Source organism: Phascolarctos cinereus, unplaced genomic scaffold, assembly GCF_003287225.1.
Source record: "Phascolarctos cinereus isolate Bilbo 61053 unplaced genomic scaffold, phaCin_HiC Scaffold_2;HRSCAF=192, whole genome shotgun sequence".
NCBI classification, from domain to species: Eukaryota; Metazoa; Chordata; class Mammalia; order Diprotodontia; family Phascolarctidae; genus Phascolarctos; species Phascolarctos cinereus.
In genome coordinates this window covers 114,782,851-114,927,029 of record NW_027555625.1, presented here as the reverse complement: position 1 = coordinate 114,927,029, position 144,179 = coordinate 114,782,851, and the positions used below count along the sequence as shown (strand labels likewise).

The window sequence follows — 144,179 nt, the reverse complement described above, 5'->3', positions numbered from 1 at the left end:
GTGAATGTGGGTACTGGATCTTGTTTAAAAGTCTAGGTCTGGTGAAGTGAGCAGAACCAAGAGGACTTTGTACACAATAACAGCCATGTTATGCAATGACTAAGAATGTTAAACTGAACCCTTCTCAGCATTACCAGGATCTAAGACATCTCCAGAGGCCTCGGGATGGAAAATGCTGTCTACATCCAAAGAAAGAACTATGGAAGTCGAACCGCTATCACTTATTTTTTTACCTTCTGTTGAGTTTTGTTTCATCTTTCTGATGGTTCCTCCTATTGGTTTTAATTTTTACTTACAACTTCACTAATGTGAAAATATGTTTAATGGGTATGTAAATGTAAAGCCTATGTCAGATTGTGCTCTGTCTGGGGGAGGGTGGGGGGGGGAAAGGGAGAAAAATTTTTGACTCAAAAGCATATGGGAAAAAAAAAGTTAAAAAAAAAGTCTAGGTCTGGATAACTAGATCTAAAGGAATAGCACCAGTTCCTTCATTGGTCTTAGGGTTTATCGAAAGAAAGAAGAATGAGAAAAAGAAATAGGCTACAGAGTGAATAGGAACAAAAAGTAGCGCTTTCTCTTACTAATCAGAGTATAATAGAATAAGAAAAAGAGAGCTGGAGGAAAGACTGGTTGGCATGGCTGTTGGGAAAAAACTAAGAGACCAACCCTATAATTAAATAGTCCTGGTCCAGTATCACAGTGTTTTGCACATAACAAGACCTTTAATGAGTGGTTTTTCATTCATTCATTTACTCATTCATTCATTCACAGATAATGAACAAATATTCCATTCTTAATGGAATCAAAATACCAAACCCGAACCATGTTGCCTGATCTTAAATACAGGACTTCCACCTCTGATATTTCATCAGTTTTTGTTCAGTCATTTCAGTCTTGTCCAATTCTTCATGACCCCATTGGGGGTTTTCTTGGCAAAGATACTGGAGCGGTTTGCCATTTCCTTCTCTAGCTCATTTGAGAAATGAGGAAACTGAAGCAAACAGGGTTAAGTGACTTGCCCAGAGTCACACAGCTAGGAAGTGTCTGAGGCTGGATTTGAACACAGCAAGATGAGTGGCTCAACACTTTATCCACTGCACCACCTAGCTTCCCAACTCAGAATTACTCACAAGAAAAAGCCACAGTAAGGGATTTTGCAATGAAGTTATTAACACCTACTTTATTTCACTTATTCCTTATGTTAAGGACTTGCCTTCAAGAGGCAAGTAGACCCTTCCCCCCTTACTAAGTGCCTACTAGATTAATTAATAAACCAATTATTATCTATATTAATGTTATTAAATGTTAATAAGTGCTCTGAGGTTGTTGCTAGGGGAATAAAATGATTTTTAAAAGAATCTTTACCAGCAGAACCAGGAGAATGTTGTACACAGTAACAGTCACATTGTGCGATGACTAATGTTGATAGACTTAGCCCTTCTCAGCAATGTAAGAATCTAAGACACCTCCAAAGGTTCCATGATGGAAAATGCTATCCACATCCAAAGAAAGTACCATGGAGTTTGAATGCAGATCGAAGCATACTATTTGCTTTTTTTTTTCTTCTGTTGTGTTTTGTTTCCTCTTTCTGGTAGTTCCTCCTATTGGTTCTAATTCTTCCTTACATGTGAAAATATGTTTAATAGGAATGTATGTGTATAGCCTATGTCAGATTGCATGCCATCTTGGGGAGGGAGGGGGAGAAAAATTTAAACCTCAAAAGCTTATGGAAGTGATTGTTGATAAATCAAAATAAATTAATATAAAAAAATTTTTTTAAAGAGTCCTTACCCTCAAAGAGCTTATAGTCTAGTTATAATCTAATGTGGGAACTAGAAAATATTTAACTCACTTTGTTTTGCAAATAAGTTACATTGTGAAAGAGTAGTACACTTCTGTGATAATATCACAAAATCACAGAATTCCAGAATCAGAAGAGACTTCCCAGGACTGGTCAATTCAAGACTTCTTTTGAGAAGGAACTCACTGCCTCCAGGCAGCCTATCCCACTTTGGAAAGGAGCTTTGTTGGGAAATGTTTGTGTCCAGCTGAGTTTTGCCTCTGTAACTTCCCCCCCACTCTTAGTTTTCTGGTTTCTGGACCAAGCAGAACAAGTTTTAACTCCTCTGTGACAACCTGAAGACAGCTGTTATGTCCACCTGAGCCTTTTCTTTTCCAGGCTAAACATTCCTAAGTTCTTCAACTGAATTCTCATACAACATAAACTCAGAATCCATAGCTATCCTGGTCACCCACCTTTGGACACACTAGCATATCAGTGTCCTTAAAATGTGGCACCTACAACGAAACACAGTGTTGTGGTCAGCCCCGTATACTTAGTGTATACCTTTGACTGAATGATGGATTGGTTCAACTTATTGAAATTGGCCATTTAGCAGCTGCTAGGGTGGTACTCTGGATAGAAACTGGTCCGGAATCAGTACTGAATTCAAATCCAACCTCAGGCACTTACTGGCAGTGTAACTCTGGAAAAATCACTTAACCTGTTTGCCCCAGTTTTTGAACTGTAAAATGGGAATAATAACAGCACCTACCTCAGTATCAAATTTAATAATATTTGTAAAGTTCTTAATATAGTGCCTGACACAGAGTAAGTGGTATAGAAGTGCTTATTCCCTCCCTCAATCAGAAGTTTGACCCTTGTGTGTTTACATTAATTGATAATGGGGTGAATCAAGGGAGTCTCTTCTAAATAGATGGAAAAAAATAATTCAATCCAAAATACACGAAGGTGTAACTATAAAATCATGAAGCTGATTTACCTATGAGATTCCTGGAATAAGGCTCATTATTTCAGTTATGCCTCATGTATTTATTGAGGAAAAATTGATATGGAGATTTATATATGAATATATCTGTGTATATACATATATATGCATATATATACATATATACACACACACACATATATATATACACACATATATATATATATATATATATATATATATATATATATATTTAGTCATTTTTCAGTCGTGTCCAGCTCTTCATGACCCCATTGGGGGTTTTCTTGGCAAAGATACTGGAGTGGTTTGCTCTTTCCTTCTCCAGCTCATTTTACAGATGAGGAAACAGGCAAACAGGGTTATGTGACTTGCCCAGGGTCATACAGCAATGTCTGAGACCAGATTTGAACTCGGCTCCAGATCACTTCACCACCTAGTGTTCTTTCCCAGCCCCCCCCCATATACTGCTCTCTCATCCTGAATTTTCTTTTCACTCCTATTGGTCAGATTAGTTTTTACTACTACTACTAATAGTTACAGCACTTTAAGGTTTGCTAAGGAAAGCTATGGCAAATCTGTATAGCATACTAAAAAGCACTGATAATACCTTGCTGACAAAGGTCCATATAGTCAAGGCTATGGTTTTTCCAGGAGCAACGTATGGTTGTGAGAGTTGGGTTGTAAGGAAAGCTGAGCACTGCAGAATCGACGCCTTTGACTTGTGGTGCTGGAGAAGACTTAAAGAGCCGGTTGGACAGCAAGGCACTCCAATCAGTCAATACTTAAAAGACGTTAATTCAGGCTGTTCACTGGAAGGTCAGATGCTGAAGATGAACTACTTTGGCCACGTAATGAGAAGACAGGAAAAGACGCTGATGTTGGGAAAGGTTGAAGGCAAAAGGAAAGGGGGGAGCAGAGGATGAGATGGATGGATGGTGTCAGAAAAAACAAGCATGACCTTGGACGGACTTGGAGAGATAGTAGAGCCTAGAAGGGCCCGGCGTGCTATTGTCCATGGCACCACAAAGAGCTGGATGTGTCTAAACAACAACAATGACAAATATCTCGTTTGATCCTCACAACAACCCTAGGAGATAGGTGCTTTTGTTATCCCCATTTTATAGATGAGAAAACTGAGATAAGAGATTAACTGACTTGCTTGTGGGTCACACAGTATGTATCTGAGGGCTGATTTGAGCTCAGGTCTTTTTAACTCAGCCCAGGACTGTATCCACTGATTCATTAATGCTTAAGTTTAAGAGGATTTAGCTGCCTCCTAGCTGCTACTACTATACCATCACCACCACTACTAGTTACTTATCTGAATACTTTTATATGAATGACTGTGAGTTACCTTATTGTTCTTTTTCTTCTACATGTTATGAATCTTCTTGCAACATGTATCAATATGAGTTTTTTATTGATTTAACATTCCACAGTGATGAGATGACACCAGGTACTCAATTAGAATCTTTAAGTTCAAGTTAAGCTAAGAATAATCTTGATTTGGCTTGGTAGGTAAGACATGAATGAGTGTCCATGTTTAAATTGTATCTTGTTCTGGTCCTCCTGGCTACCTCTCTCCCTCCCCTGTCCCCCAGTCCCATCAGTATAGTAAGTTTATAAGTAGCCAGTACAAAGGAGCAATAGTAGCAAATTAGATTTCAAAAGAGAACCTGGAAGTCGGGTACAAATTGTCCTAAAGATCAAAGAAGTGTAACATACAAGTTGTGTCATATAGTAACCAAAATTCACATCCTGGTAATGTGTGCCCAATCAGCAGAAGCCATCTTGGTGCTGCCATCAAGGTCCTATGATATGTAAATTTCAATCAGGTTCCAGATCTACAGAAAATCAAAAAGTTGTTGATAACTGAAGTTTTACCAGTAACTTTGAGATGATTTGGATATGTTAATGGTCTAACCCCAAGATGGTACAGATAAGAAGGAGTTGGTCGGTTTCCTCAAACTCCTGCCCCTTGAACACTGTCCCATCTTGGTCAGGGCTATACTGCCAGTGCTCCCAACACTAATCCATATGTATGTGAGTGACAATCTATACTTCACCCACCAACCTCTTCCTCTCACTACCTGCCTTCATCGTCCCATTCCCACATTTCTGAGCCATGCCATCTGCCTCTGTACCTTTTTCAGTGCTTGTCCCTGCCTTAAAGGGCTTTTTGCCTCCATACTCACTGTATCTAACTGAAGTCTGATTGCCGGGGCATCTAGGTGGCGCTGTGGATAGAGCACCGGCCCTGAAGTCAGGAGGACCTGAGTTCAAATCTGGACTCAGACCAAACCCTTCACACTTACTAGCTGTGTGACCCTGGGCAAGTCACTTAATCCCAACTGCTTTAAAAAAACCAACCAAACAAAGTGTGATTGCCTCCCTGTTTCCCACCACCGATTGTGGTATTTCCCATGAATACCCAAAGAACTTGGGGTACCTACCCACACTCCATAATTTCACTAATTAATTATCAATTCAACCCCCAAGTATTTGTACCTTTTGGCTACAGTTGTAAATGCCAATCTTATTTAAAATTCCACTCATGATTACTAGATATCATATAACATTCAACAGCACACCATGTTGGGATTCTCAAACAAGTTAGAAAATTTTGATATAATAGCTTCCTCTTAATCTTTTCTGGCTCTGCCCTAAAATAGCAGAAGTTAATTAGCTCTACTTAAGAGCATCAACAGTATCATACCATGATATAACATTCTTATTTATTGTTATCCTGTGCTAAAAATAGTCCTTTTTGGAATATATTGCTAGCCCCTTAAGCCCTGCATACATATATCTAAAGTGTATATTTTGAGTTATTCTGAGTAACTCGGTTTTGAATAGAACAGAATCCAAATTGTTGCTATGAAGAGAACCAGGTATGTGGAATCACAGCTTTCTGATCTACTCCCCCCCCCCAAGGCCTTAAAACTGTTGCATCCAAAAAAAAAGTTACTCCTTTGGCTTTTCCTTTTCAGTAATGGAATTTAAAGGAAACAGAGGTATTTATTGTCTTTTGTGATCACCACTCAACTTTATCCATAGGTATATAGATTGTTCAACAAGTAATTGTTGTTTTTTTTATTTTTTGGGCAGGGGGAGGCTAGGCAATGGAGACTTGAGCAGGGTCACACAGCTAGTAAGTGTCAAGTGTCTGAGGCTGGTTTTGAACTCAGGTCCTTCTGATTCCAGGGCTAGTACTCTATGCACTGTGCCACCTAGCTGCCCCTACAAATACTTGTTGAATGTCTGCTCTGTGGGAAGCATTGGGCATTTTGTGGGGATACAAGGCAACATCAGATGCAGCCCCAGAATTTGCTGTTGGCACACATAAATAAGGCAAAGCAGTAATTGACAAGGACTGAATAGGCTGTATAGATAGTAAAGGATTAAGGAAGGAAAGATACTTTCCTGGAAGGTCATCGGAAGGGTTTAAGGAGAAGGAAGAAACCTTGAACAAGGACTAGCAGGAGCAGCAGTGCCCAACACACAGACCTACAAAGCTTTAAGCCTTGCCTTGTGTTTTATATATGTATCACCTCATTTGTACTGACAGCTCTGTGAGGTGGACACTACATTTTAGAGACGAGGAAACTGAAACTTAGAGAAGCTAAGGGATTTGACTCCAGATACTCAAATCCATCACTCTTTCCAGCAAGGCCCTTTCAGAGCTAAGTAGATAAAACCCTGGACTTGGGAGACCAACAGGAACACCTCCATACAAATATATTTGGCCTCTTGGAGCCTCAGTTTACTCATCTGTAAAATGGGGATAATAACGGTCCATACCCCCTACAGAGTTGTGAAGAGGATCAAATGCAATGAAGTCCATAAAAGGTTTTTACAAACCTTAAAGTGACACACACATATGCATGGGGTGTCCAAAAGTCCTGGTGCAGTTTTAAGTGACTAAAGCTATGTATTTAAGCCACAATTACAACGGGCAGCTCATGGTAGTTAGCATTTTCATAGACGGAAGAGAATGAGAACAGTCATGACAGGGAAAGGGTAAGAACAAAGACAGGAGAGTTATAGGCATATTAAAATAATGAGATCCATTTGTGTAGTGGAATAAAGGGAGATAAAATTGGGATAATAGGTTGAGGCCAGATTTTTGAGAGCCTTTGATTCCAGACTGAAGAGTTTGGGCTTTATTCAGCAGGCAATGGAGAGCCATTAGAGGTTTCTGAGTGACAGCTGTGTTTTAGGATGATTCACCTGGCAGTGATGTGCAAGTAGATTAAATAAGACACTGAGACCAAACACTGAGAGGGCCCTGATTTACAAAATACTCCATAAAAGAAAAGAGTTGTTTTGGCCCTGAATATTTCTTTCCCTTACAGTTAATATGGGTTAAAGGGTGGGGGTGGGGGCCTGGTTTGGAAGTCCAGAATGTAAATGCCACTGACTTCTGAGCGGTCTTTCTTTCCTGGGTGGCCTTTGTGTCACTATGGTTTTATTCTGAAGCTAGAAACAAGTTACTTTATCAGTTCTATATTTACTTGACTGTCAGTGAAACTGCTACTTTGCTTGTCTTTAACAGACCGGATATGTCACGTTCAGAGACAGGTAAATTGAATAAGTACATTGTAACCTCATTTGTCCAGCCCTGGACATCTGCTTTATCCAGATAATTTTGCCGTCTAAGCTTGCCTGTTGAACCTCTGCAGACCTCCCTTCAGGGAGTATTTTACATCATTACCATTCTTCATGCAGCATTTGTTCAGTTATCTCCCCTTAAATTAAACAGAACCGATGAGCTTCCACGAAGCTCCACTGAGCTAACTTGACTTTTTAGCCTGTTCTGGGAGGCCTTGTTCAGTCTCCCCTTTGCAGCCCTATGGTATGGTGGACCTCTGCATCCTAACACCTGTATTCACATTCGCCTCAGAACTTAGAGATTCATAGAATATATTCAGTCAGTAAAGAGTTCTTAGAGGTCATCTAGTCCAGTGCCATTTTGTAGCCCTAAAGGATTGGGTCTTGTCTCTGGGGGTCACACAAATAGAATCTAGGTCATCTGACTCCCAGGCCAGTGTTGTTGACAGGATCTAGCTGCCTCTTTAAGGGCCGGTTCCTGGAGGACCAACTTGGAAGTCACAGCAGCTCTGATCTGCCATTCTGCTAATTTAATAAAGGATACTTAAGCCTGTAATCCTAAAAAGTACCTAATGAGCACCAAGCACTATGCTATGAGGTACAAAATTAAATATAAGATGTATTTCCTGACCTCAAAGAGTTTGCAGTCTAGTTAGGGAGCCAACCTTTGTTTTCTCTGGGTTAGTCTTAATTGCTAGACTATGTGATACATAAGAATTCAGATTAGAAGAGAGCAATGTGGATTGTGACTATATAACAGGTTACTACCCCGGACTGAGTGTGGGAGTGTTTGGGGTAGTTAAGTTATGAAAGGAGCAAGCAGGCAGGCCGAGAACTAGGATAGAGCAGTGTCACAAAAATCCAGGGGGGCCAGCACCCAGGAGGAGAAGTGGTCAGCACTGTCAAATGCCGAGGAGGATGAGGATTGTAGAAAAGGTCATTGGACTTGGCGATTAAGACATCACCAGTTCCAGTAGAACGATGAGGTTGGAAGCCAAACAGCAGAGGATTGAGAAGTGGGTGTGATGGGAGTGAATGGGAGGAAAGAAGTTACATAGTTACCCTCAGCAAGTGCTGTTGATTCCATGTCCTTGTTGTTAGGGTCCATTGATGGAGAAAGCAGGAAGGGAAAAGAATGGGAAACCATGAATTGGAGTTTCACTCAAGATGCTAGTTGGTTAAGTCCACACAGACTGCAGGCCAAGAAGAAGGAAACATTCACTGACTCCCAGCTGAGGAAGGAAACTTGGGGGGGAGGGGGAGAGAGCACCGGCAAGCTCCCTTGAACCCTTAAGCTTATTGTTTGCCCCTTAACTCCCTCTGCCCTCTAGTGTTAGGTAGATTCAGCCTCTGGCCATCTTGTATTGTGGTTACTGTTTATGTTGTGATATTTCCCATCATACACCATAAGGGCAGGAATTGTAATATCTAAATTTGGGATCGTTATGGTGGTTACTTAATAAATTTTTGTTGATTTGATTGAATTGAATTAGAATCAGGTAAAATTATATAAAACTCATTATATATATATATATATAATATATATATATATATATATATGTATGGATGGATGGATGTATATATAGTCAAAACTGGTTTTAAAGTTAACGGGTTTGATTTTGTTTTAATGCTTACCATGTTTTTCCCGGAGTTGCCTTCCCCTCCTTCTTGCCTGAGAAGGCCTAGAATTGAGCCCTCTATTTCACTTTCTTCCATCTCTTCTAGCAAATTAGACTCTCTCTCTCTCTCTCTCTCTCTCTCTCTCTCTCTCTCTCTCTATATATATATATATATATATATATATATATATATATATATGTAATTTGTTCTGATTAATCTGTTGCAACACATGTATTTATTTACAAATTTGAAGTGTTTTCCACAGTATTATAATGCATGCATGATAGGGCTAGGGCTAGGACCTATGATTATATCAATATGGGGGACTCCCATAGAGATAAGGAAATTCCCTTGCCAAAGCAGGTTGGCATCTTCTCTTAGAGAGCTACCTAGACTCCTGAAAGGTTTAGGTGACTTGCACCAGGTCACAGTCAGTATGTGTCAGAGGTGAGACCTAAACCGAGTTCTTGGTTCTGAATCCTGCTTTCTTCCACTGTGCAACACTGTCTCTCAGTGTACAGAAAATAAAATTAATTATAAATTCTCATTGTAAGTAAAACAGCACAAAAAAATTTCTTGCCGTCAAAATATTTCTATGTCCTAGTGGATGGCTAGTAGTAACAATGCTTTATTGATCAGGTTACACTTTTCAGTGTTTCAAGTTTCTAATACTTGGCCATGTAACTGTCATCATCGTTATCATCATTATATTTATATAGCTTTTATTATATGCCAGGCATCATGCTAAGTGATTTACAATTATTATCTTATTTGATCCTCGCAGTAACCCTGGGAGATAAGTGCCATTACTACCCTCATTTTATAAATGAGGAGACTGAGGCATATAGGGTTAAGTGACTTGCCCAGGGTCACACAGAGCTAGTGTCTGAAGCTGCATTTGAACTCAGGTCTTCCTGACCCCAGTTCCTGAGATCTATCTGCTGTGACCCCAAGCTTCCTATTGTAGGAGACCTGAGCTGATAAAGTAGAGCAATACGGCTTGGACAAGTCGCTTTATGCCCCTAGTCCTCAGATTCACCTTCTGTTAATTTAGACTAATAACATAATAATATTTGCATTATCTTCCTCATAGGATTATTGTGAAGAAAAAATGTGACATGTACTATTTACAATTCTTTTGCCCTGACATCAAGTTAAAATCACCCTTCAAATTCCCTCATTCCCTATTCCCAATAACAAACCACCCCTTTATTTCTAGAAAAACCATGTAAACTCCCAAACACCTAAAAGCCCTAGGTCCAGTCCATTGGAGCAGGAAAAAAAGGAAGCTGTGTCCAAGAACACTCTCTCTCTTCATAGTGGATTCAAAGCCCTCTTCCTGATTTGATGATCCTTATAGCATTCTGGCCCTAATTGATCTGGTTATACTGAGTGTTCCTTTGCTACAGAATGCGGAAGTCTTGACTTCAAAAGAGGCTGTAAGGGAGCAGCCAGGTGGTGCAGTGGATAGAGCACTGGCCCTGGAGTCAGGAGGAGCTGAGTCCAAATCTGAACCCAGACACTTGACATTCACTAGGTGTGTTAGTCTGGGAAAGTTATACTCTGCTTGTCATCTCCATGTCTTAGGACTATGATTTCCTGCAGAACTGTTTATTAAAACAAAATATTGTAACGAAAGAATCCAGTGGTTCTATGAGATTAGCTATAATCAGAATTTACTTCTTCATGTGAATAACTTAGGTGTTAATTATTCATTTTAAGTGGTAAAAGATTACCCAAAATATTGTTTAATGCAGTGTTAGGCTATAAGTGCCTTGGGGGCAGGAATGATTGATTCTTAAATAGACTGTATTACAGGTAAATTTGTGACATCTCTTTTTTTAATTTATTTACAGCAACTGGGAAAGGAGACAAGATCATGTGTTTTTGTCCTAATGAAGCAGCTAATATAACTACATTTTTCTTGCTTTTAAAATGATTATATGTATTTGGATAATATTTATGTTTTTGCCATTTTTAACCATGCGGTTTAGTAGAAAGAATACCAGACTGGAAATTAGGAATGCTTAATTGTCTTCCAGATAACTGTGTGACCTTGGGCAAGTCACTTTAGTCACTATGAACTTCAGTTTTCTCCTTTGTAAAATGAGGCAGTTGGACTACCTCTTAACTCTAAAATGCCACTACTGGGCATTTTATTATGGCATTTTTTTATTTAAAAATTTTTTTTTCAATTAACAAACATTTATTTTCTCTCCTGGGGCAGCTGGGTGGCATAATGAACAAAGTACAGGGCCTGGAGTCAGGAAAACTACTTGAATTCAAATCTGGCTTCAGACACTTACAAGCTTTGTGGCCCTGGGCAAGTCACTTAACCTCTGTTTGCCTCAGTTTCCTCAATTGTAAAAATAACAATAACAGCACCTACAACCCAGAGTTGTTATGAGGATCAAATGAGATGTTTGTAAAGTGTTTAGCATCGGGCCTGGCACATAGTAAGGGCTTATTGTCTTCTCCTCCTTCCCGCTCTTCAAATACCTTCTGAAGACTACCATTGTATCCTTCTTGAGTCTTCTCTTTGTCTCCAAACTTGATCATTCCCTTCAACCCATCCTCACATGATATGGACCTAAGTTCTTTGGCCATCTTAGCTGACCTCTCAGATGGTCTTTACCACTTCCCTCCTTAAACTTAGGCACCCAGAGCTGAGCACCTTACTCCCAAAGAGGTGTGACTGGGACAGAGTACGAAGGCACTTTCGCCTCCTTATTCCTGGAAGCTGTGCCTCTCTTCCTGTAGCCCAAGTTCTCACTAATCTTTGGGCTGCCATATCACACTGCTGACTCATGTTCAACTTGGCACTCCGTTAAAACTCCTCGTACGGCCCGAAAAGTCTGGCAGTGCTGTCTTTGCCCTTGTTTGAGAATCTCTAAAGCCAGAAGCGTGTTTTCCCTCCAGGTTATGAGGATGTCCTAGATGTCTGTTGGACCTTGGCTTATCTCCCAAGAGGTCAAGCTAGGTTGAACAGTGCAGAGGGCACTAGGCCTAGAATCAGGAAGAACTGAGTTCAAATCCAATCTCAGACTCTTACTAGCTGTGTGATCCTGGGCAAGTCACCCTGTTTGCCTCAGTTTCCTCATCTACAAAATGAGCTGGAGAAGAAAACGGCAAACCCTTCCAGTATCTTTGCCAAGAAAACCCCAAATGGGCTCACAAAGAGTCGGACATGACTGAAACAACTGAATAACATCTCCCAAAAATGGATGTAATTTTTGTGTGGGGTGCCTCTCTATACTTCATCAACTGAATGATCTCTTTGTGTTTAAAATAATGTCTTATTAGATTTAATTATGGTCTCCCAAACATACACTGAAAAGTTACTTCCTGAGAAAAACTGATGGAGTCTGAATGCAGATGGAAGCACACTTTTATTTTACTTTATTTTTCTCAGTTTTGTTTTGTTTGCTGTGTGTTTTCCTTCACAACATGATTAACATGGAAATATGTTTTGCATTACTGCACATATAAAACCTATATTAAATTGCTTGCCTTCTCAGTTAGGAAGGAGGGAGGGAGAGAGTGTAGAACTCAAAATTTTAAAAAAATGTTAAAAATTTTTACATGTAATTGGAAAAAAATGGAATATTTAACAATTTTTAAAAGGGTCACTTCTCCACTGGAAAGATTTCCTCTTTCAAAGGCACTATTTACATCTGCTACAAGGTTAAAAATATTGTGGTGATAAATATCTTCCAGCATCATGAAGGCTCCATAGAGCTGCAAAACTGATATTCTAAAAATACAGATTAGACCATGTAATCTCCCTCCTCAGAAATCTTCAGTGACTTTTTATTGCCTCTAGGATCAAATACAAAATCCATATCTGGGCATTTGAAGCCATCTCCTCCATGGCTCCCTTCTATCTTTCTAAATCTGGCTTCAAACACTTACTGGTTTTTGACCCTGGGCAAGTCATTTAACCCTGTTGGTCTCAGTTTCCTCATCATTAAAATGAGCTGGAGAAGGAAATAGCAAACCATTCCAGTACTTTGCTGCTGTTCAGAGGCGTCCAACTTTCCGTGACCCCATTAGGGGTTTTCTTAGCAGAGATACTGGAGAGGTTTGCCATTTCCTTCTCCAGCTCGTCACAGATAAGGAAACTGAGACAATGTTAAATGACTTGCCCAGGGTCACACAGCTAGTAAGTTTCTGAGGTCAGATTTGAACACAAGAAAGGAGTCTTCCTGACTCCAGGTCCAGTGCTCTATCCACTGTGCCACCTAGCTGCCAATTTACTCACTATTTTCCCTTTTATCTGTGATCTCTATAGCTAAGACACTAACTAATGGAGGATGCAATTTTAAAAGATCTTTATCTAGCACTAGTATTGAAATACAAACAACTAGGAAACATTTAGCTGTAACCAGTGCTTGACCACGTGTAGGCAATAACAAGGAAGAAACCGGGACAGACTCGGCGCACTGTGAATCAGAGACTTTTCCGAGTAGGTATAATAATCCTTTTCACTCCTGTTCCATTCTCTTAACGAGTGGATAAGAGCACCAGGGAAAGAAGACTCCAGACACCACAAGGCTGAGTCAGTCTCCATCTGCTCTCACCACCACTGCTGCCCTCCGTCTTCTCTCAATTCACCCTCTCCAGAGAAATTTTAAAACTTTACTCTCCAATGCCGATCCAAAATAGCTTCATTTTTTCCTGAAACGATAAAAAAAAAAGTACAACTCATGGGATATTTAGCAACCCAACCCCTAAGCGCTCTTCCCACCTTCGTCCCCTCACAAGGCATCTAGTCCAACCCTTACCTGAATGATATGTGTACTTTAAAAAGTCGAACTGCCGTGAAGTAAGGCTTAATGTTATTGTTTCCAAGATCAACCTTCTCTGCTCAATGTTAACTTCTAAAGAAACCTAAATTAAACATTTTAAATATCGCAGCTGTGCCCTGCTTTGAGAAAAACTGATAACATGAAAACATGAACTTATGCAAGAGAAAAAAAATAGGGGGTGATTGGTTAATCCTATTTCAAAAGGATTTTTCACTTTATGACAGAATTTGCCACAGAGGTCTAAGTGGTGAATTTAGTGCATTCAGACAACTAGGTGGCTCTGGTGGATAGAGTGCTGGGACTAGACTCAAGAAGAACTGAGTTCAAATCAACCTCAGACTAGCTATGAGACCTTGGGCAAGTCACAACTTTTGTCTGCCTCAATTTCCTCATAGCATATAACTCTCAGGGTTGTTTGGAAGATAAAATGAAGCATTAGTTGAAAAGTGCCTAGCATGTGCCTGTCACACAATAAGTACTTAATAAATGTTTATTCTTTCCCATTTGAAATTTCTTAATTTATAAAAATTCAACTTTCAATTTTTGTGAACACATTTGTTACCAAAGGCAAGATATATTGACATGATATACACTAAAATTTAAACTTTCAGTTCTCTATTGATTTCTGCTCTGTTTGAATTAATAAAGTTGATAGAATCACAAATTTGGAGCCCAAAGAGGCCTGGCAGACCATCTCTCCTCTCATTTTAAGATAAAGAAACTCAGGTCCCAGGAAGGGTGGGTCACTTACCGAAGGTCACAAGCATTAAGTAGCAGGAAAGGGTGTTAATCCCTCCCTGACCTCCGAGGCCAAAGCCACCTCCTACTACACTACAATGCTTCTAGCCCTAGATTGTATTTGCAAGTACACTTTTATCGTGCGTAGAAATTTTAAATTATCTTTAGATGTTCCTATGACACTTAAAGTGGTTTGTTTTATCTGTACTTGTAATTTGAATTTAATAATTTTGTCCAATGAAATACCAAAATAAAATTATTAAAAGGATGCTATGAAGAAAGTACAGATTAAAAATTAGAAGCAAACAGGAGACCAATAAGCACTCAATCACTAACATAAATGTATTTTGGTAATTAAGGTTATTCTCAAATCCCCCTGTGATTTTATGTAAGAGCTGGAATCTTAAAAGTAAGATGTTTCATTGGTTTCTCTTATGTTGCAGGTATTGGTTATTTATATTTTTACTTCAATAACTTTAGCTCCTGAATTATTTTTATTTTCCCCTCTTGTATTAAAACCTCTTAGAATCTGGCTTTTTCTCTTGTAGAGTTTATCTCCCAAGGAAGCATGTGAATCTGTCCTTAAACATATAACGTATCAAGTGGGATATGAAAATATGTTTGAACTTGGAATTATTGCAATGAACATGAAGGTATTAAATGTGATTTTTTTTAATAATTAAGGTAGAGAGAGGGGAAAAAATTGGCCCTACCTATAATTTTATCAGTACCAGGAATTCCTAATGTGGAAACAACTTTCTTCACTGAAGGAAATTGGCAGTTCCTTTAAGATATAGTCTTGGAGAGTTGCTAGGTCTGTGAGAGGTTAAGATTAAGCTCACTCAGCTAGTGAGTCTCTGCCAGAGGAAGTATTTCCTGACATCCTCTTCGGTAAAAGGAATCCTGTTTAATTTCCAAACTTGAAAGACTATATAAATGTAACTACCATTCCCAGAAAACCTTGCAAAATGACATAATACGTTAGGGCTTTGGGAGTTTAAGCTCTGCCAGGCAGTTTAAAGGTAGCACCCTGTACAGCCATGGTTACTGAGGTCACACCTCATTGTGTCCTGAAGACCTTTCCCCTTCCAAGAGTCTGTGATAGCCTCACCAGAGATATCTGTCTGCTTGCACAAAACAATTCTTTTCTTGAATTTTGAGGCAGAAGAGCCAAGGACCTAAAGAGTTTTAGACAGCTCCTTGGAGAAATCTCTGTGGTCCAGATTTCTCTATTCCAACCTCAGCAATTCTGAGATCTCACCAAAATCACAGAGCTTTGTGAATTAGTTAAATATGGATATGTATATGCATATATATATATATATATATATATATAATGTATTCATCTAGTATATATACATGTGTGTATATATATGTGTATATATACACACATATGTATAATTTTGTTATTCAATTGTTTTGCAGTCATATCTGACTTTTCATGACCTCATTTGTGGTTTTCTTGGCAAAGATACTGGAGTGGTTTGCCATATCATTCTTCAGTTCATTTTACAGATGAGGAAACTGAGGCAAAGAGGGTTAAATGACTTGCCCAGGATCACACAGTAAGTATCTGAAGCCAGATTTGAACTCAGGAAGATGAGTCTTCCTGACTCCAGGCCAGGTGCTCTATTCACTACACCACCTGGCTGCCTCTCACATATAAAATAGTTCAGTAATTGTGCACATACATATATAGTGTACTTACAAGTATATATATATATATACATATATACATATATACATATATATATGTATGTGTGTGTATTTGCAAGTGTACAATTACTCAAATTAGGTTTCTCTCTCTAACCCTTACTATTTTTTATAGGGCAGCTTGGTACAGTGGATAGAGTACTGGGGCCTGGAGTCAGGAAGACCTTAGTTTAAATCCAAACTCTCCTCTTCTTGGATGAATGACTCTGGGCAAGTCACTTAACTTCTGCCTGAGTTTCCCCAACTGCAAACTAATGATAATAAAAGCACTTACCTCCAGTGTTGTTGTGAAGATCAATGAGATAATATCTATGAAGCACTTACCACAGGGTCCCATGATCAATAGGTGTGTAATAAATGCTTATTTGCTTCCTTTTAGGGAGAAACTGGAACTGCTTCCTCAGTTCAGTTCACCTATTGTGACTGGTCTCAGAAAGATGATTCCATTGAACAGTTAATACAAACACCTTTCCAACCATGAAAAATACTATCAAACATTTTATTTTTACTGTTCATTCATTAGCCTATCAATTAGTTAAATTCATCTAGATAAACATAAAATAAATGAATCTTGAACTTGTCTTTTTCCATTAAATATATTTCCACATACTCATTTTAGACCTCAGTGATTGTGTAGGTGCTCATTTCTTTGTTTTCATAACTTTCATTTTTCAAAGCTAATTTTGTTGTTAAAGTTTGCCTGGTTCTTCAAATCAAATTAACAGATTTTTGAGTGCATACTGCCTGGAAGACACTGTCCTTTTAAGTGTATGTTTCACCTAAGAAGCAAAAAGTTTTTATTAGGAATGGGAGCGTTTTTTTCTTTTGTTGTTTGATATGATTGAATCACATAACCAAAGATCATTCGTTTCTTTTGATTACTCAGTTTTGTGGATTTAAAAAGTGATGTCAAAAATGTTCCTATCACAAAGTAATAAAAATCTACATGGTATTGATGGCATGAAAAGTGCTATTCTTTGTGGATATGTATTTGCAGGATTAGGCTAGAACGAGGAGTAAAAGAATTCTTGACCAGAATTTACTTTATTTTATTTTTGCCAGGCAATTGGGATTAAGTGACTTGCCCAGGGTCACACAGCTAGGAAGTGTCAATTCTGAGGCCCAATTTGAACTCAGCTCCTCCTGAGTCCAGGGCTGGTGTTCTATCCACTGTGCCACCTAGCTGCCCCCACTTTTTTTCTTTAACCAGAATTTATTGAGGTCACCCTTCACCTTGGCAAGAAGGATCTTGTCCCCACAGAGTGTGGACATCATGCATTATTAATCCAACCTTTGTTATGAGTTTAACTAAATGATACAATAGGTAGTAGATACTTGGAGCCTTTTATCTAGTAGACTATAAGCTCCTTGTGGGCAGAGCCTAATTGAAGTTTTGTTCTTGTATCCTCAATTCCTAGAACAGTAACTGACACATAGTAAGCACTTAGTGATATTTGCTGAGTTGAACTGAATTTCTCCCAAGACACTCTACATGTTCAACAAGAAGTGCTTAGATAGGGGCAGCTAGGTGGCACAGTGGATAGAGCACTGATCCTGGAGTCAGGATGACCTGCGTTCAAATGTGGCCTCAGACACTTAACACTTACTAGCTGTGTGACCCTGGGCAAGTCACTTAACCCCATTGCCTAGCCAAAAAGAAAAAAAAAGTGCTTAGATACATTATGGAAGCATAGAGTTTCAGAACTGAAAGAATCTGCAGAGACCATTGAGTACAACCTGTATAGTCAGTTCTGCCATAATACAACATATTTGTTCCTAAATCACTATGCTATTCAAAACCGTACAACAAAAACTACAAAACTTATGGGGGAAATGGAGTTAGGGACATAACACTCAAAAATGTTGTCAGTGTCATTAAAAAAAGATAGGAACCTAATAAAAAGAGTAATGCCATTTTATATATGTTAAATGGTAAAATACATAAATACTACAATAAATAGTGGCAATGCCTACAGCCTTGGGTTGTCTACAGGCAATAGGCCACAGCCATGGCAGGAGGTAGGGGGATTAGTGGGGATAGAGTTGGTGGATATGGACCAGCTCTCCTCCATCACCCCTCTGGAGTGGTCACCTAGACTTTGCTTAAAGGGAGAAAGCGGAAGGCAAGGGAACAAATATTTATGTAGCACCTGCTCTGTGCCAGGCACTGTGCTAAATGCTTTTTAAACTTAAAAGGTGTCATTTGATCCTCACCACAATCCTGAGAGGTAGGAGGAGAAACCCACCAACTCCTGAGGCAACCTATTTCATTTTTGGATAGTTCTAATTGTTAAATCGAGGCAAATTCCACTAATTTCTCCTAACACTGCCTTATGGGACCACACAGAACAAGTACAATCTAATTTCTGTTTGACAGTCCTTCAGATACTTGAAGAGGCCATCATGTGGCCTCTAATTCTTCTCTTCTTCAGAATAAACATACTCACTTCTAACCAGTTTTCATATGGCATAAGTTTTAGGTCCTTCACCATCCTGTTTGTCCTCCTCCAGATACTCAAATGTGGCCTCCAGAGCTGAACATCAGACTTCAGATGTAGTCTGATCATGGCGGAGTACAAAAGGATTGTTACCTCCTTGTTCCTGAAAGCCATATCTCTTTTTATATAGCCACAAACATTTCATTAGCTTGGCTAATTCATTCTGGCTATGATGTAACACTTGTGATTCATCTTAAACTTGCACAAAGACTCTCAGATCTTGTTCAGATAAATGACTTTCTAACCATCCCTCCTACATCTTGTGAAAATGATTTTTTGAACCCCAGTATAGGATTTCACATTTATATGGATTAAATTTCATCTTAATTAATTCAGCCTATTGTTTTAGTCTTTGCCCTGTTGAAGGCCGCTCTTAAGAGTCTGATAGGGTTTAAGATCCAGGACACAGTTTGACCTTTGCCCAGGCTTTAACCCAAAGGGCTCAATAATTAAGAAGCAGGGCTCTCCAAATCTCTCCCTGCTAGGAGGCTCCTGAGACATTCCTTCTCACTCTTTGAACCTTAGATTTACATATTCACTCCTCTATACAGGTGCCAAGAAAAAGCCTTGGAATTTACAACCCTATCTAGGAACTCTGATAAGGAGGAAATGTATGTTATCACATCCTTAGTAGATGTTTCGGGAGTGTTTCACGGGGAGGACTCTTTGAAGTTAGGATAGATTTTCTTCGTGCCTTTCTGTTTGGTGTATTATCTGATTGCGGGCAACATTGCCCCTATCCTACTCACCTCAACATCTGTTCCAAACCTACTCTCCTGTCTTCAAATCCCCAATGGCTCTCTTATTCTCCCTTCTTTCAGGAGATGCCATTGCCTCTTACTCTACTGGGAAAATAGAGATTAATTGTGAGCTCCCTCATGCCCGATACTCTATTCCATGTCTCAAAATCTCCCTACATCTTCACACTTTTCTCCTCTATTAGTCCTGTCTCTGAGGAAGAGGTGACTCTTCTCTTGGCCAAGGCCAATGCCTCTACCTGTGCCTTTGTTCACTTCCCCCTGGTTTCTCTAGAAGCTTGCCTCATCTCTCTGTGTATCTCCGTGTCTCTATTCTGTCTCTCAGTCTCTATCTCTATGTCTCTTTTGGTCTCTGTCTCTCTCAGACTCTATCTGCAGACATTTTCCCTCCTGTCTATAAACATGTGCAAGTCTCCCAATCCCCAAAACAAACAACCTTTTTCTTGACTCTAATATCTCTTTAGCTGTTGTGCTCTATCTCTCCTCTCCCAAACTCCTAGAAATAAAACATTAGCTGCCTCAATTTCCTCACAATTCACTTACTTCTCAATGTGTTGCAACCTGGTTTCCAATCCATCACTCCACTGAGACTGTTCTCTCAAAGATTATTCTTGGAGGGAGAGAATTTGGAACTCAAAATTCAAATAAGTAAATAAATACAAGAATGTGAAAATGCCTCATGGTACCTAAGCTCTCTCATCTCCTGACCTAAATTGCGGCAACTGGGTACTTCAAGTCTAATTCAAACTTCCTAGATCCTCCAAGTATACATATACATATACACATTACTGTGAAAAAGGATACAGGGTGGGAGTAATGTCTTCTGAGATGGCAAGTGATCTAAGGGTCCAACATTTGAGCAGCAATGACTTCTTCATAAATTAGACCAACTAATTATGTCCACTAAATGCCTAATTATCTTATCAGGAAATCCAGCTTCAGGCAAATTCCTGGGACTACTCCCTTACTTCACAGAATGGAAGCTGCCACTCAGCAGGTCTCCCTTTGACATCAGTGACTAAAAAGTTAAGGACAGGAAAAAATAACATTAGGTGTGGGGAGCAAAAAAAAAAAAAAAAAGAATCAACACCACTTAATCTGGAAGTGCAAATAGTGTCCCTCCCTCCTTCAAGCCCTACAGCCTTACAGCTTCTTACCAAAGTCTACTCCATTCGACTTCAAAAATGACTTCAAATTTTGCCCTTTACCTGGTTTGACCAAGGACCTGGAGTTTACACTCCTGTTTCTCATACTTTTAAAGATAACTTCTTCCCCCTTGTGCTACAATTAAACAAGTTCCTTTCTGTGGGAGGAAAAAAGATTATTCTTGATCTCCCAAAATAAATCTAATAGCCTTTTCTCAATCCTACTCTTCCTAGGCATTTGTGAAGCTTTTGATACTATTGACCAGTTCTTTCTCCTGGACACTCTCCTCTCTTGGCTCCCATGCCTTGAATATAGTAAGTGTAATTGTTGACTTAAATTGATTGGATATGTGTGTATATGTATACATATACATATGCATGCACACACAAGGGGACACACACACAGACACACACACGGAGTGGATAGAGTACAAGGCTCAGAGCCAGTAATACTTGGGTTCAACTCCTGACCGTTATAGTTAGTATCAGTGTGACCCTGTGTAAATCACTTCTATGTGTTTCCAACAACTTCCTACAACTCTATTAGCTTCCCAGAGCTGAGTTCATAGGCTGTGATCTGAATTGGTGAGTATAGCTCCTCATCCAAGAAGTTCTGCATGTTGTCAAAATCATGGGATTATAGACCTAGAACTATCAGGGACCTCAGAGCTCATCTAGACTAACCTCCAATAACATATCCTTAGGTGTTGTATTTTGTTTTCAGTGTATATGCATATATATACATATATATATATATATGCATGTGTATTTTGCATATAGGTGTATATGTAAATGCACACACATTTATACTCATACATATATGTACAGAGTATATCTGCATTCTGTTAAATGAGATGAAATGATTCATGTAAAACATTTTGCAGAGATGTCACATACAATTAAAATAATTCTATCTAGACCTATTTAAACAAGCTATTGTTGATGAAAATCAAGTATGTTTGGAAGAGAGGATGTGAATACAGACTAAAATAATTTCATAAAGAATTTTAACCTATGAACGAACAGGTGAATGAAAAAAAAATTATTAAGCATTTACTACTAAGACAAGCATTATGCCGTGATAGGGATGAAAAAGCAAAAGTGATATAGTCCTTCCCCTTAGGGGCTTACATTCTAATAAGTGCAGACAACAATAATAGGAGAGTAATGGCCAGGAAAGAGAATTTTGGTTTGGGGAGTCACAGGAATTCATTAGTAGTGCCATAGGGACATTGACAGGGTTACTGTTCTCCCAGCAAGAAGTGGAAAGTAGGAGGAGAAGGGTATAAAATGGGGATAGGGGGAGGGGAGGGAAGGGGGAAGCTGCAAGACAGATGGCAAGATGGCCAGAACGGTGCATGGTCTGCTTTGGAACCACCTAAATATTGTGGGCTATGTGAGTATTCACTCACATATTCATCATTCTGTTCAGCTCAGCCCTAAGGCAGCAGTTCCAAAGCCAAGTAGTTTAACTTATCCAGGAATGAGGGGCATGAATTCTGGAAGTCTGGAAGCACTGTTCATAGCAGAGAGAATCAGGGAAACAATGGGGAAAGTGTCAAGATGGCTGGGGGACCAATGAAAGTCATTTTCCTTAAAAAGGAAACCATCAGAGCCTAAAAAAGCACCTTAGCAAACATTTGACTTACTTGCCAAACAGAAAGATATTGCAGCAAAAGGCACTATTGCTTTTAGAACATAAACTTATTGATGAGATTTTCCAGAGGATAATGAAAGATTATGAGTAGCATCCCTTCAGAAAGCAGAGAGGAACAGTGAAATTTAAAAAAAAAAAAAGTTTAAAGAAAGCCTGATGAGAAACTCAACTAGTCAAAGTCATTCCAAGAGCATTCAAAGATAAAATGGGAAGAATAGCAATTAGATCAAAAATGGAAAAGTTATGTAAAGATTTAAAAACGTTTTAATGGACTATTGGTACCTTTTATGTTTACATTGCCTACACTTCCTTCATTATCATTCCCCTCCTAAATGCTGCCATCTCTCTCTCTCTCTCTTTTTTCTCTTTTGCTTTTTGGTGAGGCAATCAGGGTTAAGTGACTTGCCCAGGGTCACACATCTAGTAGTTACCAAGTGTCGGACACCGGATTTGAACTTGAGTCCTCCTGAATCCAAGGTTGGAACTCTATCCACTGCACCACCTAGTTGCCTCTAATGCTGCCATCTCTTCCAACTTCGGTCTCATCAAAATGATTCAATCATGAATCAAGCATGAAAATCATTCAAGATTACCTGAGAGATAAAACAAAAAAAGATAACCTGATAACCTTGTTCAACAACTCTGTCATCATTAATATCAGGTGTGGCACAAAACAGAGAAACATCCTCACCGAAGGCGTTTGTCCTGACCATGAAGAAGAGGCAGATGAGGGTATTAGTAGAAGAACATACAGGTATTCCAAATGCTTCTGTCTGCAGATGTCTTCATCCTGGCAGCATCAAACTGCAGAAGAACCTCCAGGATGAGATCTGGAACCACCCAGAAGAGTTTGGCATAACCATCCACACAGAAAAATACTAAGTGAATGAAGCATATCTGTTGTCCATATTATAACATGTGATTAGCTAGATAACCTGCAGAGCTCAGTGGGGCGTATGGGGTGTTCAGGGACAATGAGCACCTCTGGCGTGACGGCAGCCAAGCCCTTTCCAGGACTGTTCAGCCACCTGTGGTGTCCACCCGATCCACCCAATTCTCACCTGTGACTCCAAGAAACTGCAGCATGTACAGTGGCCACACCCTGGTAAACTGTCTCAGCAGACAGGCTAAACCAGGTGGAGGGTAAGCAACAGTCCTCGAACCCTTCAGTGAGTTAGGAGGGGTGTCTACCCCAGTAAATGAAGAACAACTTGTTCCAATGGCCATGAAGGTGGCTGAAGCAGGCACCATGGAGCACTTAGAGCTTGGGCAGACATCGAATATGCCAAGGTCATCCTGACTTTTGTTCTGCCCCTGGACTTTGATGACTCTGGAAGAGAGAGTGAGGCTGATGACTTTGGGCAGCTCTGCCTCACTTAAATCCAATCCACAAATGAGTCAAGACATCACCCTGTGATGTCATTGGTCCTCTTTGAAAACGAAGAACATACAACAGCAATAGAGCTCATCCATCATTATTTTGACATTCATTTCAAGTGGACAAAAGGAGGAGAGGAGGCTAGATTGATTCCCTTTGGGAAATTGCAGAGCTCCTTTAATAACAACAAAAATCTCCCAGAAAAAAAAGGTATAGAATATGGATGGCTTGCAATCAGCACCATGTGTGAGAACATTCGTGTAGTTGAGATCATAGATTCATTAGACTGAGGGTAGTGATTATTAAATTAAAAGCATCTATAGTGGCATTTAGTTGCAAGGTGACAAATAACATGCCATGTTTAATAGAAAGCTTGGTGAGAAAACCACAAGGTTGTTGTCAAGATCAAATGAGAGGATATTTGTAAAGTGCTTAGCACAGTGTGCAGCACATGGTAAGAGCTTAATAATTGTTTGTTCCCATCTTCTCTCCCTTTCCCCTTATTGATTTTAGAGAAACATAGTGAAAACACTATTTTAAAGACTTTCCTTAAACATGTCTCTCACGTGTACATCATAATTACATGAAATTCCATGACAGAGAAGATAAGAGATTATTTTATTCAACAATCTGCTAAGTATTGCCATCAAGCCAAGTATTAAGCAAGGAGAACACCAGAGGCAATCCTTGGAGTCATGGACAGTGCCCACCAGCATTTGTATCTACAAAAAGGCCTCCAAATGGACAATGAGTTGGGATCAGAACTGAACAGGAGGTGTCTGGGACTCTATTGTAAACTCTGCTGCTGAAGAAAAAAAAACCCATCATCTTAACACTGCAGTAAAAGAGGCTGATTAAGGAAGTCCCATGATGGAATTGGTGAACTCTCAGGTCATTTTGATGATGCTCAGGGCATGAAACTCTGCATGTGGTCAAGAAAAGACCTCTACACAAAGAATGTGTTGGTGAGAGCTCACAGCCAACTTTGGATTGGTGTTCAGTACTGGGGACAGCCTACAATATGCCTGCATGGCTGGGACTCAGTGATTTGAATTCTTATGGAAGCACCCAACAGAGGCAGTGATGTGCTTGCCAAAGCCATGGAGAGGTTAGGTTCCTGAGAGTGGGCTTTCTAAGCCCAAGCGATGGCCACAGCCAGGGCATTGACAGGTTTTCTGAAGAAACACATGGCAAAAATTGACATGCTCATGTCAGCTCACCTGAGAGGGGAGCCCATGAACAATATCCCTTAACCCCAACCTCCTGTGTAGAAAAGGGAGGATTTTGATAACCTAGGTGGCATGACCTAGAACCTAGCCTTCTAGACAGAGAAAGGAAGTTGCCTCCTAGGCAGTGTTAGATATGGAGGTTACCTCATGGGAGATACCAAGTTCAAGAGTTTGTAGACCTGGCCTTTTAGAGAGAGAGAGGGTTTTCCTAAACAGCATGCTTCCTTGAGAAAAAAGAATCATCTTCCTGGTCCCAGTAGCTGAAGAAAGAGATAACTAACTTGGGGAAACAAAGGCTCTGACCTAGCTGCCTTCCATGCCTGTTATTACAACCAGTAACTTGGACTGTGGAGAGTTAACAGAAAGGGCTATTTCTTGTTCAGCAGCTCCAAACTAGGTTGCCTTCTGGGAGAAATTTACCAGTTCTTTGAGCATTTTGTATGTTTTTTGTATCCATTTACAGACTCCTGTGAGCCCCCTGTGTTGTCTTCATTTTCTGCAGCACAAAATAAAGGTTATCCCATGCCCTAAACCCACATTGTTACTGTGACTGGTCACTAGGAAGCTAGGGACTCCCTTTACTCACCTCCATGGAAATCTAGACACTTTATCTTTTACCTTTATTTGGAAATTGCCATAGAGTAAACTCCAGGTGGGTGTATAACAAGCAAAAGAGAAAATGACCCTTATGGGGTAATCCCCTGAGGTTAGACCCAATCCATATATGTCAGATGGCTAATGGGGAGGTGCCCAGGCCATGAGTTACCACCACTATTATATGACTGACTTTAAATCATGGATTCCACATTCTCAGAAGAACTGAAATGACAAACACTTTAAAGGGCAATGGGAAGGATGCAGTATGTATAAATAATTTGTGCGCAAGATTTGGCGTAAATAATACTATTGAACCTATGTATGATTAGAAGGGAGTGTTGATTGGTCACATAGTAAGAATGAAAGACAATAAATGGACAGACGCACTGATTCATTGATTAACTTCTTGTTGCTGAATGAAAGAAAGAATCTGACACATTCACTAAATCTTCTCTGATCTTATGGGAAAACATGGGTAAGAATTGTTAAGAATTGTGTTTGTTTGGGTCAGGCAAGGGCATGGGGGTGAGTACGGATGCTAATGTACCAGGCTAAGTGGCACAGTGGACAGCGGGCTGGACCTAGAGTTGGGAAGACTCCTCTTCCTAAGTGCAAATCTGCCCTCAGACACTTATTAGCTGTGTGATCCTGGGCAAGTCACTTCACTCTGTTTGCCTCAGCTTCCATATTTGTAAAATGAGCTGGAGGAGGAAATGGCAAACCACTCCAGTATCTTTGCCAAGAAAATCTCAAGGGTCACAAAGAATTGGACACGACTGAAACTACTGAACAACAAAAACAAATGTTAATGAAATCACCTATCCTTCAAAGCAACAAAGTGGAAATATCAGCTTAGTAATAAGCAAACATATAGATGGGTTTCAAGGCTAACACGTAAGTAATTAACACTCTAACGACATGTCATACATCTATATTTATATGCAGAATTCCTAATTTAGTTTTTTTTCACTTGAATTACTTCATAGAGACTTTTCCATATCTCCTTATGTCCTATCTTTGTCATTCTTGGTTTTGTGTTTTCCCTTTATACCTATCCCTGGAGAATGTTTTCATTGGTGGAGAGAGCTGCCAGTGAGGAAACTGCTGTTGTTCAGTCATGTCCGACTCTTTGTGGCCCTGTTTGGGATTTTCTTGCCAAAGATACTGGAGTGGTTTGCCATTTGTTTCTCCCACTCATTTGACAGATGAGGAAACTGAGGCCAACAGGGTGGCATATCAGAGATGGCCCTTAACCTAGACCCTCAGGCCTGCACACTATCCCCTGTGCTATGCTTCCCCTCCATATTTTTCATTCTATAGGATAATATAGTAATTTGTGACATTTTGAAGTCCAGGCATTCTTCAACTACTGGATGTTTAGATTGTTTTAAGTATTTGGCTGTTATAAAGAGTGCCACTATAAGCACCTATGCACAAATAAGTCTTTTTTTCTTTTTAATTATTTCCTTGGTAAACATCACAAAGGAATGTCTCTTCACTAAGGTCTAACTCTCATGACTTATCTTGGCGTTTAGTGGCTGTGAGGTAGAACCTCATGATTGTTTTAATTTTCATTTCTTTAAATATTAGTGTTTCATTGTAAATGAGTCCTTTACGATTGAGAGTTCATATGCCCAAAGGGCTATATAAATGTGTATACCCTTCGACACAGCAATACCACTTCTATCCCAAAGAGATCATAAAAATGGGAAAAGGACCCACATGTACAAAAATATTTATAGCAGCTCTTTTTGTGGTGGCAAAGAATTGGAAATTGAGAGGATGCCCATCAGTTGGGGATTGGCTGAGCAAGTTGTGGTATATGAATGCAATGGAATACTATTGTGCTACAAGAAATGATGAGCAGGCAGACTTCAGAAAAACCTGGAAAAACTTGTATGGTCTGATGCTGAGTGAAGTGAGCAGAACCAGCAGAACATTGTACACAATAATAGCCACATTGTGCGATGACTAACTTTGATAGACTTAGCCTTTCTCAGCAATGCAAGGATCTAAGACATCTCCAGAGGCCTCATGTTTGAAAATGTTATCCACATCCAAAGAAAGAACTATGGAGTTTGAATGCAGATTGTTAGAGTTAGAAGGGCTTAAGTTTCCACAGGTAGAATAATGCAGAGATTTAAAGAACAAAGGTCCCAGGAGGTGGTACACTGTAGGTGGGCTGGGCTTGACCAATAGGAAGTAAGTGGATTGTTCCAAGAAGACCCCAAAATCAAGACAAGGGTCGAGCCAGCTCAGACCAGTTAGGGTCAACCTGAGAACACCTGAAAAATGTTAGTGTACCTGCTTAATGAACTTCATTACTATTATCTGACACACCCCGCATAAAATTAGAGCCTCATTAACGAGTCACGGGACGTATGACCAAGGGAGGGGGAACATACTTGAACATATCAAGGGGAAACATGTAAGGAAAGGTGTAACCTGGGGAGGGTTGGACCAATCCCAGCCTGGGAGGTTCCCCGACCGAATTCAACTGCATAAAAGCACAGTTTCCCTTGCACTCAGGGCCCACCCCTCCTGAAGAGGGGTGGATCCCGCTTCTGGCCAGAAACGTCTAAATCCTCTGGACTTTCTTTATAATAAATTTTCTTGATACTAAATTTTTGGTGTGAAGTCTATTTCTAACACAGATCAAAGCATACTATTTGCTATTTTTTTTCTTCTGTTGTGTTTTGTTTCCTCTTTCTGGTGGTTACTCCTATTGGTTCTAATTCTTCCTTACAACATGACTAATGTGAAAATACATTTAATAGGAATGTATATGTATAGCCTATATCAGATTGCATGCAGTCTTGGGGAGGGGGGGAAAGGAGGGAGAGAAAAATGTAAACCTCAAAAGCTTATGGAAGTGACTGGTGATAAATCAAAATTAATTAATAAAAATAAATTTAAAAAAAACAAAAAATTGAGTTAAATGTTTGTAGTAGCAATAATAACTCAAATTCATATAGCACCTTAAAATTTACAGGGAACTTTCCTTCCAAAAACACTATAAATTATTAGTTTTCCAATCTCCATTTTATGGATAAGGAAACTGAGGCTCAGAATTTTTGTGATTACATAACAAGTGGAGTTTTAGAAAGCATTCTAGGATGAAGGAAGCATTTATATTTTCTATTCTTGAAACATTTCATTCAGATATTTGTAATTTAAAAATCACTGTCAGTATGTTTTCTAATCCCTCTTTCACATAAAGGAAACATTTAAGTAAATACCCCAGAGGCAGTAATATACACAAGAAAATATGAAAGTAAATAAGTTAGGCACCTTGAACAAATACAAGGGAAAATTGTCAAGAAGTAATTGGATGACATGCTAGCAAATATGCCTAGCTAGTGCATACCACAACTGGGCTAGAAACAAATAAGCAAATCGCTCTTTGGGTGTGTGAAGCACAGTCAATGATACACTCATACTTTTGATTGTCAACTGATTCATTCTCAGACACATAATAGTTCTTGCACCACCATTCTCACAATCACTCACAACTTTGGAGTCATTCTTGACTCTTCCTTCTCTCCCTCCCTTACCCTTCCTCCCACCCTAATGCAATTAGTTCCCAGATCTTGTGGATTCCACTTCTTTTTTTTTAGGCAATTGGGGTTAAGTGACTTGCCCAGGGTCACACAACTAGTAAGTGTTATGTGTCCGAGGCCAGATTTGAATTCAGGTTCTCCTGACTCCAGGACCAGTACTCTATTCACTGCGCCACCTAGCTACCCCAGATTCCACTTCTGTCATATCTTTTGCATCCATCTGTTCCTTCCCAAACCCACCACCATCACCCACTGCCATCACCCTAATTCTAGCTTTTATCCCTTCTTTGCATGGAATATTGCAATGGCCCTTCCTCTAATTCACATTATGTTATAAAGAAATAATTTACCTTTACCTAACACTTTACAATTCACAAAACACTTTCCTCCAAGTATTCACTGAGGTTGATAGAGTGAGTATTATTATTTCCTCCTTTTATAGATGAGGAAACGGAGGCTCCAAAAGGATAATTCACTTTAATTATTGAGCATTTATAAATTGCCTACAATGTACAAGGCACTGTGTTATGTGTTGGGAATAAAAGATAGACAAGACAAATTGCCCCTTTTCTAAAAAAGTTCCATTTGACTGGAGGATACATCATGTGTACAGATATATAAGTATAAGATCATTTGAGAGGATGAAAGGAAGGAAACCAGCATTTTTTAAAATGGTAATTGGGGTTAAGTGACTCATCCAGGGTCATACAGCTAGTAAGTGTCAAGCGTCAGAGGCTGGATTTGAACTCAGGTCCTCCTGAGTCCAAGGCCAGCACTGTATCCACTGTGACACCTAACTGCCCCTAACAATCGCCTTCTTTAGAACAGCCTTAGTGGTGGTGCAGTGGGTAGAGTGTGCGGCCTGGTGTCAGAAAGATCTGAGTTCAAATTCTGCCTCAGACCTGGTTTTGTGGCATGAGCAAGTCACAATCTCTGCTTGCTTCAGTTTCCTTATCTGTAAAATGGGGGGTGGTGTTGTGATAATAATAGCATCTACTTCTCAGGTTGTTGTGAGGATCAAAAGAGGTAAAAATCATAAGTATTTAATACGGTACCAGGCATAGTCTGTGCTGAATGAATATTAACTATTATCCTTTGGGGCAGCTAGGTGGCGCAGTGGATAGAGCACTGGGCCTGGAGTCAGGAAGAATTCATCTTCCTGAGTTCAAATCTGACCTCAAACACTTACTAGCTGTGTGACCTTGGCCAAGTCACTTCACCCTGTTTGCTTCAGTTTCCATATCTGTAAAATGAGCTGGAGAAGAAAATGGCAAACCATTCCAATGTCTTTGCCGAGAAAACCCCAAATGGGGTCACACAGAGTCAGACACAACTGACCACAACCACAAAATCTTTTTGTGTTTTGGGGAAGTAGTCAAAGGCCAGAATGAGCCAAGGCTGGTGAATAAGGTGGCCCATTTAGAATGAGTACTAATAACAGTGGACCTGGAGGACCTTGGTTCAGATCCTGACTGTTTAACTTAACTGTGTAACCTTGAGAAAATTACTTCCCCTCTCTGGGTTCCATCTATAAAAAAAAGAGCAGACTGGAGGGAACCTCTGCGGTCAAAGCTCTGACCTGGGGCCAAAAATATGGTGTGACCATAGGGTAGGTTCTACCATGTGGATCCAGAAGATCCCTCCCAAAGAGGAGCCAAGTCACTAATTGAGCAACGGTAGTTTCCCCGAGCAGGTGGTTTTTACCCAAACCTTATCTGGTGGGACAGGTTCTGAATCCTTCATTTTATAGCCTACATGCCTTTCTCCTCAGCCACAAAGAGCAGATTGCCTTCTACTGACCTCTAAGTATTAGGTTTTATTATCAGTATTCAAAAAGAAAAAATAGGTATAGTTTGTACAAGTGGCAGTATGGTGTAATGGCTAGAGAGATACTCTTAGAGCCAGGCAAACTTGGATTTGACTCCTGCCTCTCCCGTCTATTATAGAACTGTGTTATCTTGGGCAAATCTCAGCCTTTCAATATCCCGGGCAGTTCTCTAAGGTGAGAGGGTGCAGACCTCTGCATTGAAAAAAGGAGTTGTTTCCCTTTGAGAATCTCCCATACTAGTGAAATCAAAGGTCCAGGTTTTATCCCTATAACAAGTATCGTCTTCCAGGAATTGTAGTCCTCTGAATACTTATTAGGAAAAATTATATTCCTGTTCTTCTGGCCTTCTTAGATGCTCTGCTTTAAAGTGAAAACATATATACTATGTGGTTAGTGTTTTCCCCTGCAGTTGTTGGCTCTTCTGATGGACAACTGATCATCTTTCCTTTAACACTAAGTAAATTTCCCTTCGCTTCATGTTTTATGAAATTTCTGAAGTATGTGGGTTTTTTTTTTAAAAAGAAATTTATTTTTAACATTCTTTTTAAAAAATTTGATTTATGAATTCTCTCCCCTACCCTTTGAAAAGGCAAGAAATGAGATATCAGTCGTACATGTGAAATCATGCAAAACATATTTCTATATTATCCATATTGCAAAACAAAAGCAAGAAATATAAAGAAAATGAAAAAATATGCTTCAATCTGCACTCAGATTCCATCAGTTCTCTCCCTCGAGGTAGATAGCATTTTTCATCAAAAGTTCTTCAGAATTGTCTTGGATCATTGCATTGATCAGAATAACTAAATCACTCACAGTGCAGTATTGCTGTTACTGTGTACAATGTTTTCCTGCTTCTGCTCACTTCATTCAGCATCAGTTCATGTAAGTCTTTTCAGGTTTTTCTGAAACCACCCCCTCTCATAATTTCTTATAGCACAATAGTATCCCATCACAATCATATACTACTACTTGTTCAGCCATTCACCAATTGATAGGCAAACCCTCAATTTCCAATTCTTTGCCACTACAAAAAGAGCTGCTACAAATATTTTTGTACATATAATCCTTTTCCTTTTTCTTAGATATCTTTAGGATATGGACCTAATAGTGGTGTTGCTAGGTCAAAGAGTATGTACAATTTTATAGCTCTATGGGCATAGTTCCAAATTGCTCTCCAGAATGGATGGACTAGTTTACAACTCCACCAACAGTGCCTTAGTGTCCCAATTTTCCCACATTCATTCCAACATTTATCATTTCCCTTTTCTGTCATGGTAGCCAAACTGATAGGTGTGAAGTGGTACCTCAGAGTCGTTTTGATTTGCATTTCTCTAATCAATACTGATTCAGAGCATTTTTTTCTTATGACTATGGATAGCTTTGATTTTTTCTGAAAACTGCCTGGTCAAATCCTTTTGTTGAGGTTTAGATGCTAGGGGTGCTAGGACCTCAAAATCACAACACGAGGGTCCTGTCCAAAAGAATTTGACCCAAGCCTTCTTTCAGCCAAGGTTTATTAAAGATCAGCCATATTGGCCAAACGCTTAAGGAGTCCTTACAAGAGTACATGAGGAAATCAGCCCCTAAATGCTGGCCAGGATGAATCTTATATACAGAAAGACTATGGGAGGAATCTAGGAGTGGCCAAGTAGTTTGGGGTCACTGGAGGAGGGGCTGGGAGAAGGGGTGTCTTGATGGGAGTGGCAATAAGCTACGGTGACTGGAGGGTCTAGGAAGGATCTGGATGGGAGTGACTGGGACAATGGAGGGCTAGGCTTAATTAGGGTAACAAAGAATTGGGAGATTGGGTTTAGGCTACCAGGAAAGGCCAGTTGAGCAATATTATAGCCTCAGACAACCATTTGAGACTTCCTTGACTCTGTAAGTGAGTTCAAGGAAAGTTTGAGGGTTTTCTGGGGCCCATAGACATATGAGACCCAAATTCTTTTTGGGGTGAGGAGCAAAGGTCTCGGCTTGGGCCAGTACCCCATTACTTTGACCATTTATCAATTGGGAAGTGACTCATATTTTTATAAATTTGACTTGGGTACTTATAGATTTGAGAAATGAAGCCTTTATCAGAGAAATTGCTATAAAATTTACTCCCTGCTTTCCTGCTTTCCTTCTAATTGAAGGATATCTTTTAAAAGTATATTGATAGGGGGCAGCTAGGTGGCAGCTAGGTGGCACAGTGGATAGAGCACTGGCTCTGGATTCAGGAGGACCTGAGTTCAAATCCGGCCTCAGACACATAACACTTACTAGCTGTGTGACCCTGGGCAAGTCACTTAACCCCACTGCCTAACCAATAAGTAAGTAAGTAAGCAAATAAATAAATAAATAAATAAAATGAAATAAAATAAAATAAAATAAAAGTATATTAATAATACAGTGTTACTGTAAAGAGCTCCTCTGGGCCTTTATGATGATCCCATGAGCCTTGGGAATCAAAGTCTTCCAGTCCCAGAAGCCATAAATAAACATTCAGAAGGTGGGAGTTTTCTAAAAGGATACTAGGAAGATAAGATTAGGAGGAAGGTAATAGCCCCGGAGGAGCCCTGGTATGTGTATGTAGAGCCCCTAAGCGCATCTAGCAGGATAGCTAGATGGCTCAGTGAGTGGAGTGCTAGGCCTGATGTCAGGAACACTCAACTTTCCTGAGTTCAAATCTGATCTCAGACAGTTACTAGCTGTGTGATGCTGGGCAAGTCATTTCACCCTGTTTGCCTCACTTTCCTCATTTGTAAAATGAGCTGGAGAGGACATGCAACCCACTTCAGTATCTTTGCCAAGAAACGACTGAACAACAACTGTCCATGTAGAGCAGTCAGTCTTTGTCCTCATTCTTGATGGTCCAGACCAGAAAAAGGCAGAATTAAAAAAAAAACAAACCTCACTGTCTCTTTCTCTTTTTCCTCCCTCTCCCTGAACACTATATCTAAACAAATCAAACTTGACTAAAAAGCAGCATTGCACCGTGAAAAAATCTGCATGAAAAGATAGAAATCTCCATGTGGGCAGACAAAGGGAGGGAAGAGGAGAAGAGAGGAGATGCCCTCAGCTGTGGCCTTCACAGCCAATGGAAGAGTAAGTCCACTACAGCCCTCTGGATGCCCCCTGGGGGGAAAGTCTCTCCCCTCTCTGTGTCTGTCTCTCAGTGCCCTCTCTATGACAGCATTCTCTCTCTGACCCAATTTCTGTATAGCTGAGATCCCCAGTTCCTTCTTCTTCGGGAACCATCTCCTTAAGTTCCTGGAAACTTGCAGGAGAATCTACAACATGCTTCATTTAGTCTTAGCTGCCCACTTGAGGCTTACCTTGTAAACTTATACTTTGGGTTGTAGAAGTAGCAGCTACAGTGCAGATTTGGATTGGAGATCTGTCCTCTTGCCTGGCTTGGGACTTGATGTGGTCACATTTTCCCAGACCCTGGGCAGATCCATTCCATCCCATCCACACGCAGAGGGGGAAAAGTTCCAGATCCCTCAACTTTGTGAGCAATAAAAGTGATCCAAATTTCAGGTGCAAAATCTTTAGTCTATTGGACAAGTACCCCATAGCTTGTCTGCTCTCTGTGTTTCACAGTGTCGTGTGATAAGGCAGTATTTGGAAACACTAGTGGCCCCCCTAGCAACTTATGGGTCAGGAGTCAGGAACAAAGGTGGAGAAGAAGAAGGTGGTTTAGGGACACACATGATTGCATTTGCTGTATTTGAGTACATTTGTCATATGATGCTTTCTTGGTATCAATGCTTTCTATTTTAAGAAATTGTTTTTGTTCCTACCAAGATAGGAGGTCATGTGGTAAATACTGACTGGCCTAAAAGAGATAGGTGGGGCCTTATGAGTACAATTTTGATGTGGTCTTGAATTCAGGCCAATCTTTATAAGCTTAGAAATCACTAGAGGGCACCATATCACAGCAGGCTTCTCATTTAAATGGTAACTGAAGTGTCAGGAATTAGTACAAACATACAAGACTAAGAACCATTCTCTAATAGGTACAAGTCAACAGAACTGAACAAAGAGTTCTTGAAAGAGAAGCTGTAAACTTTTAACAACTACATGAAAGACTGATCCCGATCACTCATGATAAGAAAAATGCAAATTAAAACAACTTTGTGATTTGACTTCCCACCCAGACAATTAGCAAAGGTGAGAAAAGCCAAAGCTGGAGGTACTGCGGGAAGACAGGCACAATGTTGGTGGAAATGTGAACTGGTCCAGCCATTCCAAAACAGCATTTTCAGATATTTCAGATATTTGGCATTTCAGATATTCTATGTGGTAGAAATATTTTGGGATTTTTTCGGTTCCCTTCAAATCATACCATATAGGTAATGACCAAGAATCACAGTATTTTTTTTGGGGGGGGTGTTAGGCAATGGGGTTGTGACTTGCCTAGGGTCACACAGCTAGTGTTATGTGTCTGAGGCCAGATTTGAACTCAGGTCCTCCTGAATCCAGAGCCGGTGCTCTATCCACTGTGCTACCTAACTGCCCCAAATCACAGTATTTGAAAGCAAGAAGACACCTTAGGATCATTTTGTCCAGTCTTGTCATTTTTTTCAGAAGAGTAATCTGGAGCTTTAGGAGGTTAAGTGACTTGCCCAGGTTGATGTAACAAGTAGGTAGCAGAGCCACGATTATAAGATTCCTGATCTCCTGTCTCTTGTTCCTGTAAGCTCTTTTGCCTACATGGGATCTACTCTATACACCCTAAGGTAAGCCCAGTTCCTAATTAGTCATGTGATGCCATAGAAGAGGTGTTGGATTTAGAGTAGAAGGAGCTGAGTTTGAATCTTACCTCTGCCATCTGCCACCTGGGTGACCTTGAGCAATTCATTTACCCTCACTGAGCCCAAGTTTCTTCATTTGTAAAATGAGGGCATTGTTTGGGTTCAAATGAGATGTGTAAAGCAATTTTACTAACTAAAACCTCAGGATATTCAGGTGTGCTCATTGACCTTTGGTTGGAAGAGGATCAAAATGACATCTCTATGTCAGGGTCAGTGGCTGACCAGACCAATCTAAACTCAGAAGGCTCTGTCACAGATCAGGCACAAATAGTCCATGTGAACATTTGGAGTGGATTCTCTAAATCTGCGCATCTCACATTTCTTTTGAGCAACTTCAGTATTGCTTTGCTTACACAGCACTGCACCTTCTCTGATGGGGGCACACTACGCTGGGCGGTCCTATGCCAGCGTCTCCCACGTCACACAACCAATTCCAAAGTTCTTCAGAGAGACCTTGAGAGTGTCCTTGTATATTCTAATGTAGCAAACTTCTCCAGGACTACTCTCCCAGCTTGCCCTTTTATACTCCAACCATGGCTATTTCCACTTTTTTCAACTATTACTGCTCTAGTGGTCACTGTTACTGCTGCCATCCAACTCCAACTGCTACGGAGACCTGTTAGTATGTCTGGATCTCCAGCATTCACAAAAGTGACCTAGACACTAGAATCACAGATCATTCATTCACCTAAGATTAGGAATGAATTTAAAAAGATTGCTGTGCATTCACACCCTCTATGACCGGATGGAAGACTTGTCTGCCTTCCCTCCCCCACTCAACTCTTAGGACCACCCCTAAGTAGTCCTACTTCCTTCCAGCTGCAAAGGAAAAGAGGGCAATAAAAGGGTGGGTCATCCTTCTGTATACCCATCCAGATCCAGTTCCACAACCCCTGAGTCATCAGCTCTTCCTGCTCCAAAGCCAATTAGAAGATTTTTCAATGTCATGCAGTACCAGACCCTCAGACATGTAATACCAGAAAATGGCTCCTGTAGAGCTTCTCTATGGTCACTTGGACTGAAACCAAGAAGTGTAATCTGGCCCTGATAGGGCAATCCATACTTGCTACACAGGAAATACTAGTACAAGAGAGCTTTATTTGTTCTTGGGGTAGTTTTTTTTCCTATACCCTAGGTAGTAGATTTTTACACAAAATCATAAGAGATTACTCATCCCATATTTGGAAATGGCAGTATAATCCCCCTCAGTAAACACAAGAGTGTATACAAAGATGCTTAGCTTCAAGTGTTATTCCAGATGCTCTTGGGTTTCTCTGAATGAATGAATAAATGATGATCCACCATAGCTGTGTAAGGGCCCTATCATTAGTCCTGCAAAATATACAAATATATAACTGAGGTTGCCGTGAAGTAAAAGTCTATATTCCCAAATACAGGTTTTCTACTGGAAACCAGCTAAGTGGCAAAGTAGATAGAGCACTGGGCTTGGAATCAGGAAGATTTCTCTTCCTGAGTTCAAATCTGGCCTCAGACACTTACTAGCTGTGTGACTCTTCACCCTGTTTGCCTCAGTTTCCTCATTTATAAAATGAGCTGGAGAAGGAAGTGGAGAACCACCCCAGTATCAATGACAACAGAAGAATTGGACATGGTTGAAAAGACTCAACAATCACAACTGACATCAAAATAATCAAGGCTTAATATTTAACTCATACTCCCTTATCCGACCTAAGTAAACGATGACAAAAGAAGTGAATGTTGCAGAGTGGATAAAGAGTTGGCCTCAGAATCAAAAAGACCTGGGTTTGATCTCTATGTCTGAGGCAGCTAGATGGCTCAATGGATAAAGGGCTAGTCCAGTAGCCAGGACCTGAGTTCAAATTTGGTGTTAGACACTTATTAGCTGTATGACTTTGGATGAGACACTTAACTTCTGATTGCCTTAGTTTCTCCCACTATAAAATGGGTTATTGTGAAGATCAAATGAGATAATATTGGTGAAGTACTTTGCAAACCTTAAAGTGCAGCTATTATCATTGACATATGCTAGCTGAGTGACCTTGGACAAATTACTTAAACTCTGAATGCCCTAGGCAATTCTCTAAGATTATAAATCACTGAGAAGGCTGATCTCTATTGGTAAAGATTCTTCATAGATGAAAAAAACAGATCTGATTTTTTTTAAGTGATGAAAAGTCTTATCACCAAGGTCCTCTTTGCCCTTGTTTTAGTCCTATCAGGGTCCCCAGGCCAGACAAAGAGCAACCAGTTTGACTGGAAGTTTGAGCTGGTGAAAGAAGATGTCCTGAAACTGGTTTTAACATTGTTGGGCAACAGGTTGGAGCTATTGCTGTTATTTTAGGAACGTATGGAGGCAAATTCTTCTCTCTTTCCCCTCAAGGTAATGTTGGATTTTGATTCGAGGTTGACGTTCATCCGATGCAGGGGGTCAGATCATTTTTAGGTTCAAGTCTAGCTTGCCAATGACCCGGCCAACGCTACTGAGAGTTAACCAAGGAAACCTCCCTGCTAAATAAAACCTATTCTCTGAACCTTCTTGGCTGAGTTGGTGGGAAAGACATCATAATTTTACCTCCTCTCTCCACCCCCCAGACTAATTTCTGTGAGTAACTCAAGCAAAACCACTGCTACTTAAGCTTGTATCACAGTGAACTATCAGATGGAGTTCTCATGCCTTTTTGGGGCATCCTATATTTAGTTGTGTGTTGCTGCGTAATTGCAAATTATGCCACTGAGGCAAGTTGACAAGCATTTATTAATCACTTTCTAAGCAAGGCACTAGGCTAAGTGTTGGGGATACAAATAAAGGTGAGAAAATACTCCCTGTTCTCAAGGAGTTCCCAGTCTAATGAGGGAGATAAAATGCAATGCACAAACAAGATACATACATGATAAACTGGAGGTAATCAACAGAAAGAAGTCACTAGCATTAAGGGAAAGACTTCTTATAGATGGTGGGATTTTAGCTGGGACATAAAGGTAGCCAAGTAAGCCAGGAGAGGGACATGTGAGGGAGGAGAATTCTAAGCATAGGAACAGCCGGTGAAAATGTATGGAGCCAGGAGAAGGAGTGTCTTGGGCAAGAAACAGAAAAAAAGTTATTATTAAGTGATCTAAAGGTGACCTAAATGCTAAAGGTAATTATCATCTACCCTCAGTTACGAGAGGCCATAGGGAAAAGATGTCCCAAGTAAGACATCAAATGTTACAATGCACTTTGACTCCTTAAAATCCCTAGATCATTTAATTAATAAGAATTTACTTAGTATCTACTGTGTGCAAGGAACTATGGTAGCCACTAGGAAGACAAATTAAAAACTGAAAGTGCCTCTGCCTTCAAGGAGCTTAAATTCTACCAGGGGAATACAACACATATTGGGGAGTGAAAGTGAAAGAAACTTTGGTTTGGGCAGAACCACGGAGGAAGGAAGGAAAGAAAAGGGAAGGAAACAAGCATTTATTATGTGCCACACACTGTGGTAAGAGTACGATACGATCTCATTTGATCCTCACAACAATTCTGAGAGGTAAGTGCTATTATTATCCCAATTTTACAACTGAGGAAACTGAGGCAGACAGTGGAAAAGATATTTTGCTCTGGGTCACCCAGCTAATAAATATCTGAGGCTAGATTCAAACTCAGGTCTTCCTGACTCCAGGCCACTGCTCTACCTAGCTGCCATAGGGTAGTAGATTGTCACACTCTTTCCAGAAATAATGGTAATATTGATTTTTATTATTGCTTCCTAAGAAAGAGATAGACAGGTAAGGAGTATGTGAATAACAGCAAATTATATCGTAAGAGGCTCACATGAGCTAGTCTCTGATGTGCTGGGGACATGTGGATAAGATGAAATACAGGCTGCCGACACACAGAGGGTTGAGATAAAGATTGACCTGCTCTCTGATCTGAGCAACGTTGCTCTAGGGCAGGTCGCTAAAATGGACTACTTCCTCCCTCCTCCCCTTTCTTTTACCTCTTTAACCTCCATCCCATAGAGAATCAGGGTCTCTAGAGCATCTCTGTTCCTGGTGGGAATGCAGCAGGACAAATGGCAAGATCCCTGTCCTGACTATGTCCTGGTGGCCTGGTAGATGGACGGATGGATGGAGGCAGCCAGCTAGATGTAGAGGGTTGAGGGGCACAAATAAGTTATGGTGTGAGACCTACGGACAACTCTGTGGCTTCAGTATTGGATTCTTTGATCACAAGAGCCATCATGTCTATTTTATACACAACAATGCATTTTACAACCCATCCAATGATTCCTGCCCATGCCATGCAGTTCTTGCCGATGTCTTCCCATAAATCCTCTAGAAGACTGCCCCAATATACTGTGTGCCTTTTAATGTTCCTTTGACATTAAATGAATACCAAAAGAGGAGATGATCTCCCATCAGTGATTCCTTGCTCTCACTCTGAGACTGGCTCATTTTGTTTTACTAGTTAGACATCTTTGATACCTCTCTTGCATAATTCCTCATGTATGATAGAATCCTAGACACTTGGATCTGAAGTTCCTCTCCTCCCCACCACCTGCAAAAAAACCCCATGATAGTTCATCTTTGACCACTTTTTCTAGCATTGGTGACACCTCCTTTCATATAGTCCAACACATTAATCCTGGAAGGGGAGTCAAAATACTCCTTATTCCCCCTTGCCATGTCACCATCACTTAACACCATCTCCTTTGAGGATCCTCCTTTGACGTTCCCCCAATCCAGATGCTGGTTCCTATTATCTGTTGGTGTCCAGGTCAGTCTCTCTCCTTTCTTAAGGAGCGCAGTACTTTGCAGTCTTCCAACCCCAATTCCTCCTCTTCTACACTAGAGGCCTTCAATTCCACGTTGAAACATTCTGACCTCCCAATTCTTCAATCTAGTCAACTGATGTGATCTACTCTTCCATCCCACCTAAGCTATACACAGGGATGGGCACCCCCTTGCTCTTGCCATTACCCCAAATTGTTTTACTTCCATGATTGAGAATTCTGAAATTCTTTTATTAAATCATAACCTCCTATTATTCCATCTCTCTCTCTATGCTTTCCTTACTCTCCCATAAACCCACTCTTCAACTTCACTATGACCTCCAAGTTCTACACCCCTCAGTGTATTTCCTAGGCTATCACTCCTGCTCTGACTTTACTTTCCTAATCTTCCATTAACAACTCTTTAGTTAACCAGTTCAACTCAATACTACATTTCCGGTCAGGTGCTCTATCCACTGCACCATTTAGCTCACATAGTCAATCAGGAAGATCTAAGTTCAAATCTGGCCTCAGACACTTCCTAGCTGTGTGACCCTGGGCAATTCACTTCACCCTGTTTGCCTCAGTTTTATCACTTGTAAAATGAGCTGGAGAAAGAAATGGCAAACCACTCCAGTATCTTTGCCAAGAAAACCCTAAATGGGGTCATGAAGAGTCAGACACAACTGAACAATAAATTATACACATATACCTATGTGTGTATAATATATTTGTGTGTGTGTGTGTGTCTAGATGGATGTCCAGTCTATGAGCCATGTGACAACACCCCCACGCTACATGTGGCTGTGGTAAAGAGAAGAGTGGTATATGTTCTGAAGCACCCCTAAGGATTCCAGGTCACAGGGAGACATTCTGAAACCAGCCCAGTGACTCCAGGATCTGACGTGATTTGGTATCCTCATAGTAGTCATAACACACCTGACCTCTGACAGTGTCCTTGAAACTTCATTGGTCCTTAGAGTTTCCTCACAATCAGGGGTGACCTAGGGATACTCCAGTGAGTATCCTGAGGCCTAGGTGGATCCCCTGATGGTGGGGACTAGGCATCTCTAGCCTCTTCTTCAGCTACCCTTCTCCAAGGGAGACTTGGTTTCCTGCCAGGAGGGAAAGCAAGAAGTTGGGGCAGAAGCTTGGCTACTTTGCTCTCCTCAGAGAGACGGGGCACTGGGCTAGAATTCTATCTATCTGTTTTCTTAAGTATTATTAGTCTAGGGGATGTGATTTTCATGTTCAAGCTAAACTTATGATTGCTATTTCTTTAATGAGAAGAAAGGAGGATCCCAAGGTGACTCCCTTACTACCAAATACCAGTTCCACAATGAACACACATAGAAATCCATTTATCCAAGTCGATAGCAAAAACAAAAACAAAAGACCAAAGAAAAATGTATAGGATAGAATATATCAGATAATACGTAGTGAAGGAGCTCTATCATTGGGAGCAAGGAAATTCGGGTCAACCAAGAGAGAGTCCTAGATCACATCCAAGGGAAAGATTCCCAAAGTCTCTAGGGTAGCAAATTGGGAACAGGGACATGATGGAGACTACTCTCTCCTCTCACATTGCCTTCTTCCCAGAGTCTTTTCCTTCAGCAACCTGAGGTGGGGTTGGCATCTTCCATCTCCCTGAAAGGTAGAAGCCAGAAGCACCCAAGCAACTTTAGAGACTAAAATGACTGAAGAAACTCAAAGCAGGTCCAAAGACTGGAAGAGAACAAAGCTCTCACTCAAGGACTGGGCATTGATCTCCGTCATGGAGGAGGGAGTGCCACACCAACGGGTTGTGGACCTCAGGTTTCATGTACCGCCTGGATAGTTGTTTGCATGTTGTTCCCCTGTTGTTGCTGCTGCTGCTGTTTTGTTTTATTTTGCCTTCCTTTTTTTTAAATATCTCCAGCACTTAGCACAGTGTAGGTATTTCATAAATGGTAGTTAACTGATTCAGGAATTCTACATTCCAGTCAAACTAGCTGTTCTCAAAACTTAACATTCCATCTACCTCCTCTGTGCTAAATGTTTGTGGAATTTAACTCAATTTCATTATTTGGATATCCGACAGAAGTACAATGTCACCATGGTGTTTAGTACTTCTAGACACATATCCTAGGACTTACATATTCCAATAATAGATTATTATAATGTACTTGACCCAAATGTTCCATATTAATGAATTAATAATTACTACTCACATCAAGCAACAGCCCTAACAGGTACCGGGTAGTACACGTGTTATTGTTACTTTGGTGTCAGGAAGACCCAGGTTCAATTTTCTACCTTTGATACATACAGGCAATGTGACACTGGGAAAGTCATTTAACCTCTCAATGTCCCAGGTTATCTCTAGACTACAAAATTATAGATAAGGTGCAGTCTATATTGGTGGAGAGAATTTCTAACGATGAAATCAGGTCTGAACAAAAGAAATTTTTTTTTTAAATACATGAAGCAATTGGTTTGGAGAAAAGAGGTCAATGACTTTGCTATGGTCCCACAAACCCAGCATGTGTCAGAGCCAGGACTTAGTTCCCGTCTTCTGGCTCTCCTTCCAATGCACCAGTACCTATATTATGTTATTTCTCAGTTGATTTCTGATTCATTTCTGGTATAAAAGTAATATACTTTTACTAATAAATATGTAAGCATGAAATAGAATTAAGCTGATTCACTTGAAAAACTGTTTTAAAGTGTGATTTTAGGTTGAGTAAATGAATTCTAGTGAAAATGTCATGAATTTTACTAACTTTTACTATCATTTAATAACAATTTATTAATTTATTATAAATTTAATAAATACATTAAATAAACAAAATAAAATTTACCAATTTATTCATATTGTACAAAGCACAAAAATTGGTACTGAAAGAAACTGGCTTTTTAAAAAAAATCTGAGTAATATAAATTCTGTCACTATTACTTGATATTCAGTTTTGGCTACATAGTTTGTTGTTAGTTCATTTTGTAACGATGAAAAAAATGACGACTTTGCATATCTTGTGTCAAAGGTACTTAAAACGACTTTGCAACCAGTCTCTGCAGATTATTTTCTTGGTTCCTTAGAACAAGTTGGAAGATAAACTTTGGTCAGTGTATTATACTATGCCCTTTGTAATTAAATAACCCAAGATAGTGTGAGTTTAGTAGAGATTTAAATTCCAAACCTGATTAAAAAGAGCTGTTAAGACTCGTAAGACTTGGGGGGGAAAAAGAGTCCTGTTAAATGTTACCAACCAAATTCACACACATTAGGAGGCCATCAGAAGCTGTATGGTGTTTGTGCATTGAGTACAGCCAGATTTGGAACTAGGATTACTTCAATTCAGATCACACTGTTGACACTGCTCAGCTGTGGTGAGGGCTTCAGGCTGCTCTCAGAGCTGTCCAAGTTGCCATCTCAAACCTACTGAGTCATAGACTGGCTATGCTATGCCTTGTTGTCTATGGATACTGATTCAATAGCAGGTTCGTGTTAAAAATCTCACAATTCCCCTTTCTAATTATACAGGATTGGTAGGTAAGGTATTAAGCTAATAGCTACCACAAAGATAATTATACTTCAGTTTACAAGGGTTTTCATCCAAGGAATGAACTAAACAAAGACAATATTGAGGGCACAACATTGATATTGCCTCTGGGGGCTGAAGTCATCAATTTCTGACAAAAAGACACCTGTTGGATTTTGCTAAGCCATAGAACGAACAACCTTTAATTCTTAGTTAAGAATTAATTAATTTTTAAATATCTTTCTTTTCAAATGCATCTTCTGTCTCCTGTGTTCTTCTGCAAATGTCTTTGATCTGAGGATTCCATACATACACCCACACACATGCACACACACACACACACACATAAACATATATATGGAATTCCATATATTTATATATATGGAATCCTCAGATCAGGGACACACTTACATAGATATATGTATGTGTGTGTGTATGTGTATGTATGTGCATACATATAGGTATATACACACACATATACATACATATGTATACAGAGACAGACAGGGAGACAGAGACAAAGAATGATTAAAAAGTTTTGTCAGGAGAGTAGGGAATAACCTGAGCAACCTTTTATTTCTAGGATGGAACATCATTTGCATCACTGACCAATTCATGGAGGAATCATTAAATTTATACAGGAATTTCCTTTTCCCTTTGTCCAGACACTGACAATTTTTTTTTTGGTTTATAAGATTAAACAAACAAACAAACAAACAAAAACTTTCTCCCCCCGCACACAACCAAATCCTAAAAGACATTTTTAGGTGAATAACAAATCTTTGTCAGCTAGGTGGTGCAGTGGATAGAGAACCAGGCCAGGAGTCAAGAAGATCTGAGCCTCAGACACTTACCTTCAGTGTGACCCTAGGCAAGTCACTTAACCCTGTTTGCCTCAGTTTCCTCTTCTGTAAAATAAGCTAGAGAAGTAAATGGCAGACTACTCAGGTATCTTTACCAAGAAGACCCTAGATAGAGTCATGAAAAGTTAGACACAACTGAAATGACTGAACAACAACCAAACACAAATCCTTGCAGCTGAGATTTGAAATCATCCAAACAAACTACAGGGAATGAACCATAGAGGACACAAAAGACTGGGGAGATTGAACCTGTGATTTCACTGGTTTTGGGACCTCCTGGCTGAGGAAACTCCCTCTACCACTTCAGAGTGATTCCTTCTCTGAGATTTACAGTGTTAAGAGAGGTACTTGGGGAAATGGTGTCAAACTCAGAAAAAGGTCAATAATCCCTCGATAAGGATCCCTGCAGTGACATATTGACTTGGTTTTAAAATGCAATATTATTTATGCTTTATTGTATTTTTACTTTATTAAGTTTTTCCTAATTACTTTTTCCTCTGGTTCAGGACACACTAGGAAGAGTTGCAGCCACATGGAGGCCCTGGGCCTTGTGCTGGACACCTCTGGCTTACGACCTGAGAGTTCAAGTGTCTTACCCAGAGTCACACAGACAGTATGTGCTACAAGTAGACCTTGAATCCAGGCCTCCCTGGCTCTGAGTCCCATTCTCTATCCACTACCCCAGGCTGCTTCTCACACTTAAGATACAAGAAAAGATGAGGAGGAATACAAGGCCCCATATTATCGCTCTGCCGACTTCAATTAGGCAGATATTGCTTCAATTAAATTCAACATGCCTATATTAAGTATGGACCAGGTGTAAGGCACTGTACAGAGAAACAAACAAACAAAAATTAAAACAGGGAGATACAAAACATACACATATATGTAAATACAAAGTATTAATGAAGTTATAAAAAGTGAGTTTGAGAGGGAAAAAGGAGACTAACACCTGAACAAGTGAAGACCTTCTATGGGGGTGCCACTTGAGATGAGCCTTGAAAGAAGCTAGGAATTCTACCAGGACTGGATAAGGGGGAAGGGCACTGCATACATGGGGGACTGCTTATGCAAAATATGAAGGATGGATTTGAAATGCTGTGTACAGGGAATAGCTAGCAGATCAATATGACTAGGAGAGAGCAAATGAGGGAGAATAAAATGAAAGGTAAGCAGATGCTACATTGGATAGGGTTTTATCCTAGAGAAAATCGAGCTGGTGAAGATTTCTGAGTCGAAAAGTGACATGGTGAAATTTGTGTTTTAGTAATATCCACTTGAAAGCTGTGTGGGGGAATGAGCTGGAGAGGAAAGAGATTCTCCTGGGAGTCTCCAAGTCCAATTAGGAAGCTCTCTCAATAACATAGGTGCATTCATTCACACATTCATCCATTTGTTCATTAAACATTTATTAATGAGAAAAATAATATAGATGAGAAGTGATTGAAGCCTGAAGCATAGCAGAGGCTGAGGTAGGGTAGAAGACAAAAGGGTATATTGTGAAGGTAGAACCAACAAGATTTGTAGATTTGTTTAAATATGGAGGACCGAAGGAGAAGAATGACTCTAAGATTCAGAACTAGGTAACTGGAAAGATGGTGGTGCTCTTAACAGAAAGAGGGAAGTCTGGAGGAAAATATCGTGGATTCCAGTGTGTGTGTGTGTGTGTGCGTGTCTGTGTCTGTGTGTAGATATGTAGTATATATGAGAGAACTACAGGACATGCGGGAGGGAAGATGTCCAGCATTTGCTAATGCTTGATTAGAGTTCCAGAGAGAGATTAAATGTGAGTTCTTTGAGAGCAGGGGCTTTTTTCCATTCCTTGTTCCCCATTGCCTAGTACAGTGCCTGACACATGATAGGAACTTAATAAATGCTCGTCCATTGATTAATTGGATGTGTAGATATGAATCATATGCATAGAAATAAGTGAACCATTTGGAGCTGATGAGATCACCTAGAGAGAGGGTATAGAGAAAGAGGAGGAGAGGATCCCAGATAGAGCTTTGGGGATGCCCGCTGTGAGAAGCAGGTTGATGATCTAGTCCGTCAGCCAGTCAATCAACAAACATTTATTTATTAAGTGCCTACTATGTACTAGGCACTGTGCTAAGAACTGGGAATACAAAGGAAGGCAAAAGACAGTCTCTATTCTCAAAGAGTTTGTAGTCTAATGTATCTAGCAAATAAGACCTGGAATAAACTGTCAGACAGAAAGAAAGGTGGGTCAAGAAAGTAATGTTGAACAAGCCAAGGGAGAAGATAGTGTGCAGGAAGGGGGAGTGGTCAAAAGTTTCAAAAAGTGGAGAGAGGTCAAGTACACGGACAGCCTTTGACAGTGTCAAAGGTAGCATGTAGAGAAATCAAGAAGGATGAGGATGGAGAAGAGGCCATTGGATTTGGAAAGAAGAATGAGAAATAAAGAGATTTAGGATAATCTTGATGAGAACATGTTCATTTGAAATGGGGTTAGAAGCCAGATTGTAAGAGATGAAAAAGCAGACAAGAGGGAAAAAGTGAATGGAGACAGAATTATGGATGACCATTTCTAGGCTATCAGTTGTGAAAGCAAGATGAAATATGATAGCTTGAGAGGATGGCAGGGTCAAATGATATGTTAACAATAGGGAACATCTGAGTATGTAGTAGATGGCAGAAAGGAAGCCAGTGGATAGGGAGATTCAAAATGAGGAAGTGAGAGGAAATAGTAGAAAAGGATTCAAGCTTTTGGAAGAGATAGGAAATATTGGGATTAAGATCCCAAGTAGAAGAGCTAGATTTGGCAGGAAAATTCACCCTTTCATTCTAGACTAGAGTAAAGAAGAAGATGGCTAAGAGGGGTTCTGAGATGTAGAGTGGAGAAGTGTGGGACCTTCTAGAGTGGGACAATGAAAATGGGACAATACAGTTGCTATATTTACAGTAAAGAATGAGATGAAGTCATTTGCTGAGAGGGAGACCTAGAAGCTGTGGTGTAGGAGGTCTGAGGAGGGAGGAGGTTTGGAATACATGGGATGGAGAGAGTGATAGGTCAGGTCAAGTCAGAAAGCATTTATTAGGAATCCACTATGTGCCAAGTACTGTGCTAAGGGTTGGGGATATAAAGAACGGCCAAAACAAATTTTTTCCAAATTAAAAAAACAAACACCAAAACACAGTCCCTGCTCTCCAGGAGCCCACAGTCTATTACTGGGGAAAAATAACATGCAAACAAGATATATACAGGATAAATTGGAAATAATCTCAGAAAGCACTAGCATCAAGGAGAATTGGGAGAGGATTCTTTTTTTTTTTTTAGTGAGGCAATTGGAGTTAAGTGACTTGCCCAGAGTCACACAGCTAGAAAGTATTATGTGTCTGACGCCGGATTTGAACTCAGGTCCTCCTGACTCAAGGGCCAGTGCTCTATCTACTTCACCACCTCGCTGCCCTGGGAGAGGCTTCTTCTTCTCCTTTTTTTGTTTTTGGCAATTGGGGTTAAGTAACTTGCCCAGGGTCACACAGCTAGTAAGTGTCAGGTGTTTGGTCTGAGGCTGGATTTGAACTCAAGTCCTCCTGACTTCAGGGCCGGTGCTCTACCCACTGTGCCACCTAGCTGCCCCCAAGAGGCTTCTTATAGAAAGTAGTTATAGCTGGGACTTGAAGGAAGCCAGAAAAGTCAGGAGTCAGGAATGAGCAGGGAGAAATTTTCAGTTATGGGGGACAACCAGTGAAAACAACCATAGTTGAGAAATGGTGTGTCTCATGGGAGAAACAGAAAGGAAGCCAATGTCATTAGATCACAGCAGGGGATTAAAGACCATAAAATATGACTATAGAGGTAGAAAGGGGTCAGGTTTTGAAGGGCTTTGAAAGCCAGAGGATTTTATATTTGATCCTGGAGGCAAGAGGGAGCCACTGTAGTCTATTGAAGGTGGCAGGAGTGAGGTGACTTGGTCAGAAACTGTGCTTTAGGAAGGTCGGTTTGATATCTGAGTGGAGAATGAACTGGAATGGAGAACAGTGAGGGCGTGAGACAAGTTAGAAGGCTTTTGAAATGATGTAGTATGGGCCTGCACCAGAGTAGTGGCAGTGTCAGAGGAGAAGGAGGCATGTACAAGAGGTGTTGTGAAGATAGAATCAATATACCTTGGCAACAGATTGAAGATGAGGGCAGTGAGAGAGACAGTGAGAAGTCAAGGAAAACATGTAGATGGTAAGCCTAGGTGCCTGTGAAGATGGTGGTACCCTGGAAAGTAACAGGGAAGCTAGGAAGAGTTATCTTTAGAGGGAAAGATATTGAGTTTTGGATGTGTTGATTTTAAGATATCTACAGGACATCTACTTTGAGGTATCAAATAGGCAGTTGTAGATGCAAGTCTGGAGGTCCTCAGAGGGGTTAGGGCTGGATAAGTAAAATAGACAGTCATCAGCAGAGAGATGACGATTTAATCCATGAGAGCTGATGAAGTCACCAAGTAAAATAGTATAGGAGAAGAGAATAGGGTCCAGCAAAGAGCCTTGATGATTAGCAGAAATGACTTGGATGAAGATCTAGCAAAGAAACTGAGGAGCAGTCAGAAAGAAAGGTAGGAGAAACAGGAGAGAGTGGTAACAACCTTTTAGGGCAGCTAGGTGGAGAGAGCACCAGAAGTGGAGTCAGGAAGCCCTGTATTCAAATCCAGCCTCAGATATTTACTAGCTGTGGGACCCTGGGCAAGTCACTTAATATCTATTTGCCTGGGTTTCATCATCTGTAAAATAATAGCACCTACTTTGCTTTTGCTGTCCAGGTGTGTGTGTGTGTGTGTGTGTGTGACAGGGACGCCCTGCGCGCCCCTGTTGTTGTGAGGACTGAATGAGATAATAATTGTAAAGTGCTTAGCACAGTACCTGGAACATAGTAAGCGCTATATAGATGTTAGCTGTTGTTGTTATTACTAACAAAACCTAGAGAGAAAGAGGGTATTAAGGTGAAGAGAGTGATTGACAGTATCAAAGGTTGCATGCAGAGATGTCGTGGAAGATGAGGGCTGAGAAAAGATCATCAGAGTCAGCAATTAGAAGATCATTGGTAACTTTAGAAAGAGTAGTTTCAATTGAATGATAAGGTCAGAAGCCACACTTTAGCTGGTCAGTTTCCCCACCCCTGCATTAGAGACTTAAGAAGAATGAAAAAGGAAGTAGAAATCCTGATAATAGATGACATTCTCTAGAAGTTTTGCTATGAAATCAAGGAGAGACATGGAGCAATAGTTATTGGGAATGAGTGGGGCAAGGGAAGGTTTTTTTGAGGATACCTGAGAGATGGGTGTGTATATAGATAGTGGGGAAACAGCTGGTAGACTAGGAGAGATGGAAGTAATTAATGAGAGAGTAAGGATGATAGAGGGGACAATTTGCTGAAGAAGAAGGGATAGAATAGGAGCACTTGTACAGGGAGAGAGAGGGGTTTGCTGTGGAAAGGAGAAGGGACCCTTCTTGCTGTAAGCAAGAATGAAGGAGGAGATGGTGGGGAAGGCATCGGAGTCATGTGAAAGGAGGAGGAAGAGATAAGAGGGAGCTCTCATCAAGTGAATGGAATTTTTTCAGTGAATTGTTCCTTAGGATGAGGTACTCAGTGGTCCTCAGTGGTGGGAGGCAGGAGGAACTATTAGAGGCTTAAGGAGGGCAGAAAAGGTTTGGAAAAGTGTCTGTCTTGAGTTGAGATTGTGAGTCAATTAAGGAAATGTAAAAGTACTGCCTTGCTGAGGCAAAAAAAAAAAAAAAGGTCCAGCTGGGAATTTGAACATAAATTTGCAGTAAACCCTGCCAGCAGGGTTTTATTAGTTTCTCCAGTTTAGTTTTAGCAGCACAAGAGGAAGAGAAAAGTATTGGATGGTGGGAGTATACAAAGCTAAGGCCTGGAAGGGCAAGATCATCAATAGAATGAGGGTCAAGGGTCTCAAGAGAAAGATGACAGTGAGGAGTTGAACTGGTTCACCACAGGGTCAAGGTGTGGAAAGTAGGAGAGTATATAGTCAGTGTAAGAAGTGATAGCCATGAGGGCAGCTAGGTGGCACAATGGATAGAGCACCGGCCCTGGAGTCAGGAGGACCTGAGTTCCAATCAGACCTCAGATGCTTGATACTTACTAGCTGCGTGACCCTGGGCAAGTCACTTAACCCCAACTACCTCACCAAAAGAAAAAAAAAGAAGTGATAACCATGGAAAGAGGTTGAGAGGTAGAAGGATTAGAGATTGTGATGAGGACAAAGACTCCAATTAGGGATTACAAGGCAGGGGAAGAGATGAAATGATAACAGGCTGTGATTAGATAAAGGAATTAGATAAAGGAAGGGAAGCTCATGAACACACATGTAGGAGATGGCAAAATCAAGGGTATGACCACATCTGTGTATAGTTGAGGTGGGGTGGAGAAGTAGGCCATAACAAATGTGTTCATTTGAGAAACTGGAAGGCTAAGGTATTTAGGGGAGCATCAGAGTATATGTTGAATTCCCCTAGTGTGAAAATAGGAGTTGGGAAACTGGGGGCAGGGAGAGAGACAGGGAGAGACACACAGAGAGAGGACAGAGACAGAGAGACAGACTGTGATCCAGGCACTGAACTCACTGAGGAAAGGAGGGTGTCCTTGAAGTCGATAAATAACAGCTACCAGCATCTTGATTGGGTAATAAATATGGCTTCAGTGAACCTCAAAGAAGAAGTTTGCTCAGTGATAGATGGAGAGCCTAGAAGTGGCAATAGGGAGCAAGGAGTATTCTAATTCCCCTAACATGATTAGTTGGAGTATAAATGAAAGGGCAGCTAGTGTGGAAAGGGTGGGCAGAGAAGCTGTGTTATCAGGAGGGAGCCAGATCTCAGTAAATGCCTGTAGACCAAAGGAGTGAGAAAGGAAAGGGTTTAAAATGAAAGCAAGCTGTTATTTCTGGAGTAGACATTCCAAAGAACACAGTGGAAGGGGGTGGGTAGCTTTAGAGTGGGGTATTGAGGGGTGGGGACAGTTGGATTTTGGGGAATGGAAAAAATAACAATAGCTAACATTTATAGAGCTCTATGTGCCAGGCACTGTGTTAAGTGCTTTGCAATTATTATCTCATTTGATCTGCACAATGACCTTGGGAGGTAGGTGCTATCAATATATCCATTTTACAGATGAGAAAACTGGGGCAGACAGGGGTTAAGTGACTTCCTCAGTGTTAAGCAGCTAGTAAGTGTCTGAGGTCACATTTGAACTCAGGTCTTCCTGACTCCAGGCCCAACTCTCTTGTCAGAATGGATTTGAACAAATCAGAACGTAGATTTGAACAAATAACAAACAGCTGGAGGTTCAGAGTCACTGGGATGGGAACAGTATGACTGGTTGGGAATTTGTCAGTCTTTGAGAGTGGGGAGGTACCTGAATTAGGCTCAGATGAGGGGCCTGGCAGAGGTGAGTTATAGGAGGTCACAGACCATACTAGTAGGGAGGAGGATGGAAAGGTGGGCCCAGGAAGCCTGGGACTGGGTAGCTAGGTGGTAGCATTGGCCTTGGAGTCAGGAAGACATAAATTCAAAAGTGACCTCAGTTAGTTACTGGGTGTGTGTATAGGCAAGCCAATTAACCTCTGCTTAAGTTTCTTCAGCTATAAAATTAGAGTTAATAATAACACCTACCTCTCAGGGTTGTTGTGAGGATCAAACTGGATAATATTTGCAAAGCACACTTAACAAGGTGCCTGGCACACTTCAGGTGCTTAATAAATGTTTGTTTCCTTCCACCCTTCCACAGCAGGCAATTCCCTCCTTACCTGACAAGCTCAAGAGGGTTGCAAAGCTTTAAACTGCACTGAGACTTATGGGACACTTTGTATTTGTAAAGGGCCTAGTGAGTAGTACATACAATTGGTGCTTTCTTTAGATGTTTAGAGGATATAGAAATTGACTGGAGTAGTTAGAAAGTCTTCAAGGAGGAAGTAGAAAAGGGGATAGGAATTAAAGGAAGAGCTAGCCCAAAGGTTAGTGAGCAAAAGCCAGGAGCCTGGAATGGGTAAGGCATGCTCAGGGAATGTCTAGCTGAAACAAAAGATTCCTGTAGAGAGTGATAAAGCAAAAAAAAAAAAAGTTGGGGCCAGCCTTCAGAGGCCCTTGCATTCTTCTCTAAAGAATGTGGCCATGGTGGAACCAAGATGGTGGAGTAGCAGGACGCAAAGCAGCTGAGTTCCCATCCACAAAACTCCTCCAAATCAACCTAAAAATGTACCAGACCAAATCCTGTTAGGGGAACCCAGAAAAAGTCACAGTGAGTCCTTTGTTCAGCTAAGGTTGGCATAAGGAGACAGAGAGAGAGGTCTGTTGACACTGGGGATGGACTTGGGGCAGGAACACACTGGCATAGAGGAGATTCCAGCATCTAGGCAGAGACTGTGCATCAGGGCAGGAGGGGATCCCAGACCTATACTAGGCACCCCTATATCCATACTAGGGTAGCGTGATGGGAACAGGTGCCCACTGAAATCTTTGTTGCCCACTACACTCTTCTGGGTCACAGTCTTACACACAGCGGTAGTGTTGCTGGGTAGGGAATTCCCAGGTGGTATACTGTGAAAGGAGCAAGTTCAGAAGCAAGCAGTACCAGTTTGGTTCAGACCCCAGGGGCAGAATGGGCAGACCCCAACCAGCATAGCAATCCCAGACCAAAAGGGAGCAATAGTTCTGTTACTCTCAACCAGCAGAATTTCCTAGCTAGTTGATAAGGGCTGAGTTCAGTATCATTCTGTTGTTCTTTGACCCAAATCCAGGTCAGGCATTTGCAGAGCTCAGACTCAGGAGGCAGCAATCAGACTTTGCCCTGGATCAAACCACTTTGGGAACACCCAAAGCCTGCAGGTGCCCAGCTTTGGCCTGAGAGCCTGGAATAACATAACACTTACTCCCCTAAGAAAGCAGCAATAGGAGCAGCCCAGATTGTCCCTCCAAAAGTGGCATGGGGCTCGGCTCTAACATTAATCCAAAGCCAAGAAACAGGCTGGAAGAACGGGCAAACAATAACAATAATAACTAACATTGATATAGAGCTTATTATGTGCCAGGTACTGTGCTATGTGCTTTACAATTATTATCTCATTCAATCCTCAACTGTCCTAGGAGTCCAGTGCTATTAATACCACCCCCCCTATTCTACAGATGAGAAAACTGAGACAAAAGAGGTCAAGTGACTTGCCCAGGGTCAACACTGCTAATAAGTGTCTGAGTTGGATTTGAAATCAAGTCTTCCAGACACCAGGTCTAGGTACTCTCTCCCTGTACCACCTAAGCAAAAAAAGAACCCCACCATAATGAGCTATTATGGTGACAGGGGTACTCAAGACAAAAATACAAAATAGGAGAATGACTCCAAAACATCTACAAGCAATGCCACAGAAGAAAACACAGCTTGGGCAAAAACTCAACTAGAATTCCTAGAAAAGATGAAAGAGGGGGCAAGGAGAGAGGGAGGGAGGGAGGAGAGAGAGAGGAGAGAGAGAGAGAGAGAGAGAGAGAGAGAGAGAGAGAGAGAGAGAGAGAGAGAGAGAGAGAGAGAGAGATGCTTTTATTAATGGAATGAAAGAGCTTGAAGGAAAAAAATGGAAACGAAATGAGAGCTATGGAAGAAAAGATTGGAAAGGGAATTAACAGTTTGGGACAAGTTGTTGGAGTGGCAGCTAGGTGGCGCAGTGGATAGAGCACTGGCCCTTGAGTCAGGAGGAACTGAGTTCAAATCTAGCCTCAGACACCTAACACTTACTAGCTGTGTGACTCTGGGCAAGTCACTTAACCCCAACTGCCTCACCAAAAAACCAAAAAACCTTATCTGAGCAACAAACTCCCTGAAAAATAGAATGGACCAAATAGAAACCAATAACTCTATGAAACAAGAGATGTTAAAACACAATAAAAATGCTGAAAAATAGAAGAAAATGTAAAATATCTCTTAGCAAAAACAGCTGACTTGCAAAACAGATGGAGTAGAAAAAAATTGAAGAATTATTGGATTATGTAAACATCATGGAAAAAAAAAGGAAAGTGTCCACATCTTTTAGAAGAAGGCATAATAGATATAAAAAGAATATACCAGTTCCCTCCTCAAATAAACTCCAAAATGGAATTTCCCAGGTACATCATAGCTAAAATGCAAAGTTTCCTGGTTAAAAAAAAAATGCAGCAAGCACCCAGAAAGCAAGATTTCAAATACCAAATAGCCACAGTCAGGATCATACAGGATTTAGCACCCACCACTTTAAAGGAATAGAAATCTTGAAATATATTCCAGAAGGCAAAGGATATGGTTTTACAGGTTAAGAATAACTTACCCAGCAAAATGCACAATGCAACAAGGAGGAAAATGAACCTTTAATAAAATACAGGATTTTTTTTTTTGGCAACTAGGGTTAAGTGACTTGCCCAGGGTCACAGAGCTAATAAGTGTCAAGTGTTTGGTCTGAGGCCAGATTTGAATTCAGGTCCTTCTGACTTCAGGGCTGGTACTCTATCCACTGTGCCACCTAGCTCCCCTAAAATAAAGGATTTCTAAGCATTCCTGATGAAAAGGTCAGAGCTGTACAGAAACTTTGAAATTCAAATGCAGGAGATAAGTGAAACATAAAAAGGTAAACATGAACAAACACTGATAATTGCCTAAACAAAGATTAGACTTAACTGCTTACATTCTGTTACAGAGAGGATATATGTATATCCTCTGAATCTTATTATCATTGGGGTTCATAAAGGAAGTCTAATTAGATGAGGCCGAGGAGAATTCTGTTACCTCTTGATCTTAAGAGAAGAATGGAAAGAGAGAGGAAGAGGAATAGAGGAGGGGAAGGAGGATTAAATTATCTGACATAATTAGGATGTACAAATGACTACACAAACAAGGGAAAAGAGTGGAGGAAATGGCTGATACTTCAACCTCACTTTCATCTGAATGAGTTAAGCAAAGGAAGAATACACACCAACACACCCACCCACCCACACCCACACCCACACACACCTGGACAGCATAGAAGGGAAAGGGGAGAAGTAGAGAGGGAAAACTGGGAGGAGGGTAGATTAAGGGAGGGATTAGTCTTAAGGAAAACAAACTCTAAGTTTGTATAAAAATACTTAAAATTCTTTTGAGATGGCAAAGAATGGGGATCAGAGGGGGCATCCATAAATTGGGGAATTGAATGAATAAATTATAATATACTTTGGAATACTGTTGTGTTGTAAGAAGAGTTGAAAGGGATGGTTTCAGAGAAACCTGGGAAGACTTGTATGAACTGATGCCAAATGGAGTGAGCAGAAACAGAACAATTTGTACCAAGATAGCAGTATGGCAAAGGCAAGCAACTTACTTCATGTGTTGCTAAATGAAGGTGGAGAAAGAATCAGGAACTCTTATCAGCACAATAACTAACCATGATTCCAGAGGACTAATGATGAAAAATGCTACCCACATCCTGATAGAGGTTTCAGAAGGGAGAAAAAAGAATTCAGAGGGCAAAATGAGACAATTTTTTTAAAGGACATGGTCAATGTGAGAATTTGTTTTTACTAACTATATATATATATATATATATATACATATATATGTATATATATATATATAACAGGATTTATTTTTCTTTAGTTCACAAATGTGTTTATGGGGGGGTTGGAGTGGAAGAGGAAGAAGGCAGATCATTATATATGTATATTACACATATATTTTTTTTCTTTTTTTTTTCCCCAGTGAGGCAATTGGGGTTAAGTGACTTGCCCAGGGTCACACAGCTAGTGTCATTCATGTGTCTGAAACCAGATTTGAACTCAGGTCCTCCTGTCTCCAAGGCCAGAACTCTATCCACTGCGGCACCTAGCTGCCCCCATATATATATGTGTGTATATATATATATGTATGTATATATATATACATATATACATACATATATAATTTTTAAAATTTTGGGGCTTGATTTTTAAAGGCCATAGCTCATATGTTCTTAAGGTTTACAAAGAGCTACCTCACATTAACCCAGAGGGGCAAATATTCCCCATTTTACAGATAAGGAAACTGAGGCTCAATGACTAGCCCAAGGTCACCCAGCTCATAGAAGTGACATAATGAAATCATCTTCAGTTAGACTGCTCTGACAGCCAGGTACCAACGGGATGAACTGGACCAGGCAGAGGCAGGAGGACTAATTAGGACACTTTTGAAATTATGTGAGTGTATGTACACGTGTGTGTGTGTGTGTGTGTGTGTGTGTGTGTGTGTGTGTGTATCAGAGGTACCAAGAGGAAGAATTAGACCAAGTAGATGAAGGACTAATTAGGAGACTTTTGAAATTAGGGTTTAGAAAGTGTGTGTGTGTGTGTGTGTGTGTGTGTGTGTGTGTGTGTGTGTGTGTGTGTGTGTGTGTGTGTGTGTGTGTGTGTGTGTCTCTGTGTGTCTGTGTCTGTGTCTGTGTCTGATTGGAGGTCGGGGAAAGGAGAGGGAGGAGTCAGGATTACACGAACACAATTCCAGAGTTCAATCAGGTGTAGCAGAGGCAACGGGAGTATCCGCTTTGCTCCCAGCACCTTTCAAAGTCTTTTCCTAGGAATCTTATATTCGGGGAATTAAGGCCCTAAAGTGAGACAGCTCAGGGCGGCTTCCCACCCAGCTGCCTTTCTAAGCTTCCTCCCTCTAGGGTTTCCTCTCCAGCTGGACCCTTCCCTTTTCTTCCTTCCTCCCGGCTCCTTTTTCTCTTCCTCTTCCCCGCCCCTCGCTTCTCGCCCCACCCCTCTCCCGCAGTTCAGCCCCTCCCTTGACACCTCCTCCTCCCCTTTAGGTCACTGACTCGCCCAGCTGCCACGTTTCACTGATGACATCACCGAGGCCGCTCAGCTTTAGCCAATCCGCTAGGGGGAGTCAGAGCGGAGCCTTCTCCCGAGAGACGGTCGGGAGGGGAGAGGAAAGGGGGGGGAAGTGGGGTAAAGTGGGGTGGTCAACAGTTCCATTAATGCGCATGCGCCAAGGGAGCCGGGCTCGTCGGGAAAGCGAGTCCCAGCCGCCTTACCAAACCATCTGGCTGCGGGGCCGCCAGGCGCGCGCCTGGACTATCTTGCCCGGCATGCAGTGCGGTGCGGCCGCCCTCTGGGCTGTGTAAAGGCCCTTCGGTCTGAGGCTTCCTTATTTCCTGGTTCGGCGGCGGCCATTTTGGGTGGAAGCGAGAGCCGAGCGGCTGGAGCGGTGGCGGTCGCAGTGGCAGTAGTGGCAGCTGATTGTGTTCACTGGTGCGGAGGGGGGAAGACGTTTGCTCTCCCGGAACGGACTTTCTCATTCCTTTTCGTCGGTTCCGGGCGCGGAGAATCAAGGCGGCAGCGGCGGTAGTAGCAGCAGTACCAAGGGCGGAGGTGGCGGCGGCGGCGGCGGCGGCAGCTGCAGTGACATGTCCAGCATGAATCCCGAATAGTGAGTGAGGGTCCGGGAGCAGGAGCCAGGCCGAGGCCGGGCCCGGGCGGTGAGGGGCGGACACCGGACAAGAAGAGGAGGAGGAGCGTGGGGCCCGGGCCGGGCCGGAGGCGGCCGGCGCGCAGCCGAGCGAGGCCCGCCACTCCGAGCCGGGCCGAGCCGGACCAGGGGGGCCCCATTGTCTGACGGCGGAGGGGGTGCGGCTGAGAGGGAGCCGCAGGACCCAGGTGGGGGGGGCGGGGTCCGGTGAAATGGAGGCTCCCTGAAGCAGGCCCGGGAAGGAAGGGGGAGGGTGTGAGAGGCTGCCTCGGAGGGCCCGTTGAGAGCAGTGACTTTCGAGAGGCGGGTGGTTACTTCGGGGAGGCCGGGATGGGGTGCTGTCAGAGCCGGCCCCTGGCCCTAGTCTTGTTGCGGGCGGGGCAGGGTCGTGGGGAGAGGGGAACGGCTCCCCTTCTCCCGAGCTTGTTTTGCCCTCCTTCCTCGGGGCCCCGCCGGGCTGCAGGTGAACACGGACGCTCCTCTGGGACCGTGGCGAGAGCGGAGGGGCGAAGAGGAGCAGGGGTGTGGAGCCACTTTTAAAATGGACTGATTTCCCCGAGTCCTGTTTCCTAGAGGAATTCTGCGAGAGCCAGCCCTCTTGCCCTCCTAAGAACCCGGTCATTTGGGGTAGAATGACTTCCATCGCCCTCTAAAACACTGTTTTCTGTAGGTCAGAAGGAAAACCACAGGCACAAGTACACCTACCCATCATTACCGTATTAAAACGTACAAAGTCAAGTAGCCAGTCACACTGAGTGACAGAGAGCTGGCCTCGAAGCCCGGAAGATTTGGGTTCAAGACCCACCTCTGACAAAAAATTGACTCTTGTGGCCCTAGGCCAGTCACCTAACCCCGTCGGGGCTACTAGGCCACTCTCTGAGACTCTTAAATTGCAGAGGAGGTGCTAACCTATGTGGGTAGAGGGAGTTTCTTCACCTAAAAGTTCCGGATACTACTGAAATCACAGGTCTTTTCCCTGTCCTTATCCTTAAAGTCATAGTAGAAAGAGAGACTGGTGGGATCTTTGGTAGATCTGCAAGTTTTGGATTACCTTACCTGAATGCTTGCAGATAAGGAATGAGGTTTCATGACGTGTCATGAAAAGTTAATGCATTTCTTTTTCTTGCTTAATCGAGAAGCAGCAACGGCAGATGTGACATACTAGGCACCTTTTCTAGTAACTGGAATTCACTTTTCTTGGGAAAATTCTGGCTTCCTTCTCCCCCCACCCCCAGTTTCCTCCCCTCAATACATGTAAAATTAATTAAATAGTAATGAGATGATTGAAGTGAATGCCTTTAAAATAAACAGGTATGTTAGAAGGAAAGATTAAGTAATGTCAGGATTTTCTAAATCCTAACAAGAGTGTTTTCTTAAAATTTGAAGTTCTTTGCTGCTAAATTCTCTGAGCCCGTACCCCCTTCTCTTCTGGTCCACCCATCAGTTTAGCTGACAGTCATGTGTGTGTCACATGGCTCTTGCAAAATGCATTCTTACTGCAGGTTTTGTAACACTGTGGTTTGGTACTGAACTGTTTCCTTTGGTTTGAATTAAATTGCAGAGAAGGCATCATATTTAATTAGAATTCTGCATATTTCAAGATGTACCTAATGTTACTATGATTTATTTGCAGTCTTGCAGAGTTTCACCTTTCCTTACAAAGTTCTGGAAAAGGGGCCCCAAGAAAACAAAGCTGCAGAGTTGACTGGTGTCCTCAATCACTTTAACAGTTTCTTGGCAACAATCAAAAACACTGATTTGCTGTTACTTTAGAAGTTGGTGGTCCTGCTGCTCAGGCAGCTTCTCACACAGACTCAATTTGTTTAAAAATAGTTATAGAAAACTACTGTATCATCATAATCAAACATTAAATAGATCAGTGCAAGTCACTTATTTTTCTTATTTATTTCCTCATTGTAAAAAGGGGGTAATAATACCTGCCTAACCCATCCCACAGGGTTGATTTGAGGATCAAATGAGATAATGTATGTTGAAGTACTTTGAAAACGGTAAGGTTATTGTTGTTTATTATGATTATTATTTGGAATCAAAGTTTCAGTAGGTTGTTTAGGAAAGCTTCCATAGATTGCCTTTAGGGTTTTTTCAGTTTTAATTGGAAACTAGAGATATGCTCGCTGTCTTACGTTGTGATTTATAACTGCTATGTAAGTGCTGCATAGGAAGGAAGAGATCATCATGGTCTTGAGAAGGCTTATGTAGGAGGAGCAACTTGGACTGGCCCTTCTTGATGGAATGGTAAGATTCAGATAAACAGAAAGGAAAGGAGAGGACATGTGCAAGGCAAGTGGAACATTGTCGGGCAAAGATGAAGAGGAAAAGCCAATATTTTTAAAGTGAGTTTTGGATTTTCTAAAGTGAGTTTCAGATTTTGTGAGTAAAGTTAATAAATATGGTGTGAAATGTATCTACCTATACATTGGCTTCTTAATGAAGTTAAAGGCTTGAGCAGAAAAAGCCCTGCAAAAATAACTTCTTTGTATGATAACTGTTTTTAATAGTTGCATCCTAGCACAGAAAATTGACCTATGACCACACGTTTACTGTCTAATACTAGGTCCAATCGAAGTAGAAGAGAGTTTGGAAAGAGGAAGTTTTTTGTAAATCTTAGAGCAGATGGTGAAAATGACTTGGGACCTGACATAGCATTTAGTGGAAAAGACCAGTCACTTGTCAGCAACCAGATTTGAAAAGTCAGACTTAGAAAAATGCCTTTCTTGAATTTTTTTTTCCTCTGGCAGGGCAGTTGGGGTTAAGTGACTTGCCCAGGGTCACACAGCTGGTAAGTGTTAAGTGTTTGAGGCCAAATTTGAACTCAAGTTCTCCTGACTCCCGGGCTGGTGCTCTATCCACTGTGTCACCTAGCTGCCACAAGCTTTCTTGAATTTTGAGATTGCTTTTTCTAATTTCAACTGACACCACTTTTGTGAATAAATAAATACCCTCCATGACAATGTCCTGGAAGTTCATAGTCAAATATTTTCTTATATACTTAGAAATGTTTGCTCCAAGTTGATAAAATAATTGTCATCCATATTAAAATGTAGGGAAAGTTTGAAAGAATTAAAAATGTTACCTTTTTTAAAGCAAAATCCTGGTGAAAGTAAGATAGAAAGAACTGAGCACTGAGCTTAATCAGGTCTGGATTCTACCCCTTGGTATGGCACTAACTGACTTATGTCAAGTCATGTAACCTTTCTGGATTTCTGATTGCCCATCTGTTTGAAAAAAGATGTTTGTGTGTGGGGGTGTAGACTAGATGGTTTGAGGCCCTTACAGCTCTTAAAGCTAATTTTTTGGAGGGATAAAGTTGGCTTTGGATTCTAGGCTGGTTTTAGAGTGTTTGTCCAGCCAAATGTACATACTTCGTCATTGGCAAAAGAGATGTTCGGTGGAGTAGTATAGGAATCTCCCTCTTTGACAATCTCAAAAATTAGGGATGTACTTAATACATCTTCATAATACCATGAATAATTGGGGTAGCTAGGTGGTGCGAAGTGGATAGAGCACCAGCCCTAGAGTCAGGAGGACCTGAGTTCAAATGTAACCTCAAGACACTTGACCCTGGGCAAGTCACTTAACCCCAGTTGCCTTAAAAAAGAATACCATAATAACTCCCAAATGAGCTGTCTTTAAATTCATTATAATCCAAAATTAGTTATGCTTTTTGAATTTTTTTTCTATTTTCTTTGCTGCTGCTGAATTTAATTAAAAAAAAGATCCTTTGGTAGGTAGGAGACATGGTCTACAGTTAGAATAGAAAGTTATGTACCGCATTTTTTTTTTTGCTTTCATATTGGTTGATATAAAAGGATTACCTACCGTAGGCTGCTTTTCCGTTGAGTTTTTTTTATTTCATAAGTTGTAAAGCTTGAAATAATATTAGTAATAGTAACTTTTTTTTTTGGCTTTTTTGTGAGGTTAAGTGACTTGCCCAGGGTCACTCAGCTAAGTATCAAGTGTCTGAGGCTGGATTTGAACTCAGGTACTCCTGACTTTCTGGGCCAGTGCTCTATCCATGCCCCAGTAGCTGCCCCAAGTGATAGTAATTTCAGTCTAGCTTCAGACACTCTTTGTGGGCAAGTCACTTATACCTCTGTTTACCTGAGTTTCCACAATAATTACACCAGCCTCCCAGGGTAGTTGGGAGGATCAAATGAAATAATATTTGTAAAGTGCTTAGCACAGTTCCTGGTACATAAGTGCCATATAAATGTTAGCTATTCTTATAATTGTTGTTAATAATTATAATAATTGATAAGGTTAAAGTTATATTTTTACTCTTTCCCTAATAACCTGACTAGTTTGAGATAAATGTGTGGCACTGTAATATGGTATGCTACAAACTAGGAATAGGTACTGAGTTACTTAAATTTAAAAATATAGGTAAACAAGCAATTCAAGGGCAAGGGATTAAAACAGTAATTTTCTAGAATTCTTGTGAGGTGGAGAAGAGGTATTCTGGTTAAGAAGTATTTAACAATGTCAAACCAAAAAGCTTTAGGAAGTAGCTATGATAATGTTGAAAATCAAACGAATGGGTATTTACTTGCTTAGGATATTTAGGCACTATCTTAGGAATCCACTGTTGTTTTTATATTTGTGAGAATTGTAGTTGATTGAAGTATAGTGTTTATCCCAAAGAGTTCATAAAATTTAAGTCAGCAGCTTGAGTCTTTCAACAGTGTTTGTTGACCTTTTAAAATGCCAAGTCTCCAAATTCTCATATTTTGAAGTCTTAAAACCAACTTTTGGACTTTGTTCTCTCAGCCATAGCAGACTTTGAAGGGCATTTGGCCTTTTTAATAATCGCCAGACTTCATAGTAAATCTCTGCCACTTAATTTGTTTATGAAAATAAAAACATTAATCAGTTCTTCCGAAAACTTGCCGTAGTGAAGAATCCTTAGCAATTATACTCACATAGTATGTCTTTAGAGTTTTACTTTAAACAAAACTGTAGACTAAAGAAGCAAAAACAACTCAAAGTAGTTTGACGTTCAATTTTAGTTTGTCCCCATGACTTCTTAATGACTGGGCTCACTGGCTGTACTTCTGAGCAATGAAGCTTCTTTAAATTATACAAGATTAGAGAAACTTCAACTGTCTTTACATTTGTGGTCTACCTTAAAGTTTAAAGAGAAATTGGTATTTATTACAGAAAACATCTATGATTAATTCATTTTATTCACCATTTACTTATTTATTTTAACTCATTTTAAAGACAAGTTGAATTGTAGAATGTTGGAGCTGAAAAGGACCTGAGAGACCTGTTTGGTTTTGTTGTTGTACTTCTAAAATTATTTAGCTTATAATCTAGTTATACAGAATGAGATGCTGAAATCTTTCTGTTTCATGGTGAGTCTTTTAGGATATTTTCTCAACAGGAGATATTTAGAGTCCAAGTATTTAAATTTAATTAGTTACTATTTAAAAATTTTACCAGATTTCTCAAGTGGACACACAGGGCAACCCCTGAGTAGTTAAAGCTTTTGAAGACTATTTTTCTTTGAGGCATTTTATTCCTTCAATAACATTAGTCTTTATTCTGAAAGAAGTGACACTAAATCTGTATCTTAATTTGTCATTTTGCTTATATCCTCTCAGAAATCTTTTAATTTTGTATTACATCTTTTTTCAAATATTTAACCTTATCTTGGGGTTCTTATATATTTTTTTCTGAGTGCGTATCAACAGTTTTTGAAAAAAAGTAGTCTTTATTCTTTTACTATTCTATTCTTTCTAACTTCTGAGGGCAAGTATTAGAGTTTTTTCCCTTGCCTATGTTATGATCTGCTTGTCTTGCTTTCTTCTCCCAGTTTAATTTAATGAAAGTATGTTTCAATACTTAAATGCTTTTTGAGTGTTAGGACATAGAAAGATTTTTTTGCTGAACTTCTAAATGCCAGTTACAGAGCTGGAAGAAAAGCCAGAATTGTGTGTGTATATACCCCGACCCCACCATTTTAGAGGTTCAGCGTATCAACTTTTTCTACCACAGTTTGGCTAAACTATATTTGCAATTTTAGTAAAAGATATAGGCAAAATGCCCAGATTGTTTTTTTGCCCTTAACCTCCTCCTCAGGGAGTGTGACTGGGGTAGAGAGAGGTGTAGTCAGGCTTTTTCACTGCTTTTGAGTTGAAGGTGGGGCTGAGATTTTTACTTTGATATTTGGACTAGAGTCTAGTAGTATACAGAGCTGGGAAAATGACTTCAGTCTTTGATTTGTCAGATATTGGTGGGAGAAGAAGATACTTCCAAAGATGGGAAGACACAGTGCAGGGTCTTCCAGGAGCCAAGAAAAATACAAGTTTAGTTGGTAGTTGAGACCACTGTGTTTTAACACAGATAGGCTATGGAGACAGTTGCTGAAATTTCAAGTTTTGAGGGTTTTTTGTTTTGTTTTTGATTTGGAGCACACTGCTAATGAAAGCCAAGGTCATGATAGTAGCCTCCTTTGTACCACTTAGCATTGCTTTGTTCTACAGCCACTAACCCTGACCAACTATCCTGCAGATGCCTGCCTTAAATCAAAAGGGGACTGTAGATCTGGACTCCTTTGCAACTCAGAGGTCATCTAGTCCAGCCCCCTTAATTTTTTAGATAAGGAGACTGCTTAGCTAACTTGGACATTTTTTGAGGAGTAGTTTTATTTCACTGGTTATGTTCTACAGAATACCTTGCCAATTTATACTTAACCATATTTCTTCTGATTTTATTATTACAAATTGATCACAGCACTAATACAAGGATAAGTTCAAGTTAGTTTCTAGAAGTCTTTTTCTTTAAACTTTTGACTTTTTGTACTTTAGAAAATTTCTTGCCTTCTGAAGGAATGAAAAGTGCAAAAATTGATGTTTGTTTAGCTCCACCAACAAATTAATTGTGGCTAACTAATATTTATATATGAGCCAATTTTGTCTTACATAAAAGTCCTGCCCAGGATATAGTTCATCTCTGGTTGAGTGTTTTAATTTGAGGGAGGAAAAACATTTTCTCCAAATATTTATTTAGTAGCTGTTATACCCCTTACGTTGCTGTTATAAGTAAAGTATAGTGGAGAAAGGAGTAGAACCATTCTAGAAACTGGTTTGAGGCAATATTTAGCAGTATGTGGGGATTTATTTTTTACATATCTCATGTTAATTTGTGTACTCTTCTCCAGTATGTTTATAATCTGTTTAACACAATGCCTTAGGTGTGAAATAAAGCTGTAGAAGTCATAAAGCCGTAAGATCATTTAGTTCTGTAAGACTTCTTTTCTTCAAAACTTCTTAAACTTTACTACTGTTTACCACCTATTCAGCCATGTTTGGAGCCTCAGTATAGTGTTACCTTTTTATTCTCCTCTTCTTCACTTTTCATATCCAGTTACCACACTCTCCCACATCATGACTTTACCCATTGAGGTTTCAATATATCACAGATTGGCATAAGAAATTAAATGGGAATTTTTGGGGAGTTTTGCGGAAGCCAAGGCAGCACATGAAACCCAGCAGACTACACAGGAAAACTTTAGAAACTCTGAAGTGCATAAGTATGGTATTTTATAATATCAGTTTGTTTTATCTTTTAATACCATAAGTATACACTTTCTTTTTGAAAGTTAAAATAAGTAAAAGTTAAAGTTTGTGAAAAGAATGTGATACACACAAAGGCTAGAAATGTAGATATATCACATTGACCTACATATAGCTTATGACCAAATACCTAACCTAAATTTTACAATAAGGTACTGTAAATACCTCATAAAAGAAAAAGAAAAAATTCAGACTTTTTGGTACAAAGAGAGGACCAAAAATTTTTACGTGGATTTTCCAGATCACAGGAGTGCTGTACTCCTAACTCCTAAGATGTGGAAGGGATAACTGTATATTTATTCTACCTCTGCACCGTCTCTTCTTTCTGTACCTTTCTCTTTAAGTTCCTGTTATGTGCCAAGTACTGTGCTAGGCACTGGGGATACAAAGACAAAAAGTGAAGCAATTTGTGCTCTCTGGGAGCTTATATTCTTTTTTTTAAAATTTTTAAAAAATCATTTTTAGGCAATTGGGGTTACGTGACTTGCCCAGGATCACACAGCTAGTAAGTGTCAAGTGTCTGGTCTGAGGCTTTGAACTCAGGTCTTCCTGACTCCAAGGCTGGAGCTCTATCTACTGCGCCACCTACCTGCCCCTATCAGTTCTCTTAAGGAACATAATGAGTCTGAGATAACTGAGAGCACTTGCAAATTTATTTGTTTGGCAGGCATGTGGAGATGGAAGACTGGAGCTGTAGTAAGAAATTGAACCTAGATAAACATGCATTTGGGGTTTATCTTCATTCGGTTAATGATTAAACGTACAGGAACTGATGAAATCATTGACTGCAAAATTAGAGAGAAGAATGCCTAGGAACGACTTGGTTGGCTCCCATTCATAGGAGTGAGGAATGAATGATCTAGCTGGGGATACTGAGCTGTGAGACAAAGTGGAGAAAGCAGTTCGTGGAAGCTAAGGGAAGAAAAAGCAGTCAGAAGACAATGTAGTTAGTCCATATTCAAAAGTTGCAAGAGGTCAAAGGGAGTGACTGAAAAAAGGCCATCAGATTTAACATTTAAGAAGTCATTGGTAACCTTTTAGGGAGTAGTTTCAGATGAGTGGTAGTTTTGGACACCAACTTGCATAAGGAGTTGGGATGAAATAGAAGTGAATGCAGGTGATTCTAGGATTTTTGTCAGCGAAGGGAGGAGAGAGAAGAGTGTTAGGAGCTGTCTTGGTAAAATGAAGATTTCGAAGGATAGATGGGGCATGTTTTTAGGCCGCAGAGAAAGATAGTAGTTGAGATTGTAGCTGAGAGAAGGAATGATGAAAAGGACAAGCCTCTTGGAAGAGGTAAAATCAAAGGTTAAAGTATGGAAGGGTTAGCTATGATAGGGAGAAGGGCCACTTCTTCAGGCTGAATCAGAGAAGATGAGAGCCTACAAAGTGAAACCTGGATTTTTTTTCTCAGTAAAGAAGGAAAGCATGGTGTCAAATACAGTTGATGGGGTTTTGTTTCACTGCTTCCCCCTCCCCGCTCTTTCAAAATGTTTTTTTAAAAGGAATGACTCTTGGATAGAGGGGAGAGAAGTGAATGTGATGTTAAAACAAAAGGCATCCCCCAAAATAGAAAAACCTGCCATATATACCTGCCAGGGTTAGGTATAACTCAAAAAGAAGAGTGTCATGAAAACCTAGAGAGGAAGAGAATATCCAGGAAGAGAGTGAGTGGTCAGTAGTATCAAGTGCAGTATATTAGAGGTGTCAAACAAAGCCACCAACACTCCCAAGTGGGTCCCAAACCAGATTAAAATGTAATTGGGAAATATTTAACAAAATAAAAAATACAATAAAATGGAGATAATATTACATTTTAAAACTGTGTTGGTATGTGACCTGCAGGGGTTATTATGTACAGATTAGTGGTCCCCATTTCTTTATGAGTTTGATATCACTGCAGCAGGTAGTTCAAAAAAAGGAGGAAGACTTTACAAAGGTTATGAAATTTGGCAAGTAAGAGGTCATTGGTAACTTTGGAGACAGTTTCAGTTGACTGAAGTCAGAACCAAATTGCAAAAGGTTGAGAAGTGAGAGGAGAGAAAATGGAGACTGCAAGTGTAAACAAGTCGAATCAGCAGGTATTTATTAAGTGCTTAGTATGTGCCAGGCACTCTGTTAATCACTGGGAGAATAAAAGCAAAAACAGTACTTGTCCTCCAGGAGCTGACAATATAAAGATAATTTGGACATAATGTCAGAGGGAAGGTGAGAAAGGCTGTTTTCAGAAGGTAGGATTTAAGCTGAGACTTGAAGGAAGCCAGGGAAACCAGGAGGCAATTGAATAGGGAGAGAATTCCAGGAATTCAGAACATGGCTAATGAGAATGCTTATAGAGTTTGGAGATGAGTGCATATGGGAAGAAAAGCAAGGAGGCTAGAGTTAATGGATTGTAGAATTGTATGGAAGAGAATAACATATAAGAAGACTTGGAATGGGTCTGGTTATGAAGGGCTTTAAAAACCAAACAAAAGATGGGGGTGGGGGGACCTGCCATCTTTGAAGCGAAGCACTGAGTTTATTGAAAGGGAGGGATAGAGTGGCATAGTCTGAACTGTACTTTAGGAGGGTCAGTTTGACAACTGAGTTGGGGATGGACTGGAAAAAAGACTTGAGGCAGGGAGACCATCTAGAAGGCTTTTGAAATGAGGTGATGTTGACCTGTGCTGTAGTGGTAGCAATGTAAGAGGGGATATGGCAGCAGATTGGATAAAGGATAACACCTAGGTTTTGTGATCCTGGCAGACTGGGAGGATGGTGGTACTCTGAACAGTAATAGGGAAATTAGGCAGTTACACTTTTTGGGGGGGTAGGTAATGAGTTCAGTTTCGGACATGTTTAGTTTAAGATGTCCGTAAGACATCCAGTTCAAGATGTCAAATAGGCCTTTGTAAATGTGAGACTGGAAGTCCGAAGGGGTGTTAGGACTGGATAAGTAGATTTGAGAAAGAGTTGATAATTGAATTTATGGGAACTGATGAGATGACTAAGCAGAATAGTATAAAAGGAAAAGAGGATAGAACCCAGGGCAGAGCCTTTGGAGGAGGATACCAATGGTTATTGGGCTTGACTTGAATGAAAGCTGGAGGAGCAAAAGGAGACTAAGGAGTGGTCCAGTAAAAGGAGAACCAAGGAGTTCATGAAAATCTAAAGAAAAGAGACTATCAATGAAAAAGAGTGTGATTGAAAGTGTCAGAAGCTGCAGAGAGGTCAAGAAGGGTGAAGATTAAAATTTGGCAATTAAATAACTTGGTAGCATTGGTAACTTTGGAGGAAAGCAATTTTAGGTGTTTTTATTGGACTTTTGCTGAGGAAGATGGGGGAGGGGAGGCACTGGAGTAGAACAATAAGCTTGAAGGAATGGGAGGGTCTAGTTTAGTTTTTTGTTTTTCTTCCTTGAGGAAAACGTGTTTGAAGGCAGTAGGAAGTGACCTACAAGGTAGAGAGAAAGGATAATTAAGGTTGCAGTTAGCTAGAGAAGTTGGGAGGGTAATGGGATTAAGGGTACATGTAGAGGAGATTTACCTTGGCAAGGAGAAGGGCCACCTTACTGAGAGAAACTGGAGAAGAAAGTGGGGGGGGGATATCAAAAGATATTTGAGGTGGAAGGGAAGGAGTAGATAGAACTCACATTCCATAACCTCCACCAGTATTGAAGCTAACAGACAAGGTTAGGGTGCAGTTGGAGTACAGAAAAGTTTAGGCTGGTTATAAGTTCTTATAAAGTGGTTGAGGAAAATTTCGGTGGGGTTTCATGATGTTACAGATAGGTTTGGTTATAATGTAAAGTTACTTTATGGGGAGGAATGTTTATTTGTGTAGGGGTCCTGTTTTAGACTCTGTTAGTTCATAAGCGTCTTAGGGACAGGGCTATCACTCAACTTTAGACATGTTATCGAGTACAGTATCTTGTACATTGTAGTTGCTTAGTCTGTGGGTTAGAAGACCTCTTAGGAGGAGATAACTATTCCAGAGATTAACCTGCAGTAGACACAGGCCCACCACAAAAGGGACTATGGGTTCACTTTCCCCTCCCCCCCGTAATACTTCCTTTTTTGATAACATTTTATTCCTCTTCCCCCTTTCCTGTTAGATGTCAAGAAAATTTTTAGCATACATTTTTACAAGATTTTGAGTTACAAATTTTTCTCCCTTCCCTCTTCTTTTTTTCTTTTTCAAAAATTTTATTTATTTTTAGTTTTCAGCATTCACTTCCATAAGATTTTGAGTTCTAAATTTTCTCCCCTCCCCAAGACATTGTGCAATCTGATATAGCCTCTACATATACATTCATATTAAACATTTTCACATTAGTCATGTTGTAAAGAAGAATTAGAACCAGTGGGAGAAACCACGAGAAAGAGGAAACAAAAAAGAGAGAGAGCAAATAGTATGCTTTGATCTGCATTCAGACTCTGTAGTTATTTTTCTGGATATGAATAGCATTTTCCAAGATATGTCTTTTGGAGTTGTCTTAGATCCTTGCTTTGCTGAGAAGAGCTAAGTTTGTTAAAATTAGTCCTCACACAATGTTGCTGTTAGGTGTACAATGTTCTCCTAGTTCTGCTCAGTTCATGTAAGTCTTTATAGGTTTTTCTGAAGTCTACTTGCTTATAACATTTCTTACGGAACAATAATATTCCATATGGGTTCACTTTTGACAGAAATAGCTTCAGGGGGGTTACATAGGGTCATATAGGAAGGTTAAATAAGCATTACACTTGGAGCAGGAGAGACTTGGAACATCAGGCAAAAACCAGTGCCATTCTGACTGTTCTGAGAAATGTGTTCTCAGGAATCCGCAGTTGATGGTTGAAATTCATGCTCTTTCCTTTCATGCTAAGGGAAACTGGCTACCTCTTCCAGGTTTAGTTTCTATTTACAGACCTTGATACCCTGGGCCAGAATGAGGATGGTTCCAGCTCTTTCCACTGTCACTTCCAGACTCTCTGGAACTTCTCTTCATTGGAGGTTCAGTCTTTCTGGCTATAGGATTGGTCCTGATTCTTGTTGATTTAAATCTGACCTCCAGGTCATTGCCTTCTCTTTTCAAGGAGTTGGATAACTCTCTCAAAAGGTTCTTGTCTGAAGCTCAGCCCTAGTCCTTATACTTGTGACTTTTGTTACATATGCCAGCATTCTTCTACAAATGCTACCCACAGAGATATTGTATTTGGCCCTTTTTTTCTAACCCTTAAGAATCATGAGCCTACAATTAACTAATTCCTCTCCATAGTGTTTTTCACCCCACCTCCTCATTGTCTTACATATAAATGACCTGTACTCCCTCCACAGGACCATTTTTTGGTGCTCTCACACTCTGGGCTTAAGGAAGTTAAGTGCTTCTCTTCAACCAGCTTGATTCAGTACAAATTCAATTATTCATTCCCTTTACTGTTTTGACCTCTTCCTCCATTCTCTCCTTTCTATTTAAGTTATTGGCTGTTTCTTCTCATTCACAATCTGGCCCCTTATGTGCCCTCTTTCTTCTCAGCAGAAGCTCTTGTCGTGTACTTTATTGAGGAGAATGAAAGCTACCTGTTTAAGCTTCTTTATGTCTCCATTGTACATCCTAGCCTTTATCTTAAAAATTTTTTTATAAGCTAATAATCAGATAATGTACAAAGTAAGGAACAGAGTCCTATATAAATCCTTTATTTAATAGAATGGACCTAAACAAATTAATGGAAAATAAATATGTTTTCTTTTTCTCTCTGAAAGTCTGGCAGGTCTTCCATAATTTTTTACTTTAAATATATTATAATTTCATGTGCCTGCAGTTCTGATTCAGCTAATCTTGCCTAGTATCACTTCATATAGGTATTCTCATTTTTCTTTGCATGCATATTCCTTAATCAGCCATTCTAAGTAGCTGATTAATAATGCTTGTGGTGTGGTTTTTTTCCTGTTATTCATAAATATATCAAATGAATGCTTCTATATCCAGGTTCCATTTTTACTTGTTATATTTTTAGATAAAATCTCTTTTATTCCCCTCTTCTTTTATATATATATATATATATATATATATATATTTATATACTTTTAGGCTATTCTCAAATGTTTGTACCAATAAAGAGTTTCACTAACAATGAATCGTAATCAGTTCTCTTTCCCTAGTGAATCTCCATAAACATTAAATTCAGTTGTTTTTTCTGACTTTTGTTATTTTAGTTAATGGTGGTATCTTGAACTTCTCTTGGTTTGTACTTCTCTTACTAGGGAATTTAAACACTTTTTCATATAATGTAATCATTTGTATTTTCATATTCAAAAATTGGTTCATATCCTTTGTTGCTGTATTGCAGAATGTTTATTATCTAATATGTGTGTATATATTCTTTATAAATACTGGGTATTGAACTCTTACCTGATATATTCACTACTAATAAATATTTTGCTTTAATTTTAGAGGTATTACTTTTTGATGCACAGAATCCTTTTAATTTGTAATATAATAAAATCCATTTTTTTTTGTTTCTCCTCTTTTTTTTTTATCCCCATTGCTTAGCACAGTGTCTGACAGAAAGCAGGTGACTAATAAACACTTGTTGATTGACAGATATAAAACAATTCTCTTCATAGGTGGGAAAATATGTTCTCTTCTAATTTTGTTTTCTGATTGTTAGGATTGTCTTCTATCATTCTATAAGAAGGGAATATATACTTTCTTGTTATTTCTGTTATTAACCTAAATTTGACAATCATTTTTAATAAGTTCTTTTATATTAAATATTTAGGTATCTTTCACTTGTACTTCCCTTTTATTAAAAGATGGTGCTTTTCTTTGGGATTTCCTTCCTTCTGTGGATTGTGACACATCTTCTGGGTCTGCCATTCAATTCTGCATGTTTTCTAGTTCCAGTGGTTATTTTTTCTATACTTATACCTTTCTCCAGTTGATCCAGTGTTAGTTGTAATTCTCTTTTTTACTGTAGTAAGTCTAATCCTTTCAGGTTTTTTATTATGGTCTTCATACTGGCAATCTTCAATATCTCTCTCCTTTTCTTTTTGGTGAGGCAGTCGAGGTCAAGTGACTTGCCCAGGGTCACATAGCTAGTGTATGTCAAGTGTCTGAGGCTGGATTTGAATTCAGATCCTCTTGACTCCAAGGCTGGAACTCTATCTACTGCACCACCTAGCTGCCCCTCAGTATCTCTTTTGAACTATAATTCTAGCTTAATTTCTTACCAACATTAATGCTTGCGTCGTTTCTTTGAAACTGATTTAATCATCTGAGAACATCTTTTGTGGTATTTCATATGGCTTCTCCAATCTGCATTATTACTTTTGGTATTTTAGCTGATTTCAGTTATAATTGTTTCAAAAATTTTATCATTGCATTACCTCTTGCTCTTTTGCACATTTAACTTTTTTTGTGATTTTTTAAAATTAATTTATTTTTTGTTTTCAGCATTCACTTCCATAAGCTTTAGAGTTTTATTTTCTCCCCCTCCCTTCCCAAAATGGCATGCAATTTGATACAGGCTCTACATATACATTCCTGTTAAATATATTTTCACATTATTCATGTTGTAAAGAAGAATTAGAACCAATAGGAGGAACCAGAAGAAGAAACAAAACAAAACAGAAGAGAAAATAAAAAAGCAAATAGTCTGCTTCGATCTGCATTCAAATTCCATAGTTCTTTCTCTGGATGTGGATAATATTTTCCATCATGAGACTTTTGGAGATGTCTTGGATCCTTGCATTGCTGAGAAGAGCTAAGTCTATCAAAGTTAGTCGTCCCACAGTGTGGCTGTTAACTGTGTACAACGTTTTCCTGGTTCTGCTCACTTCACTCAGCATCAGTCCATACGTGTCTTTCCAGTATTTTCTGAAGTTGGCTTGCTCATCATTTCTTATAGCATAATAGTATCCTGTTACGTTCATATACCGCAACTTATTCAGTCATTCCCCAATTGATGATCATCCTCTCAATTTCCAATTCTTTGCCACCATAAAAAGAGCTGCTATAAATATTTTTGTACACATGGGTCCTTTTCCCATTTTTATGATCTCTTTGGGATACAGATCTAGACGTGCTATTGCTGGGTCAAAAGCTATGCACATTTTTATAGCCCTTTGGGCATAGTTCCAAATTGTTTTCCAAAATGGTTGGATCATTTCACAACTCCACCAACAATGGATTAATGTTCCAATTTTCCCACATCTTCTCCAACATTTATCATTTTCCTGTTTTGTCATGTTAGCCAACCTGAAAGCTGTTTTGATTTGCATTTCGCTAATCAATAGTGATTTAGAGCATTTTTTCGTATGACTATAGATAGCTTTGATTTTTTTATCTGAAAACTGCCTGTTCATATCCTTTGACCATTTCTCAATTGGGAAATGACCTGTATTTTTATAAATTTGACTTAGTTCTCTATATATTTTAGAAATGACGCCCTTATCAGAGATACTGGTTGTAAAAATTCTTTTGCAGTTTTCTGCTTGCCTCCTAATCTTGGTTGCATTGGCTTTGTTTTGCACATTTAACTTTTAAAAAAATTTTCTTGTGGCATTTTTAGTTGTGTTTCTTTGCTGTGAAACCTCTCATAATGCCACCATGACTGTCTCCCTTTACTTCTTTCATCCTCTGCTGTCCTCTTTTTCTGAGGAGGTAGTCGTGCTTGCCATGGCAGACTTCCTCTACTGTGTGTACCTTTGATACTCATCATTTATTCTGTCTCTCTCGTTCTTAGTCTTTTTTCATCCTTTTTTTTTTTGTGAGGCAGTTGGGGTTAAGTGACTTGCCCAGGGTCACACAGCTAGTAAGTGCCAAGTGTCTGGTCTGAGACCTGATTTGAACTAAGGTCCTCATGACTCCAGGGCCAGAGGTCTGTGCACTGCGCCATCTAGCTGCCACCCCCCCCTTCAGGTTTTTTTGTTTTGTTTTTTTTTTTGGTGAAGGTAATTGGGGTTAAGTAACCTGCTCAAAGTCACACAGCTTGTGAGTTTTGTGTGTCTGAGGCTACATTTGAACTCGGGTCCTGATTCCAGGGCCAGTGTTCTATCCACTGCGCCACCTAGCTGCCCCATCTCTTTTTTCAGTTTTACAAGGACAAGGGGAGGTTTCTTTGTGATTGTGGGAAAGAGAATAAATATTTGGAAATTACTGTGATATAGAAACAAGAGGTATCAATAAAATTTACTTTAAAAAGAATGCCTTCACTTGGCTCTGACATCCATTCAAGCTAATGTCATATACTTCTGGCTTCTTTTCATTGCCAAACTTCTAGAATTATTCACATTTCCTGTTCCAACTTTACCAGCCGTGACTCACTTAATGTCTTGAAGTCTAATTTAAGTTCTACTTCAAAACTGCCCTGTTTAAGGCTACCAGTGATCTTGTTTGGTGGACTTTTCTCAGTCTTCGTTTGTTTGACCTCTGTAACTTTTGATACTGATGCCCTTCCTCTCTCTAACTTACTCTCTTTTCTCTGGCTTTCATACCGGAGTTGTTTGCTGGTTCTTGTCTGACCATTCCTCAGTGTTTTTTGCTAGATTGTATTCTTCTGTCCATTATTGTCAGCTGCCATTGAATCCTGTTTTCTCATCACTTACTTCATAATTTCAGCTTCTACGGGTTTGAATATTAGCTATGTATATATGACTCCTGAATCTTACGTGTTCAATCCTAATTGGTCTTGACCTTTAGCCATGCATTTTCATCTATCTGCAAGCAAGAGAAGTTATACCTCAATTCTCAAACTTACTGTAACCCAAACAGAACTCACAGGATTCTAGATTTAGAACAAGAAGGGACCTCAGAGGCAATCAAGTCCTTCATTTTACACATGAGGAAATGGAGGCTTTAGGAGGGACGTAAGTACTAGATAGATCAAGTCGATAGTAAGGCTCAGAATTGGTATTTGAATCTAGGTCCTCTGATTCCAGAGACAGTGTTTTCTAATGTATGACATTTCATAATTTTCTCCCCCCACATTGCACTTTCTACAAGTTCCCTTATTTTTGTTGAGGGCACTACCAGCTTTCCAGTTGTACAAGTTTTGTAACCTCAGCATCATCTTTCAGACGCCTCCCTTTATCTGATCAGTCACTAATTTTTGTTTATTCTTTATCTGTAATATTTCCATGGTCTACTGGGGAGGAAATAGCATATAAAAAATAAATACACAATAATTTGAGGAGCAGGAGAACATTAATGATTGTGGGATCTGGGAAACTTTCCCTTAGGAGATGACCCCTAGATATCCTGGAGGCTTTGGAGTTTAGATATAGAATGCCAAATTTGGGAAACTCCAAATAAGCCAGCCTCTCTCACATTGGCTTCCTTTGTTCAGTTTACACAGCACCACCCTAATTTAGGTCCCCATTGTCTCTCCACTGAACTAGTGTAATAGCTTTCTAATTGTTCTTCTTGTTTCCTGCCTCTTTTTTTCCCCATTCCATCTTCGCTAAAACTCACAAAGACTCTGAAATTGGTTAACCATGTGAATCCCTGGCTTAAAAACTTTCAGGTCCTCTCCCTCTTGCTCCTTCCTTAATTGCTTTTAGGATGAAATGTGAATTCCTTAGCCTTGAATTTAAGGCCCTCTGCATTTGGACTCTGCTTCAACCTTCCCATCTTGTTTCACACTGATTCCCTTCAGAAACTACATTCTAATCTACTTAGAGTATTAGTAATTACTCTTCATGACTACTTCCTTGCATTTCCTTAAAGTGGTCCCCCATACCTGGAATATATTGGCTCATTATTGCAGCTTCTCAGAATCCTTAGTCTCCCTTCTAGCTTCAGTTTAACACCTCTTAATACATCCTTCCTTGACTACCCTCTCCTACCATTGTTGTATCCTCATTTGTTTATGTACATCTCCTCCCCACCCCCAAAAGATTACTCTTCCTGACAGAAAAGATTTTATTTTTGTCTTTAATATCTATCCACAGGACCTTGTGTTCAAAGCACTTCATATTTGTTGAGTTTAACTGAATGGTGTTAAGCAAAGAGCTTTAAAAGGCAAATACCATGCTGAATATTCCTTGGATCATCTAATTAGACCTAGATCTAGAGCAGGAAGGGTTGTCATGCTAACCAACCCTCTCATTTTTATAGGTGAGAGGACTGAAGTGCCAGTGGATTAAGGAACTGCCCAAAGTTCACACTTTTTTTGTTCAGTTGTTGTCATGTCCAATTCTTCATGACCTCATTTGAGATTTTCTTGTCAAAGACACTGGAGTGGTTTGCCATTTCCTTCTGCTCATTTTACAGTTGAGGGAACTGAGGCAAACAGGATTAAATGACTTGCCCAGGGTCACATAGTTAGTGAGTGTCTGAGGCTAGATTTTAACTCAGGCAGATAAACTTCCTGACTTCAGGCTCAGCACTCTATTCACTGTGCCATCTAGTTGTGCCACACATAGGTAGCAAGTGTCAAAGGTTAAGATTTGAACCCTAGAGTGCCTGGCTCTTTCCACTGTACGATATGGTCTCCTTCATTAGCTCATATTAATTATACCATATATTGATGAGGTCAATAATATAACATATGTATAAGAAAAAGGGTTGGAGGGGAGGACTCACAATGATCTTCCAAACTTAGAGGGTTGGACAAATAACTTTTCCTCTCTAGATTCTGCTTTTGATAGCTGCTGTAAACAGTGTTTGGGGGCAAGCATGAGATCAGGGAAATATATTACCTCCCTTCATCCTACCCTCTTTTGTTAACCAATGCCAGAGTACCCTTGAAATCACTGGTTCTAAATTTATGAAACATTCATCTGACAAAAGCAAATCTAAGGTAAATTGGGTTCTGGAAAGTAAATAATGCTGTCTAAATGTCAAAGAAGCATATGTAGCTTTTAGCATTTGTAGGGACATTTGAAAAAAGACTCAACACTCTACCTAAATGTTTTCTTACCTTTGGTAGAGAGAATTTTGTACCTGGTAGGGAACTGATTGTTTACTTAGCTCTTATTCTCTTTGCCAGACTAGGTATTTGGTTTTAGCCATTCATGAGGAAGTACTCACCCTTTCTTAGCAACTGAAGGTCTTTATTTTGAATGAAATGCTAAGCAACATAATTTGATGAGCCTTTGAAGAAGCAAGGTTGCAGTCATATAGGGCTTGAATTCTAAGTTCTGATCTAATCGTTCTCATTTTCCCTCAGATGTTACATTGCACTTTCTTACCTGTCTCCTGCATTATGATTATTTGTGTATGTCATATAAGTATCCTCATAGTACTCTGCATATATTAGAGAATTAGTAAGTGTATATTTAAATAAAAAACAATTGATGGAAGAGTTGACTTTTCTTTACACATAAAAATAAATCTACATTGCTACTCTAGAATTTGGTCAAAAGTCATCTTGGTTTTAGGGTTTTTAAGTAACTTTATGATCTGTGGTTTTGTAATCTTTATGCCTCTGGAGACATTCTAAATGAATCATCACTGGAAAAATTCATTACCTATTTAGTAATCATTTTGGCGATAAATTTCTTCAAAGGTATCTACATTGGTGCATAAAACACAGAAATAGTCCATTGCTGGGTCTGTGCTTGAAGCTACAGCTTGTTTAAAGCTCCTTCCACACTGCATAGCTTTTTAAGATCTAGGATCACCTGGGAACCATGATTTATCTACTTCAGTAGAAGATTGATAAACAGTATTGTGTACTGGAAGGCTGTCCTTAGAATTAGGGAGGACCTGGTTTCAAGATCTGCTTCTGACACATAGCTGTCATCATGAGAAATTATTTAATCTCAGTTCCTCAGGCACTCTGAAACTTGTTAATTTTTCAGACAAGTTGCCAACTTGCATGATTAGAGGGTGTCCCTGCACTGATGAATTTACAGATTTTGACCAAAAAAGTATGAAAGATTAATATTAGGTGAGGTAAATTAATTAAAATTTAAATTAAATTTTAAAAATTTAAATTAAATTAAAAACAAAACCTCTCTAAATCTGTTAATTTGAATATTATAGACAAAACAAGCAAAATTAACTTATGTTCAGCTTTCTGCATGCTGCTTTCCTTTTTCTAAGGCATGTATGGTAGAGTTGACACTAAAATATGTAATGGTGGACAGAGCTTTGTATTTTAAAAAATCACTTCTCTAATCATGCTATTTTGTTGTTTTACCTTTCCTGAGTTGGCAGCAACTTGTACATAAGTTTCCAGAGAACTGTTGGAAGTCAAATGTTAATATAAGGCCAGCTTTCTGTTGTTCATCCCTTAAAATAACATAGGGTCATAGGATGGTTTATTCTTGTACTTAACATAGGAAGTTGGTGTTTTTTTTAATATGTGAAGTTACCATAACAATGTAATATTCTGCCCAGATGTTTTACAGATATAACCTGATAAAAAGACAAGTTGTACCTGTATTTTATGATATAAAACGAATTAGCAGACAGGAGAGTTTATGCAGTCTTTATCTTTTTATTAATAATTGGAAATAGTCATGTCTCAGAAACTAAACTTATGATTGTGCATTTATTTGGTCTTTGGTCAGCATGTTGTTATATAGAAATATAAATCATTTTGCTGTACTTCTACTTGAGCAAAACATTTGAAAGTGAATTCAGCAAATCATTCCCTAGTTTTTAAATGGTCAAAGGATATGAACAGGTAGTTTTCAGATAAAAGAAATAAAAGCTATCTATAGCCATATGAAAAATGCTTTAAATCACTGTTGATTAGAGAAATGAAAATTAAAACAACTCTGAGGTTCCACCTCATACCCATCAGATTGGCTAATATAAAAAAAAAGTAAAATTATAATATTGGAGGGAATGTGGGAAAACTGGGACACTAGTGTACTATTGGAATTGTGAACTAATCCAACCGTTCTGGAGAACAATTTGGAACTATGCCCAAAGTACAATCAAACTCTGCCTACCCTTTGATCCACCAATACCGTGACTAGGTCTGTATCTCAAAGAGATTTAAAAAGGAGGGGGAGGAACTTATTTATACAAAAATATTTATAGCAACTCTTTTTGTGGTGGCAAAGAATTGGAAATCAAGGGGATGCCCATCTATCTGAATGGCTGAACAAGTTGGTGGTATATGATTGTAATTGAATATTATTGTGCTGTAAGCAATGATAAGCAAGATGGTTTTACAAAAACCTGGAAAAATTTACATGAACTGATACAAAGGGAAGTGAGCAGAACCAGGAGAATATTTGTACACAGTAATAGCAGTATTATGTGATGAATAACTGTGAATGACTTAGATATTCTTAGCAATATAATGATCCAAGACAATCCCAAAGGACCCATGTTGTAAAATGCTATCCACCTCCAGAGAAAGAACTGATGGCATCTGAATATAGACGGAAGCATGCTATTTTTTCCTTCCTTCTCCCTTTGCCTCCTTCCCATGATTGTACACTTCTGTCAGGTTGCTTACCAAACCCTCAGGGAGGGGGGAGGAATAGAATTTGGAACTCAAAACTTTAAAAACAACAACAAATGTTAAAAATCTTTTTTACATGTAATTGCTGAGAAATAAAAATTATTCTGAAAAAGAGAGAAAATAAACAATTTTGATATTCAAAAAGGAGAATTTTTTGGGAAAAAGTGAATTCAGATTTAAAAGAAAATTACTGGAAAAACTGGAATTCGTGACTTATGAATTTTCTTTTGCTAGTTATTTTTGTATTTTATTATTTCATTTTCCACTGTGATGATCTTTATGAGGCTCATAATTCATTTTAGATTAAACTTTTAAAATAACTTTTGCTTTTACATTCATTTCTGAATTTCTTTTTTCTCTACTACCTGATGAGCCTTCCCTTTTAACAGCAACAAAAAAGGGGGAGGGAGGGAGCAGAGAGACAAAGCCAACCAGCTCGTTCACAAGTCTGACAGTAATATCCACTGTTCCAAGTCATTTCCCCAAAGGACAGAGGTGAATTTTTTCATTGCTTCTTCATGAACAAACACAGAATTCTCTTTCTCTCCCTCTCTTTGTTTCTTTCTCTCCCTTCCTTCCTATTTACATTGTAGTCGTGTGTATTGATTCTGTCTACATTAGTTTGTATAATTCTTACTTTACATCTCCAAATTCTTCAATGATTGTTTCTTATAGTGCAGTAACATTGACGTTACATTCACACCATAATTTTTTAAGCCATTGTCCAAGTTTGTGGGCATCTTTTGTAATGTATTTTATCCAAAATTAAATAATTCTGATAAAGGATGATAGATTTATGCCAGTAGATTACAGGCAGATTATGTAGTTTATGTAGAACTGGAAGTTTGTAGACTAGGTTCAGTTTTCATTATCTTTTGTTACATGTCTCGTGTTAATAAAACTACTATTGAGTTTAGAACAGAATAAAATTTTCTTGAAGCTTATTACAGGGCCTAGCTTATCTCTGCAGATTCTTTGATCTCACTCTTACACATCTTGTTTGTAATGATTATGTTTAGAAAATTAACTTTAACTTTTTAAAAACTGAACCTTAGATATGTGGAACTGTATATTTGGCAACTACAGAGAATTTAGTAATTAAAGATGTCTTCTGGCTTTGAATAGATTGTGTGGTAGTTGGAATGCTGATGTTCAAATGATAGACTTTCATGAGAGATTTTTTTTTCACTGTATAATTATTTGTAAGCAAAGTATGGTCATAGCATTTAAAGCTGGAAGAGACTTTAAAAATGATTTGGAGGAAACTGAGATCCAGTATGTAGTGTTAGGTATCTTGTCCAAGATCACAAAGGTGTAGTAGTAAGACTCAGAACCCCAATTGGAAACACATTCCTTGACTCCAAATCCATTGTTCTTTTTTCTTATTCTATGGGTTAATCTTTAAGGTAATGAAATTATCTAGAGAAGATCTATAGCTCAACTACAGTTTTCTACTCAAGTAGAATCTAATGATAGATGACAAAAGATTATTTTTTCATTAATAGTATAATTAAAGTCTCTGCTTATATTTCATGTTTCATATTTTATTCTTTACTAAATATCCAAAATTAATCTGTGTGTACCTACCTGCAGTAATTCTGTTAACTACTAACATTACTTGACAAAGCCAAATATCTGATAGCAGAATGTTTTAAATTCAGTATTTTAAAAAAATGCAGCCACATGAAAATAGCTTTTGGGGATGGTGGGGTTAATAAATATTGAGCCCAAACCTAAAACAGTGAAAAGCAAATGACGGGAAACCAAGATATGAAACTGGAAAGAAGATAGTAAACATCACCAGCATTTCTGCACTAGAGACAATAAAATTTGCATATCGACTTTTATCACCTCAGTATCCATTGTACTGTAAGAATAAGTAGAAATGGTATTGGTTAGAAAGAATTACTAGACTCACTGACTAATGGACTCCATATGCCTGCTTTCTCATCCCTATAAAATATTTCTGATGAGATTCTGTCTACTATTTCTTAAGGGTATACTTGATGAGAATATATGAAGGGACTAGGTGGACTTTCACAGACTTTTCTATAGAAAACTATCATGCACAGAATTGGCTGCAGTACAGAGAACAGAAGATCTTGCTGTCTCTCATTTACATAAAAAGCATTTGTCCAGGTAGATCAAAATTTAGCTTTAACAGCTCTAAAGCATGCCTTCCATGCTTATGTTAAAGTCATAATAAACTGCACCAGAAGTGACCACAAAATTAAAAGATTTCTGAGAGGATATGAGCAAAATGACAAATTAAGACATAGATTTAGTATAGTTCTTTCAGAATAAAGTAAGCATTTTTAAAGTGTTTGCTTTGTGTCAAGCCCTGTGTTAAGCCCTGAGAATACAAACACACTTTGAGCCTTCATGGATCTTACATTTTAATTGGGAAGACGGCACAGAAGAAGAAGCTCAAAGAGGGAATGAGATAAGGTAACTATTAGAGTCATGGTGGAGAAAATCTAGTGTTGGGAATGGAGCCAGGAGAGGAATGAAGATATAGCCGCATTGGATACTTAAAATGGAAGCTCTAGGAGGTATTCACCAGTCAGAGGAAGGGGCTGCAGAACATAAATAACATTATTCAGCGATTTGTTGGTTAGCAGCATCAAGGAAGTTTGAAAATACATGATCAGGGATAGGTGTAGTTAGGAAGAGGTGGTAGATAAGTTAAAATTAAGTCATAGTGACAATGTGCCTTGATAACTGTTAAAAAATACTGAATAAATGGTATGACTTACTGTACATAATGATGACATTTACATATTGCTTTAAGGTATACGCACTTGAAATATGTCTTCTTAAAACTAATCAAAAGTAAAAGTTTTGAACTTGAATGACCAATGTATGGTAAAATAAAAATATTCTTTAAAATCAGGACTTGTTTTCATAGAGCTGTGAGTCCAAATTGTTGTCATCTTTTTTGGCCTTGGACATTTATAAAATGTATTTAGAATTGGAAAGGGTAACTGGGTAACAAGCTTGGTCTAAATGCATTGGTGGAAACTTTAAAAATTCAGTTTGTTAGTTGTTCCCTATTAAGCCTGAATAGCTCTCTTGCCTTCCTTTTCTATTCTTCTCATTCCTAAGACCCTGGAGATTATTTTTATTTGTTAGATAAAAGGATTGCTTGAGCTAGTCTAAGCATTAATGAGAGTAAGTATAGGCGAAACTGATGTGCTGTGTTCTTGGTATCATTTTTAGGCCTAGAATATTTGGTCAAGATTTGTGTATGTATAAGTAGCTTTTGACTTCACCATAATTCTAGGCTTGAATGTTTATAGTATTAGCTTTCAGAAATTAAACATTTGCATCTCGCACACGGAAAAAACTTCTAGAAAACTCCCTTGTGAATACTACAGTAAAGTAACTGATTATGAACTTTCAAGGGGGAGTAGACAGTTCATTTATTGGCAAGAGTTACTTGCAGGTTTCTTTTAAATTTTTGCCTGGAAATAGGTGGTTACTGAACTCCGGAATTAGGAAAATGGTTGCTTATCACAGACACAGATTTCTGTATTAAAAGAGCTCCTGCTTCTTTGTGTGATGTTTATTGTTGCTAAACCATACATAGAAAGCATTTTAAGAGCTCTGGTCTGCCAACGCTTGAAAATTGTGTTCTTAGCCTGCCCTTTTTGAACTTATGAAGTATGTTTAATATATTTCCTTTTTTGTGTCTTGCAGTGATTATTTATTCAAGTTACTGCTGATTGGAGATTCCGGTGTTGGGAAATCTTGCCTTCTCCTTAGGTTTGCAGTAAGTAAAGTCTGAAACAAGATTGCTTTTTAATTAATAATACTTACATATTTTTCTTGGCAGTCATGTTTATATAAGTAGTTGCTTAGGCAGTTTTTGTTTGGAAGAGATTCTTTTGTGAAATTTGCTTGTGAAGGTTTTTGTTCTCTTTATTGCCAAACACAGAAGTGGGCTTTTCTTGTGGTTTTTTTTTTTTACAAAGGTTTTTTTTGTTTTTTCATTGCTTAGATTTCCCCTTGTATTCTTGCCCCTTCTCACAGAAAGCCATTCTGCAAAACATATTCTTTAGGCGGGGGGTTGGGGGGAGAGAAGAGGGAAAAAAAATTGAGCAAAACTGATCAACACCCTTTAAACAATGACATTATATGTAGTATTCCATACTCATGAACCCTGATATTTGTAAAGGAGCAAGGAGGAGGGGAGATTTCTTCTCATAACTCGTGGGTCAAGCTTGTACTTTATAACTTTGTGGCATTCAGTTCTGGCTGTTTTTTAAGTTGCTGTTTCTTTACATTGTTAGATATTGTGGATGTTGTTTTCCTAGTTCTGCTTACTTTACATCAGTTCATGCCTTTCCATGTTTCTCTGTATTATTATGTTTGTTGTTTATTATAGCAAGCACAGTAATATTCCATTACATTCACCACAATTTGTTTAGCCATTCTCCAATTGAATGGACAGCTACTTTGTTTCCAGTTCTTTGCTACTGCACAAAGGAGAGAAGGAATAAGCGTTTATACAACACCCCCTGTATACCAGGCATTGTGCTAAGTGCTCTTTAAAAATACTACTTCATTGGTAATGAGCAAGAACGTACCACTTCAAATATGTTGGTGTATGTGCAGTAAGAATTGTTTTTTTTTCCTTAATGAAATCAAAATATCTGAGATTGTGAATTTCAGTTAAATATGTGTTGTACATCTGTGATGTCTGATCTGCTTGATGGAGGACTGACTCATTCTATTAGTGATAGATAAGAGGGAATTATATGATATCTGGATTTTATAAAGAATCTTACATACAACTCATCACTATTAGAGTGAAAGAAAGAACAGGGGCTGGTACCATCTTAGCCTGACAATGGCATTGTGTTCTAACTGCTGAACTGGACATGCACATAATAGCTTATACGGATAGAAAATATTGAGAATCTTCTTTGTGCTATTTTATCTACCACTCCCCGGTTTTACTTTTTTCTTGGGCCTTTAGCTAGTGAATTAAAGAATAAGTTAAGGTCTTAACATTCACATCTGCTCTCTCAGTGCAGGTTCTATTACTGACCTTTGACAAATAGTTTAAGTATTCAGGAAACAACTTCTACCCCTTAAGATAATTAATGTAATGATCATCAGCAGTATTACTTTAAAAAACAAATCCCTTCTTTATGCTTGTTGACTGACTGACTTCCAAGGAAAAAACTCTATACTATAAACATAAGTAAGCTTATGTATCCTGTTTCAGTGGAATCTTAGTTTAAAAAAAAATCCTTCTATTCTTACATTATAGATCTGTGTCCAGGTAAGGCTTAATACTTCAGTGAATTTGCTACATTAAAAATTCAGAATTCTTTTTATAAAATTAGATTTTGGAGCTATGTATAAAAGACCTAAACCTTTACTTCTGTATAGAACAGCCATATGCATAATTGTTATGTCAGAATACTTCAGTACTGATGTGAAATTAAGGTTAAGCTTGATCAAAAACTTAATCTAAAGAAAATCTGAAACTTGGCACTATTGGTGATAGAGCTTAAATTGTAAGCTTTTTTTTTGTATGTGGTGGTCTTGTAATAAAGTGAAATTGGAATTTTTTTTTAAAATTCAAGTGACAGCTTAAATTAGTGACTAAAGTAGTAGGTTATTAAAAATGTGAAATATCACAGGAACCAATTCAGAGAAAATTTAACTTAAGAAACAGGTTCAGTTAGATATCATGTATGTTAGGAGGGTAGAACCAGGATGTAGCAGGAATTATAGAAAACTTCTCCCTAAAACTCCTTTAAACAGATCTAGAAAACTCACCAGACCAAATCCTGCTGGTGAAGTCCAAGAAAAAGTCACAGGAAGCCTTTCTTCCAGCCCACGTTGGCACGGGGAGATAGAAAGTGGACACTAGGGATGGGGGTGTGCCTAGGAGTACACATTCCAGTGCAGGGAAAGACTGTGCACCAGGGCAAGAGGAGGTCCTAGACCTGTACTAGGACTCAGTAACCTTATGCAGGATGTGGTAACAGGGATCTCTCTGGCAGCTTTGTCAGTCACTACCCAGTTCCAGGTCACAGATCTAGGGTGGGCTGAGGAGACCTTTGCCTAGGGCTGGTGTTCCAGGGTTTGGAGTCTTTGTGAGCCTTAGACTCTGTTTGATTAAGAAACAAGTTCAGAAGCAAGCAGCAGCAGTTACGACTGACCTCAGGAGTAAAAGATGATTTCAATTCCAACTTCTAGCCCAATCTGAAACCTGCTGAGGAGTAACTGGGACAGGAATTCCAGACCAAAGGTGAGTTTATAGTTGTCTCACTCTGAACCAATACAGCTATCCAGCTAGGTGATAGTGACTGTACTCAGTGACTATTGCTTTGATCCAACCCCCACGTATGAGAATCATGCAGAGCTCAGATTAGAGGGGTAAGGATCATGCTTTGTTCTGATCACACCACGTTGGTTGTATGAGTTGTATGTAAGATTTTTTTTATAAAATCCAGTTATCAAATAATTCCCTCTTATCTATCACTAATAGAATGAGTCAGTCCTCTACCAAGCAGATGAGACATCACAAATGTACAACACATATTTAACTGAAATTCACAATTTCAGATATTTCAATTTTCACATGTCCCTGCTTGAGCTGTCTCAGAGCCTGAAATAAAGTAATGTTCCATACCCTTAAGAACCCAGTAAGAGGCCCAGCCCAGATCTTCCCTCCAGAATTGCACCAAGCTTAGCCCTGACATTAAGTCTGAAGTTAGTAGATTGGAAAAATAAGCAATCAAAAAAAAATCCCATTGTGAAAAGCTTTTGTGGTGACACGTGCTCAAGACACAAACCTAGAAGAAGAGAACGACCCTAAAACATCTACAAGCAAAACCAAGTGTGAACAGAAATTCAACTAGAATCCCTGGAAGAGTTTTGAAGCAAGAGTTTTAAAAAAGGGGGCAGCTAGATGGCACAGTGGATAGAGCACTGGCCCTGAAGTCAGGAGGACCTGAGTTCAAATCTGGCCTCAGACCAAACACTTGACATTAGCTGTGTGGCCCTGGGCAAGTCACTTAACCCCAATGGCCCCCCCCAAAAATTATTTTATACACACACACACACACACACACACACACACACACACACACACACACACACATAAACAAACCTAAACATGTTTTTAGTCAATGAAAGAAAGCACTAGAGGAAAGAAATTGGAAAAGAAATGAGAGCTGTAGAAAAAAAAGAATTGGAAAGGGAATTAACAGCTTGTGGCAATAACATAAAAATCTTGCTTAAGCAGCAAATTGCCTGAAAATTAGAATGGGTCTAATAAAAGCCAGTGACTTCATGAGGTAATAAGAAATCTTAAAAGTCAAAAGACTGGGGGGAAAAAAGAAGGAAACATAAGGTATTCAATAGCAATAATAACTGACCTCAAAAACAGATCAAGGAGAAAAAATTTTAAGAATCACTGGATTACCTGAACACCATGATCAAGAAATATAAAAAACCAGTCCCTTAGAACAAGAGGGCAAAAGTAGAAAGAGGAAGAATCCACTGGTCACCTCCTAAATGAAACTCCAGAAAGAGAACTTCCAGGATCATAGCCAGGATCCAGAGTTTTCAGGTCAAAGAAAAAATATTGCAAGCAGCCAGAATGAAAGAATTCCAGTACCAAGAAACTCCTGTAAGGATCCCAAATGATTTAGCAGATTTAGCACTATAAAGGAGCAGAGCTCTTGGAATGTGTTATTTCAGAAGACGAGGGTGACATAAATTCCTGACTTACAGCTATGAATAACACAGCCAGCAAAGTTGAGTATTCCCCTGCAGGAGAAAAATATACTTTTAATGATATAATAAAGGATTTCCAGGCATTCTTGATGAAAATACCAGTTGTGTAGAAACTTTGAAGTTCAGACATAGGAATTAAAAGAAACTATAAAAAGGTCAACATGAATGAAAAATGCTGGATTAAACCAGTATAAACTGCTTACATTCATACATGGGGAAATGATATATGTGTCCCCTCTGAACCCTATCATGAGGAGTCACAGAGAAAATCTAATTAGATGGAAAGCCTGCAGGGGTTCTCTTATGTCTTGATGCTCTTACAAGAATGGAAAAGAGAGAAGAAAAGGAATACTCCAAGGGAATGGGCACCAAAAAAAAAGAAGTGCCCTAACCTAAATTATCTCATATAATCAGGGTGCACTTACAGAGGTCATTACAAACAGGGAGGAAGGGGTGGGGAGAGTGACTGACACTTGAAACACTCATTTGAACTGGTAGAAGGGAGGAAGGAAAGAACCATTTATTTGGTGCTTACTGTGTGCCAAGCAATTTACATTTGTTATCTCATTTGATCCTCACAACAATCCTGCAGTATTGGTGCTGTTATTAACCCCATTTTACATTTGAGGAAACTGAGGTAGAGGTTAATTGACTTTCCTAAGTCATACCAGCTAATAAGTATCTGAGGCCAGATTTTAACCCAGAACTTCCTGAGTCCACACGGAAAGGTGAGAAGGGAGAATTGAGAGGGAGAATGTAGAATAAGGGAGGAGTTAGTCATAGCAGGACGAACTAAAGATGTACAAAAATATTTATAGCTGTTTTTTAGGTAGCAAAGAATGGAAATCTTAAGGGAGTGCCCGTCAATTGAGGAATGGCTGAACAGGTTACAGGATATAAATAGGATGAAATGCTGTTGTGCTATAAGAAATAATGAAGTGTGTGGGAAGGAGGGGGATTTCAGAGAAACCTGGAAAGACTTGTATAAACTGATACAGAGTGACATGAGCAAAACCAGGTATTTTATATAATAACAACAATATTGTCAAGACCAACTTTTAGAAGACTTGAGAACCCCAATCAGCATAGTGACCAACAATGATTCTAGGGGACTAACGATGAAATAGGCTACCTGCTTCCTAATAGAGAGATAAAAGATTTAGAGAGCGATTTTAAAAGTGATAAACAAAACTAGAATGAAACACATGTATTTTCTCTTGGATGTGGCCAGTGAACAGGTTGTGTTTTTCTTTGGCTTTTGAGGGGGTGGAGATGAATTTTTGCTACTTGAAAAAATAAAATTTAATTTAAAAAATATGCATCAGGCCAAGCAAAATACTTATGCATAAATGAGTAATTCTTGAGTTAATAGTGACTAAGATAATGAAACAAGTTCTATACAGATCTTTTATAAATAAAACTTGAATTATAGCCAATCTCAGTCCACAGTAGTTGCAAATATCCTTCATTTTGTCTTCTTGGGACAGGTCATGACCTATGCTCCTCTGATGCAATGAGGCATTTTTAGTCATCCACCCAACCAAGGAAAGTAACTTATAATACCCCTTCTATATGTTGGCCCCAGTGGAAGCTTGATACTTAGCTTTCAACTCCGTGCTCTTTGTACATGAAGAGTAGATCATTTTTGTTCCTTTAGAAGTAGTCCATTCTATTGCTTACTTAGCTAACTGCTTGCTTTTTTCACTCCCTAAAGTAAAAATAAAGCTCTCTTTCTCTACAAGTACCACTACTCCCAAATTGTGGTTGTGGCAGAATTTTAGGGTCCTTACTCTCTTTTTATTTATGTTTTTGTTAGAAACTGATCTTTCTGTCTCCTAGAATAGCATTTCTTTAGCTACCCAAGGTGTTTAATACAGGTTATCAGCTCTCTTCTGCAATAACATCTGAGTGTTTGTTATGGCTAAAGTCTAGAGCTTGTTAACATAGCTACTGTGATTCACCATCTTATGAAGTGTTTAGCTTCCTTTTTCAGTCTCATCTCTGGGGTTATGCCTATAACCTTGCCCCTGTTATTTTATAGTAGCATCATTAAGACATTTTAACAAATACCAATAGTGTCCCAAATTGCCATGTAATAATTTTAGATCATTTGACTAAAGCCAGCATGTTCAAACTCCCAGTCTTTAATCATCTCCTATCTACCCCACCCTGTCTAAGTCAAAGGGCCTCCAGTTCTGCTTTCAGTGCACTTATGTTGCTAACCCTGCCTATTCAGGTAACATTATTTTACCCAGTGTTGTCATGTAGAGGTGGTTTTTTTTGTTTGTTTTTTTGCTAATCAGTGAATTGTTCAAGGTGTATGTATGCCTACACTTTACCTTAGTTCTATCTTTCCTAAGAATTACCTGGATAGCAGTTATCTATTTGCTTGGATAACTCATCTGGAAGAATTAATATAAGATAAAAGAACAAAAAGGTTGAGATTAAACTTTCTTATGAGGAATTGCTTTAAAACTTTTATATGTAATAGATCTTCCACTAAAATCCTCTTGTTTTTTATGGCATAGCAGTGATTCTGGATTCTCGAAAGCTATGCCAGGGAGTCCATGCTCTGGCAGATCCCACCAAATAATATAGGTTCTGTGGTGGTATGTCTGTCACCTGAGTACTTGCCTGGCTAAGTCTGGAGGGGCTTATTACCAGGTTGACTGCGGGGCACAATTTTTTGGCCAGAATAACTCCTTTAAAAGGATCTACTTACTAAGTCATCAAGAGGTTGGTCGGCTTTCATAGTACAGTAATGAAATCATGATTAATTGAAGTGTAAGTTTTATGTAGTGGGTGTTTTTAAATATTACACAGAAGTTGTCCACTGACTCTGTAAACCAGCCCTTTCATCTAAATTGTTAAGACAGTTCATTAAGAGAACAAAAATGTTCAACTTCAGTTTGCATTTTATCAGTTACTTAACAAAAGTTGGCATTCCTCTTGAAGGCTAAATAAATATCAGTTTTTTAGGCACATGGAAAAATATGTTGGATATTGCATAGTTCCTTTTTTTTATATTTTTTGCTAGTGTATTTTGCATGAAGAAATGACTTCCTTTTAAAAAGTGATTACCAAAATCAGTTTTTTAAAAGTTCAGCATCAAGTAAGGAATAAATGGTGAGAATATATTTCTTGCTAATGAAAGGAATAAAAAGTCCACATGGAAGAATTTCTAGATATTTTTTTTTTTGATATATTCTTTTAAAAATTTTTATTTAGTGTCTTAAGACAGTGAGGTAAATACTAAAACAGGACTCAGAAGAAACTAGCCTCTTTATTATGTGCATTCTAAAATAATAACTAAATAATAAAATAACATAGTAGTTTATTTGCAGTTTTACTTTCAAATATTATTTTATCCTCACAATAACCCAGTCCTCACAACAAAGAGGTAGGCTCTGTTAATCCCATTTTGCAGTTGAGGAAGCTGAGGCAGGATTTGAATTCAGCTCTTTCTAACTCCATGTCCAGCATTCTATTGTATCATGTAACTTCCCCTAAAATCTGAAACTGTGAATAAGATTGTATATGCCATTATTTCTTTACCATATAAAATGTGCTAAATTTTGCTAATTCATCTTTCTTTTGTTCCCACAGGATGACACGTATACAGAAAGTTACATCAGCACAATCGGTGTGGATTTTAAAATAAGAACCATAGAGTTAGATGGAAAAACAATTAAACTTCAAATAGTAAGTATTTGTTTAAGACTTGTAATATTATCTTACTAGTAAGAATATAAATTTATGATGAATGATCTAGGCTTTGTTACTGCATAAGATATATTTTAATAAAATTAAGTAATTATAAATGAACTTTTGGAAATCTGTAGCCATAACAAGCAGCAAAGTCAAGTGATTGGGATTAAGAATTGACTTGTGTTTGACATTGCTTTCTCAGTCAGAATCTTCTATTAAAACAAGAAAAAATATACAGTACCTTACTCACTTGAAGTAGGTGTTGAATGTGTATTGAGCTGGCCATGATGGTGCATAGCTGTAGTCCCTACTGGGTCACTGGAGCTCGGTTCTGAGCTACGAGGGACTAGAGCCTATTGGGTCTCCACACTAAGTCTAGTGACCAGTATGGTGACACCGCTCCCAGGAATGGAGGCCACTGAGCTGTGTAAAGAGGTTTGGACTGGCCCCATTCAGAAATAGCAGGTCAGTTAGTTTCTATGCTGATGTTAGATAGTGGGGCCTGGCCTAGGGGCCCAACAAGATAGACCCACTATCCTTTCCCTCATTCCCTCAAATAAAAAAATAATGAACAATAACTTTTGATTAAGGGCCGATTTGTGTACAGTGTAGCCTGCTAGGTACAGAGAAAAACACATAGATTAATGTGATCTTATCTCTGCCCTCAAGAAGCATTTGGTGTTAGTTTAGTTACAAAGTCTGCCCTAATTTTGAGTAAGACCATCAAAAAAGGCAACTTTTTTCCTCCAAATGGAATTTTACCTAGTCTGATAGACAATTTTTACACACACACACATACGCGCACGCACAGACACACACACACACACACACACACAGGTGTTCTGTTTTGTTTGAGATTTGCAAGATTAAAATGAATTTCTACTTGTTTGTTGAGGTTCAGGTATAGTCTTAACTTGGAAAGTAGGCTGGTGGGGGAATGTGATGATATCTCATGGGCTCTAAGTACTTTTTAGGTAGTTTTATATGGAAAACAAAATCATCTTGAGAAATGTTTTAAAATACTAAAGATCTTACATATTACAACTGTGTCCATCCTATTTATATTCATTCTCATCTTAACATTAAGGTATTTTAGCAGTTGAGTTATACCATTGATTGTCTGAAGCAAATATCGCTTAATATATTTGAGGAGTTTTTAAAAGTCAATCTAATCCAACAGTTTGTGGGGGGTTTTTTGTTTGTTTGTTTTAATAACAGTGGGACACAGCAGGCCAAGAGAGATTTCGAACAATCACTTCCAGTTATTACAGAGGAGCCCATGGCATCATAGTAGTGTATGATGTGACAGACCAGGTGAGCCCTTCAGAAATTATTGCTTTAGTAGAAGCTTACTTTGGGAGAATGGTCATATTCAGACATTTTATTTTAAAATGTAACCGTTGTCAAACCATTGTTGTAAGTGTTTAACAAAACGAGAAGTTTAAATGTAATATTCTGTGTTTTGAGGATTTATTTTTTATAGTTGTTAAAGGCAGATTTGTAGCAGGATGTCCTAACTTGATCAACTTAGGGATGATTCATTTGTGGTTGTTTTGTCTTTGAATTTCACATTTCTAAACCAGGTTATCTCATCTTCTTACAGTCCAGGTTTTTAATACGTTCCACTCGTCTCAAGCACATCAACAGTGAGCTTGATAGTTGACCTTCAGAGGACAAGATTACTTGGTTAAGGGAGTGGAAGTTCACTGTTGAGGTTTTTTGTTTTCTTGGCTAGGCAGTGGGGTTTTCTTGCCCAGGGTCGCACAGCTAGTAAGTGTTATGTGTCTGAGGTCGGATTTGAACTCAGGTCTTCCTGAATCCAGGGCTGGTGCTCTATCCAGTGCGCCACCTACCTGCCTCCAGTGTTGGGTTTTTTAAAAGGACATAATCAACATAGTAGAGATCTTTCCTTTAAAGACTTCCCTTCTCTCTTGACTCCCTTGTGTTCCAGCATCAGTTTTGATTTTGAAACTGCTTCTTGGCCAATCTTAGCTTTAATTGGCTTAATTAATAATGGTGTCTTCAGATTGCTTTTTGTCCTGCTGATCTCTAGAGGGCAGTGCTATATTTCACAATGAGATTGATACCTGCTGATACCATGATAGCATCTAATATCCAGTAAACCAGGGGCTTTATTGTGTTTTAGTGTCACTGACAAAATTTAGGAGAAATGAGTTAAATTTTTTTTTTTACTGTGTTTCATACCGAAAGTCAGATCAATAAAGTTGTTAAAAATGAAATTTGAAGTCTTTTCTAGTTGAAGCATTGGAATTGATATTGGAAAAAAGGGGATAAGAATATGGGAGGCTAAAGAATATTTGGAGGGGAAGAAAAGTAGCACCTAAGTAATTTGATAAACATTTAATAAGTTCCTATTTGCAAAAGTGGCTTGGTTTAAAGACAAAAGGTTAGTACAAAGAATCACATATCAAGAAACTGTTTTGTTTGGGAGTAGAAATTTATGGATATACAGAATTCAGGCACCAAAGAAGTACTTGTCACCAAAAAAAAAGGGTGATAAAGCTTCACTTCTAAGTGATTTTATATTTAGGCAGGTATTGTCTTCCAGAATTAGTTAAAATCCCAGATTTTTGATGGTAAATTATAATTTAAAATTTAGTATAGTTAAGCCCAGAACTTGGTAATGTGCCTGGCACATAGTAGGTCCTTAATAAATGTTTATTGATTGGTTTAAAAGGGCCTATTGTTTCAAGAGCCTACAATTAAGGATTTTTCTGTTGAAAAAACAAGAATAAGGTAGATTTAAATTAGAATTTTATTCAGAGTTTTTGATAATTTTTCCTTTAACTGTAAAATTGAAATGAGTTATTTTCTAAAATTGCAATAAGGATGTAATTAAAGATAACATTGATGTTTCAGTGGATCTGTGATCACATCACTGTGTGTACTTTAAGTAACAAAAATCACAACTTTTTCCTATAAAATAACTGTCTAGACCATATGGTTTTTGAGTTCCTTTCCAACTTACTTAACCACCATCTGCCTCAGTTTCCTCATCTGTAAAATGGGCATAATAATAACACCTACTCCCAAGATTGTTGTGAGGATCAAATGAAATAATAATTGTTAAGTGTGTAGCACCATTGTTGGCACATAGTAAGTACTGTTTAAATGTTAGCTATTTTAATTATTATAGATGTATGATTTCGTGTGTGTGTGTGTGTGTATGTGTGTGTGTGTGTGTGTGTGTCTGTCTGTCTGTCTGTCTGTCTGTCGGTGTGTCTGTCTCTCTCCCTCTGTCGCCCTCCCTCCTCTGCCTTCCAATATATCTTCCTTGGAGACCCTACTTCTGGTGCTTTTGATGCTATGTGTATTCCAGTAGAGCACCATTAACTGTCCATTGGTAATTCTTTGCCCTCATCCACATGATTGGCCCTTCCCTCCCTGACAGCCCTTGCATGCGTTACCCCCCCCCCCCAGTGGCCATGCATGTAGCTGGGGCAGTGGATAGAATTCTGGACATCAAGTCACTTAAATGTTGTTTGCTTCAGTTTCTTCAGCTGTAAAATGGGGATAATTTGGGATCTACATCCCAGAGTGGTTGTGAAGATCAAATGAGATAATTTGTAAAGCACTTAGCGTAGTGCCTATCACATGCTAGGTACTATATAAATGCTAGTTATTATTATTGTCGTCGTCGTCATCATCATCATCATCATGATCATCATCATCTCTGCTCTTCAGACCAGTCATCCTGCATGATTTTCTGAAACAATGAGATTCATTTGGAGTAGAAACTAGTAAAAATCCTACTGGTATGAACAGAAGGAGTGGAAAAGGTCTTCCTTTTGACTGGCCAAAAGTTTTGCCACTTCTCTTAAAATGTCCTTTTTTAATCTCTAAGATTTGGTGCAGTGAGGGAAGTAAATTGTCTTCCTTTTTCGGCAAGTTTTTTATTTTGAAGATCCAGAAAATTAAAGGACATGGAGTCCTCTGAGGTTAATGTGTTTATTCTTCTGTAGTACCTTTTGTGAAAACATCAAGTAATACTTAGTAAAAATAATTTATAGTACACATCAGTATCTTATGTCAGGATCTCCCCTCATCTTGCAAATCTCATATAGGCCAGATATAGATCAGGACAACTTAAGATGGCTCTGGAACTGCTTATACTAGGTGGATAATAAATGTACCATACTCTTGTCTGTTAGAAAATCCTTTGCTTTTCATTACATTTACATTAGCTGTGGTTTATCCTTTGCTTTGTATTAGATTTACGTTAGCTAAGGTTTAATGTTAAGCTAGGGAGGGACATGGGATCTGTTCTGCTAATTTCCTGTTGAAACTCACCTCACTGATGACTTGGCCTGGGGCACTGAGAAATTATGTGACATGTCCAGAGGAAGGAAGGGAGAGCCTAGGATGTGTCAGAGGCACAGAATGAACATGAATCTTCCTGACTCTAAGGCCAGTTTTCTGTGTCCTACACCATTTTCTTTCTAAGCTCTTTTTCCAAATATAGTATTCACCTGTGATAGTCCTAATACTGATACTTTATCAGTTGAGGTGTGTAGACTTAGGAATATTTTCTTGTTTATATCTGTTTCCTGGAACCTCTGAATTGGGAGGGACCTCAGGGACCTCTTTATACAAACTATGATGTGGACAAGAACCCCTTCTCTGTGGCTTCACTTCATTGTCAAGGGTCCTTGGAGCCTTTGCTTGCAGAGTTAATGTTATTAAAGATGCTTGTCTCCCCCCGGCATCACATTCTACCTGTAGAGTGATAGCTTTCATTTTCTTAGGAAATTTTCCTTTACGTAGAACCTAAATTATCTTCTTTGCAACTTATACACATTTTTTTGGGTTCTGCTTACTTTTTTTTTTATCTTGACCCATTCACCTGCCCCCCCCCCCTTTTCCAGGGGACAAGAGGGAAGATTCTTCCATCTTAATGTATTCGTTTTGTTATTACTCCACAAATATTAAGTACCTTCTGTTGGCAGAGCATTGTACTAGATTATAGAGGAGATACTGTCTCCTCGGTTTAGATAACCTGGTCACCTGCCTCATAGAGCTTATGTCTTGGTAGGGGATATATAGTTCTAGAACTCAAATACAAAATGATGCATGTACAAAAATATTGTTCTGTAAAGTCTAGCTTAAAGATGATTGTTCCCAAATGGTATAATCAGGGAAGACTTCCTGGAAGAGTTAGCATTTGAGTTGAGATTTAAAATGGTGAGGAATTTAGGCAAGGGATGGGGGGTGGGAGTGGGGTGGAGATCAATTCATTCCTAGAAACCATTATAGAAAAAAGGCTTGGAGGCTGTGCAAAATAGATTTTGGGGAACAGTCAAAAATTATGTCAGACAAAGAGTTTGAGCTTTATGTGGTAGGCAGGCAGGCAGTAGGGAGCCACTGAAAATTTTTGTGGAAAGAGGTGATGTATTCACTGACTAGATCCTAATAAGGAAGATTATTCTGACAGTGGTATAAAAGAGATGAATTGGTGGAGAGCAGTGAAGCTTGTATGTAGGGTTAAAGAAAGAGTAGAGAGTAGGAAATATTTGAAAAAGACTTTAATATCAGTAAGACTTGGTAACCAGGATAGAATTGAGGGGTGAAGGAGGAGAAGAAACAAAGATAATGCTAAGGTTTACAGTATAGGTAAACCGAATATTTGATGTCCAATAGTTGATTTTGACTATATGTCTTAATGTCTGTTTTTATAGGAGTCCTTCAATAATGTAAAACAGTGGCTGCAGGAAATAGATCGTTATGCCAGTGAAAATGTCAACAAGTTATTGGTAGGGAACAAATGTGATCTGACCACGAAGAAAGTAGTAGACTACACAACAGCAAAGGTATGTCAGTTTTATTCTTTAGATTTTGTTATAATTTTTTCCCCCAAGTTTAGGCTTGAAAAAGAACTATTCTCACTTCTAAAAATCTACTCTTATTCCTTATTTAAGTAGTCCTATCTTTCTGAATCAAAAAGCTGAGTCTTGTTAAAGGAATGTTCATTTGAATCAAAGTAAAACTTGGAGAATTTAACCTAATATATTAAATTCAAATACAGAATTATGCATGTACAAAACCAAATTGCTCTGTAGAATCAAGAAGGACTTCCTGGAAGAGTTGGCATTTGAGTTGAGATTTAAAATGGAAAGAATTCAGGCAAATGAGAGGGAGAACAATTGATTTCTAAGGGGAAAGGCTTAATGTTTATTACCAATACACTTTATTATGTTTTTGCTTAAAAGATGCAAATGCATATGGTGAGTGGATCTAACTTTATTCATGTCATATTTTATATTCTTAGGAATTTGCAGATTCTCTTGGAATTCCATTTTTGGAAACCAGTGCAAAGAATGCAACAAATGTAGAACAGTCTTTCATGACAATGGCGGCTGAGATTAAAAAGCGAATGGGCCCTGGAGCAACAGCTGGGGGTGCAGAGAAATCCAATGTTAAAATTCAGAGCACTCCAGTCAAGCAGTCTAGTGGAGGTTGCTGCTAAAATCTGCCTCCCTTCTTTTCTCACAACAATGAATTTGCAATCTGAACCCAAGTGAAAAAAAAAAAACAAAAACAAAAACAAAACCACACAAAAAAAACAAAATTGCCTGAATTGTACTGTATGTAGCTGCACTACAACAGATTCTTACCGTCTCCACAAAGGTCAGAGATTGCGAATGGTCAATACTGACTTTTTTTTTATTCCCTTGACTCAAGACAGCTAACTTCATTTTCAGAACTGTTTTAAACCTTTGTGTGCTGGTTTATAAAATAATGTGTGTAATCCTTGTTGCTTTCCTGATTCCAGACTGTTTCCCGTGGTTGGTTAGAATATATTTTGTTTTGATGTTTATATTGGCATGTTTAGATGTCGGGTTTAGTCTTCTGAAGATGAAGTTCAGCCATTTTGTATCAAACAGCACAACAGTGTCTGTCACTTTCCATGCATAAAAGTTTAGTGAGATGTTATATGTAAGATCTGATTTGCTAGTTCTTTCTTGTAGAGTTATAAATGGAAAGATTACACTATCTGATTACTAGTTTCTTCATACTCTGCATATAATTTGTGGCTGCAGGATATTGTAATTTGTTGCACAATATGTAACAAACAACTGAAGAAATGTTTAATAAATATTGTACTTATTGGAAGTAATATCAAACTGTATGGTGATAAGTATTGTCTTAATTCTTATGGTTAAGGGGAAATATAGGCTTGCATTGTGCTCAAAACATAGCCATTTATGTTCAACCAGGGCACTTTAGACCTATTTTAGAATAGCAACAACAATGCTTCCCAGCTAATATACCTGATAAATGATGCAACAGTGCAGGCATGTATACTGTACAGGGATTTAGCAAATTTGGTTTGGAGGGAGATTAAAGTGGTATTTATGGAAATCAAGTACATTTTGAATGTACAATATTTAGTCAATTATCTCTGATCTTTAGAACCATTTTAAAATGGCTTTATTTAGAAATGCTTTTTGTTAATTCATCTGTAGTAGAGATGGAAAATTGTATCTTTTTCCTAACTTGTGAATGATCAGACTAACAATTCAAGCTGATGTAATTTAGCCAGTATGTGCTTTTTTTATATACTGTTACTTCCATATTCTGAATCAATACCGTTTCAACTTTATTAAATAAGTTTAGCGTACTATCTTCAATAATTATTCTGCCCTCCATAAACTGTAGCTATATGACTTGTGTTGGGGGAAAAGTTAAAACATTGAAGAAGCTTGGGAATAGGTTTTCTCACACTTGATAACCCTTACCTGAAAAATGATACCCCTAAAAATGAGTTAAAACCACTTGTGGCTGGGTGGAAATGATAAAAGGAAATTATTTGCCTGGGTGGATTTTTGCACCCACATGAAAATGTAAGTCTCAAGAAGATCTTGGGTTTTTTTGAGTTGGATTCTGAGTCTTTGTTTTCCCCTAAACACTTTAATTGAAGATTTTCCCCTTATTGTTTGTTTAAATATATGCTACAATAGCCAAAACACTGTACACAAACACATCCTATGGTGAAGTCTTTAAACTTAATTCAGGGGTTAAAATACAAGTAAGAGCAACCCTTAAAATATTTTTTATTTTATTTTCACTAAACAGGCAATCGTAATACATGGTACAAAAATAAGTGGGTAAGATTATTGTAAAATGAATGAACAGAATAAATATACAATTGAATTTTCCATCTATGAGAATTTCACAATAAAATCATAGTTTACTTTGTATTTTAGATGTGCTTATTGAGAATCTGTTCATACTACATAAGGCAACTGATCAGTTCCTGAAAACTCACAGACAGTACTTGGGTAATTTGAAAAAACACCTTCAAATAGCTATATTTGCCTTAAAACAGTATAAAACACAACTTTCAGAAACACTTGAAAAATAACTGAATAAAACACAAACTTGGGATTCTGAAGCAGAATTTGATTACATACAATAATTAGGTTGCTCAAGCCATTATTCTTGATGCACTAGCAAAATTTCCATGAGATTTACATGCTTACTAAATAATCTGGAAAATCTTGATACATTCCCCAGGACATTCAAGACAAGGAAAATCATGTTGCCCTTCATTATGCCTGTTTGGGGGTGAGCCTTTAAATGGGGAAAAGCATTGCCTTCTGCCCTCATCTTTAGAAAGAAGTTATTTAATGTGGGGCTATGGGCTTTATTGTGGTTAGATGTTGGGGATTATAAACTACAGTTCAGAAACAGTTCTTTGAAGAAAATTCGGATCGTTGTGAGGTGGAAGCCATTCTTACTCTGACTTTTGTGTTGAAATTTCATTTATTAGCAGTAATGTTGACTTTATATGTTTAGTAAAAGACTTAACATTTTTGTACTGCTTTATGCTTGGCAAGTGCTTTCAGAAATCCACTCACAGTAACTGTACGTTAACATCTTTAATTTCTAGATGAGAGGCTCATAGAAAAGTTCACCTGCACATGGTCATACAGCTAGTCACCTGTAGAACAGAAGACTCTCCTGACTTAGTCCAGTGTTCCTTCTACCATTCTAGGTTATGCCTGTTTGAGGTTTACAGAGGAACACTAAGGTATTTCTCATGAGGAAATGGGATTTAACAAAACTTGTTTTCAAGAGTTTGTGATGCATGACAACATTTTCTATCTGTCTTGATTTCAGGAACTTTTGCCCAGGTAGATTTAACTTCAGTGATAAAACCTATTTTCTCCCCAAAGTTCTTAGATTGGTCTACTTTTTAACATTACTGAATGACTGCTAAGCCAAAATTATTTTCTTTTTCTTAAAACAGTGCCTAAAGAACAGTGGTTATAGGGGCCAGTTATGTGGTGCAGTAGATAGAGCCTCCAGCCTTGGAGTCAGGAGAACCTGAGTTCAAATCTGCCCTCAGACATTTGAAACCGTAGCTTGTGTGACCCTGGTCAAGTCACTTAACCCTGATTGTCTCCCCCCCCCCCCCCGCAAGTGGCTATCGACTTGGCTACTGGCGTTCTCAGCCAGCTATAAAGTAACTTCCACAGATACTGTAGTGTTTTGCTACTCTCTGGAAAAAGGATTTGAATGTTAATGTTAATAGCTTAAAAAATCTTTTGTATGATGTAGAGAATTGGAGTGTCACTGACAGAAAAAGGGTCTCTCCCAACAATGTTCTGTGGAACTTCCTTTTATAAGTTCTGTAAATCTCGTACTAAATTTCAGGAGGCACCATGAGTGTAGAATTCCCATTTTCTGCTGTCACTTGTTATATGGTACTGAGTAGTTTCTTTCTACAGGATGTTCTGATACAGCTGACACACGTACAGATTCCTACTTTAAAATCAGTCCAAATGTGCCTGAAGGGAAGGGCAGGGCAGTGAAAGATTTAGGTCACAACTGCCCAGGATCAAAGTCACGGATTGTCTGGAACAGAACTTGAACCAGAGTCATCCTTACTCTAGCCTTCTGTTACTTTATAGTGTATGTTATTAATTTAATAATACATGTGGAGAGATTTCATTTTGTGTTTTAACTGGTCTTACGTCTTAGAGGATTATTTCCTCCCCATAAACATTTTACCATCTGAGAATTCCCTGTAACAGACTAGGCAGGAATTACCTCTTTGTAATGCATGACCAACAATTTGAAACGGCTGGAACTGGCTAGATCATATAGGTAAGCAATTTATATTTTGTATATCCCAGAACATTACTATAATCTAGCTTCAAGGAGGTTTTATACCACTGCAATGGGGCTTGCAATTTTCTTTGGCTAGAGTTGAATGTTTAGAAATGTGTACCTCACATACCTCATGGTTAACCTCAGAAAACAATTAAATCTACAGCCGACCTATCCCATCCTTCATAAATGTAACAGGTTTTTCTTTATAAAGCAACATATTCAAATCTAAAAGTATTCCCCAAAACCCCTAAGGGCTTTTTTCCTAATACTCCACTACCAAACACCCTTTTCTCAATTCTTAGTTATTAGGATTTTTATATTCTACCTGCTTTCCTCTTCTATCCTCGTTTATTCATGACCTGAGAGAATTCAGTTTGTGAAAATGGAGTTTTCTGCAGGCTGATAGTTAGCGTCACTGTTCTAAAAAGGTATAGAATTATTTAATTGGTTAAATTACACTTCCACTTTAAGGTGGTAAGGAGACTCCTCCTTTTTCTAGTGCTTTTGCTAAGGGTAGAGGTACACTTACAACCTAAACTTTGAGGAATACTGTTAAGTTACCCAAGGGATGAAGAATCTAAAGTGCCTTCAGTAACAGGCATTTAATGTTTTTTACTGAGGTACCATCTTTCAATTCAACAGAGAAGACAATTGTCCTCAGCAAGAAAACCAGTGTTACTATCTCCTCAACCTTTCAGTGGGCTGTATTCATTTTCATCCGCAGGTCAAGTGTTAATGCCTTTCTTGTTGTAAACATGCAAAATGAGGTTTCCCAAACAAGGTCTGGTTTTCCCAAATGAGGTTTCTTTGTGGAAAGATCAAAAGCCTCTGGCCAATTCCAGTTCGGAGGCAAAGTATTTTCAATGTCATATTTCCTATGACACTTAAAACAGATAACACAAAAAGGTTCCTGAGACAACTGTCTGGCTATGAGCACTGTTGCCATTCATTTTTAAGGGGACAAACTCATCACTTACACTATTTTCTATTAAGAACTAAGAAGCTGAGTGGCTTGTCAATCCCCAGAGTCGCTGGAAGCACCATTTGAGAAAAACCTTTGTCTGGAAGGCATCTGCTTTTCCCTTTTATGGGTTCTCATTAGAGGATTCTTTTTTTTCAATAATAATTCAAGTAGCTTTCCACTTCACACACGAGAAATTCATTTAGAGCCAGCAGGTCAGTGCTGTGGTTCTCTGCTACATCAGTGTGATCTGGCAAAAAGTCATCACTTTTGCTGGGCTTCCAGCAAATTCCTGTTTTTTCCAACCGGGTTTGGGCTGGCAGATTCCAACACTGCTTGAGATGTTACCTGAAATAGAAAGGAGGCCATGTGTTACAGGCAGGAATGGGCCAGCAAAGAAAAATAGAATTCAAGAATTATGTGCATCCTTAGCCATGCCAGGGTGACTTACTCTAGTAGTTGGAATTTAGGCACAGTAGAGCTTTATTTTAGAATAAGAAAAGACCTTAAAGGACCATCCTACCTTTTGTTTTTATCAATGAGGGAATTAAGGATCCAAGAGATTAACTTAACTGCCTTGCCTAAAGTCACGCACAGAGAGTGACAGAGCTGGTACCGGAACTGTGATTTGGGGATTCCTAATTCATGTTTCTTAAGCCATACTATGAATACACGGCATGAACTCTTGCACAGACTGCTTCTTTGACACGGGGACAAGAGGAGTATCTGGTTCACCAGAGGGACCATTCTGGAAGAGAATGCCTCTAGTTTTCTTGCTGAGGACAGTTGTCTTCTCTGTTGAATTGAAAGATGGTACCAGCAGCCTCATCCTGAGATAGCAGGGACGAGCAACACCGTGGACAGTCTCTGGATGGTGGCGACCACTTGGCCGGTGTGTGCTCCTGCCATTCCTTACCAGTTACCTCACCTTTCCGCACAGATCAAAAGATGGAATTGTTTCTTCTTCTTAAAAAGCATGGAGAAACTACCCCCTTACTTCCTTTTTTAAAGTCAGGGTAGGAGGACTGGGATGGAAAACAGGTTCATCAGAGCCTGAGTGGGAGGCAGGAGAGAATAAAACTTGAGACACTGAGCCCCTACTGGTTATAAGGGGTTAGTTAGCTATGGCACAGAGAAAAGATACTGGGGTTAAATTTGTTTAAAGTTTCTTAAAATGCTAATGGGAAAAACTGGAGGTTTCAGAGAAGACAAAGACTGGTACCCTTTTGTGGGTTAGGGGAGACAAAACAGTAACCTTGCTTCTCAATTAGTACTGCTGCAGAGATGTACTATTAGGTTATCTTTCTCTAAGCTAATAGAAATGATTCATTTCAAGAAAATAGTCACTAGTGAGCTGACTGCTATCCATGATTATAACAACAGAGGACAGAGGGCCAGCCTTAGAGTCAGGAAAATAAAGACAAGGGTTCCAGCCCTGCTCCCGGACACACTGGCTCTACAACCATGTGGATAAGTCACTTAAGCTCTTGCTGTCCCAGGCAAGAAGGATCAAGTCATAGATGGTTTTCCGTATGTGCACATCCCTCCTCTAAGCTTATCAACTCATCCAGACTGTAAAGCCCACCAGAACCCAGCTCCAAACTGCCTCTCCAGCCGTACAGAGGATTACAAACCCTCTTTCTCTCGCATGTTACACTCCAGCCAGACTGGCCGCCTGCACTCCACCCTCCATCTCCATTTCTTTGCAGTAGTTGTCCCCCATGCCTGGTATGTACCCTGTCCTCCCCACTGCCCTGGAACCCCTTGTTTCCTTCAAAACTCAGCTCGACAGTCACCTAACGTGAAGTCTTCATCAATTCCCTTGCTGCAGGAGCCCTCTCCCCAAACTACCTTGTATCTATTTTGTATACATGTAACATGGGCATATATACAGTATGTATACTTCGATAATATATAACACTATGTAGTGAATATAATTATGATGTTATAATTACATAATATATATCACAAAAATATGGCAGTCTATTAAGTGTAACAAACACGTATACTAAATATGTTTCTTCCAAGAGGACATAAGCGACTTGAGGGTTGTATCCCTAGAGCCTGGCATATGGAAGGAATATTAAATGCTTATTGATTTGATTCAATCTGCATTGGTAATGTCGATCTCTACACTGATGAAATCAAAGCCCCAATATTAACAACAGTTCATGTTTACACAGTGCTTTAAGGTTTGCAAAGCACTTCATAGACATCATTTCACTGGAACTGAAAAGTGCTTGGAGAAGTTTGAACCCAAGGCTTTTTGACTTCAAGCCCTGCACTCTGTCCACTATGACAGAGCAGGTACCACCACCCTGCCTTCTAAAAATGGTCTGCCTCGGTCCCCTCTTTCTCCCCTCCCACTCCCATCGCCCTCCAATTGGCAACTTTTATATTGTTTATCTTCTCATCACTTTTAACCTATCACAAACAACTCTGAACTTAGCCAGTTTTAAGGACCATGGCAGACATGTATTCATTCTACAAATATATATATTAATAAGCACAAGTATTTCTAAAGAAAGAACAAAGAAATTTCTTCTTTCTCCCCATTTCTTTGCTTACCTGGTTATATCCTTTCACATGTAGCTGGCTTGCTGTCTGGGCCAGAAGTCCCGGCCATCATATCTAGAGCTGCTAAGACTGAGTCATACAGGTGTTCTGCATGGTCCTCCAGCTCACTGGATTGCCTTGCAATCAACCCAAGGACATCCTTTAAAACTAACAAGGAGGGATCAAAGTAATTAGCACCCAGAATGTGCAAGTGCTATCTAAGAAAGAAAAAAAACCCATACCATTGGATCCTATAAAAATATTTTTCCCCACCAAGATGACAATCCTTGGTTCAAAGATACAGTCTTAACTAATTTACTATTAAAAGCCCAGTGTACTAATGCCCAGAAACTAATAGGTAGGTGATTTTTCAAAATCTTGGTTCACATCACAAAATCCAGTAGAACTGGAAGGGACGTTATAAGTCATCTAGTTCAGCCTGCTTCATTTTGCCAGTGAGGAAACAGGCCCTGAGAAGTTGATTTTTTTTTTCAATGACTTGCCCTAGACCTCACCACCGTGACTCAGCCGCCTCCTCTCACTACAAGTTACCCCAAATTAAAGCTACAAGTTAGCTCATGTAACAGTCTTTGGGTTCAAATAATTGGGCAGCATGGTAGCAAAGTGTAAAGAATTAGGACGGTCTAGGCCCTTCCCCAAAATGAAGGTTGCAGAAAAAACTCACTGTTGGAATCGGAGAAGGGGCTGGCAGTGGGAGGAGATGTTAAGAGTCATGGTGGTAAGGTCTAGGGCAAGTCATTGGAAAAAAAAAATCAACCTCTTAGGGCCTGTTTCCTCCTGCAAAATGAAGAGGCTGAACTAGATGACTTCTAAAGTCCTTTCTAACTCTAAATCAATGACCTTATAATCTTAATAAGCAGGAACAATGATATGGAATTATGAAGAAAAGTACCATATGAATGGACACACAAACCTTGGTGTTTAGACAAAGTACACATATCACTAGATAGGGAACTGGGATCAGGATTCCAAGCCCCAGTATTTACTGACAGGGACGCTGGGCAAGTCACTTAATCTCTCGTAGCTTAATTTCCTCCTCGATGACTCTTGGCCCCGGAGGCTGAGGGAGTGCTGCCGTGGGAAACAGCTGGGATGGGACCCTGACTTGTGGGCTCTCACTTCCAAATTCTGTGGGGCCCCTGGTATATGAGGGCCATCAGCAGTCAAAAGTCTTCATGTCCCTCATTCAAAGAAACTTTACAATTTTTATTTTGTTCACAAAGCAGACAAAAATCAACAGGGAAGGTTAACCTCTACATTTGTATTCTCAGGCCACCACCTTTAATTTCAGAGCCAGCAGGCACTCCTTTCTGCCCCTGAGCAGATGGGCAGGAAGCTCGTGGCTCTGATTACCGCAGCACATAAGTGCCCTCCTTTTGTTTGTAATATTTGCAGCCATTGTTGGAACACAAAGATCATCTTATTCCCTGGTCCTCTCTCTAGCTTCCTGCCACAGCTACAACATCTGCCAGCAGAAGAGGAAACCACTGATTGGCAGACAATGCTGATGAGATGAAAGGACGGAGGACCAGAGGCTGGAGATCAGCTTCCAGAGGAAGCCATGCCAATGCAGCGTCATCAGGGCAAAGTCAAATCTTATAAGAGAGCTGTTGGGACACTGTGGCCTGACAAGAGTAGCCAAAAAAAGAGGAAAGTAATTTCAAATGTGATTCAAGCAGGTTTAACCCTTAAGCATGAGTAGCAGATCCCTGGCTCTAAATGGAGCAGATTTAGAATAAGAAGAGATCTTTGGGTCAGTGGTTGAGATCACGGAGAGAGGCCGGGAGACTGGCCCAGGCTCATCGGATCCAGACCCAGATCTTCCTGATTCCAACAAAGACAACTCTCTGCCTTCTCATGCTATTTCCCTGAAACTCTGTAGTTATTTTCTTTTTCTGAACCTCAGGTTCACTATGAGGTTATGATCTCCTTCTAAGCACCTTAAATTCTTATGAAAATACTTAGGGGGAGGAGGGGAAAAGGCTTGGGTTGGGAATCAAAACAATGTATAGCTGAATAGAATTCCATTTCCTAGTGTAAATTCAGGTAATAACTTGAAAAAATTCTTAGTTTTGGCTTCACTAAGTAACACTGTCCAAGTCTTCATATAAAAAGGTAACTAAAAAGGATTTGGAAGCAGTCAAGTTGTCTAAGTACCATGTGAAAAATAATACATTTTAGTGGTTTCAGGCACTGTGAAACTCAGAATGAGGTCGGAAAATGAAAACCCCTTTTATTAAAATTTTTTTAAGGCAATTGGGGTTAAGTGACTTGCCCAGGGTCACACAGCTAGTAAGTGTTAAATGTTTGGTCTGAGGCTGGATTTGAGCTCAGGTCCTCCTGACTTCAGGGCCAGTGCTCTATACACTGCATCACCTAGCTACCCCCTGAAAACCACTTTTAGAGCTAAACCAAAATCACATAATCTGTTAGATGGGACCTTAGAGGGAATCTACTCTCATCCATACATGCCCTTCCTGTGCCTGGACATTAATCTTTTCTTAGTGGAAGCTAAGATCATATTAGTTATTGTTTTTGTTTATATCATCTGATGATTCTCTCTCAGCTTGAAATCAGTCCAATAAAATACCGAGTTCTGTCTTCAGACAAACTGCAATCTAGCTATGCTTCCCCATTTTGCACTCATTATTTTTAAGCCCAAATGTCAGACTACTGAATTCTTTTTCAGTGAATTCAGCCCAACATCCTAGGCTGTCAAAATCTTTTTGGATCTTGACTTACCATCCATTGTATTAGCTCTCAAAATCCTTCCAGTTTTCTAAAACATGCAAATCTAACTTGCTGTGCCTGCTTCTGATTTGCTAGGCTTTCACACTATGCATGCCTCACCTATAGTCTCATCATGGAACAAGCATCAGGCCTCATGGTCTTCTCACCCTAAAACATTGCTCTGCTATGGCAGCTCCTTTCTTCCATAGACAAGTCCCTCCTTAGGCCTGTATTTTGGGGAGGGACCCAGGTTGGCCCAACTTCCATTTCCTTCCTGGCTGTATATATAACTGCTTTAAATTTTAAGTTTATTTTTAGTTTGCAATATTCATTTCCACAAGATTTTGAGTTCCAAATTTTCTCCCCATCTCTCCCCTTCCCTTGCCCCAAAACAGTATGCATTCTGATCACCCCTTCCCCCAATCTGCCCTCCCTTCTCTTATCTCCTTCCCCTTCTATTTTCCTGTAGGGTAGATAGATTTCTATACCCCATTGCCTGTGTATCTTATTTTCCAATTGCATGTAAAAACAATTTTTAACATTTGTTTTTAAAACTTTGAGATCCAAATTCTCTCCCTTCCTCCCTCCCCACCCACCCTCATTGAGAAGGCAAGCAATGTTATACATGTGTAGTCATGCAAAATACTGCCCTAAAAGTCATGCTGTGAAAGACTAACTCTATTTCCCTCTACCTACCCCCTCCCCCAATCTACCTCCCTTCCATCATCCCCCCTCTCTTATCTCCTTCCTTCCCATATTCCTGTAGGCTGAGATTGATTTCCATACCTAATTGAGCGTGTATGTTATTCCCTCCTTAAGCCAAATCTGATGAGAGTAAAATTCATTCATTCCCTCTCACTTCCCCCCTCTTCCCCTCTACTATAAAAGCTTTTTTTGTCTGTTTTATGTGAGATAATTTACCCCATTCTACCTCTCCCTTTCTCCTTCTCCCAGTACATTCTTCTCTCACCCCTTAATTTTATTTTTTAGTTATCATCCCTTCATATTCAACTCACCCTGTGCCCTTTGTGTGTGTGTGTGTGTGTGTGTGTGTGTGTGTGTGTGTGTGTGTGTATATATATGGATGGATAGATAGATATAGATACAGAAATAGATATGGATATATTCCCTCCAACTATCCTAATAACAAGAAAGGTCTCATGAGTTACAAATATCATCTTTCCATGCAGGAATGTAAACAGTTCAACTCTGGTAAGTCCCTTATGACTTCTATTTCCTGTTTACCTTTTTATGCTTCTCTTGAGTCTTATATTTGAAAATAATTTCTTTCTATTTAGCTCTGGTTTTTTCATCAAGAATGCCTGAAAGTCCTCTATTTCACTGAATTTTCATTTTTTCCTCTAAATTATTATACCCAGTTTTGCTGGGTAGGTGATTCTTGGTTGTAATCCTAGTTCTTCTGACCTCTGGAATATCATATTCTAAGCCCTCTGATCCCTTAATGTAAAAGCTGCCAAATCTTGTATTATCCCAATTGTTTCCACAATACTTGAATTGTTTCTGGCTGCTTACAATATTTTCTCCTTGACCTGGGAATTCTAGAATTTGGCTATAATATTCCTGGGATTTTCCTTTCAGAATCTCTTTCAAGAGGTAATTGGTGGATTCTTTCAATTTCTGTTTTACCCTTGGTTCTAGAAAATCAGGGCAGTTTTCCATGATAATTTCTTGAAAGATGATGTCTAGGCTCTTTTTTTGATCACGGTTTTCAAGTAGTCCAATAATTTTTAAATTCTCTCTCCTGAATCAGGTAAGTTGTTTTTCCAATGAGACATTTCACATTGTCTTCTATTTTTTCATTCTTTTGGTTTTGTTTTACAATTTCATGACTTCTCATAGAGTCATTAGTTTCCATTTGCTCCATTCTCATTTTTAAGGAACTATTTTCTTCAGTGAGCTTCTGGACCTCCTTTTCCATTTGGCCAATTCTGCTTTTTAAGGCATTCTTCTCCTCATTGGCTTTTTGGACCTCTTTTGCCATTTGGTCTAGTCTATTTTGTAAGGTGCTATTTTCTTCAGTATTTTTTGGGGGTCTCCTTTAGCAAGCTGTTAACTCGTTTTTCATGATTTTCTTGCATGACTCTCATTTCTCTCCCCATTTTTTCCTCTATTTCTCTTACTTGATTTTCAAAATCCTTTTTGAGCTCTTCCATAGCCTGAGACCATGTCATATTTTTCTTGGAGGCTTTGGATGTAGGAGTTTTAACTTTGTTGTCTTCTTTCGAGTGTATGTTTTGATTTTTCCTTGTTACCAAAGTAAGATTCTATAGTCTGAGTTTTTTTCCCACTGTTTACTCATTTCCCCAGCCAGTTACTTGCCTTTTTAACTCTTTATTAAGGTACGGCTCTGCTTCCAGTGTGAAGAGTGTATTGTCCCAAGCTTCAGGGATAATTTTTGGTAGTTTGATTGGTATGGCACTGTATAAACAGATTAATTTAGGTAGAATTGTAATCTTTATTATATTGGCTTGGCCTACCCTTGAGCAATTAAATATTTTTCCAATTGTTTAGATATGACTTTATTTGTGTGAAAAGTGTTTTATACTTGTATTCAAATAGTTGCTGGGTTTGTGTTGGCAGGTAGATCCCCAAGTATTTTACACCATCTATATAGTTATTTTAAATGGAATTTCTCTTTCTATCTCTTGCTGTTGTGCTTTGTTGGTAACATATAGAAATGCTGATGACTTATGTGGGTTTATTTTATATCCTGCAACTTTGCTATATTATTTTAACTAGTTTTTTAGTTGATTGCGTAGGATTCTCTTAAGTATACCATATCATCTGCAAAAAGTGGTAGTTTTGTTTCCTCATTGCCTATTCTAATTCCTTCAATTTCTTTTTCTTCTCTTATTGCTATGGCTAACATTTTTAGTACAATATTAAATAACAGTGGTGACAATGGACATCCTTCCTTTACACCTGATCTTACTAGAAAGGTTTTTAGCTTATCCCCATTACAGATAATGCTTGCTAAGGTTTTAGATACTAGTCATCATTTTAGGGAAAACTCCATTCATTCTTATGATCTTTAGTGTTTTTAACAGGAATGGGTGCTGTATTTTGTCAAAAGCTTTTTTTTATCTACTAAGATAATAATATAATTTCTGTTTATTTTGTTATTGATATGGTCAATTATGCTGATAGTTTTCCTAATACTGAACCAGCTCTGCATTCCTACCTGGTCATAGTATATAATTCTTGTGATATATTGTTGTAATCTCCTTGCTAGCACTTTATTTAAAATTTTTGCATCAATATTCATTAGGAAAATTGGTCTACAGTTTTTTTTTTCTGTTTTGACTCTTCCTGGTTTAGGTATCAGCATCATATTTGCATCATAAAAGGAATTTGGTAGGGCTCTGCCAATTTTTCCAAATAGTTTATACAGTATTGGGATTAATTGTTCTTTAAATGTTTGGTGACTTTGCTTGTGAATCCATCTGGCCCTGGGGCTTTTTTCTTAGGGAGTTCACTGACGGCTTGTTCCAAGTTCTTTTTCTAAGATTGTATTCTAAGATCTAATTCTAAGATTCTATTTCCTCTTCTGTTAATCTGGGCAATTTATATTTTTATAAATATTTATTTATTTCATTTAGATTCTCAGATTTACTGGCCTATAATTGGGCAAAATAGCTTCTAATTATTTCTTTAATTGCCTGTTCATTGGTGGTGCGTTTACCCTTTTAATTTTTGATATTGGTAATTTGGTTTTCTTTTTTAAATAAAATTAAACAATGGTTTATCTATGTTATTGATTTTTTAAACAATAAAACTAGCTCTTAGTTATATTTATTCAATGGTTTTCTTATTTTCAGTTTTATTATTCTTTACTTGCTTTTCAGGATTTCCAATTTGGTATTTAATTGGAGATTTTTAATTTCCTCTTTTTCCAGTTTTAGTTGCACACCCAATTCATTGATCTGCTCTTTCTCTACTTTACTGATAAAGCATTTAAAGATACAACTTTTCCCCTAAGTACTGTTTTGGCTACATCCCATAAATTTTGGTATGTTGTCTCATTGTTGTCATTCTCTTTAATGAAACTATTGCTTCTACGACCCACTCAATCTTCAGGATTAGATTATTTAGTTTCCAATTAATTTTTAATCTATCTTTCCATGGCCCTTTACTAAATGTAATTTTTAATGCATTATAATCTGAAAAGGATGCATTTAATATTTCAGCCTTTCTGCATTTGATTGTGAGGTGTTTATTTTATGCCCTAATACATGGTCAGTTTTTGTGCAGATCCCATGTAACTGATAAGAAAAAGGTAAACTAAGTTTGTGCTTTCATCTTCCCTGTCACAGTAGTAGTACAGCTGGGGGGGGGGGCGGGGGTGAGGGTTCTGTTTGCTTTTGCTCATTTTCTAGCCTATTTCAGTCTTTTGGCCACAGCAGAAATGTAAACCACAGACATTATGCACGTCAGTGTAACATTCCTCCTGCTCTCTATACTTCCTGGAAATGAAGATCCAAAGTCCTTTTCACTTTACTAGTAGCTCCTCTGGAGAACTACCAGAGTAAACTCTCTGTAGTGGTCTTGAACTCCTGAGTCATCATTTTCCTCATACTGCAACAGCCACACACCAATTTCCTTTTCTTTGTCTTACCAACTTGTCTCAAATTCCTCTCCTTAAATTCTTTTCCTCTTCTTCCCTTCAGTTCTAGTTCTCTGCCACCTTCAATTTCCCTAAAGCTCTTCCAAATTCTCTCCCTAAATTTAGATCTCTAGCATTTTACATAAACTAAACACCTGAAATAGGCAATTCTCACTCATAATTCCTCCTCATTTTTCAGCTTTAGGTCTTATCTTTCTACATGGCCTTCTCCCAGACTGCAATTATAGCCAATACACCAAAACTTGTTCAGATCAGTGTGTCCCCACTGCAGCTGATGATCTGGCACTAGTTCACATCAAGTTTTTTAACCAGTCCACCAAATCTTCTTACTGACAAATACCCTCCTTACTCCTTAGAAGTCCTTCTAGTCTTTTTTTTCATCCTGTTCCTCCCATCTCCAGTTTCCTCCTTCTTCCAAGGGAGGAGAACTGCAGTGCTAAAGCTATAGAAACTAAGGCAGAATGAAAGCTGGGGTAGACCACTTAGGGATTTTACTGAGTTACAGTTAAATCTGGGTACTTATCCAGACAACTTTTATTGGCAGAACATATGAAAGATGAACTTAATAAAAAAAATTTTGTAACCATGACCAAGAACTTTTACTAAATAAGTTTACTTTCCTTCTGAACATAATCTCCTTAACTAAAAAATTTTCCTTACACTTACATCTATTTTTTCCCTTCCTGTGGCTCTTCCCTCCTACCTATACCCTTTAAGAATGCTACCAAAAATAGCAAAGAGATTCACCTCATTTAACTTCCTCTATTCCCTCCCACTACCACTCTGGTGGATGGACAGAGAAGAATAGCTAAATGGAAAGCTGAAGGGGAAAGAATATATATTTGAAAAATTCACATTCAAAGAGTTACTGACAAAAATTTGGGGGACACACCAGTCTTTTCATGTTACTCCCCTGTTTAGGTACCTTTTGTGATCCCCCTATTTTCTACTATATCAAATCTAAGTTCCTCTATGTGGCTGTTCCATAATCAGGGTTCAACCTTCCTGGTTAACTGTTTCCCTCTCTAAATGCATGCCCACTCTAGTCAGGTTCAATTTTTCACTGTTCCAGGTACACTTCCTCTTTATTTATGACTTCATTCATTATGTTAATCTCACCTGGAATGCCCAACCTCCTGCCTATCCAAACTACCAACTTTCAAGTTCCAACTCAAACCCCACCTCTTCCATAAAGTCTTCTCTGACAAGGCCAATCCTCTGAGCTTCAACAACCACTTAAATATGTACTCTTCTTTATTTTTTACTTTTATCTTAAGTATTTTCCTTTCCTGCACCTTTTAGATCTCGCTGAGACGTAAGACTCCCTTAGGACCGGCTGCACTCATTAGAGCCAAGTTGGAATAATCTTTACCCCTCACTGCCGCTTCCATGTTCTCCTCCTAATACCATCACTCAGTGACCTCTCCTCCTCTGAGATTCACTTAATGCATATTTTGATACCAAATCAAAATTCTGGTAGCTGTAGTCCATCAACCTCCAGGGCATTCCCCTTCTTTCCTCAATGAGTTCAGTGACCTGTTCACAGACTTTCTCTCCTCCCCAACTCCTGTCCTCTTACTAAGGGACTTCAACATTCATAATGATACTCCCTCAAACACCATAATCTTAAAGTTCCTCATTTCTGATGACCTAATCCACTACCTCACTGCAGCCACAGAGATGGTCAAAGCCTTGCTCTTGTCATTTCACGTGTGCTTCACTTCCACATTCATGAACTCTGAAATTATCTTACCTGATTGCAGTCTGTTGACATTCTACCTGTCCCTGCCTAATCTCTAATCTTAGTCTATACTGTAACCTGCCCTCAATGATTCAATTTTTTTCCCCTAGGCCATTACCTCTGCACTGGCCATACTCATTTTCCTTTCACATCTTGACTCCTTGGTTAACCAATTCAACTCTACACCATCCTCTTGAATTCCTTATTCTCTTATTTCATCAGTGATCTTGCCCTGCCAAGCTTCAACCTTGGATTACTCTCTGCTGTCTTTATTCCTACTCATGTACAGCTGAATGAAGCCAGAAAAAATCATTGAACTGTGTCAACAGGATCCACTACAAATTTATATTAAATAATCTCAACTGAGCCCTCACTGTAGCAAGGCAATCCTTTTACATCTCCCTAGCTGATTTACTCTCTCAATCACCACAACAACCTTCCAAGCCTTTTTATTCCTCTTCAAACCTCCCACAGCTACCCTACCTCTCAGCTGAGAACACTGCCTCATGTTTCACTGATAAAATTGAGGCCATTCCCCCCACCCCCCAAATCAACCAGATGCCTTCTGCAACTACCTCCTCCTTCTTCTTTCTCACGTGAAAAGTTGGCCCTTTCTCTTGCTAGAATAAAGTCATCTCCATGCACAAATGACCCCATTTCATCTTGTCTTTTCCAGAGCACTGCCCTCTCCCAATCATCCTTTCTTTCTCACTCATATTCTCTGTCTACAGGCTGCTTCTCTATTGCCTACAAACATGCTCATTTCTCTCCCCACCCCCAATCCCCAATCTCCACTAGTTATTAAACTATATCCCTCCCTCTTGTGGCTAGACTTTTTTGAGGCCATTTACAATAGCTGCCTCCACTTCCTTTTCTCTCATTCTCTTATTAATTCTCTACAGTCTGGCTTCTGACCCTCATTTGGAAAGAACTGAAACTGTTCTCTCCAAAGTTACCAATGATCTCTTAATTGCCTCATCTAATGGCTTTTTCTCAATCCTTACACCTCTTAATCTCTCTGCATCCTCTGATACAACTGATCACCTTCTTCTTAATACCCTTTTCTCTCTAAATTTTCATGATTTCCTCCTGGTTCTCCTCCTACCTATCTAACCACTCCTTTTCAGTCTCCTTTACTGGATCTTCTTCCACATCAAGCTACTGACAATAGGTGTCCCCTAGGCCTCTGTCCTGGGTTCTCTTCTCCCCTTATATTGTTTGGTGATCTCAACAGCTCTAGCAGATTCAATTATCATCTCTATGTAGAAGATTCTCAAACATACTTATCCAGCCCTAACCCCTCTCCTGACTTTGAGTTTCACAACTCCAAGCACCTATTGGAAATTTCTACTCCACATATCCAGAACTCATTGTCTTTCCCTCCAGAAATAATTTTTCCTAACTTCCCTAATAATGTCCAGGGTTCCCCTGTCATCCCAATCATCCAGGTTGGCAACCTAGGTGTCACCCTTGACTCCTCCCCCTCTCTCAGATCCCTCTATATCCAATCTGTTGTCAAATCCTGTTGATATTAGTGAACATCTCTCATATATACCCCTTCTCTCATCTGATGCTGTCATGTCTCTAGTGTAGGCCTTTATCACCTCACACCTCAGTTATTGCAATAGCCTGCTGGTTGGTCTCTCTGCCCTAATTCATCTTCTATTCAGCTGTCAAACTGATCTTCCCAAAGTTCAGGTCTAACCATGTCACCCATGGCCCCCCCCCATTCAGTTAAATCCAATAGCTCCCTATTACCTTCAAGATCAGCTACAAAATCCTCTGCTTGATGTTGAAAGTTCTTCATATCCTGGCCCCCTCCTACCTTTCCAGTATTCTCACACCATACAAACTCCCATATACTCTACAATCCAGTGACACTGGCCTCCTTGTCCCTCAAACAAGACACACTTTCTCCAAGCCAAGGGCATTTTCACAGCCTCTCCTCCTTACCTGGAATTCTCTCCTTATTTCTGCCTCCTGGCTCTTCTGGGTTTCTTCAAAACACTACCTTCTACAAGAAGCCTTTCCTAATCCCTCTTAATGCTAGTGGCTTTCTTCTGTTGATCATCTCCAATTTATCCTGCATCTTGTATGTATACACTGGTTTGTATAATGTCTCCCCAGTAGACTGTGAGCTCCCTGAGAGCAGGAACTGTCTTTTTGCCCTTTTTTGGAATCCCTAGTGGTTAGCACAGTGCCTAGCATATAGTAGGTGCCAAGAAATGCTTGGTGACAGACTACATAACTGAGCCTTGTTGGTCTACTGGCAAGGCAATATGTGAGACTGAAAGAGTACAAGACTTGGAGCCTAAAGACAACGGTTTGACTTCTCAGCTTCACCAACAGCAAACTGGGCAGAACTAGTAGTAATGGATGGAAATCACAGGCAAAATGTAGGCTTGATATTAGAAAGAACTTTCTAGGGGATGCTAGGTGGTGCAGTGGATAGAGCTCCAGCCTTGGAATCAGGAGGACCCGAGTTCAAATCTGGCCTCAGACACTTGACACTTACCAGCTGTGTGACCCTGGGCAAGTCACTTAACTCTGTCTCACCAAAGAAAGAAAAAAAAGGAACAAATTTATAAAAAAAGAAAAAAAGAAAGAACTTTCTAAAAATTAGAACAATTTATATATAGGATGGACTGCCTCAGGAGATAGAAGGTTCCCTTGTATTGGATGTATTTGTATCCCCAATTACGCTGTAAGCTTCTTATAGGCTGGGATCAGGGTTCATACTTTTGTTTACTCTAACACAACACAACACTCCTAGCACAATGCTGAGTATAAAAATCTGTTTTTTGATCAAATGTACTTTTAAACCTCTAGGTCCATTTTTAATTCCTTCACAGACCCTGACTCTAAAAAGTAAATATTCTACTTGGTCCATAAAACTGGCAGCAGTTGGTCCCATATTTTCCATGGCCACTATATGCCCACTCATCATCCTCCCCTTGTCTATGAAGTACCTGTATATCTCTAGACTGAAGACATAAACTATTTGCCCTTACATAATCATACTGGCTCCTATAAAAAAACAAGCTTCCAGTGGACAAAAAAATAATCATCAAATACTGTTAAGAGCAGATTCAATTTCCCATTTTTAAAAAATTAATTAATTTTTCATTTTCAACATTCACTTCTGGGGCAGCTAGGTGGCACAGTGGATAGAGCACCGGCCCTGGATTCAGGAGGACCTGAGTTCAAATCCGGCCTCAGACACATAACACTTACTAGCTATGTGACCCTGGGCAAGTTACTTAACCCCACTGTCTAGCCAAAAAAAAAACCAAACCCAACATTCACTTCCACAAGATTTTGAGTTCCAAATTTTCTCCCCATCTTTTCCCTCCTCCCACCCCAAGATGGTGTGCATTCTAAATGCCACTTCCCCCAATCTGCTTTCCCTTTTATTACTCCCCGCCCCGTTCTCTTATCCTCTTCCCCGTCTACTTTCCTGTAGGGGAAAATAGATTTCTATACCCCTTTGCCTATATATCTTATTTCCCAGTTGAATGTAAAAACAATTTTTAACATTTGTTTTTAAAACTTTTAAGTTCCAAATTCTCTCCCTCCCTCCCCACCCACTTTCGTTGAGGAGGCAAATAATTCGATATAGGTTATACATGTGTAGTCATGCAAAATACTTCCATAATAGTCATGTTGTGAAAGACTGACTATATTTCCCTCCATTCTATCTCACCTTTCATTTATTCTATTCTCTCCTTTGACCCTGTCCCTCCTCAAAAGTGTTTGCTTCTGAATGCCCCCAATCTGCCCTATCATCCGCCCCTCTCTAATTCCCTTCCCCCCTATTTTCCTGTAGGGTAAAATAGATTTCCATATCCAATTGAGTGTGTCCGCTTATTCCCTCCTTAAGCCAAATCCAATGACAGTAAGATTCACTCGTTCCCTCTCATCTTCCCCCACTTCCTTTCCACTGTAAAAGCTTTTTCTTGTCTGTTTTATGTGAGATAATTTAGTCCACTCTACCTTTCCCTTTCCCCCTCTCCCAGTATAATCCTCTTTCATCCCTTAATTTTATTTTTTAGATATTATCCCTTCATATTAAACTGACCCTGTGCCCTCTGTCTATACATATATATATTCCCTCCTACTACCCTAATAATGAGAAAGGTCTCATGAGTTACAAATATCATCTTTCCATGCAGGAATGTAAACAGTTTAATAAGTCCCTTATGATTTCTTTCCTGTTTACCTTTTCATGCTTGAGTCTTGTATTTGAAAGTCAAATTTTCTATTCAGCTCTAGTCTTTTCATAAAGAATGCTTGAAAGTCCTCTATTTCATTGGCCCCTGAGGGATTATATTCAGTTTTGCTGGGTATGTGATTCTTCGTTGTAATCCTAGCTCCTCTGACCTCTGGAATATTATATTCCAAGACCTCTGATCCCTACATGTAGAAGCTGTTAAATCTTGTGTTATCCTGATTGTGTTTCCACAATACTTGAATTGTTTTTCTTCTGGCTGCTTGTAATATTTTCTCCTCGACCTGGGAATTCTGGAATTTGGTATAACATTCCTGGGATTTTCCTTTTGGGATCTCTTTCAGGAGGTGATTGGTGGATTCTTTCAATTTCTATTTTACCCTCTGGTTCTAGAATATCAGAGCAGTTTTCCTTGATAATTTCTTGAAAGATGTCTTTTTTTTTTTTAAAGGCAATTTGGGGTTAAGTGATTTGCCCAGGGTCACTCAACTAGTAACTGTCAAGTGTTTGGTCTGAGGCCAGATTTGAACTCAGGTCCTCCTGACTTCAGGGCCGGTGCTCTATCAACTGTGCTACCTAGCTGCCCCTAGGTTCTTTTTTTGATGATGGCTTTCAGGTAGTTGATTAATTTTTAAATTCTCTCTCCTGAATCTATTTTCCAGGTCAGCTGTTTTTCCAATGAGATATTTCACATTGTCTTCTATTTTTTCATTCTTTTGGTTTTGTTTTATAATTTCTTGATTTCTCATAGAGTCATTAGCTTCCATTTACTCCATTCTAATTTTTAAGGAATTATTTTCTTCAGTGAGCTTCTGGACCTCCTTTTCCATTTGGCCAATTCTGCTTTTTAAGGCATTCTTCTCCTCATTGGCTTTTTGGACCTCTTTTGCCATTTGGTCTAGTCTATTTTTTAAGGTGTTATTTCCTTCAGTATTTTTTTGGGTCTCCTTTAGCAAGTTGTTGACCCATTTTTCATGATTTTCTTGCATCACTCTCATTTCTCTTCCCAATTTTTCCTCTACTTCTCTTACTTGATTTTCAAAATCCTTTTTGAGCTCTTCCATGGCCTGAGACCATGCCATATTTTTCTTGGAGGCTTTGGATGTAGGAGCTTTGGCTTTGCTGTCTTCTGGTTGTACGTTTTGATCTTCTTTGTCACCAAAGTAAGAAGATTATATAGTCTTGAGTTTTTTGCCTCTTTGCTCATGTTCCCAGCCAATTACTTAACTTTTTCTCTTTGTTAAGGTAGAGCTCTGCTTCCAGTGTGGAGGGCATACTGTCCTAAGCTTCAGGTGTTTTGTACAACTATTTTCAGAGATACTTCTAGGGACCTGTAAGGTTTCAGTTCTTCCAAGGCGGTATGATCAAAGGAGAGGTGTTTACTCTTTTCCTGACCTGTGCTCTGCTCTATGAGTGACCACAAGCATTCTTTTCTGCCTTGGAACTGTGAGGAGGGTTCCCTCTCCACTGCTGACACAAGCTCTGCTATGCCAGTGCTCCTTCTCACCCCAGGACCACCACCCAGGACTGTGATCCAGATCCCAGTATGGGCAAAGCAAGAGAATCCTGCCTCAGTACCAGGAAAGAGATCCCTACAGTCCCCCTCTGATCAGCCACTTGATCCCCCACCATCTGTGGGCCAAGACCTGCAGAAGCAACTGCTGCCTGCTGTGGCCACCTCCCAGGGCTGTGCTAGGGCCAAGGCTGGACTTTGCTCCTCTCACCCAGGTCCAACAGACCTTTACCACTGACCTTCTAAGTTGTCTTTGGCATTTGAGGGTTAAGAAGTCTCAAAACCGTCACAACTTCCTGTGATTCAGTCCTCTGGCCCTGTCTTCGCCTCAATGGTCCATGCTGAACTCTGTTCCTCTCCCAGCCTGGTGCAATAGACCTTCCCTATCAACTATACAGCTTGTCTTGGGCTGGAAATTTGTTTCGCTCTTTCTTTTTGTGGGTTCTGCTGCTCTAGAATTTGTTTAGAGTCATTTTTTACAGGTATTTGGAGGGGTTTGGGGGAGAGGCTCAAGCAAGTCACTGCTTTGACTCCGCCATGAAAATTTCCCATTTTCAGAGCCAAAGCAAAGATACACTTTTATGTTTTTAAGTGGAAAGACTAAGCAACAGACAGGAAGTGCAAGGGAAAGACGAGTAGTACAGACGTTTAGCTACTATAAGGGGAGTCAATGGGGATCTGACGGCATATGATCCAGGGCTTATACAATGTAGGTTTCTTATCTCTGTACAGAATAAATATCAGTTCTAGATACTGCTTTCTTGAGAAAAGAGTGACATTAGCTATGGTCTTATGAAGTAAAATGTCCAACATCTCACCTGATGCATTATCCAACAAGCACTGGAGCAGGATTTCCCCTTTCTGTAAGACACTCTCAGTCAGAGACTGGTGTTCAGCTATGTCTTTTTTAAATTGCTGAGAACAGTATCAGGATAAAGAAAAATGAACATTTTATAAGCATAACTTATTAAGTTTTATAAGAAAAAGTGCCCCCAAATTAAAATAATACAAAGTAACCATATTAAGCTCTAAGATGAAGAATAAATAAAACCCCCATCCCAAGAGCTTCTGACGTCTTTGCTTAACATCAAAGTGTCTTTGAAACTAAGAAGAACATGAGACAAACTTTACTGTTGTCTGCTAGGGAACGGCTGCTTGATGATCGAATGAGACCGTCTCAATGGCAGGGTATAGCTCCAAGGTGTTTGAGGTAGTCATTCAGAGGACCACTGATTTAGAGCTAGAAAGCATCGTATCCCAACCTCATTTTTATAGAGGAGGAGAGGTTTAGTAATAAGCAGCAGAGCCAGGATTTGGAACCAAAATCCACCACAGTCATTTGTATCACTATCTCTGCTCTCTTTCAAATGTCCTGAGAAGAAATTCCCACTCCTTCTCCCCTCACACCTCTGCCCCCATAATCCAGGACATCACAAATTGTCTCAAAGATTTTTCATGAACTCAAAGCAAAGTAATTCTAATTAACTTGGCTTTAGGGGGAAAAAAACTTACCCAAATACCACTGGGTACAAGGCAACACTTTTTGTGTGCTGGGGTTTAGACAGTTCTATTTGAGACACGGAAGGATGCCTTTCCTCATAGACTATTCCAAACTGTAATAAAATGCATTGAAGATCATCTCCTCACTGGGAGAGTGGAAGAGAAAATATATGAAGGCCCCACAGTAGGGCACCAAATCCAAAGATCTCTACAGGGGAGAAGAATCATGGCATTCCCCTTTGCCAGGTAAAGGCCACTTGGGCAGCCTCACCTAGTTTGGGGGTGATTTTGGTCTTAGAGAGAGAGAAAAAGAGAAGGGAATAAGCACCTCTCTCTATATAGCCCCTGCTATGTACTAGGCACTGTGAAAAGTGCTCTAGAAATATTGTCTCATTTGATCTTCACAAAAACCCTATGAAGCGGGAGCTGTTTTGATGCTGTTTCCCCCATTTTTCATTTGAGAAAACTGAGGGAAATGGAGGTTAAATGACTAATCCGGAGTTACAAGCTATTGTGTCTGAGGATAGATTTGAACTCGTCTTCCACTCGGACCACTGTGACACCTGGCTAACCAAGGTAAGACAAAAGTTATCCACTGCGTTTCCTCTGGAGGTTTTTCTAACTACTAACTCATAGCCAGACTCAGTAAGATCACAGATTTAGAGCTGGGAAGGACCTCTGATTGTCATCTAGACTAACCCCTTCATTTATAAATAAGGAAACATGCCAAAGAGAATTTAAGTCACTTGTCCAAGGTTGCACTGGTGGAAGGGCCAGGATTAGCACCCAGTTCCTCTGACTCCAGATCCAGCAATCTTTCCATTATAGCATGTTTTCTTTGTGTAGGCTTTTGGAGGCATAGATAGAAGTCAGCCTCTAATTATTTCTGTCACGATCCCATCTTACTCTAAGTTGACCCTCCATGACAAACCTGCCTCACATGTTTAGCCCCAGAGTAAGTCCCAAGTCCCCTCAAGAGTGGGCCATTCCAGAAGGACTGGACCAGCTTAGACTTCCCGTACTCCCCACCAAGCCTTTCCCTTGTATGATACATTTCATTCAACTCTAACAAAGGGGGGAAACCCCTAAGAACAGGGTGGAACAGGAACCTGGCTTAGTCAACTTGACAGAGCCCAGGTTCAGACAAAATAAAACAACAGCTTCTCTCTCTGGAATAGCTCTCAGTTAGGCATTCTACACTTCAAAGGTTATAACAATTTACAGAAAGAATCTTAAGGAAACAATCCTCGCTAAATTACCTTATTTGCTAGAAAACAAATACTCTGCCCTCACAGGTCTGGAAGTAATTTACCAAGACAGAGTACTAGGGAAACGAATCAAGTAATCCAGCTAATAATGATTAACAGAGATGGCAGCTTTGGATAGTATAAAATGCCTGGGCTCAGCACAGCACCTGGCTCTTATGTTCACTAGCTGAGTGTATCACTTCACCTTGTTTAAAACTCACTATCTTCATTTGGAAAATGGGGCTAATAATATTTGCCGTGCCTTTTTCACAAAGGTTGTTGTAAGCAAAGTGCTTTGTAACCCTTAAAGCGCTATGTAAAAGTGAGCTACTAATCCAAAAAACCAGAAGCTCCACATTAAGCAGATTTATTAGCTTTCTTTTTTCTACTTTTGGCAGGAAGAGGGAAATTGCCCCCTCCCAGTAGCCTGGCCAGGGGGACTCTTAGCTCCCAGGATAAGACCAAAGTTTATAATGTTAATGCCAAATAATGTAGCCACCACCCCTCGTGGAGGCCAGATGGGACAGGAACACACGGGGTTTTATACTCACCCGATAAAGCTGCAGGGAAGACTTGAGACTTGCAAGGTTAGACTTTGGTGGAATCAGGTTGTCCGTAACTTCAACTACTTTATACAGCCAGCAAATGAGCTCCTCCAGGTAACAGCAAAACATCTACTGAGGCCAAATATAACTGTTATTTATCTGTGTTCCAGGGATACCCAATATAAGGACTACTATCCTTTTACTGCAGACACAGGGCTTTTTCCAAGGTTACTTAATGTATGAATAATGATTCTCAGACCTCATTTCTCCCTGATGCCTTCCCTATACTTTTGAAGTCCTGCCCTGCAAAAGTCCTCTACCAGACTGACATTTAAAAACATTTAACCTTTTAGTTCAGTATCTCTACCATCTGGGTTAATACCTAGAAAAAGAGATGATAACCTAGACTGAGAAAATGCAATATTGCCTGTGAAAAATCTGGGGGAAGGGCAGCCATGTTCATAATAGAGCTACATAAATATCAGCTGGTATGGTTGTTTTAGCATGTTAAATTTAAAAAACTACTTCTGCTGAAAAAGGTTAGCCTAAAACAAATGGCTACAAACATCCCTGGCCTTAAAACATTACTGAAAATAGCAATAAAAACCTGCATCCTCTATCTTTCTTCACAAACCTAAGGACCAGAACACTAAGAAGTCACAGAATCTCAGAGCTAAAAGAGATGAAGAACATCATCTAATTCAGATACTTCATTCTATAGATAAGAAACCAAAGCCCTAAGAACTGCATTACAGCAACTCACCAGAGACACAAATACTCTGCCCTCACAGGGTGTCACTCACCGAAGACGCAGTGACTTCCCCTCAGCAGAACTGAGGCTACAACTTGGGTTTCCTGAGTCCCAGGTCATTGCTTTTTCTATTACACTATAATTCAAGAGACCTGGATTCAAACCCTGGCTCTGTCCCTGGGTGTAGCTTTAGTTCAGTCAGCAACTTCAACTTTCTTATGTCTCAGTGTCCTCACTGTAAAACGGAGATATTATTTGCTCAGCATTATCTCCTCTGAACAAATGAGTTTTATTTATGCAAAGTATAATGCTCTCTATAAATAGGAGAAATTGTTTCTATTAAGTGACAGACCACAGGAAGAATCAAGAAGGGAAATCCTGCATATGCCCCCTGCCCTCCAAAGTAATACACAGCACATGAAGCCATGCTTCTGTATTTGAGATCCAGTGGGGTAGCTCACATACTCTCTCACACTCTACCAAGAAGGAATAGTCTGACTTTTGGAATATGTGAGTCTGCACTGAAATTATAAAGTCCTTGGATCGAGAACCCCACTTTTATAACCATCACCATGGCCTCTCTTACAGTGAGAGTTGAGACCATCTACCACATGACACACTATAAAGTAAAGTTTAGCTCTGACCAGACGATAATTTAATTTGGGGGACTGAGGCAGGGAGCAGTAAGTGTAAATCACTTTACATTCTCTTTTTCTTACCTTCACATGCTGTAGAAGGGATTCTCTTTCTTGGTCCCTCTCTTTCTTTAGATGCTGCCCTTCTGGTTTCAAGTCAGAATAAGCCAGCCCAGCAAGCATTTTCCTAAAGGAGGAAACTGTCCTTAGTCGGCTGGCTGGGCCTCCTGGGTCCTGACTGATCAACATGTTAGCATCACATTCCCTGTCAAGTTCTTGGAACTGAGAGTGGGGCATCTGGGTACAACAATCCCTATCTAGAGTACCCCACTTCCCTCTGGATTCTTCCCAAGTAGGAGACTGTCTTTTGCTATGGTACAGAAGGGGAGTTGGCTCTTTACCACTAGAGGCAGCTGGTAAACCTTGCTCTTCAGTGGCTACAGAAGGCTGAGAATCGGGTGTCTGAATGGTACACAGATATGAAGCCAGACTGGAAACCTGGGTCAGCCGAGGGGGCAGAGCAAGATATTCTTCTTCAATTTCAGTATCTTCCAGTGTTTTCCACCCAGATTCCACTGGAGCCTCATGGGAAAGACACTGGAGATCACTATTCCCACCATTCTTTCCTGTAACCGTGGAAAAGGAACTCCCTTGGGACCATTCTCCAGGCGATGGCAAGTGTGCCTCAAGGCATCTTCCCAGAGGTAGAGATTTCCTGAAGTTCATTAGAGGTTGCTCCTTGTCATTCTGAAGAGCATGTCTACTACTGGCTTTGGGAGTCGATGTAAATTGACCAGAAGCTGCTAATCCGAAGCTGCCCTGGGTCTGGGAAACCACAGCAGAAAACCTGTCATCACAGTTTCTGGGTTCTGGAGGGAGTTGAACATCTGGTTCTGTTGGTAGGCAGTCATGGGACAGAGTAGCAGGGGACTTCAGGGTGTTCTCAGGTGAGAGGGAAAAGCTGTCCAGGTCAACACCTGAGTCATGCAGGAAGGTGTCAGCCAGTACATGGCTGTCAATGTGCTTTGGAAGCTGGGCCTTGGGCTTTATAGGGTAAGTATAATCAAGCAAGTCTTCATACTCTTTATTTGGATTCCAAAGAGGGGAGTGACGATCAGGAGATGGAGGCAGGGAATCAGGCAGCACACAGGCCCAGTAATCAGTCTGAAAAGAGGACCGCCTCCTGCTTGCCTCAGCTACAGCTCCACCACTTTGGGATGCTAAACGTGGCATCCCATGTGTTGGAAGCATGGGGCCCAATGCAGCGCTCAATGAATCAGATGGTAAACGTGAGGCTGTGGGCTCAAGTGAAGAGCTTTTAGCAGGCCACAGGCTTTGGGATCCTGTTTCCTCTCTCAGCCTTAGGAAACCATTTGGGGTAGGTGAGGTGGGAAAGCTGTGGCTGGAAAGAGAAAGCGCAGATAAATCTAGGTTCAGCAAAGATTTCCACCTCAAGGAGAAAGAAGAACTGGAGATGTAAGGTTGTTGCCTCAGACCATGGATTCGGGGGGATTCAAAACTGGAGTGGTCATCTTCATCATCAGCAACCTCTCCTGAGCTGAGAGTCCTAGCTAGAGGATCAGCTATATTCTGAGGTAGCTCTGGAGAGTCAAGACACAATTTCTCCTCCATCTGTAGTAAAGAAGGAAGAAAGGGAAGGAAGACAGAAAAAATGTAACCATAGAGGTGACTGTATTAAAGCAATTCGCTAAGATAACAGGGCCAAGGACTTTTATTTGGTACCTGGAAGACAACCAAAAGGCCTCACTTAGGAAAAGAACCCTTTAGAATGTAAAATTCAAGGATACCCAAACTGTAAGACTCAAAGAATCTGATGAATGGTATTAGCACAATGCTACTGTCTTGGAATAGAGAAAACAGCTTTCATAGGATTTCTTTCCCAACAGATAAATGGAAAAACACCAAAGACTGCCCATTTAGGATGGGGGTTAGCCAAATAGGCCGGTGATGACTGGTACCAAACTCACGTCCCTCCCGAAATGGAATAAATCATCCTTTTTTTTTTTGTAGAAAATCTTTGAGAAATGTCTCAGGTAGGAAGGATGCCATTCTGTCTATGAATCTTCTTCATAGTGATTCCAGGACTAGGAGAAGGCACCCTGCACAGCTACACTCTCCTTCTGTTTTGACTGCATGTTCAAATACCAGTGTATAACTCAGCTCTCTTATGTGAAATAACAGTTCATTACTTCAAGAACTTGTGATTGTGGTAATATTAAAGAGCTCCAATTAAAGAAAAGCAGAATAAGGAGTACCACTAAATAACAGCTTTCATTTTTTTGGGGGGGGGTGAGGCAATTGGGGTTAAGTGACTTGCCCAGAGTCACACAGCTAGTGAATGTTATGTGTCTGTGACCGAATTTGAACTCAGGTCCTCCTGACTCCAGGGCCAGTGCTCTATCCACTGCACCACCTAGCTGCCCCAATAATAGATTTATTTAAAGGATAAAGGCAGGACCTGTGAGGTGGGTTAGACTGTAACCCAATGGTAATTCAACCTAAATCGTAAGATAGTGCTTGAGGCACAGAGGAGTTTAAGGAGACCTTGCAGGGGTCACACAGCTATTAAGTGTCAGAGGTAGGATTTGAATTCAAAAGTTTCTGAAATCCCAGTGGCACTCTATTCACTAGGCCTTATTGCCTCTCTTAGCCGATGCCATTTTAAGGTAAGTTCTCCTCTAATGCCTCATTGTGGAGTACTGATCCTGGGTTCCTGGAGCTTATTGCCAATGGAATGTAGGTCCTACACAAATTAGAAAGGATTCCAAGTCTGTGTCATCCAAGGACAAGTCTAGCTAACTTCAGAAAGTTTATCATCATGTACAGGGTGATGAATTTTTCAGCTACAGCAGCTCAAGAATACTTTAGTGAAGTTTGTCAATGAAAGAGGTCTTGGCTGAAATTAAACCTCCTTGAAGTATCATTAAGTACACATAGATGTGAATATGTAATTCAGAAAGATAAGAAGGGGATATGAAGTTACTGATAAGTTACTACTGATACCCATTGTCAGTAAGCATATAAGGTTTACAAAAAAACAAACAAACAAAACTCCTGAAGAATAAAATAAAAAGGGGGCAGCTAGGTGTCGAAGTGAATAGAGCACTGGCCCTGGAGTCAGGAGGACCTGAGTTCAAATTTGGTCACAGACACATAACATTCACTAGCTGTGTGACCCTGGGCCAGTTACTTAACCCCTATTGCCTCACCCCACCCCCCCAAAAAAAGAATAAAATAAAAAGGAGGGAAAAATTAGGAGAATCTCAAAATTTTCCTTTAGCATTTTCAAATAGTCCAATGACAGAAACATGGCTAAACTCATGCCCTTGGAACTAACTATATTCCAATACCACATCTCTGATTCTTGTGAGCCTGAGGGCCCTCAAAATCCATCTACTGTGTTTCATACAACTTTGACCAGACTGCTCAGCTCTTGGATAATACAGATAGATGCTAGAAAGGATCCTTTATCTTCTCTCTGATACTTGAGGTCAGGATTTCTTCACAAGGAAGTGTCAACTGATTTCAAAAGGAAGATAAACATCTGAATGAATAAAGACCCAGAAAAGTACCCTAAGGTTCTATCCAAGGCCTCTTCTTTCTCTATACTTTGTCACTTAGTGATCTCACCAGAATCCACAGGCTTATTTACCATTTCTATATAGGTGACTCCAACATCTAGATCTTCAGCCCCAATCAATCTCCTGAGCTCCAGTCCTGCATCACCTAGCAGACATTTCAAAATGAATGTTCCAAAGGCATCTCAAATGCAACCTGTCTAAAACAGAACCCATTATCTTTTTCCCCTCCAGTCACCTGGTTGTGTAACCCTGGTTATCTCTCCCTTATTCCACACAGCCAACCTGTTGCCCAATCTTGTCTTGTACCTCCTCCCCCCTTTTTTTTGCATCTGTACCCTTCTCTTCACTGGAAGAGCCACCACCTTAGTCCTTTTAACTATTATCACCTCTAATCAAAACTACTGCCTCCTAATGGGTCTCTGAGCCAAGAGTTTTTCCCCACTCTCCTTTATTCTCCACACAACAGCCAAAGTGGTTTTCCTAAAGCATAGATCTACCCATATCACCTCTCTGTTCAATAAACTACAGTGGCTCCTATTCATCTAGGATGAAACAGAAACTCCTCCATTTGACCTTCAAAGCCCTTTACAACCTGACCCCAACTTACCGTTCCAAACTTTCAACAGATTAGTCCCTTTTACCCACTCTACAATCCATCCAAACTGGCTTTATTGCTATTACTCACACATGACACTGTATCTCTTGTCTCTAAGCCATGCCTAGAATGCCCTCCCCTTCCTCACCTCCATCTTTTGGAATTCCTGGTTTTTCTCCAGACTCTGATCAAATGCCACCTTCTCTTCATGAGTAAGGAGGAGTACACACCTCAACCACAAAAGCTTCCTAGGATGACAGCACAAGATTCTCTTCTAGTTGGGATGCTGGCACCCTGGCTTCATGTTTGAGGGGAGTGGAAGTAGGATAAATGAAGGCCTAATGTCCTTTATAACTCCTTATTGTGCCATCAGAGAACAGAACCTGAGGGTTGGCAGTCTCTCAGAGTCTAGTTAATGACAGCTAATATTTACATGGCACTTTAGATTCTGAAAGCCCATTTTACATACATCTACTGTCTCTTACTTGAATTCCACCATCATCCTGTCAGGTAGTACTTGTATCATTAGTAGTACAGGTAGTACTACATTATTAACCCCATTTTACAAATAACCTCCACTTTTGCCTTGGGTCCCTGGATGCCAAAACAATGAATCAATAAACATTTATTAAGTGTTTACTAAGTGCCAGGCATGGTTCAAGTACAGGAGAAACAGATACAAGAGCAAACCAGCTCTTGCACTTTAAGGAGTTTACATTCTCCTTGAGGTGGTGGTAGGGGACAACATTTATACAAATAAGTAAATAAAAAGTACATAGAGAAGTACAATGCAGTTTTCTGAGGGTGGGGAAATAAGACATAATCAAAGGAATGATGAAGTGCCCCACATGCCTATAACCGGGGCAGGGTGGGTAATCCAGTGCACAGTGTTCTATCTTAGAGATGACATTTAACTTTGACCTTTCCTTGCTAGTGACCTCTGGGGCCAATCACCTACATAAGGATAACTTGACCTCATCACATCTCAGTTTTTCCATCCATAAAACAGGGATCTAGGCTCCTATCTCACATTTTATAATGATGAGAGTGAACAAATAAAACAGTATCTGACTAAAAGCCACAGTGACCTGCAAGAAAGGTAATCTATAAATCCAACATACCATAAGCAACATTTCCTACCTGGGCTCCTATTTCAAGCAAAACGTCTCCTGTTCCTGTTCCAGTCCTGTCTTCAGGAAGCAAATGGCTATAAACAGGTTCAGATCCAAAGATGAAGGAGTCTCTCTCTGAGGTCTGGGTTTTATCTTCTTTGTCCATATGGTGTTTCTTCCACACTCCAGCCGAAGCAATGTGGTCAGGCATGGCCTTCCTGTTGGTCAGCTCTTCTTCCTCCCCCAGTGGGACGCATTTTCCTCCACTGGCATCTAGAAAATGTTGCATGCTGCCCAGAGCCATGGAGCAGTCTGTCTCTAGTTTCTGGCTGTTCCAACCTCCATGGTGCTTCACGCTCCCATCCAGCACTGTCTCTGCTTCAGTCTCCCTCTCTGCCAAAGTCTTTTCTTCACTGAGTGCCATCACTGAGGAGAGACTTCTTACTCTCCCTAGTTCAGGGCCCATCAGCTTTCAGCTCCTTAAAGGAAACTGGAAAGGAACAGGAAAAAAGTAATTATTTTTCTTACCATTCAATGCACCCTTTCTTCCCACCTATCATGGAATTTGGCTAAAGATGAAAAGAACTCTAAAGCCATAAACACTGTTTGCAAAAAAGCAACTTTTTGAGGAAGTCTAAAGTCATAACTTCCCCTTTTGCCAAATCCTTCCAATGCAGCTTGTGAAAACATAGCATTCTGTTACCTGCATTTTGAGGAGTTAGTACAGGTCCCAGAATCAAGTGGGGACTCCATAAGTGGAACCCAAATTAAACAAACCTTAAGACCTGTCCTGATCAGACTCAGGATTTTGATCTTCAACTACAAATCACCTTTATTCACACTTCCTCACCCCATTCTAACTAGGAAAGAGAAGTAAGGTCCTTCTATGCCAAGCATCTGCTGCACTTCTGTTGTGACTACCAAGTCACTGTTGGCATGTTCCTGCCTCAGCTTCCTATCAGGAGCGGAACCTTCAGAGGACGACAAGTTAGGGCATGCCTACACTGTAAATGATGCTTCCCAGAATACCGATAAAGCCACCTGAGTAGGAAGGCCAACCTTTCCCTGCTGCTAGGGCAAGAACAGTAACTAGTATCTCTAACACAGAGGTGGGAACCAGTTTTATTTTCTATGAAGCCACTGACCCAATAGTGAAAAAAAAATCATTCCCCATTAATTCATTGTTGATTACATACTAACCAGTTTCCCCACAGACAAAAACTAAAAAATGTAAATGTGGGTTTTAGATATTTTAATATTTCAAGACTAGGGAATAAGTAGAAGTAGGGGCAGAAGAGGAATACTGGGATAAGGGTGGCATAGGATAAAGGAAGGAGAAGAGGGAATAAGCATTTATTAAGCTCCTGCTACATGCCAAACACTGTGCTAAGCACTTTACAAATATTATCTCATTTGATCCTTACAACAAGTGTGAGGTAGGTGTTACTGTTATCCCCTTTCTGAAACTGAGGAAATTGAGGCAAAGAGAGGGTAAGTGCCTTGCGCAGGGTCATAGAGCCAAGAAGTGGCTGGATTTGAATTCAGGTCTATCAACTGCATCACCTAGCTGCCTCTTAGAATGAAGAACAAATTGTTTTACAAAATGAGATGAGAGACAAACTTTTTCTAGACAATCACAAAGTATAAATAAGTATTTCAAAAGTCAATTTCTATATCAAGACTAATTTTATTTAGAAGCAACAGAAGGGTAAGGGAGAAGGTGTCAGACAAAAAGAAGCAGGTGACAATCACAAAAGTGATATGAGAAAGCAAAGAGGAGACATCAGTAGACAAATTTTCATGAAGCAACATTCTAATCATGTAGCATTTTAAGATTATTACTACAAAAGACAATTCAATATTATAGTTCCACAACTATGAGATAAAGGATAATGAGATAAGGTGTTCTTTTTTTTTTTACTCCTCTCATTAACTAGAGCACGAATTCTTACCCTGGGGTCTGTAAACTTGATCTGAAAATTGTATTTCAATAAAACTGGCTTCCTTTTATTTTATGCATTTAAAAACATCATTCTTTGAAGGGGTCCATAAGCTTTGCCAGATTGCCAAAGGGATCCAAGATGCATTCAAAAGATTAAGAATTCCCTGAACTAGATGAAATTAAATTGAGGGCTTTAAGCAGGGTTATTCCCTACTTCTGTTTTAGAATGACAAGCTTATCTTTTTTCACCCCTACAAAATCTCTCATTGGGCAGAGAGAAGTAATCTTCATGCCCCCTGGCAGGTAGAATTATACAGTAGAAAGACACCTGAATGTGGGAATCACAGGACCTGAGTTAAAATCCAGACTCTGCCACTTACCCATGTGACCTTGGACCAATAAACTAATTTCTCTGGGCTTCACGTTCTTTATTTGTAAAATAAAAGGATGGATTAGATTACTTCTAAGATCTCTTCCAACTCTAGATTTATGATCCTATGCTCTTCTTCCTTAGAAAGATGATTGCTGTAAAGACAAAAGGGTTATAGCCAGGGCTGGGCATACAGGTTAAATGTGAATATCTATGCATATTCCTGGCTGCATTCTGAAGCCAAATATAATTTTTCTAATCACTAACTGGAAGGACCTTAGAGATCCTGACCTGCTACCCCTTGTGTGACCTTGGGCAAGTTACCTAAACTCTCAAACCTTTCCTCACATGTGAAATGAGGGATTTGGACTACATGACCTCTAAGGTCCTTCCAGCTCTAAATCTGTGATCCTCTGACTAACTAGTCTAATCTTGTCATTTTCTCCTATTCTCCCTTTCTTCTACAAGAGTAGCATTTATTGTACAATAAAAGCTCTTTCCTTTGGGTTGAGCCTGACAATCTAAAATGGAGACTGTCCTATTTTTAAAGGAAAGCGGTATTATCACTTTCAGATATATACAATCACTTCAAATCCATGGGGTCAAGAGTGAGATGAGTGCTGTCAGGGCCATGAGAGATTTTGTGCCATAGGGCCAACTTAACTCAACAAGGTCACAGAGAGAATTAAGGCTAAGGCCTGGACAGTGACCCAAGTATCCAGACCACCAGGTTATAGCAGTTTCTAGCTTACTAGGTACCTAAATGATACAAGTGCCTGACAAAGTATTTTCCCAGACATGGTTCTCAGTTAACCTTCACAACAACAGTAACAGGAGAGGACATTAGACACCGTAACATGAATAATGAATTTAGAAAAAAAAATGAATTCAGCCCCACTGTCAACCTATTAGGAATACTTACAAAACCAAATCTGCCTCCCTTCTCCAGTCTAAAATCAGCTATAAAAACCAGAGAGATTTTTCAGGATATTCTAGTAAACTTGACTTTGTTACTACCTCTCTTGTAATAATCCAAATCTGCAGCAACTCAGAGGAAGAGCTCCTCAGCCGAGAAAGAGGAGCAAGACAGCCCTGCCTGCTCTTATTGCACAGTAAAAATACGTACACACACATCACACGTCCAATAATTCTAACTTGGCCAGGCTCAGCTGGCTATCTGGTGTCTGAGGCGGCACAGCTCTCTGGTCTATAACAGATTATATCACTACCTCTGTATGGAGCTAAAAGAAGTAACTGCACATGGGGAGGACCTTGCTTTAAACAAACCTGGTATGAATATAGAGTTAGGGGATGATTCCCTACTATAAAATAAAAGAGATTTAGTTCAAGATTCTAGTGAACATTCTGGCTACATTTAAAATGACTTAATTTAGAACAAATTCCCTGACAAATATATCAGTTATGTGAAATGAAGGAGGCCTTACATATATTCATACATGCTTATGAGAACTAGAATATCCAGAGCTCAGCTTAACAGAAGAATCACAGCTCTGCCTTTTGCTGCCTGTGTAACTTTGGCAACATCAACTCTCTGGGCCTCGGTTTCCTCAACTGTAACATGAGGAAGTTAGACTAGATTTAAGGTCTTCTTCAGTTCTAGCTCTATGATCCTACGATTTAGAAGCCAAATCAGATTAATTCTGTTATTCTTGTTGATGAGTTCAGTGTGCACCCCGAGAATGATGGGGTTGCCACCTGAAATGATGAGGAATAGTCATGTGGGTTCTACTGTCCTGAAAGAAATTCACTTGGCCAGTTCTCCAAGTTAAAGAAAGGCATTTATTGGGGTGACGCACTCAAGCAGGCCTGCTTCCACACATGTGAAAGCCAGCACATATGCCTTTCGGTCCCCTAAGGGAGCAGAGTGCCCCACCTCCCATGGGAGGCAAAGGCGGTTATTGGGGTTTGGTGTCTGGTTTAAATACAATTTTATGGAATAAGGGGAAGGGGGATGAGAGAATGGGAGGAGCAAGCATGGCTCTGAAATGCCTGGGATATCAGGTAGTCCAGAGTTGCCTTTATCACACAGATAAGCAAAGAGAATAGGAGAGGGGAAGGGAAGAGTTGTTCTGGAATTGGGGGTGCTTTGTGAAAGTACACAGGTGGGGAGCTTCAAAGCATAGTCTTCTTTGATCCCTTTTCTAGCTGGTCGCACCCTGCATCTTATCTCATATCTCGCATCCTGCCAGCTCCATCTGCCTCGAGCACTCCTGTCTGCCTCCCCTCATCACTGAGAGTAATAGGGACTTATGTTTATAAAGTTGCTGTTGTTCAGTTGTGTCCTACTCTTTGTGACCCCGTGGACCACAGCCCGCCAGTACTGTCCGTGAAGTTTTTTGGGGCAAAGATCCTGGAGTGATTTGTCATTTCCTTCTCCAGTGGATTAAGGCAAACAGGAGTTAAGTAACTTGCCCAGAGTTACACGGCTAGTAAGTATCTGAGGTCACATTTAAACTCAGGTCTTCTGCTGCCAGGCCCACCGCTCTATCCATTGAGCCATCTAGCTGCTTTAAGGCTTATAGAGGACCACTGCTCACAAGGACCCCCTGAACTAGGCAGTGCAAGTATTATTATCTCCTTTTTATAGAAAATGCAACTGTGGTTACCAGTGGTCACACAGCTGGTAAGCATTAACGTCAGGACTCAAATTCAGTGCTCAGTTTTACAATAATGGTAGCCAATTGGCTGAAGTGCTAACTGCTATAAAAATGCAGAGTACTTAACCACAAAAAACCACCTCACTCTAGGAGAGGCCCTCTAGGCAAGCCCAAATTTTGGCAATATAACAGGAAAAAGAAAAAAAAAGGGCCAGGGCATTGTTAGGTTGCCTGAAAACTTTTTGAAAAAGGAGATTTATGAAGGAGAACTTAAAAATAGAGGTTGGATGTGGGAATAGGAGGGAGTTTGAAAAGGAGGCAGGGTTGTAAGGAGTAGAAGCCAACAAACGAAGGCAGTCATGAGAGAAACCTGGTCATACCAGGAGGAGGGGACGTCAGAGAAGCCATAGCTGTAGAGCTAGAATGGGCAGCAATATATACCAATATCAACAGCTGTCTTCAGCATTCCCTGGCCTGCAGGCTTAGGGATAGGGATAACCCCTAGGTGGGGCCCCAGATGTGGGTAAAGTCAGCGTATACAAAACTTTCCAAAACATTTCACATATGCGAAGTCAGGTTAAAGTGGTCATCCAGGGCAGCTCTGAAGGAAAAAAAAATCCACAAAAGGACTGTCTTCGAAGGATATGGAAGGGAATCAAAGAATCCTTATGCACTGCTTATCAGGAAGTCATACCGCAACCAAGTGTCAAAAAATAAAAAGAAAAGGGTTTATTCTCAAATTCTTGTAGAACACTTAAAGCTAAAAAGCATTAAGAGAGAATGCTAAAAAGAGAGATTACAGAAATAAAGTAACTATATTAAGCATAGGTTAGGGAGGAGGTATGGAATTTTGATTCTACCCTCTAATGAGTGTATTTTGATATCAGTAAACCTCCTGGGAACTGTCACCTGGAAGAAAACCCAAAAATTCCTTGAAAAACAAATAAAAATCTCTCTTGATTCTTTGGAGAGATGGGGAGGAATATAATAAAAATCAGTGAGGCTTGTTATGGCTTGTCTGTTTTTTGTTTTTTAAAGTTCAGGTCTTGTCTTTTTTTTTTTTTAAACACCTGTAGTCATACCTCCTCTTCTAACTAGACCTGCTTTCTGAAGTCCCTGCCCAGCCAAAACTGCTTCCCCACTCTGGAAGGTAAAGTGTAGTAGAGATTTGTGGACCTGGGAATCAGAAGACTTGGGTTCAAATTCCAGCTTTCTTGGTACCAGTGAGGCATTAAGCAAATCTCAACCTCAGTGCTCTTATCTTTACAATGGGGATAGTGGTTTTTGCACCTAATACACTGAAGAGTTATAAGGAATGTATTTTGTAAACCTTAAAGAATTATAGAAACACATATTATTGTTATCCTAGGGTCGAATGAGCCAGTTTGGACCCCACTGGGTCGGAGGTGTGGGGCTAGGATGAGTGTCTCAGGAATGCAGAGGGGCAGAGTATTTACTGCCTAACTATATAAATTCGGCCCACTTTTACATTCTGCTAATTCCAAGTACAAAAGCATCCAAAACGATTGGCTTTCATTCTTTGCAGGGAGGAGGAGAAGGCTGGTTCACTAAATAGTCAATACAAGGCTTTCAAATGTCTGTGAAAGATATGCAGCTGCCACATAGACAAAGGAACTTGAGCAAACACTCCCAGACTCTCCAGCTTCTCAGGCCACTTCAGCTGCATGCTAATTCACAAAGAAAGTAACAAAGCTCAAAGCACTGATGCTATAGATAATACAAGTCGATCTAATTTGTCCTCAGCATACACAGAGGGGAAGAATATGTTACCTGCACTCACAAAAGTCTCAACAATCAGAAACATCTTCCCAAACCTAGTATTTTCTCCAGATCTCACAGGTTAGTTAAACCCGGCTCCTGCTGCCACTAAAACAGACCCCAACAACTGAAGAGTTAGTGTGCCTGATACAAAATCAGATACTAAGTTGCCAAAGAGGTTTGTTTGGCAAGGGACAGTGTCACCTTTTAACAGCTCTGTGGCCGACTGCCACTGCTGCTACATAAGAACACAGGCAAAACTGCTGAAGTTTTGCCATTTACAGGTGAAACAGGGAGAGAAAGGTGTGGGTCTGTGAGACTGGCCTCTATCTGAGGTAACAAAATAATTTGTAGTAGGTTGTAGCCTTTGGGGCAGCCCCCCTGAATGACTTCCTCAGCTGATTCCTTCTGAGACTTAAAAATCCAGCCCTTAGAGAAGCTTATTTAGTAAAAATAAAAAACTGGAAGTGAGGTAATATCCTCTCTTGTATCTTGGTCATGCAGCAGCTACCAGATTTTGCCGCTTAGATACTATTTCTCCAGAACAGCAAAGATCTTCTCCATGATTCTGCTGGCTTGTTTTGAGTGATCCGAATTTTTTCCTCTATGAAGGCTGGTTTAAGATTGAGGAGGAGAAAAATAAAAGCTCCATTTCCAAAGAAACCATTACTCTGCACCACACACAGAATGTTAGAACTGAAAGAAACCAACCTGCTCAATTTACAGATGAGAGAACTAACCTTCTAGAAAGGAGAAAAAAACTTCCCAAGGTCTCACTAAAAAAAAAATCCACTGTCTTCTGATCACCCATTGTCCAATGCTTTCTTCATACTAAGCTGCCAAAGTATTTCCTACCTATGGTGCCACCCTCCTCTTAGAGGTTCACAAATTTAAATTTTCATTGATACCTTGTTTTCATTTCAAAATACAGTTCTCAATTTACCTAAATTCACATTATGTGAATTCAACTTTGCCTAAAGAATTCTGAAAGAAATCTGCATACCAGTTCTGATTTAAAAATCGTGTAGGATTTCATGATATGCAGGTGTTAGGAGAGGACACTAATGCAGACACTGAAGCAAAGAAATTCCCAGAGTTCCTGCAAAAAATAACAGATAAAGGCCTCTACTTGCCAGAGGAAATATTTTTTTTGGGGGGCTAGGCAATGGGGTTAAGTGACCTGCCCAGGGTCACACAGCTAGTAAGTTGTTTCTGAGGCCGCATTTGAACCCAGGTCCTCCTTTATCCAGGGCCAGTGCTCTATCCACTGCGCCACCTAGCTGTCCAGAATTCTTTAATGTAGATGAAACTGGCCTATTTTATTTGTTTGTTTTTTCTTTTGGCTAGGCAATGGGGTTAAGTGACTTGCCCAGGGTCACACAGCTCATATGTGCTATATGTCTGAGGCTGGATTTGAACTCAGGTCCTCCTGAATCCAGGGCCGGTGCTCTATCCACTGCGCCATCTGGCTGCCCCTGAAACTAACCTATTTTATCAAAGAATGCCATATCGAACCTACATGTCAGTGGAGGAAAAACAACTCTGCCTGGGCACAAACCATAGAAAAATTACTCTTCTGCTTGGAGGGAATGCATCTAGGACTTGCAAATTAAACCTGTTCTTGTGCACCACTTAGAAAATCTCAGAGCATTGAAAGGAATAGGCAAGGCAACAATTTATTGCTCATTTGTACAGTTGTGTCCGACTCTTCATGACCCCGTGGACCACATAACACACCAGGCCCTTCTATACTCCACTATCTCTCCAAGTCTGTCCAAGCTCATGTTTGTTGGTTCCATGACACCATCTATCCATCTCATCTTCTGCTGTCCTATTCTCTTTTTGCCTTCAATCTTTCCCAACATCAGGGTCTTTTCCAATGAGTTCTGTCTTTTCATCAGGTGACCAAAGTATTTAAGCTTCAGCTTCAGTACTTGTCCTAATAAGTAGTCTGAATTAACTTAAGTAGTGACTGAAGTGATTTATCTGGGCATTATTTCCTGCTGCTTTACTCCCCAAGTTGAGAAGTTTTTAATGACAATGGCATTCCTTCCAAGATTCAACTTTAGATAATGCCCGAGATCACCCTCCCCATCTGGATGGTTTTAAAAAGAATGTAAAAAGAGTCTACCTTCCCCCTAACACTACTTCATAATTACAACTATCAGGAAGTGATTGTGAATTTCAAGGTAATACTATATTTGCCCAGGGAGTTGCAGCTTTAGATGCAGATAACGCCTAGACATTGAGAGATTTCTAGAAGTCCCATAATATTTACCATGCAATCCAGAACACTGCTAAGGCATGGGAAGAGTTAACAGAAATATGTATGAAGAGAGTGGAAAAAAAGCATGCCCACAGTTTGATTTTCATGGATTTGACAATGATACGTGCGAAGAACAAGACTGTAAATTAGCACAAGAACTGGAGCTAGAAGTGGATGAAAATGATATAAGAGATTCATGATTTGAGTCTGATGATGTAGAGATTGATGATTTAAGTCTGATGATGTAGAGATTCATGATTTGAGTCTGATGGAGAAGAACTGTTGAATGAGGATCTGATTGAGCTGCTAGCTGCAAAGAGTCAAGAAGAAGAAAGGGAAGCTTGGGAAACTGAGGGAAAACCAAAAAGGTTTACAATGAAACAGCTAACAGAAGCATTTTATCATTTGAGAAATTTTTTTTCTTGTATTGAAAAGACGGATCCAAATACTTTAAGATTTTTATAAGTTCAAAAACTAGTTTAGGATGATTTTGCTTTCTATCATCAGATATACGAGGAGGAAAAAGAAGCCATTATCCAAACATCTCTCAATAGCTTCATTAAAAAAAGTTGTACAGTCTAACACCAGTAACAAAGTGGGTGCAGTGGGGTGGTGAGGGGGCAGTATACTGCACACCTATGTCAACTTTACAAAGCTGTACATACTTTATCATTAACATAACCTTTCATTTCATAATTCTGTTTATTTTTATGGTACAGTATTTAATGTCTGCACTTTTGAATTTTTTTTGACATGCATAAAGGTATTATTTTGTGTATGCCTTTGTTACAGAGGCTAAGTGAAGTGGGTAGAGAGGGGCAAATTTGTATTTATAAAAAGCACTTCATTCTTTTTTTTGGTGAGACAATCAGGGTTAAGTGACTTGCCCAGGGTCACACAGCTAGTAAGTGTTAAGTGTCTGAAGCTGCATTTGAATTCAGGTCCTCCTGACTCCAAGGCCAGAACTCTATTCACTGCACCACCTAGCTGCCCTAAAAAAGCACTTTATGTAGAGGTCTGAGGAACGGTCCACTTACATAAAGCAAGAACTGTCTCTATATTCTTTCCTCCTTTCCTCCCCAAATCTTCGTAACAATGAGGAGAAAAAGAGGGGACAGAAAGCAGTTCGGCAAAACCAACACTTTAAATGTCTCTAACAGTATATGCAATGTTCCACACCAACAGTCCCAAACCTCAGCAAAGAGAGTGCTAACTAATTTTTCAATGAGAAATACTGCAATATAACTACCCAGCTGCTTTTTTTGCAACCTGAGGTTTCATTAGGAAGCTCTAGATTAAGAATGTGTCACACTATGCTGCAATGCATTTAATAATAGTGTGTGAGGCCCTGCACACATGAGATTACTTCTGGGAAATAACTTCATCACGCAAAGGAAAAGGAATGAAAGACTTTTTTTAAAAAATGGGATAGCTATAAAAAAGGAAATAAGGATTAGATAAGGAAATGACACAATATGGCTCAGTTAATTCCTCAAAATGGTCAGAAAATATGAAGTGTTCAAAAAAGAATTGTACAGCATTAACAACCACATGAAAGAATGCTCCATATCACTTAATAATAAGAGAAATGCAAATTAAAACAACCCTGACATTTTACCTCACACTCAGCAAATTTGCCAAAGTGACAAAAAATAGCAATAATTCATTTTGGAGGGTTTGTGGGATGATAGGCACACTAATACATGTGGTGCAGCTGCAAACTGTTATAACCATTTTGGAAAGTAATTTGGAATTATGCAAATAAAGTGACTAAAAAATGTCCATACCTTTTGACCCAAAGACTGCATTCCTGGGTTTATACCCAAAGAAGTTATTGATTAGAAGAAAATCCCTACACACACCAAAATATTTACAGTAGCAATTTTTGTGATAGCAAAGAATTAGAAACAAAGTAGATGCCTATCTATTGAGGAATTAATAAACAAACTGTAGTACATGAATGTAATGGAATATCACTGTGCTGTAAGAAATACACCAATACAGAGAACTAAAAGAAAAACATGAACTGTTAGAGTGAATGAAGCAGAGCCAAGAAAATAATATATATGACTACTACAATATCAATGGAAATATCTACACATCAAAAAATCAAAAGTGAATTTTACAAAATTAGAAGGATCAAGCATGACTCTAATGAAGATGTGAGAGGACACCCCCAATCCACCCCTTTGTGGAGATGGGAGATCCACAGATGCACATTTCACATTTTTTTGGACTTTTTTCAATGTATTGATTGGATGTGCTAATTTTTTCCTTTCCTTTTCTTTTGGGAGGGGTCTTTAAAATACCATTTGTTATATGGGATGGCTCTCTGGGAGTGGGAGGGAGAGATACTGGGGAAACTATGAGGATGTAAAAAAAATCAATAAAAACTTATTTTTTAAAAATGTTCAGTTAATTTAGCTGGAGAGATTTTTCTCACTCCCATTTTAATTAATGAGACATCAGGTTTAGTGACAAGAGCTCAGTATTTAAAACCATAAGCTGTGTGCCTCAGTTTCTTAGCTGTAATATGAAAAAGTTAGATAGATGACCTCTATTTCAACCTTAAAATTCAATGATTTCAATCCGTTATTATTTTCCCCCCCATAACCCAGATGTCCAGAATTGATTCAGGTAGTCTGAAGGGGCTGGGGTTGGGGAAGGAGCTAGATGAGGATGAGGGGAATAATCAAGGATAACAGCAGGAAATGAAAAACATGACTTCACTGTTTCCTCTAATTTAGCTACGCAGTTGGAGGCAAGTTGGCCTGTTATTTTATCATTTTATCATCATGCTTATTCAGACCCCAAACCACCACCAAGTACCTGAAATCCTCAGCTCTAAGAAATAACCTACTTGTGGTCTGTGACCATATAAAATTTGAAACCTAAGTCTCTTAGCTCTTCATGAATTTGTTTAGCAACAAATTTCCTTCCATGTCCCAAAATTGTAGTCTACAGTATGAAAATGTGTTGGGTATTTTTTAAATGTTCCACCCAACCCCAAGTTACTATCTAAACTTTTGTAAATTGCTATTACCTCACCACTAACTGGCACTGGCCCATTTCCTTTAAATTTTTTTTATCACATACAACACAATTGCTGTTAGTTGAACGCAGCCTAGTAATTTTTTTAAAAGGTCTTGTATTTTCCTTTTCCCTAACTGATCTGATGGTGAGAGCCCTAAAAGACACCCCCCCTTTATTATCTGAGGCTGTTACAGTCAAACCCAGAAGAATCGGCTATCACAATAAAAAGTTCTTTTTTCTATTGCCTGACAGGTCTTCTTCAATGGGTGAGCAACAGGTCTTCAGAATAACTGTCTGGAACTGCAACAAGCAGATAAACTGCCCCGCTCTCACACGGGATACCCAGCCCCTAACGAACAAAACCAGGAAAAAACAGTGTGGGGCCCCAGAACAGCTCAAAAGGAAATTGAATTCCAACAACAACCACTGCGTAGGCAAAGCAGCTGTTCACAAGAGGCCAACAGATGTGCTACCACCTCTCACCCGGGAGACGGCGCACATTTCTTTAGGTTCTCCCAGGCAACTGACTCAACTGCCTCCAGTAAGGATTCTGCATTACTCCTTACTGGGTGGGTGGATGGGTGTGTGGGTGGGTGGATGGATGATTGATAGACAGATGGATGGATGGATGGAAGGATGGATGATGGATGGATGGACAGATGATGGATGGATGGAAGGATGGATGGATGGACAGACACGACAGAGATAGGTAGAGATGGGTGAGTAAAGATATAGGAAGGTATAGACAGATGACAGAAACAGAGATAAATAGGAAAGTTTAGAGAGATGGTAAAGATTTAGATAGATGAGAGAGAGACAGAAATAAACAGCTAGGTAGAGATAGAAACAGAAGGCAGAGACAGATATAGAGAAGTAGAGACACGATAAAAATAGATGATAGAAATAAAAAGACAAAAACATTGAAATAAACAGGAAGAGAGATAGGCAAGTAGGGACAACTATAAGTAGATACAGACAGATAATAAAGATAGGTGAAAGAAATAGACAGCGACAAACGGAAAGAGGCCGAGATAAAACATTTATTAAGGGCTTCCCATTTCACGCGCGCTGACCCTGAACGCGCAGGCCCCCTCCCCGCAGCGCGCATGCACACACACGCACAAACCCTGCTGATACACACACGCAGAAAGCGCAGGCATTTTCCACCCTCTCTGCATGTTTTACTCTTCAAGGTTCCCCCCCCCCCGCTGGCCTGGGACCCCCCCCAAGTGCACAATCCACACATGTGCGCCCTCCTCCAAGGGAACAGAACAACCACCTGCAAAATGGGGGGGGGGGACACCCAGCGGGAGGCCACACGTGCCCACGCGCGCATGGTCCAGCTCCAGCAAAGGCCGCGCACTGGGCGGCCGCCGTGCCCAGAGCAGAGGGGGCCTGGCTGCGGTCTCGGCCTCGGCCCGCCTAGAGGAGGGCGGGGTAGTCCGGCCAGGGCTTGGCATTCGCCGCGCCCGCGCCCAGCTCAACAACACCCCGCTCCCTCCCCGCCAACGCTCCTACCGGCAGTGTCCAGGAATCCGCTGCCCCGGTGCGGCATCGAACCCAAACGAGCTGGGGTCCCGACACCTCCCCGGACTGCCGGGGGAGTGGGAGGGGGCTAGAGGCAGCACGGCCCCCCCCAGCCCGCTCCTCCCCTCCTCTCCTCCGCCCCCGCGGCGAAAGCTCCTCCCCGCCGCCCGCCGCCCCGCCCCCAGCAGGAATCCCCGGATCTGGTGCGAGGGCTGACCTTCCTTAGCCAATCCGCTTTCCGGTAGTGGGCCTCGGCCAATGGGGAGCCTTCCCTTCCGCCCCGCACCTTCTCTGCTTGCTGCGCTCTGGAAAGTCGTTTCCCAGTTTGAGTTGTGAAGTTTGAGCTCTGCGGTCTGCCCTTCTCTGGAGTTGGGGGGGGGGGGAAGAAAAGGGGGGAGGGGGAAGG

General features: G+C 39.7%; 3 protein-coding genes and 1 long non-coding RNA gene across 10 annotated transcripts in view; 2 read left to right on the top strand and 2 right to left on the bottom strand.

The window, feature by feature from the left end:
* LOC110207549 (N(4)-(Beta-N-acetylglucosaminyl)-L-asparaginase-like) overlaps positions 1–16,734 on the top strand; it is a 78,773-nt gene extending 62,039 nt beyond the window's left edge. Inside the window, 3 exon segments of the mRNA XM_020985211.2 lie at positions 10,838–10,876; positions 15,047–15,180; positions 16,620–16,734. Of these exon segments, the coding sequence (XP_020840870.1) occupies positions 10,838–10,876; positions 15,047–15,180; positions 16,620–16,721 (275 nt within the window). The 3' untranslated portion in view covers positions 16,722–16,734.
* On the bottom strand, positions 12,352–34,552 carry LOC110207678 (uncharacterized). Of its 3 annotated transcripts, XR_013484572.1 has the most exons (5): positions 34,211–34,552; positions 22,990–23,128; positions 22,730–22,891; positions 16,565–20,514; positions 12,352–13,658 (listed from the first exon to the last, which is right to left on the bottom strand). It is a non-coding gene; the product is annotated as an uncharacterized LOC110207678 (long non-coding RNA). The 3 variants fall into 3 exon arrangements; XR_013484573.1 differs by lacking the exon at positions 16,565–20,514; XR_002324275.2 differs by lacking the exons at positions 16,565–20,514; positions 22,730–22,891 and having other exon boundaries at positions 34,211–34,550.
* Positions 34,553–57,936: 23,384 nt separating this feature from the next.
* On the top strand, positions 57,937–99,938 carry RAB1A (RAB1A, member RAS oncogene family). 2 transcript variants are annotated; one of them, XM_020985433.2, is made up of 6 exons: positions 57,937–58,229; positions 83,950–84,022; positions 91,618–91,713; positions 92,938–93,033; positions 97,416–97,547; positions 98,006–99,938. In XM_020985433.2, exons 1-6 carry the CDS (start codon positions 58,207–58,209, stop codon positions 98,201–98,203), a joined length of 618 nt encoding a protein of 205 aa, XP_020841092.1. In that variant the 5' UTR covers positions 57,937–58,206; the 3' UTR covers positions 98,204–99,938. The 2 variants fall into 2 exon arrangements, with proteins under 2 accessions (XP_020841092.1, XP_020841093.1); XM_020985434.2 differs by lacking the exon at positions 57,937–58,229 and adding an exon at positions 75,657–75,691.
* Positions 99,775–143,900, bottom strand: CEP68 (centrosomal protein 68). Of its 4 annotated transcripts, none has more exons than XM_020985426.2 (7): positions 143,765–143,899; positions 130,267–130,728; positions 125,014–126,561; positions 123,550–123,672; positions 121,070–121,166; positions 105,386–105,541; positions 99,775–103,165 (listed from the first exon to the last, which is right to left on the bottom strand). In XM_020985426.2, the coding sequence occupies exons 2-6, from the start codon at positions 130,702–130,704 to the stop codon at positions 105,390–105,392; spliced, it is 2,358 nt and encodes a 785-aa protein (XP_020841085.1). In that variant the 5' UTR covers positions 130,705–130,728; positions 143,765–143,899; the 3' UTR covers positions 99,775–103,165; positions 105,386–105,389. The 4 variants fall into 4 exon arrangements, with proteins under 4 accessions (XP_020841085.1, XP_020841087.1, XP_020841086.1 ...); XM_020985428.2 differs by lacking the exon at positions 143,765–143,899 and adding an exon at positions 131,016–131,110; XM_020985427.2 differs by lacking the exon at positions 143,765–143,899 and adding an exon at positions 130,942–131,028.
* Positions 143,901–144,179: the final 279 nt, after the last annotated feature.

What these genes read in the sequence shown, in the direction of transcription:
- RAB1A (XM_020985433.2), top strand. Translation starts at nt 58,207, where the DNA reads ATGTCCAGCATGAATCCCGAATA. An exon ending in AAACAATTAAACTTCAAATA is followed by an intron (nt 91,714 to 92,937) that starts GTAAGTATTTGT and finishes TTTTAATAACAG; the next exon opens with TGGGACACAGCAGGCCAAGA. An exon ending in TAGACTACACAACAGCAAAG is followed by an intron (nt 97,548 to 98,005) that starts GTATGTCAGTTT and finishes TTATATTCTTAG; the next exon opens with GAATTTGCAGATTCTCTTGG.
- CEP68 (XM_020985426.2), bottom strand. Translation starts at nt 130,704, where the DNA reads ATGGGCCCTGAACTAGGGAGAGTAAGAAGTCTCTCCTCAGTGATGGCA. An exon ending in CTTCCCTGCAGCTTTATCGG is followed by an intron (nt 121,167 to 123,549) that starts GTGAGTATAAAA and finishes TACTGTTCTCAG; the next exon opens with CAATTTAAAAAAGACATAGC. An exon ending in CTTGTTGGATAATGCATCAG is followed by an intron (nt 105,542 to 121,069) that starts GTGAGATGTTGG and finishes CCTCCTTGTTAG; the next exon opens with TTTTAAAGGATGTCCTTGGG.